Raw genomic sequence first — 144,179 nt, forward strand, 5'->3', positions numbered from 1 at the left:
GGAGGGTCGCCGATCTGAGTCCCCCCTGTGGACCAAGTAAGCAGACTGGTAGCTGGTGAGTTCCCGAGGTGCACTTGAGCAAGGCACCGAACCCCCAACTTCTCCATGGGCGCCGTAGAATGGCTGCCCTGCACTCTGTATTGCATGTGTTTGTGTGTGTGTGTGATATGAGGGGGTGCAAGTTAAATTTCAATTGCATGGGATTTGCTGTGGATTGCATGCAACATGATGATCAATAAAATTATATTCTATTCTATACACACACAGGCTTTGGATACGATCTCAGCTGATGATGGTGCATTTCAGTCCCTCGCCGCTGCCGCAGGGTGCTCGCCCGTGGCACGTGCCGGTCGGACTTGTTTACACGTGTTAATTGCTTAAAGGCACTTCCTCATGGCGGCAACGGGAGACTGTGATTAGGTGGTGTTTGTGCTGGAGAAAACACACAGTTCAGAGGGAGGACAGGGCGCTGCAGAGCTCAGTAATTATGCTTGTTAATTCCAGCCAGTGGATTCTGCCCCCGAACGGCGAGCATGCGTGCCAGAGACACAGGCTGCATGCACAGGCTGCAGGGAACGCCATGCATCTCTGACGTGCCAACCAGGGCCATACTGTAATAAATAGTGTTAAATAATGCATCAATTGTAGTTTTCTAATTTCTCACAATCCATTTTATTGTTGAAACACTGGATGAAGGAGTTTAGCTTTTTCCCAGTTAACCTGTTGTTTGGATTCAAGCAAGCCAAACTGTAAACCACGTCCATCTAGCATTCTCTGCTTTAATCAGCAGATCTCTATATGGCCCTAGAGTTGGTTCTGAACTACAGTACTATATTTACACCAGCTGGACCAGGGCAACTTAGTGCAGGGATTCAGACTGCCAACTGCTTTCCCTGCTATGTTGATGCTCTCCAGTCCTGCAACATGGCGCATGTAGCTACTAGTGCAGCAGTGCCTCATTAAATGTTTGTTAATCCGCTGGTATGAAGTAAAATATAAAACTGGAGCATTGAGCTCTGATAATGTGCAGAAAGTAGCTTTTTTTGCAGTCTTGATGTCCATTGGATTGAAAGCGTGTTTTCCCCAAAACAAAGATCCATTGCTCCAAACACTCACTCTGGATTTGTTGGAGTGCAGCAGCTGCTGGCCCTGTCCATGGTGCTGAATTTGTAGGATGTGCGGGCAGTGTGACGGACCTGATGCCATAATTCTGAGTTAGGCATTCCAATTAGGCTACTTCTGTCATATTTTGCCCTCAATCTATTTTCTGTGCAAAATCAGATGTTTACAAAATGCTTTAGAGTCCGAAAAAAGTTGAGGCCAGGCATGAGAAATGAATGATGAATAAAATGAGTAGTGTTCTCTTGGGAGTGCAGTAGGAGACTTTAAAAATTGGGTGAATCACAATCAGAAGTTTGTTTTGACAGACTTCATGATTGGCTTTTGCTAGTTTACCTTTCTGCTATAAGGTAGTGGCGTTGTTGCTCTTCTATGTTCAGGAACAAAGTGCCTGCCTTGTCATTCTCAAACTTACAGCCGCGCCTTTGATCGACATTAAAAGTCCCAAATGAGGCACTAATCTATAGGATGTGACAGTATTTGCAGCACCATCAGCATTGAGATGCAAAGCTGGAATGCAAAGTGTCTCTTCGTCTCTATGGATGACACCGGGGCTTTCCTGCTTGACACTGGATTAATAGCAACAATACAGAGATTTATTTGCTTGCGTACAGCTTCTGGTCGCTCTCTCTCTCTATCTCTCTCTCTCCAGTGGCTTTAATATTTGACAATTTCTCTTCAGTTTGACACACACGGGGAGAAGCTAAACATGTTTGCAGCACGTTGGGAAGCCTTTTTAAGTCATTCTGTGCCTCGCGCTCCTTTGATCTTGGGGAGCCCGAGTACACAAGTCCTCATTTGAATTGCACAGAAGAGACGTCAGAGACGGCAAATGAATGTTTCTCCTGTAGCAAAAGAGAAATGTCACTGCGATGCGTCTCTGCGGACTAATAAAGCGCCGTTCCCGCTCTCTCTCCAAGCTTTTGAAAGCAGGCCACCATCTCCGCTTTGCCTGTGCAGAGCGTAATCAAATTTGTCGCAGAGAACAACAGATGAAAGCTCGCCTGATGCATTTCCTCTCTCTCTCTCTCTCCCTCTCTCTTTCTTTCTGTGTGTGTGCTTCTTTCTCTCTTTTCCCGGCCTTGTGTAAAGCAGGCAATCTGTATCAATCCATCCCATCTCGGAGCCGTCTCACCTCTTAAGAAGTTCTGCATAGCCAATTAGCAAAGCGGGCCAGTGAATGACGGCGCCTTCTCCTCGTGCATCCATTTGTTTTGTTTCATACTTGAAACCTGTAAGAAATCGCAACATCACATGCCTGCACACACACAGACACTCTCTTGTCTGGGTCTTATTATCTCCTCTTCACACACACACACACACACACACACACACACACACACACACACACACACACACACACACACACACACGCACACCACTGTCCACACACCCAGATTCCATATCACCTTTTGGCTTCGGCGATCCACACCACTTTGCTGGGTGTCGGCTCGGAGTCAACAACCTGTAAAGGTGAAAGTCGGAGGAGCCAATTAGAGAGCACGGAACCAGCAACCTCCTTCTCCGCCGCCCTAGATCGCTCAACCATCCAGTTTGTCTTCTCTAAGATTCCAGCCATAGCTTGGCGCCCTTTTAGTGTTTTCATCTTTTTCCCTGCAGCTCCCAGGCTCTTGATTGGCCGCGGTTCAGCCTGCTCCATCACCTTTTGACCCGGTAACACAAAAAGCTGTTTGGAGCGCTGTCATATGTGGCTAATTGGCTCTGTGGAGTCGAGTGGACTGGAGTGCTCGGCCGGAGCTGTTGACACCTGCTTGGCTATTATAGTATAATGCGTCACGTGTAGTTTTTGCCTCGCGTGCAGTTTTTACACTTCGTCTTCAGCATTTTAAAGGCAACATCCAGGAATTCTTTTTTCCCAGGTTGGTAAATTCTGCTTGACGGATGTAGATTGCTACAGATTGTGACCCAAGTCCCTCTTTCTTTTTGAATTTCCATCGTGTTTTGGCTCTTGTTTGGGTGAGTATTGTTTTGACAGAAGTACGTTCTCTCTGTGTTTCCAAATTGTGTTTTAAACGGCACTCTCGCCAAAACACAATCATTATCAATGTGCAAATTAGAGAGTTAGATGTTTCTCTCCCTTACTAAAAAATCACGCTCAGAATGTATCCATCCATTTAAATTTGCAAAAATACAATTGTTTCTCCGAGACCTCGCTGATCACAGCATAATTACATATTCCGAGTGTGTGCTTTAGAGCTGAGGAAAGGGGAAATAACAGTTTGACTGGGCTGTCGGGCCTATTTCCTTTCGGTCGGGCCTATTTCCTCCCCACTTGATGCCTGCTAGCACGAGTCGCCAGTGTCTTGGAGCTGCATTTGTGCTGGTTTGAAGCTGCTGGCACCCGGTTTAGCAATCGGCACGAGCCTGAGCGAGCTACAGTCGCAAAGATGAGAGACCTATCGGGCTAATGGAGGCCGCTGTGTGTGAGTCGTGGCTCTCGGCTGAATGCTGCGGTGCGGAGCTCAGTTAAGTAGCTGATGGCCTCTGCGGGGTTGGGGGGGCTGCTGAGTAAATGAAAGAGGGTATTGGGGAGATTGTTCCATATTATCGCCTTTCATTATGGGTCCTCCTATTTTGCACCCCCTCCCCCCAAGGAAGCTGCCACTGATAAACACACACCAGCTGATTGGAGGGATACATAAGTAAAACGAGAAATGAGTGTGAGCGCTGGAATGCCTCATAGGTGTGTGTAGGTAACAAAATATTTCCTACTTGTGAAGAGGATTTCGCGGATTTGGCCGATTTGTGTGTCCGTGCGACTCCATCTGTCTTATCAATACACTGTGGATCCAATCGATTAGTCCTGGCTGTTATATGCAGCTGTGTGCTGATGAGGCAGCACGAATGGATAAACAAGCACAATATCCCAGTTCCACATTTAGAGAAACCTTTGTGTTTGTTCACTCTAAATATTAAATGTTGACTCAAAGCTGCAGTTAAACCTTGCATATTTTAATATAGGAGTTAAGTATGATTCATACAAAGATTAAAGATTGAGGATATAAACTCACACAACCATACAGATGATTAAAAAGGATAATTGGATATATAAACAACAGATCTCATAGTTAGAGGTTGTATTTCTGTCTGTCCTGCTTGTGTGTGTGTGTGTGTGTGTGTGTGTGTGTGTGTGTGTGTGTGTGTGCGTGTGGGGGAGAATGGTGTGTGATAAAGGTCATAAACTCCATTCTCCGGTTATTCCAATCCATCCATTCTGTTTCCCAAAATACTTGTCGTTCACGCTCAGTGTTCCCGTGTTTTCCAGACAACGTGCCACATCCTGGTCTCTTCCATGACACAGTGTCTTGGGACTTAAGGTGACATCGTCACATCCCTGGGTGATGTCACTGGAGCCTTCTTCTCTCCTCTCATCTCTCTCCCTGCTCTCCCACTCTCTTTCAGTGGGTACAGAGTTGTAAAGCAGTAGAGGGGGGGAGGGGGGGGGGGGTTCAGCACGGTCACATCCCAGGCTCTTTGCTAGATTAATTTGTGGGGGCTCTGGCCCGTGCTGCACGGCTTACTGTACGCAGTGAAAGTCACTCAGGGATTAACGGCAGGCAGGCGAAGGCCCCACCCACATGCTGCCTCGGCAGAAAAAGACCCCCCCACACTCACACTCACACTCACACACACACACACCGCTCCTTCCCTCCCAAAAGTAACCTCAATCTCTCTCTCTGTTGTATCCTCTCTCCTTCTCTTCCTCAAAGCTCTTTTTTATGTCTTGTTCATCGCTCTCTCTCTCTCTCTCTCGCTCTCTCTCTCTCGCTCTCTCTCTCCATCCCATCAACCCCCCCTCTCTGCTTAATTACCGTAATGGGCCTGCTGTCCTTGGGGGGTAGTTGGAGGGCAGGGGGTGGGACCGCGGGAGCTGCTGTACGGTTCAGTTCTGTCATGCTTCTCCACTCACTCTCTCTCTCACACACTCACACACACACACACACACAAACGCACGCTCAGTGACTCAAGCACTTGCTCATATTTATAGTACACCCACTTACAATCCTATGCACATCCATATGTATCAGTGCACAAACATGTAAAGACAAATGACTGGGACAAGAATACATGAAGTGTGTTGATGCATACACATGGTTGTATATTTGTTTATATATCTCTATATATACAGTATAAGGCTAACATAGGTAGTTGCTCTGAATATACTGCGCATTCACGACCTGTACATATCAAACCTACTGTATATGTGTGTATGGGTTTGCGTTACAGTCTATGCTTTCAGATATTTGCTATTTTAACCACTTTTCCAGTCTGACAGGGACACGACTTGAGTATACAATGAGTAAAAATTAATAGATATGGTATATAGGTATGCAAATATGTATCTAGAAATACAACATATATATTAAGATATAACCATATAAGGTTGATGTATTATTTATTTATATGGAAATAAGTTATAGACAAATATATACATGACACACACACACACACACACACACACACAAACACACACACACACACACACGCTGTATGACATTTCCATTTATAGAAAGAGCCATAGAAATATTCCTTATAACCAAACTGTTTACAAGGGAAACACAGCGAGGAGGAGCGAGTGAGAGGAGCGGAGGAAAAGAGAGATAAAGTGAGGAAGAGAGGGGAGGGTGGATGTTTAGAGAGAGAGTAATGGATGGCAGGATGAAGAGTGATATGTTGAGATAGATGCAGCAATACACCCCGAGCGTCCACGCCGAGGGAACGTGGGGGGGGGGGGGGTTTGTGTGGAAACTTATTGGCCCAGTTTAAGGATCAGTCATCTGAAACACTTCGGCTTAAGCTGACAGCTGTTTGAGGAATTTTAAATGGCACTGGCAGAATGCACACACACACACACACACACACACACACACACACACACACACACACACACACTCATTCAGTCTCTAACAAACTCTCAAATCCACACTAATACAGTATAAATATACACATATAGACACAGATACACAGATATAATTTGTACATACTGTTGATTGCAGTTGAGTAGACATATCAACCTTACACACACACACACACACACACACACACACACAGACATGATGGTGACCGTGGCTGACTGCAGATGAGGGGGGGGGGGGGGGGGGGGGGGGGGCATACGTCTGCGCTTACTAGAGACTGGAAGCAGACACAACTTTTCTCAATCAAGCAGGAGAGCTAACTCGATCATACGTCTCAGCGACTTCCCTCAGAACCGCTGTAACCCTTTCACTGCTGTCTTGGCCCGCTCGCGGCTCCCACAAGCTCCGTGTTGCTCCATGAATTGCTGATGTGGTCTGGCTAAGAAAAGAAACAAAAGATTGAAGTGATGGGTGGAGGTTTTTGGAGCCACTCCATTTTTTCAGCTAATGAGATGCTTGGACAGCAGGACGGCGCTTGTGTGAGACTTTCAGGGGGTTGTTTAGTGCAGTTTAAAGTCATAATGGGGACATTTGTGAAGGACACTATTTTCTCAATCAAGACTTTCAGCACTACAAAGCTCACATGACAGTTTTATGCACGTCTGCGTGAGTAAATGTAACTTCTTTGCGGCCTCAGAATAGTAACGACCTCTGTATCCCCATGGAAACACAGTTTGATTTGAAGCCATATACAGTATATACAGTATATACAATACACAGTATATACAGCATCTATATGGTTGGGAAGGTGATCGGTAATCTGACAGCGAGTGGAACAAACCATTTCAAAATTGCAGGGGTGTCTCTGCTCATTAGGACGATTGCGACTATTTTCTGCTGTTCTCCTGGCTGTGCAATATCGCCTGCAGCTATTAATGTGTCAACTGTGGCATTATTCAGACACACACACACACACACACACAGACACACACACACATGGATTGCTGTACAAATTCACATGCACATACACACTACTGCACGACCACACACACATGCAGCATAATTAATTACTCACGCCGTCTCTCTTAACAATGTGTCCCAGTGCTAATTACAGCTTGTGTACTAAAAGTCAGTACCACCTTATGTGTTAAAGAACATTGTCATTACTACACATAATCCACTTCAGTGTATAGGTGGGATTTGTTTCATGACAAATACCATAATGTACCTAAAGAGGGGTTTAATCTCTATTACCAACTGAGACTTGAACTTTACAATCAAGATATTGTGAAACAGCATTTATTGATTGTAGCCACTAGGGGGCACAAATGGGCACAGCTCAGACATCTTATTGTTCTACAGTAGAGAAAACAATGCTCCTCTTATCCAAACACTGAATCATCGTGAATCATCGCCGGCATTCTTGTATTTCTCCGCCTTCTCTCCTCCCCTGTCACATCAGGATATGAGTCATGGTGTGCAGGGGCGCCGCCACGGTCAAAGTCACAATAACAGCCAACATAACGGAGGAGGAGGCATCAGCTTACTGAACACTTAACGCATAACCAAATCCAAATGCGATTTGAAATATTCCATGAAAATTCAATGCAGATCCATATTATAATGGAACGTCATGTCCCCGTTCCCTTTTGGTGTAAACGCACCTTGAACCGATCTGAGCCCAGCCTGATGAGGATGTGTGGAGTCAGTAAGGGAAGGAGACAGCCCGGAGTAAGGAGAGGCGAGATGGAGATGAGACTTGCACGTTGGAAGCGACACCATCTATCATTCGTTTCAGGGTCTAGACTCTTAGACCTGGAGTGTAAATCCGTCCATTTTCAAGGATCCTTCCTCCAAAAAGTCAACGTCAAATACGAGACTGAATAGCTTGTGATTGGACGTTGGGTGTCTCGTCTCCCTGTGTGATTGCCGCCTCTCAACAGGCAAAAATGACCTCTCCGGCTCGCTCGGCGTAAGCGGGAAGGCACTTTACCATGAGATGATAGATCATTTCACTTCAATCTGTGCTATTCTGCTGTATTTTGTCGAATTGTAGAAAGTTGCTTTTAGGTTAAAAAGGTCATGGATGTGTTTTTCAACACTTGTACACCGTCTTTTAGCTGTGAAATGCAGCTGTTATCTGAGGATGCATCCTTTGTGACCCCTCTGACCCCCAAAGGATCCGCTCAGCCAGTGAGTGTGTGTGTGTGTGATGGAGAAATTCTCCACTTCTAAGGCAAACACACCTTCCAGACGTCAGTCAGGTTTCACACACCAGCGAGCAGACGATTGTTAACCGTGCTCACGTCTCACCCTCTCCTATCTTGTCTGCCCTCCTCTTTCTCCCCTTTTTTATTCTCTCTCTCTCTCTCTCTCTCTCTCTCGCTCTCTCTCTCTGTCTTCTCACACCTCCTCACACACACACACACCCTACACATCCCCCCACTCGCTTCTCTCTGCTCTCCACACCTTCTGTCTTCACGATCATCCCGCCTCCTGCTCACATCTCGCACTAACTTGACAGATTTCAAGAGTAAACAATACCAATTTGATTCCGTCAGAAATGCTCAGACAAAGATGGACAGCTCTTTGTGATGGGCGGCATGTGTGTGTGTCTGTGTGTGTGTGTGCATCACTCCCTCTCTTTCTCTAGCTTGCCCCTCCCCACTCATCACAGGCCGCGACACCTCTGGGTGATCCACTCTTGTTGGAGCCTCAATCAAAGCCTCTGAAGTATTTCCTTTGAATCCCTCTCAATAAGAAGTGAGATTAATATCACATGGCCGATGTCAAAGGTTTAATGTGTGTGTGCATGTGACACTTTTGTCTCTGAAACATCTGAGGATTCATCTGTGCTGAGATCTAAATTGCTATGATTGCCTAAAGAGCCCCAGTGCTCAAACTAGCCTTGAGTCAAAGATCATCAATCATAAATCTAAGTTGTAAAACCGTTCTATCTCTTCTGATTTGTCCAAAGTTTCCAGTAAATTACATCAGAAAATGAAAACGTCTTTCAGCGTTCTAAGGCAAGCCTGTGTTTGGTCCAGATGTTCCTGCTGTGGCCTGGTATCTCCCAGCATGAGCTCTGACAGCACTCATGTTCAATCGCGACCGGCCCGTTGCATCTCCTCACACTGAGGCTGTTTCACTCCGCCGACTGAAAAATGTGGGAACGACGAGCGAGCAATCACATCGGCAAAAAAGAAAGAGAGGATCTACCGCCAAAGTCAGAGCTCTGGGGATGAAGAGGGGATCATGAAACTGATGATGAAATATGAGGTTTTTTTAATCAAGATCTCTTTATGCCAGCGCTCTGTGAAACGTCTTCACCTCATCAGCCCCTCTGCATCCGTCCCCCTCTCCCTGGATGCCGGGCAAACCTCCCAGGGTGCCTTGCTGCGTGGCCTTTTCAATAATGTAGAGGAGGGAGTGAGAGAGACAAAATAAGAGGGGAAACGATTTCCTCGCGCTGTAGGAGCCCCCCTGTGTGACATTTACCTCTAGCTAGGCTCTTAATGTGTGTGTGTGTGTGTGTGTGTGTGTGTGTGTGTGTGTTTGATAGCCCTGTGCCAGACTAATGATGCCCCCCTTTGGCGCGCACACTCGAGGCACAACACTCTCCACCGATGCCACATGTGTCCTTTGGAAACACACAAGAGTGTATGGAGGGAGGGAAGTGAAAGAGTGTATGAGTGTGTAAAGTAAGGGAGCGGGAACAATGGAAAGGCTGGGAATAAAGGGAAAAGAAAAGGTTAATGAGGAGGAGGAGAAGGACGAGGCCTGTTTGTGTCTGAGGCGGTGAGAACGGGAGCGGGAGCGATCGTCCCGTTTAATCCATCAGCTGTACCTGTTACCGTTTCAGGCTTCATTAAGTGTCCCTCCCCTCTGCAGCGCCGGGTGGTCTCCGCTGGCTCGACAGGGAGTCCCCGAGCCCCCCACCTGCACGCACGGCATCCATCATTACCCCCCTGTTTGAGCTGAGGGCCTGCAGAATGTCACACAGCTGGAGCAGCAACACACATGAGAAAGGAGAAACGCTTTTGAATGTCAATAAAAAGACAGAGGGCACTGCTGAGAGCCTTAAAATAGTTATAAAAGTGATTTGTGTGTGTGTGTGTGTGTGCGTGTGTGTGTGTGTGTGCGTGTGTGTGTGTGTGTGTGCGTGTGTGTGCGTGTGTGTGTGTGTGTGTGTGTGTGAATGTGTGTGTGTGATGTTGTTGTTGTGTAAACCAACTGCAACAATACATTTGCTTCAGAAATTTCACACTATTATGCAGATTTCACTGTAGATTGATGTATTTTATTTGGAAAATCTAATAAAACTATTCAGGAAAACAATTTCTAATTACATAATACGATTTTTCAGCAGGTATTCAAGACAGAAATATCCTAAAACGGTATATTCAAATAATGAGACGGGCTAAAAAAGGACAGGGAAAAAAATCCACAGAGGTCAGAGGTCATAGCTAAGTTTTGGCAACTGCTTACACAAGTTACAAAATAAAATGGCAAAAATGAAACCGTTGTCAGACATTTAAACTTTTAAAATAAACATATATATTCCATTGTTGTTATATAATACCTGAGATAACGTATAAACCAGAATCTTAGTCACAATTTTAGTGCTGACACATGAAAACTAATAATGCAGATCAGGTTTTGTAAATGGTCAGATTGGGGGAAGTCTCTCTATCATAGTAACATCAAATAAACTTAAAAATACTGAGATTGTCTGAACTTCCCCCACTTTGTGTCTAATGTGGTTTTCTCAAAGCATTTGGTTCTTCAGTTTAACAGCGAGCACAGACACTTACAGTCCAATGCTGCCCTCTTGTGGAATAAACATGGCACTGCCAGTCACTCCTACCAGGCACTCTTCCTTTAACAACTCCCCCAAGGAAATACTGCAGATGGCTTTATCTTATACATATTTTTCTCTAACTAATACTTCCATATTTGAAATCTTTGAGGTCTTCACTTTAACATTAAGAGTCCAATCCGTGTGACTTTCACTTTAACTAAGCCCTTATTTACTTGTGTTTTACTTCAGAGATTGATGCCTGTCGCAGCAGCAGCTCTCTGGCCAGATCCGGCCTCCCGCTCTTGGCCAAGCAGTGGGCCAGCTGGGAGGCCTTGGCTGTCTGCGGGGAAGCGGGCGTCCCTCTCCTCCACAGAGCCAGGATGTGAAAGGCCTGGGCTGAAGGGCTGTCCCCGGCCCGGAGCTTCACCAGGTGAATGACGCTGCGGCGGAGACGCAGAGAGAGGACCAGCGAGGCCATCTCCTCCTCCGAAAGCTCGTTGGACAGCCACAGCAGGAGGGAGTCTGACAGGGACTCTGGTGGATGGACGGGCAGGGATGGGGTGAGTTGATGGACACACAGACAGAATGAATGAAAACAAAACAACTGCTTGCTCACCTCTGTCCTCACTCAGCCTCACCTGAGCACTGATGGACCGAGTAATGCTTCTCACTTTCTGCAATAGAAACAGAGTCTTTTATTGTGAAGGACATATTTCCTCTTATCCATACAGCATAATGAACTATTTCGACTTTCTGCCTACCGCACCTTTGGCAAAGTCAAGGGCAGCTTACAGACCGGTTCCCCGAGAAGCTTTACGTTCACCGTGGCGCATTTGTCTCCTTCCCACTCCAGCTGACCTCTGGCAACCTTATAAAATATGGCCGCGCCCTTGTAATGAGGGGAGCTGTAGTTGCCAAACGGGTCCACCTCAGTCAGATGCACAGCGAGGCGATTCTTCCGCTGATTGTGAAAGGTGATTCGCTGGCTGGCTTCGGTTCCTATTGCGCAACACCATTACAAGCAATGAGCAAGAAATGTAATCAGCTTGGAAACGATATTAAGTGAATTAATATCTGGGGGGTATAGAGGTCACACAGAGAGAACATGCAGGCCTTCTTCTCAGACTTATTAGGTGCTTTACTCTCCTCACTGCCTGTGCAAACAAATAATTCATCCATTTTATTTCAGTCTGAGGCATCCAATTGTGCCAAAACAAGATGCATCAAGATAAGCCTGGTCAGGTGTTTTCAGCCAGGTGACCTTCCCCCAGTTGTGATATATATTCATTACTACATGTATTGCTTCTGCAGCTAAATATAGCAGGCTTTAATTTAATTTCAGTATAGAGCAGTTACTCAGCTCACCTGTGGAGGTGATGTTGCCGCTGAAGCGCAGGAGCAGCTGGTCTCCTTCACACATGCAGATCTCTGACGAGGTCTCCGGGAGGCCGCACCAGCCCTGGGCGTGGAGTTTGGGGAGTTCCCAGCCGAGGGTCTTGCTGGGCAGGGCCGCCACCAGGACGGCGTGGGGCTCCTCCCGACGCCGCTGGAGGACGACGGTGACGGCGTGGCGGCAGACCGACTCCTCTATCTCCTCTGCCAGGGAGGTGAGGTGGCACGGCTGCACCGGGGAGAGGAGACGCACCACCAGGAGTCTGGAGGAAGAGAGGAAGAATTCGAATTTAAGCAAGAAGATTAGATGATTCCCTTCAGACTGATAAACAAAAAAAGGATGGATGTTACATTTTGTACATAAGCTAGATAAAATAAGACCTTCATATCAACAGCTTTCAATTTGGACAAAAGCTAAATCAAAGCCCACATGCATGACACTCCCACTGCTATCGTGGAATTCTTGGAATTTAGCCACTCAGTTAAACCCCTTATGTAATGAAAAGCTGGATGAAAAGCTAGTCTGTTACCAGTTGTAACATTCCACGTTGTGTTTCTCTGATGAATATGAGTATTTAACAACAGGAGGGAAAGTTGCATGAGCGGTGAGTCAAATCTTTCTTTACAATAGTGTGACTGAATCCAGATGAAATGAAAGACATTGATAATTATGTGTGTATTTGCCAGAAAATATCTATAAAGTTGCTTAGGTATACAACTAATAAGGATAAAGCAGAAATACTTCTCATGACAAAAATGAGTCATATGCAGGATGAAAAGTTGACTTGACTTAAAAACCTTGACTTTTTGGCTATTTTACACTTTTTTCAACGGCAGGAGCGTTAACACAACACACATATTATGTCTTCTACTATTATTGCCATTGAAATATGAAAATATGTATTGAATGTCTCTAAAAAGTATACGCCGATATTATTATTAAGTATTCAACAGATAACCAACTACACAAAGATAATACACATGAAATACAGAAATTAAACAAATAACATAAACAAATTAAGTTATATTTGATGCTGTGTTTCACAGTCGACACATCGGGCCATGGACAGGTTTCCAGTACAGCTGAAGTAAGAATCCATGTCAGCTTTGTAAACTCTCTAAATAAACACATACTTGCATGTATATTACTCTCTCTCTCTCTCTCTCTCTCTCTCTCTCTCTCTCTCTCTCTCTCTCTCTCTCTCTCTCTCTCTCTCCGTGTGGACAGGGGTGATGTCATCTATCTCCTGTGTGTAGTTGGTGGGCTCCTCATGTCAGTCGCTGCAGGTGGTCAGTGTGTGGACGTGGCTGTGAGTTCGGCCCAGCACCCCGCCAACCTGCGGCGCCTCTCCAACGCGCTGGTCGGACTCCTGAGATGCCAAACTCGCGTTGTGAGAGGGACGCACATTCAAATAATGTTCTGCCAGAAGAGCATTCTCATCTAAAAGTGATATTTTCCCTTAAATAGATGAGATTCAGTGATATTTGCTTCTTCTCGCAGGCAAAGTCCATGGGAAAAGGAAAATTAAAGAGGCTGTACATCAATGAGAGGTGATAAAAAGAGATTCAGAGTGATTCATTTTAATTTGTCCATTTTGGAAATTACATCCCGTCTCTTGTGTGTGTGTGTATTTCAGTCTCCTGCATATGCTGGGAACGCTGTGGAGACTTTGTGATTTTCAAGGATTACATGCAGTTCCCAGCTCCCCTGAAGAGCAAACACACCAGTCAGCAACGTGCGTCTCAGCAAAAAGGTGGATAATGGCCCCTAAAATGTTTCCGCTCTGTCCCGGCTTACGTAAATGGTATTGTCTGTTCTATTTTTAGGCGCAGGTTCTGTTACGTCCTCCTCGGCGGGCCCGTTCTGACGCTGTGCCTGGGAGACAAAGGCGGCGAGCTGAAAAGCCACAGTCCTAAAAATCGCCTGCAGTGGCTGGCCGACTTTGGTGCCGAAGCCCGGACGCGAGGAGATTGTGTAAGACGTCCGTCACACTCACACGGCTCACACGGCTCACACAGGTCTCTGTCTGTGTGTCTACCCGTCTGTCTGCCCTCTGATGCTTCGCTCTGTGTGTCACTTTCAGCTTCTCCTCCTCGTGGCTCCACGTTCTGCACCAATCAGCACCGGATCTGCTGAATCTTCACCGCAGATCATCTCCGACTCAGATGACAGATATGAGCGTCGGCCTGCAGTTTTGACTCTGGGGTTATGTGCGCTGACTGTAGTCGTGTGTGTGATGTTTCTGCCCTATGTTGTGGTCTGGACTGTGATCTGTGCAGGCTGGAAGCTGCAGCAACAACTCATGACATAGAAGATGATTGATTACTTAGAAGATAGTACTTGGAACACACTGAAATAGACTGACTTCAGAACGTCAGTAAAAGAAGGGATATTGCATTTTCATGACACTTACAATTCAGAAAAGCTTTGCTACAGCTTTGATTAAACTTCAGAATCTAAAGTATTGGAGGTAAAACTTAAAGTATTTCTGTTTTATTCCAGGAGCACTGTGACGTTTTTTCATGTAACATTCCGACTTTATTCTCTATTCTCTATTGATTTTGAAGCAAATTCCCCCCCTAACAGCACTCAAACTCTGGCTGGTTGAATGAATGTGTCACACAGTTTGACACGGGCCCAACCTCCCTCTGAGGCACATTACAGGCTCATTCTCACTTCATCTCACCAGCTGTTCACCTCTGTATCACTGAATATTTCATAGGAGAACAATCAGCTTCAAACCTGTCAAAGCTCTCCGTCAGCTCAAAGGACACTTGTCCGTTCTGCTGGTTCCTGACCGCCACCTTGTCCAGGACGTCCCACTGTTTGTCCTTTGAACCCAGAAGAACCAGAACCTCATGAGACATCTCCTTAGAGGACCTCACAGTGGCACTCAGCATTCTGATACGGACACAAAAACACACGTCATCAAATTCAACTTCTAGAAGCTTGCATCCGTAATTGCCCAGCTCGACCTCACCTCGCTCTCTGGGAGGCAGATGGATCCCATGGTGACGCGCTGATAAGCTGGTTGCCGTGGCGTTCCTGCTCTTCCCTTTGCACCACCTTCCTCTTATCGGGGTCCGGAGGGCAGGGGAGGGTGAGGGAGAGCGGCCGTCTCAGGGGCTGCGACGAAGGGTGCGTGAGGTAGAGGAGGGGGCTGGTGGAGACCACCGAGTGGGAGGCGTCACTCCTGGACTTGACGGCAGCCAGGAGGCCGTTGTCGACGGGCTGGATCTGCAGCGGGCAGATGAGCCGACAGATGTTCAGCATTTTTTACTGGCAATTTGGACCGAGCTGCTGTGTGATATGAAAATGTTATTTTCTTTCACACATTTGTTTACAGACAGCACTGTGTAATCAAAGAGAGAGGGACAGAGAAAGAGACAGAGAGAGAGAGAGAGAGAGAGAGAGAGTGAGGGACGGAGGAGAAAGCTGTTGGTTTTTGACGTAAGATCAAGCAGCAAACTGTGATGGAGGAGTTAGTTCACAGATGATTGGACTCAAATACGGTTCACAGCTGTTCACTTTCCTTCCTCACAGCGAACATCTGTGAGGGAAAAACACCAGCAGCCTCTGCCTCTCTCTCATTCTGTGACATGATTTTGATTTTGAAGGTCTGTGTTCAACATTGAGGCATCTTCTCGAGAGTGGATGTCGAATTTAAAAACATATTCTAATCTCAAAAAGGGCGAAGCTGATGTAATTTGATGCAATTTACTAACATATCATACAGATGTTCTGATTCAGATGTCATTTAGATTAGATTTGAGTTAGTTTCTGAAAGTGTCTGCCACAGCACCCCTATGCACACTGAGAGGCTATTTCAGCTGCTGTCTTGTCAAAGCAAATTTTAGTAGTGCACTTATGTTATGTTACACTTTAATGACGTTAACACACCTTATTGTTCTATGTCATTGTTTCATGACTCAACCATGAATGACTTTTTAATATGACTCATCACCGGTTCACCTGCTTGTCACAATCGAGTGAGAGACGCCCGTGTTGGCGCTTCCTCTCTTACCGTGCATTGTGCCATCACAGGGGCAGTGAAGGATGCTGGGAGGTAGCTCAGACAGATGCGGGGGTCCATGGGAAGCTTGATGGATAAGCCTCTCCTGGGGACGGTGTAGCTCTCTCTCCTCAGACAGGAAACCACCGCAAACAGGCCCAGAGAGTAAACCCTCACCTCTGCAAACGAGCCCTGATATCACAGATCAATAACAAGAGCAAAGATTGATTATTGGTTATCACTTTAATCAGATAAGTTTGTTTGTGCCCCACTTGCTCTGATATAGATCAGCTTTACCCTCTGCCCTCCATAGGTGCCTTCCGTTGTTAGAGGAGTGACAGAGCTCGCCCTCTTCTCTGCGTCCACTATCTTGACAGCCACGTCCCTGTAGTTGCCACGGTAACACGAGCGGTACGGCACGACGACAGTTACCGGGAAGGGAAAGTGGCCTCCGTCTCGAACTTTGACCTCAATCACCCTGCTGAGCAGCTCCTCCGAGCCGCTCAGCATCATGGAGCTCAAGGTGTCCGCCACCTCACATTTCAGGACCTGGGCTGCACCCACGGGCGCTCTGATAAAGCAGGCATGTGATACGTCTGGTTGGCTGTCCTCCTGTTGACCTGTGAGCCTACAAAAGAAGTATTTTTGTGAGCATGGATCTAAAAATACGACACTACAAAGGCTGTGTTGCAGTTTTCATCCGCTGACCCAATTGTGACCCATTTGGTGTTTTTCTCTTTGTCCTCCTTGTCCTCCACATCTTCCCTTGTCTCCTCCAAGAAATCCGTCTGTGCCTCTGAGGTAAGACTGCCATCGTTAGTCATTTGACCTCTGACCTCTTCCCCTTGCTTGATCTCTACCCCATCGCTGGAGGCTAGTGTTGTCTCTTCATCCTCTCTTGTCTGAGAGTGAGGCGGTGTTTGATCACCTCCATCGTCGACTTCCTGTCCGAGCCCAGAGTCAGATTCAGGGGCATCATGGGAGCTTGAGGGATGATGGGAATCTCCAGGTGTGTCTCCTAGATCCTCCTTCACTTGTTGTTTTGTGCATGGAGCCATGTCTTCATCCACAGTTGAGGCCTCTTCTGTGCATAACTCGATGATTTCTGTTTCCAGCTTGGTGATAACTGAGTTCATTTTGTCCATTATGTTCTTAATCTCCTCCCAAACACTTGTAAACATGATTCTGAAGGGATCTAAAGATGACGCAACTCTATCTTCTTTGTTATCTGAAGCAAAATAGAAAATGTTATACTTTAATGTTAAACAAATACCTCATCTTACAGTGACTTGTGGCGTTACCTGTTTTGCTGGGATGTTGCTGATCATCGCCCCCTTCTGGAGAACCCGCAAACATGCAGGCAGATGCTCTCAAAGCCTTTCTCCATGCAGTCAAATGGAACACACTCAGCTCCCTCAGCACTCCCAAAACTTTTATCTTGCACGCTTTCTCCTTCTCCCTCCCTGCTAGACTCACCCTCCTGTCCTCGCTCCCCGTCTCCATTTGCTCCCCTGCGTGTCTATCTGACAATCTTCTGCAGTGTTTGACAGCTTCAAGCCCCTGAATAGCTTGGATCAGCGCGAGGAGAAGACTGTCCTCCCTCCACGTGCTGTGTGGAGACTCGGCTGTGTCCATCCTTTTATTTACATGCAGATCCGTATCCATGCTAGAGCTGGGGAATCCTTAGGAGTAGTTAGTAAAAGCACTAAGAAAAAGTGATCTACTCCTTTAACAAAATGATGGTGGTCAAACACGATCCCCTGTGAAGCTCCAAAGAGTTCTGAAGCAGAACTCCACCCCTCTCCTTTTTACACGGCGTCCTTGGCATAGCTACACCAGTTTTACGGAGCCAATGCTGTATTCAGATGGGTGCCAGCAGTAAAACAAGTTGCCAAGGCGACCCCCTGGAGGCGTGGCAGGGAGGGACAAAAGAAGAGCCAGTTTGGGAGGCGAAAGATTGACAGGAAAACAAAGTGCTGTCCTCCAAAACGTCTCATCCCTCTATCCCTCACCGTCTCCATTCTGCCGTCACTTTGTTTGCTGCGTTTACATCAAGACAGTAAAAAGACTACAGCTCTTAAACTTCACTTCACTCCCATGAATCACTCACCACTACAGCCAGCAGATACTCCGTGATAAATAACATTCGAGTGAATAATGCATCATATTGTCACTGAATACCTTCAATAACACTTTGTTTTGATGATGTAATCATATTTTACTGTATTAGAGTTATGGGATATTTCAGTAATGGCCATCATGACAACTTACAGTATGTTTTTGCCTACGGGGCCCTTAAACTACTGTCACATACGCCTACAGCAACTCTGGATTCTGAGCCGAGCGCCATCATGTGGCTGCTTCTGCATACTGCAAGAGTCCATGAACTGAGAAAACACGTGTAAATATTCAATCAATTCTAATCTAGATGTTTTATAGAAAATAACGGGATTGAGATCAAATTGAGCGGTGATACTTAACTCCTTTTAAATATATATTATATATGTAATATTTAATGATTTAATGGAATCTTTGTTTATTAATTTTATTTGCTCTTTATCCTCTTTTTCAAAAAATAGTTTTAATATAATCCAACTAATAATAATGCTGCATAGTTAATAATAATAGAAGTATGTTTTTTTTAATGTTTTGTATATAGGCTATATTGTGCTGAAAATAACCTATGAAAAACATATGCAAAAATAGATATAACCATACCTTCATATGACCTTATTAGTCAAATGGATCAAACTACATGCTTGCCTTGGTGCTTGACATGTTTACTGTATCCTTACTCATTTACTGGCTTTGAGTTTGACGTTGACTCAACCAAATGTGCAAACAAATGTCTCCCAATGGCTGAAACGCAACAAATATTCATTAAAGGCAACATCCCAGTGACACAATAAACCAGAACAGATGAAAACAATGTCAGAAAAAGGCTTTATTTCTCCAGGACTCCCTCCATTAAATGTGGCAGGCGGTGCCGTTGCATTCCTGTGTGTGTTGAATTCATTGCCTTGGGCTTCAGGATCAGGCTGGGACATGCAAGAGTTCCCCAGAAAACACATCACAAGAGCCTCTACTTCCCTGCTTATCATCTCCAAGCACACGTTTGACTCTGCAAAAGAGGCTTAGAAAGAACAACCTGAGCTCACAAACAAGACTGACAGCCAGAGTGTGTAGACTAGTTTACCAACAAGGCCCCGCAGGAGCATTAACACTTCCTAGGGCTCACACACACACACACACACACACACACACACACACACACACACACACACGAGGTCAAGACTTGAAGTAACAAGTGTACTTCTCTAAATACTGCGTGTATACTGAGCTGTGAAATCCTCCTTGGCCTTGTGTGTGTGTGTGTGTGTGTGTGTGTGCTGAAATGGGCGTGGATGTTTGCCTCAGCGCGTGAACTGGCAAGGAACGGAAACACACACACACACACACGCAGGTTGTCAAAGCGTGGACGGGTCCTGGTGATGCTCTTCACCGACCACCGGGACTTACGTCGTTTGTGTACCGGTAAGTTCTGCTGGTGAATTATCCACAACAGCAACGCGAGATAGTGTGTGAGTGTGTGAAATGTTTTGGTTTTGGTTCGAAAGAAGCTAAAGCTGAGGGGAAACATGCGCCACGCTGAGTTTTAAGTGGCGTTTTTGTCTGTTTGCATTCCAACCGTGGTTGCTTGTTTGTAGTTACGTCACGTTACGTTTCCATCCCTTTCTACTTGCGCTATCAACAAATGACCACGCATATAAACAAAACGCGAACACGTGAGCCTCATTACGTTCTATAATAGCTGTGTCTTCTTAAATCACGTTCACAATTTCAGAATTAGTCATCATTCACAAAACACACTACGTTATGTCGTGTTTCAGCAGAAATGACGTCATTCCAATGCCATTCTCAGGTGTTTTCCCACCTAAACCAGGAAGGGAACACACAGGCACATTACTACAGCTGGACTTTGTTCTCAGCTGGCAGATTGAGGGACATGTCAGAGGAATCTCAGGTGTGGAAGTGAAGTGCATGCACGGGCGTGCACACTGAGTGAGTCACTACAGCAGGACACACACCTCCATTGTCTTGGAAGGTATGTTTATTTATCACCCTTCCATGCTTCTGCAGCCTGTGGCATGTGTGAGCTTAGATGTGTGTTTGCAAGTACCTGAAGCTCTGTCAGACATTGAACGCCTCACAGCATTTGCATTTTCTGATTCCTCATCTGTTAATTCTTCTTCAAGTTGTTATCTGAAAGCATCTTGTTAGTCACGTGAAGTTCTTTTTATTGACTCTGCAAGCTTTCGCACGTATCAGTTAACTACAGGTCACAACTTCCCCAAACATATTTTTTGCGGTGTGTGTGGGTGTGTTGCACTCAAAGGCAGATGCCCGTCAAACAGTGCATTGGCAAGCTTTGGCGTGTGCCTGGGCTGGACATGAGCCAGCACAGGTCCCTGCATGTTAACAGTTCAACGTGTCCCGGGATGCTTCCATAAAACATTTAGAGGGTATAACTCGGATGTTAGACCTAAAAAAACGAGGACTGGCACAGAAAATACACTGAAACAGAACATGCAGCAAGGCAACACACACATCCACCCCATTATCTGAGCCTGTACTGTATACATCGGCTGTCATTCTGTCACGTGAGAGTGTGGGGGCTAAAGGCCAGTTTCTGTTCTTCTCTTGACAACGGTGAATTATCAGTTCTTGTAACAGCGACGCTTCGATATGCACCCATGCATATGCAAATCAACCCACACACACACACACAGCGCTCACTTTGCTGGAAAGCAGAAGTGCCACTGTGTTACCTCATAAAGGTTAGCAGCCAAAGAGAAGTGCCTTGGTGCTTTGGTGTGTAGCGTGTTTCTCCTATTTTCCTGTAAGAGAGTGTGTGCGTGAAAGAGAGAGACTGTAAAGCTGAAACACGAGTGAAAGATCAAAGACTGTGCGTTTAAACAGCGGCTTGTGTCTTGTGCCAGTCGTGTTACTTGTATTACTCGGCAGTGAGCTGTGGTGTAAATTTTTTGGTTTTGAGCTGCGATGAGTGCTGCCAACAACTGGTGTGTTTGAACAGAAACGCCAGCTGGCACACCAATTACTGAGCCATTTTTTTTTTCCAGAGGAATTGACTTTCTGCGTTTTGAATGAAATGTCAGGCACAAAGGAACCTGAGCGCACAGACGCTTGCGTGCGTTTGTTTGCTGTTTGCTCACAGCGGTTTCATCCTGAAGTGTTGCCCATTAGACATGTTTATGCAGATTAGAGGTCCTAGCAGTGGAACTATAGGAAGACCTCAAATCTCTGTTGTGTATAGTGTAAATATGCGTTGAGGCCCTAGAAAAATACACATAATTCACATCTTGACTATATTGTTTTAAGCCTAGAATCGCATGTAATGGATGTCTGTCTTTGCACGTCTCTCCTTAATGTCTCTTCCCTTTTTGTGTCTGCATCCCACAGCTGGCCCACTTGGTCGTCTTACGCTGGATTGCTTCTCCCTGATGAGGCAGATGTGGGACTAGAGCGCCATGTCGGAGCCGGCAGACCCCAGCCAGGAGATCTCAGACTGGCTATCTTCCTTACGCTTGTCCCAGTATGACCTGTGTTTCCAGGGAGGAGGCTACCACACGCTGGAAGACTGCAGGGACCTCACGGATGAGCGCCTCCTAGAGCTCAAAGTGTACCCGACGGGCCACCGCCGACGCATCCTTCGTAGTTTGGAAGCGTTCGGGGTGAGGCAACAAGATGAGGAGGCGGAGGAGGGAGAGGAGGAGAGTGGGAGGCCACCGGTGCCACACCCGAGAAATGTCTTCTTGAAGAATAAAAAGAGAGGAAAGTCCTGCCAACACCATCAGCCAAAGGAGACGCGTGATGCCGAGGGGAGTCAGACTTTACCCCCGGGTGCAGGATTGGGAGCTGTGAGTGAGGACGATCCGGAGGACGGGTCCGTCTGTCCCCCTGTGCCGGCGCCACGTAACTCCCTGAACAGGCGCGCCCGCTCCTCCGCAACCGGCAGCAGCAGCATCAGCAGCAGCAGCAGCGACTCTCTCTCCATCTCTTCCCTGGACGAAATGCCCTCCGACTGGGAGTTTTCCTCTGAGGAGCCCTCCCTCTCCGGCACAGACTCCGCCCCCTTCCCGGCCGAGGTCTCCGGCCCGACGGCACCTGGCTACCAGGTGGAAATGGTGGAAAACTGCATCTACGAGAGACGTCCCTCTTTCGAGTATCCCAAAGGTCCGCGGCTCACTCGATCTTACCGATTGAGACACCGTCCCGTCCCTGAGATCCCAAATCAGACGTTGCTGCCACCTCAGGACAGGTAAGACAAAACATTGCCTCTTTGCGTGTGGAATCCACGCAGATCCTCCTCACAGCTGCACTTCTGAGCTCTGCAACTAACTTTCACACCTCCACATTTGTGTTTGGAAGGACCGCTTCATGTACATATTGTAACGTGTATTTCCCTGCGTGCCGCCGCCGTGCCTCTTATTCCCGTCTTCCTCTTCCCTCCTCCTCAGGAACGTACCAGTAACGCAAACAACCAGCCATGAACACCTGACGGGCTCCGGAGGTCCCACCGGTGCAGACGGCATACAGAAAGGTACACGCCGTCTCTCGGATGCATCTGCTTCATCTCCAGCATGAATATTTTATTCGGCGGCAGAGTCAGCCGTGCTGTTGTTTGCCCGGATGAAAGCACAGAGAGGAGATGTGTGTGTGTGCGTGAGTGTGCGTGCGTGTGTGTGTGTGTGTGCCGTGGGAAAAAGTGTCTCCCCGTTTCAGGGAATATGCACTCTCACATCTTGTCCCTTGGCAAGACCTGAGTGTGTATTCCTGTCGCTTGGTTCTCCAAAAAAAGTTGTTTAACTTTGCCAAACAACACACACACACACACACACACACACACACACACATACACACACACTTGCAGTATAGGCAGTACAGATACGCTTTTAATTTTCTGTTTCCTGCGTTCTCTCGATTGAACTTTGTTGACAATTACGTGGCAATAAATAGCATCCAGGCGTTCGGCTTCGCTTAATAAGGATCGCAAATGTTTCATGTGAGTCGAACACGCTCCAGGTTAGTTCAGTACTGATTCCTGATTGGCTGGAAGGCCTGCATCAGCTGTGGTCAGATGAGCTGGACAGGGTGTATTGATTTTTTTGTCCAATCATGCCTTACTACTGACGGTTTGCGTTATCTTGGTGTGATGCTACTTAGACGTCCAAATGATGACGTCACTATCTTTACATGGACACATGTCAAGGGTCAAGACAACAAAAGTCAACAGTGTGTAAACATGTCTTTCTATGTCCACATTTTAGCCACGACTTGACGTATTGTCTCACTGACGTCGACGTGAATGATTTTCTGTCCGTCTTGTCTCTCTCTCCTTCGCTCGTCTTTCGCGCCTCCACGTTCTCACTCCGTTCTGTTCTGCGGCGCCCTCTCGTCTGTCGCGGAACAAGATGAGAGAGAAGAAGAAGAACAACAACAACAACAACAAGAAGAAAAAGAAGAAGAGGGGGGGAACGGCGAGACGGCGGAGAGGACGAAGAGGAGACGGGATGCAAAGCAAAGCTGCGAGACGGAGAGGCAGGAGAGGGAGAGGAAGCGAGTCCCCGAGTAGGGAAACGGGGAGCTCAACTTCGCGGGTGGAAATCTCTTTTACCACACCGTGGCTTAGTGAGGAGCTATTTGACATAACACTTCACCCAAGCATGTTTGAAGAGTTTCACTGAGAGATGAGATCCGTCAGTTTAAAGTAAATGTATTGCGGCCTTGCAGTTACTCGTGAGTCAGAACACTCGATGGGAGACAAACACATTCCCCTCAAAATGTGTTTTCCCCAAGATGAATCTCCTCAAGCAAACATTTGTCTGCGTGGTTCTTGTTCAGCGTCAGACGAGGGAGATTATGCAACCATAATGGCCTCACGTCTGCCCTCAGCCCCTATAAACTCCTTTGTTTAATGCTAATCACTCCATTCATCAAGCTCAATAAAGTATCGGATGTACGTCCCTGTGACATTGGTGCAGTATTGACAGGCGTGACTGACTGTAGTTGGACTCTCGGCACGCTGGAGGAGTTTAGTGCAAAGTCACATTGCATCACATTGACGTATTTGAAAATTCTACAATACTTTGTCTTTTTAAGAGGACGTGTTCTTGCATTTGTCTTAAATTCGCCAGCGAACCAATGAAGGAAATTGATTTGCGACTGCTTTAAATTCCGGCGGTGGCATTTCCGGGCTCCCCAGGCCGAGCTGTGAGGGTGTAAACATGAGCGATGCTAACAAACTAAACCCTAACTTCTCCCAGGCTTCAATCGGAGCAAAATCAATCCCCCTCCCCACCTCGACCCACTCCCTTCGTTACTAACTCCTGCTTGATGGCCGAGTCTGCTTCGCTTCCCCCGTCTGGCGAGGGCAGATAAAGATTGAGAGAGACAAAGGGCGGAGGATGGAGGCGGAGGCGGGCGAGGAAGAATGGAGGGGAATCAGAGGGGAATTGAGTACAGTAGCGTCCGTGGCTTGAAGCTCCGCTGATAGATGATGATTGATGGTCACTATCTGCTCGCCAAGCCTGTCCACCGAGAGCACCGCGGTACCGGAGTGGAACCCATTTCATCATCAAGTAAAGCGACCCCTTCATAAAGCCCACTGGGCCCCCCGCACACCCCTGTGTGACCCTCTGTTATGGCCCCCGGACTGCTCGGATCGCGTGACTGTTTAGTTGAGAGTATTCGTCTTCTTTCTCGTGTGCACTTACCTGACCGTCCGTCTTTCAATATCCGGGTTTGTCTTAAGACATCTTTATGTGTTTGAGAGTGTGCTCGATCGATGAGCACCACTGTCTTATATGTGTGTGTGTGTGTGTGTGCGCAAGCTTGGTGTGTGTCTTGCCCTGTGGCGTTGTCTGCTGGACCTCGCAATCCTCAGGAGAGGGCGGTGTCATTTTTCACAGTGACAGGAAGTGGCCCACGCAGGGTGGCCCCAGGCTTCCAGACTAATAGTGTCTGGGCCCAGTTTCTCCACTCTTTTCTGCTTTTGCCTTCGCTGACCGCAGAGTCTCGTCCCTGCAGGGAGCCCGAGACAGAGACAGAGACAGAGGCAGAGAAATGGTCCTGGCACTCGGACTCTGTGTCTGTTCTTTTTGTTTTTGAGATGGGGAGAAGACGACGGCGGTCCCAGTTGGCCGAGGAGAACGCAGAGAGACAGAGAGAGAGACAGAGAGAGAGAGGCTTACCAAAGTCAACTTAATTGGTTCACGCCGAGATCAATGAATTGTTGTAATCAAAGGGCGCTGTAACATCTGAGTGATTTATAATTGAACCGGAACAATCCCTTTAAACTCCGTCCGTCCAGGCCTTCATGCTGTGTTCTGCTCCCTTTTAAAGCCGTGACGAAACAAACCATTGTTCTGTCTCTGTGTCCTTCTTCAGCGCCTCTTCAGAGGACCTTGACGCCGATAAGTCCCTACGGAGAGACGTTCCTGTTCAACGGCCCTGAGAGCGTGCCGGTGAGACGCCACACACTCCTGCTAGTGGACAGTGAGCAGATGCTCGCTGAAGAGGAACAGACATATTTCTCAGATCTGCTGTGGCATCGATGTTTCAGCCGCAGTTTCTCTCTCTCACACAGGCACACACACACACACACACACACACACACAGACGCACACAGACTTGCTGTTGTGGTGACACACGGCCAAGTGGAAAATATGATTGTTTCACTTGGGCCCCCTGAGGTTAATAGAAGTGTCGCCCACGTTAAGCTAGTTTAGAGCGCAGACTGAAGGACGAACAGCATTGTTGTCACCCGACGCTAATATTGATTCTCTTTGTCTCTGCAGGACCGAGGAGCAAAGAAACTGTTGCAGAGAGATTTCAAAGACAAGATAAAGGCAAAGAAATTGAGGTACGTCTTCTTAATGTAACAACTTCCACCACGTTGTCACCACGTTAGCATCACGCTATCACGCTATGCAGCCATTGTAGCTTCCTGTAATTCGTTCTAACTATTTTATGCTTTCTACACAAATCAGTCCTCTGTTTGTAATTTTTATTATTTGCAAGATTTCTTGCTAAAATCTTAGGTTTTAAAGGGCTCAGTGCCTGTTTTCTCTCAGTGTGCAGAGTGGTGCTGCAGAGTGGTGCTGCAGAGTGGTGCTTTAGGAACGATTTGTGTCATCTGTTGTTGCGCAGGAAAAAGGTGTCTAAGCATAAAGACCCGCCAAGGAAGCAGGACGACTCTAAGGAGAAAGAGCCTCCTCCCGCTCCCGTTAGTGTTCCTGACATTCCCAATGCCTACGAGGAGGAGTACTCCACGGTGGACGAGTGCGCCATCATGCTGCAACACGCCAATCAGGACCAAAGCGTCATGGCCACCGGTGACTCTATCGCCATCAGCCCCCGGTTGGCCTCCGCCGGCGACGCTCCGGACGAACCCCTGATCATGGTGGATTGTGAACTCTACTCGGAACCGGCGGACGCTCGGGAGGGTTTGGTCAGGAATGCCTCGGATATTTCTCCGTATGCCTGCTTCTACGGAGCGGCCAAACAGCAGCCGGTCAAAGCCGGTTGGCTGGACAAACTGTCGCCTCAAGGGTAAGTCGCTGAGACAGCACGTTTTGAAGATTAAGCCACGCCCACTCGACTTTAGCCTACACCTGTAGCAAAAAGGTTAGAACATACAGCCCAGCCAACATGTTCTACGCGTGAAATTTGGTAGAGATGCAAAACTCCAACTTGGGGAAACTTCACAGCCAAGCTACTTCCTGTCTCTCTGCAGACCCCTTTTTCTAATTTCCTTCCTTGACTTCCTTCATTTCCTCCTCTCCTCGCGAGTAGCCCGCGATTATCGAAAATCTGCCGCCGCCGTAGGTAGAGCGAAGCAGAGGGAGATGGAGTGATAACCGACCGCAACGCAGCTTCTCGCCTTCCATGGCGGCTTCGCGCAGCCATTTGCTTTGATTCTGCTAATTGACAGACGGCGATGCGGCTTGTCACACTAATGAGTCACTTTTGATGAAGCGTGAGTGTGTGAGTATCTGAGTGTGTGTGTGCTCGCTCACTCTCCACTCACTCTTTCAGGAAGTGCGTCTTTCAGAGGAGGTGGGTGAGGTTTGATGGTGAGAGCCTGGCGTACTACAACAACGACAAGGTGAGTAAGACATGTCCACACACACACACACACACACACACACACACACACACACACACAACCTTCACAGAAATATACCTGCTACTTGTAACTGATCTTGTATGTATTTATATATACAGTAAATATATTTATATTAATATATTTATATACGTACGTCTGCCATAAGCGGGCGAGCCAAGCGTTCCCTCCTTTTTCCTCCCCGCTCTTCTAATCGCCTCTGTGGTGATCATTCGCTCGGCGGGGTAAGGAATGAGGGCAAGGACAGAGGGACGTCACGCCATGCATGACGGCGGCAAGCTCTCTCTCCCTCGCTCTCCCTCTCTCTTCCCGTCCAGCCATATAGTAAAGTACATTGATGTTGGCACCTGACCAGCTCTCAGCAGAGAGGGAGAGAAGGGAGAGAGGGAGGGAGGGAGGGAGCAAGGAGACTCTTTTCTTTTTTTTTGTGCCTCCCTCAGCACTTATCCTTCTCTTTTGCCTCTGTGTTCCTCTCTTCATTTCGCCTCTGTCTTGACAGGCGAGTTTAAAATTCCGCTTGGCATCGCTCGCCTCATCATCAGAGGGAGGGAGGTAGGGAGAGAGGGAGGGAGAGATAGAGAGCGAGAGATGAAGACAAGTGGATGCAAACAAGTTAACCTTCACCGCCTCGTCTGTAAACAACCTCAAACCGATCCACGCTTCCTTTTATACAATCTACCCACATAATCCAGTTTAAAGCGGCTGTAACCTTCTTGACACATCTGTACTTTACCTTTGTGTGTGTGTGTGTGAGGGGGGGGGGGGGGCAGTGGCAACCCGGGTGCACCATCTCCTGAGCTGGGCTCGTTTTCGCTGCAGCAGCGTTGCACAACATCACAATCGATGACGTGTGGACCTGTCTGATGCCTGCTCGTTAATCACTTACTAATTATAGCCCCCCCCCCCCCCCCCCCCCCCCTCCTTCCCTCTCTTTCTCCTTTCCCTCTCTTTTCTCTTTTTCAGTCACGTTTTGTCGCCTTTATTTGTCAGGACACGCTCCGGCGCTGGCAGGGCAGGGCGGAGGAGGGGGGAGATGATAGGGAGGCTGACGAGTCAGCACTATGTACTCCGTGTCACTGTTGGCGTCGGCATGGCAATTTGAGGAAAGATGAAAGTTCGCCTGTGTGTGTGTGTAAAAAAAACTGTGGTTGTTGTTTTGACTCTTTTTTAAAGTCACACCAGCAAAGTGACTTTCCCCTCATCGTGTTGTGGGTCAGCAGATTGGTGGAGTGCAATCCTCTCTGTTATCCCTGCGTCGTGTGGCCGGCTGAGGCTCCTTTGATGCCGCCGCTTAGCGCCACCTTCCACATGGCGAGCGTGGGAGGGGGGGGGGGTGGCCGGGAGAGAGGAAGATTGAATGGACAGACAGGAAGTCTCTCAACGCCGCTTTGTGTCAGAAAGTGAAATATGACGCGGCATCTAACAGTGCAGAAATGTGTGTGTGTGTACGAAATTGAGACTGATACGTGCTTGATTTTATCAGCCTGTACATGGTGTTTTGTCCAACACATACACACACACACACACACGGGCACAGATCTATTCTCTCTCTCAAACTTCCAACACCCCCCAAAACTCTTCAGTTTAGAGTCCTCTGGGATCCACCAGCCGCAGACGGAACTAATCGCACTTAATCACAGTCGTCGCTTGAAGGTCTCCGGCCGCTGTGATGTCATCATTAGGAGAGCGATGAGTGGCGTGGGAGAGTCGAGCGATCGCTTGTCTCACTTCTCTCTCTATCTCTGATACACTTCCCCTCTCTCTCTCCCTCCCTCTCTCTCGCTCTCGCTCTCGCTCTCGCTCTCGCTCTCGCTCTCGCTCTCGCTCTCTCTCTCTCTCTCTCTCTCGCAGCAGCTCAATCCACCTCATCAATCACCGCTTTCGTGTGATTTCGTCAACGGCCCCCGTTAGGCTCCGGAGAACGTTTCTGGTGCTGATGCGGTGTCACGTCTGTCTGTCAGTGTGTGCATGTGTCTGTGTGTGTGTGTGTGTGTGTGTGTCAGTGGAAAACAGTCAAACCAGTCCAAAGCCTGGCTTTGGGGCTGGGAGGGATGATGGGATGAGAGAGCAGGGAGGGAGGGGGAGGGGGGGATGAGGCTGGATAGAGGGCCGGAGGGGAGATGGGGGTTTTAGGGAATCAGTCTGTGTGTGTGTGTGTGTGCGCATCTGCCTGTCTGTCTGATGCTGCAAAGCTCTTTCAAGCTCCTCTCTCTCTCTCTCTGGCTCTCTCTCTTTCTCTGCATCTTCCTCTTCTTTGTTTCGCCTCTCACTCCCTTCACTCCCGCATTACTTCCCCGTATTAACAAACCCCTGAGCACATTTGGGGAGGAGAAGCATCTGAGTTTCTGCAAAGAGCTGCAAATTAACACGACCGGAGGAAGTTTACCCCCTCAGCCCCGTTTACCCGTTTGAAACTTTGCGGTTATTACAACAAAATGAAATAATTTCCTTGGCAATTGCCCCCCGCCCCCTCTCCGCCCCCCTCACCTGGGAGCGTTGTCTTGAGTGCCTCCAGGGTCACGGCTGTGAAACGCTGAATAAGGATGCGTTTACTGCCCTCCTGTGTCGTCTGGAGGTGCAGTTCTCCTCCACGGCCAGTTGGTGTCCTCATCCCTCCATTGGAAACACCCCAGTGGCCAGACTGCATAACTCCATGGCGGTGGTGAAACTCTTTCCACCTTCTTCAACCTACTCCTCCTCCTCCTCCTCCCGTTTTCTCTGCACGCCGCCTCCATTATTGTGGGGCTTTAGCCGCATTGCTCTGCCTTAATTGTTTCCTGAAGTTTTGCCTGGTTGAGGAGACACAGGATAGGGCGAAAACAACGCAATGCCGCCCTCCTCCTCCTCCTCTGCGTCCTCCTCCTCCTCCTGCAAAATGACAAATGTCAGAGGGTAAAAACAAGAGGTGGAGACAGTTTGGGGCGAGCGAGGATGAGAGAGAGGGACGGAGAGAGAGCGAGAGAGAGAGAGAGAGTGGGAGGGAGGTCGGAGTGAGGGGAAATGAGCGTGGAGGAGATCTTGGCAGACGGGAGGTGAATCAGGTGGATCCATTATTGGAGAGGGAGATAGTTAGGCCTCATTGCTTTGTTGGCAATCCGTCCCCTCGAGATTAGACTGCAAACATTGCGAGACGTGTGTGTATGTGTGTGGGAGGTTGTGTGTGTGTGTGTGTGTGTGTGTGTGTGTGTGTGTGTGTGTGTGTGTGTGTGTGTGTGTGTGTGTGTGTGTGTGTGTGTGTGTGTGTGTGTGTGTGTGTGTGTGTGTGTGTGTGTGTGTGTGTGTGTGTGTGTGCTTCTCCTTCCATCAGCGTCTCTCCGTGCTGACCCCCACCAGCACAGTATTTACAGATGCGAAACTCGCAATTAAACCGCTCTCTCCTTTCAGGACCCCCAAAACTGCAGGTTAAAACAATTAATTACTTCCAACCCATACCAGGCGTAATTAACAGAGACTTACGCTCAATTTCTCCTTTTCCACTCCTGCTCCTCCTCCTCTTCTTAAAACAACCACCAACCAACATTTTCAACCAAATTCAGGGGGAGAAAAGGGAGAGAGTGAGAGTGAGGCTGACTGTCAGTAATTAGTCTGAGCCGCGTCTCGCCATTGTTAACGTCCTGCTTTAGGAAGAGGAGAAGGACCCCCCCCTTTTTCTCTGACCCACTTAGGCGTCTTCATCTCCCCGCCATCATTTGAAATCCTCCTCTCCTCTCCTCTCCTCTCCTCTCCTCTCCTCTCCTCGGCCTTTCACACGGTCCCAATCCCCCTCAAACCCCAACTGTCCGTCTTGTAATGCGACTGAAAAGATTCAAAATTCAGGTCGAGTCTGTTGACGAGCGACAGAGAGAGGAGAGAGAGAGGGTGAGGAGAGAAGGGAGGGAGGGAAAGAGCGGGAGAGAGCGAAAGGTCTTTTCCTCATATCGGCACACTTTGCAATGATAATGACATTATTGACATGAATAATGCAGTGTCTGCGACAACCCTCTCTTTTTCACGCCGCTACACGAGCGTAACGCGCCGTCCCCCAGTTCCCTCCACGGCCAGGACATTATAATCTGACATGTACAGAGCTTTTTCCCCCTCCTCAACTATGCAATGGTTTGAATACTGATTTGCCCCCCGCCCCACACACACACACACACTCTCCACTCTAGTCCTCACCTCTCTCCTTCAGAAGCGACAGTGTGTAGGTTCGGCAACCAACGCGAGTTGGCGGTGACCCAAAATGTTAAACTTGCGACGTCGGGTGACAACGTAAAGAGGGTCACTGAAACTCCTCATATGGATGTTTTCGCCCAAGCTGCTGAGGGAAACAAAACACACACACACACACACACGCACAAATCCCACTTCACCCATCTGCTTTATTCAAATCCTCTTCGCTGCGTGTGTCTGCTTTGGCTTGTAGATTTGTGTTGGGAAAGCTTGTAAGACCCCCCGTGTGTGTGTTTGTTTGTGTGTTTGGACTGTTTTCCTGCACCTGCGTATTGTTTGAAATGTGAAAATTTCCGCCAAATCTCACATATACGCACGTGAGTTTCTAGTTCTCGGTTCCAACTCTTCTTCCATGCATATGCTGGCTGTGTCGGAGCGCCGTGCCGCTTGTCAAAGTGATTGCGTGAAAGGAACAGGGAGGTTGTTTCTGTATGTTAAATTGCTTGTTTGTGTGTGTGTGTGTGTGTGTCCTAGGAGATGTACTCAAAGGGAATGATCCTGGCCAGTGCCATCAGACAGCTGAGAGGCCTGGGAGACAACAAGTTCGAGGTGGTCACCTCGTTCCGGACTTTCACATTCCGAGCAGAGGGAGAAGGTACGGCGACGTCATTCTCCTCCTCCTCTTCCTCTTATCCGTCGCTCGTTCGTTCTGTTCTCTTTGCCGGACAACTGTCTCCCTCCCTCCCTCTCTCTCTCCCTCTCTTCCTCTCTCTCTCTCTCTGTGTCCAGCCTTGCTGCTGCCTTGCTCTCAGTTTCTCCACCTCCCCATCTCCCCCGTCTCCCTCTCTTTCATCTCGTTCATTACTTCTCACTCCCTCTAAACACCTTTTGGAGTTATCTCGCTCGCTTGCCTCTCCTTACACCTCCACCAACTTCCCCTTCGATTTCAGCCATCTTCTTCTCAGCTCTGTTGGGACCAATTTCAACACGCAATTCCATTAAATTGCAGCTTTTATGTACCTGCATCGTGACTGGCATCATCATCATCATCAGTTCCTTTGTATTTCTACAGAGGGTGCCATTTATTGGGTGAAAGCTTTGTAACGGAGACTGGGCAATGACGTAAGCCAGCACGCCCCCGCTCCCCCCGGTTGAAACAGAATCACTAAAATACTCAAGTATCCAAACTCAAAATATTCTATTCCAAGTAAAAGTCCTGAAGTTGTTGTAGTACTTGGTGAAAGTGGCAGATATCAGCGTGTAGGCTTCAAATTCCCAGAAATTGAAGCTGTTAGGTTTTCTATCCGATGGCGTGAACAGCGTTTTGTCTCAAATTTCTCCAATTTTTGGAACGATATCCGGAAAATTCTGGCAGGAAAAAAAAGTGTCGGTAAGAAGAAGTTGTTAACCCTCCGAAAAAAATGGAGATCCTCCAATTTGGGGGATTTTCAGGCTTTCCAGGTAGCTGAAGGATTACACTCAACTTTTTTGACCTCTTTGCTTTTCAAAACTCATGCAGAAAATGTATTGTGCCACTGAAACAATGATATTTTCGCAGTTTTCGACCAATGTGCACTATTGTTTTACACATTAAGTCCATTAGAGTCGATACAAAGTGTAAAAAAATCTTAATCTTTTCTCCTCTCATTCCCTGATTGACCCGAGTTTTCTCCACTCATCGTCTTTGGCTTGAAACTTTGTCTGTCCGCCTTAATGAGAGGGGAGAGGGACACTTTCCACTCCTTTACCTCCTGCCTGCTTGATGGCACTCTATTAGGCAGGCTGGCTAATCGCTAATTGCTAATCACCCGTCTTCCTGAGGATCAGGCGCCCGCTCTCTGCCGCCGCCGCCGTCGCAGGATGACGGCCTTTCATTGCCGTGATGCGGCTGAGCGTTAACGCAGAGACATTATGCGAATCACTGATCATACGACAGCGAGTCAGACGATCTTTAGCAGCCGGATCAGCGACCTCACGGAAGAGCACAACTATCAATATTTGACCTTAACGTTATTACTATCGACTATCAGCTTGTTGGTCCCTCAGATCTTTTGTGTCTCGGTGGTAAAGACAAAGTACAGTGGTTTCCCATACTCTGACTCGGCCTTTATCAATACGTTAGCTGTAATGTGGTCAGTTAAACAAGCTGGTGACCAGAGAGTTCAAATCCCAGCGGGTGAAGAGGCACGTGAGCACTTGTGTGTCCAGTTTCTCTTCCAGCAAAGTAGATAAAAGTACATATAATACAATCCAACAGGGAAATGTTTTCGATATGTAATGAGCGTCGGACAAAGCATTTCAAAGAACTCTGGAGTACCTTTTCCAGGTCTACTTTTGTGCTGAACAAACTCAAGGTACAAGCGTTTGCAGACCCACATTTAGGTAAGTGCATTTTAAGTGCATTTTCATATTTGTCAGCCTTATTTGTTTTATTCCTGGCTTAAGTCCTGAAACCTCAGATTTGTCGATGCAGCGCGTTTGTGTGAATGGTGCCAGAATAACAAGTCGGTAAATGAGTTAGGAGGACGTATCGGCAAAAGTATTTGCAGACGTAATATTTAAAGAGGGCTAATGATGCTTTCTTTGTGAAACACGAGGACTCCTGCTGAAAGAAGTGGATCCAGTGAGGCGAAGCCATAAGTGCCGCGCTGCCCTGAAAGCCTCATTTTTCAGTCGTGTTGACGTCAGTATGCGGCAATTTGTGGGCGTCGCCAACTCTGGCCTGACCTAGCTCGCCAAGCAAAAAGGAGCACAAGTAGAAGGGCTAAGTGAAAATTAGTGGAAATCTGGATGTGTAAATTGTCTCCTTCAAAACAAAAGCCCCAAACTGTAAAATGCTAACTGCAACCTGTAAACTGTGCTTGTTGTATGTATTGGACAAAGTTGGGTCACCTTTGCCTCATAAAAAGAAATTGCACCAACAACTTGCAACCTTGAAACTTCTTCCATTTATCTCCAACCAACCCAGCACTGAACCCCCTTGACCCCTCCTCCTCCTCCTCCTCCTCCTCTCTCTGTCGATATTGCACGTCGTCATATCGATGGCTGCCAAGCTTTTTTTTTTGTCTGTCTTTATGAGGCCCTTGGCCCTCGGCGGCGTCATTTATCACACTGTCTGCCGTCTGATCGTCATGTGTCACACTCGTCCGACGTCCTGACAAGAGCCGGGAGAGGAGCGGGCTGTCTGATTTGGCGGTGGCCTTTGACCACCTGGGATCCGCGGGAACGCCTCTCTCTGAGGTGGCTCCTCCGTCAGAAGACAGGGTGAGGAGGAGAGATGGAGAAGGGGGGACGGGGGGTTGTGGGGGTGGGGGGAGAGGAGAAAACTTGGCCTCGTCACCTCATGCATCTTTAAGCAGTCCCAATCGCCTTGTGACGGAGAGTCATCAATCTTTGGGGGGAAACGCGCGGCAGAGGGAGAGAGGAGGAAACTCGAGGAGACAGAGGCGAAGAGAAGGAGTAGGTTAGTGAAGTGGAGTTAAGGAGCCGGGCCTGATGCGCAGGGTGGGGGGGTAGAGAGGAAGAGAAAATGATGGAGTGGTGGTCAGAGGTGTGTGCAAGAGTGTTAAAGGCGTTCGATGGAGAGAGATGAGGGAAGGGTGGGATTAAGTGAGGGAATAACAGAAATGGATAGAGCAATAAGCCGGGATCCAAGGAAGGCACATGCGAGCACATACACGCACTCGCACACACGCACGCAGGCACAATCTCAGCGTGAAAGAGAAACAGAGTGGTAACGGCAGAGACAGGGGAGAGATGAAAAGGGCAGGGTGAAGATGGAGAGAGGGAGCAGGAGGAGGGAGAGAAGTGAGTGAATAATTGAAGGCCACCGGAGAGAGTGTGCACACAGCTGTCGGGCCGCTTCTCCACGCAGGTCCGCAGGTGGCCTCCCTCCCTCAGGTGCCGTCAGCCGGGGAGAGGGATGACGGGAGGGAGGAGGGAGGAGAGGAGGTGGCGACTTAGTGGAAAGAAGAAAGGCGGGAGAAAGGAGAGTTGGCAGGGACGGGACGGGGGAGAGGGTGACGGGAAGCGGTTGAGACGGCGGAGGCAGGGGCGTTGCGGAGACGAGGGGAGGATGAAGCGTGGAGGAGCGAGTGGCCAAAAGGAAGATTGGATTTAGTGAAATAAGATGGAATATTTGTTTTCTGACGCCGGGCATAACACACACAAGATATGAGAATTGACTGGAAAGAGAGATGTAGAGAAAGAGGAGGAATAGATGCAAGATGGAATTAAAGTTAGTTAAAAAAGGCAACTGCTTGTGACTGCCCCCTGCTGGAACCTAACCTGCGGCCACACTTTGCGTGATCGTAAAGCTCCCATGATGTCAGATCTACCCTGAAACATGCAGGGTGGTGCGTCCTGTAGAAGCGATGGCGGCGAGACACGGCTGACATGGACCTCAGAGGTGTTTATCTCGCGGCGGGTTTAAATAACTTTGGCGAGGCGTCAGCGTGTGAAACGGTGTTCGCAGCCAAAGGAAAAAACATAGATTAGCATATGTGAGGCAGCACACACACTCTTAACACACAGTTTTCCCCTCTTCAGGTTTCTCCTCACACTCTCTCTCCTTCTCTCTCTCTCTCTCTCTCTCTCTCTCTCTCTCTCTCCCCTCCGCCGCCGAGATTGACGGCTGGGGTGAAGAGGAGAGCAAAGGAGGAGAGGAAGGGGCCCTGAATAAGTGAACAGGCAAATAAGTGAGCGCGGGACAGGTAATGGAAGTCGGGGAAAGGAACAGTAAAGGCTAGTGATGTAAAGAGAGGTCAATAATTGAGTAGGTCATCCATTATTGATACCTGCTCTTTGTGAATTAATAAGAGTGTTTGGGGGCAGGCACAACATGGCCGCCCAAGGACCAGAAAAGGGGCGAGGCGGGGTGGGGGGAGGTAACTTTTGGGAAGGTCGGTTGGAAGGTTTAAGTCGATCAATCTGCAGAAGAAAAAGTAAGAAAACATGCACATCATTGTGTGTGTGTGTGTGTTTATGTTTCATGGAGTTTGGAATCTCGTGCATCTCAAACTAAGTAGGTTTTGAAAGTTTTTTTTTTTTTTGCTTGGATGACAAAAATGATTCCCACTTGCCAGGAAGGAATGATGCTGTGTTATTTCAGGCTGGGAATTTTGTCTGCTCAGTGTTTTTTTCTCCTTTATGTGCCTCCGCGGTTTAAGAGACGGTCGCAGGGAAATCTAAATCTGCAGCGAGGGCCTTTATGGTTTAGTCATGTGTTTATAAGAGCTTATAAGATGGCAGGAAGTGTGTGTTCGTCGGGGAAATCCGGAATGTACTTTTTGCTTATGTACTTTTAACAGCGAAGTCGGGCAGGAAATGAGACGTCCCGCAAAGTTTTTTATTGAATAACTGACCGTTGGATCAAATCCCCGCCGGCTCCAAGGCTCTCGTTTTAACTTTGGGAGGAAAAAGGAAAATTGACGAGTCTTACACGAACAATTATTCCCTTCACTTCAACTTAAACATTCAGAGGCTCCTCCAGCCCGTCGCCTGCTCACATTTATGCACATCCAAAAATACATTCCCGGCAAAATGGAGGAGTGATGCTCGGCGCTGTGTGACTGCACGAATTTTCACAGTCGGCTTTGACGGCTCAGAAATCACTTTGTCACTTTGTGTTTTTCAGAAATGTGTCTGTCATTCTGTCAGTGTTGTTTGTGTGTGATGAGGTTTACGGCCGCTCAAAGTTTCAGCTGCAACTGCATTTACCGTTGTGAAGATATTTCCGTAGCTGATGACTTTGTTTGTCGCCGCTCTCGTGAACCTGTGAAGTGTGTGTGTGTGTTTAAGTCCTTTGGTATCTCATGTGTTTCCACTTTGTTGGCTTTGATAGCGCAATGTCTTGGGTGGTCGGGGGGGAAAGAGGCTTCACAGCGCCGCCTCCTCGTCTGCTTTTATGTGTGTTTGAAAAGTTGCAGGGGGAAGATATCTGAGAGGCCTTTGAGTGTTTCTGTGTTTGTAGTGAACCCTGCTTGGGAACGCGATGCAACGCGCTGCCATCTAGGAATTTATCGCCTCCGTTGCCAAGTTTTGCACCCTCGGTCACCTTTGCTGACAGTGAACACGTGACATTACGGTTCCAGGGCAAATACTTCGACCCTTGAGGCTGCCCGACATGCAAAACGTTGACATCATTTCCCAGTGATACCTCCTCCACGGCCAATAAATACTGCTTGGCATTTACTATGCTTACTAGTAAGTATATTTGGTGTAAAATTAAATATTTCCCTGGTCAATAAGCGATTTGTGTTGGCGTAGCATCTACTTAACTTTTATGACTGATGGAAGGAAAGATCAAATTAAAAGCTTAAAGTCGCCCAGATCTCCTCCTCTTTCCTTCATTCCTTTCACCCTTGCTGTCTCTCCTTCTCCTTCTCTGACAAACACACTCTCTCGCCGTGCTCCCCAGCTCCCCTCTCTCTCTTTCTCACTCACTCACGCGGTCAAAAACATGTTTTGCAGGGGAGCGGCACGAGTGGATGGAAGCTCTTCAGACGGCCATGCGCCCCCCCGCCCGTGGCTCCCAGAAGACCTCCGACAGCCTCCCCCGCCCCCCCTCCTCCGCAAACAAGCGGGGCCTGCTGGAGCTCCGCGGTTACAAAGGCAGAGTGCTGGTGTCCCTGGCGGGGAGCAAAGTCAGGCTCTGCAAAACAGAACAGGTACTTCCAAAACCGCCGGGACTTCCTCTCGACAGGGCGGCTGCTTCCTGTTTGTGAGGGAGAGAGGGGGTGGAACAACGATTGCAGAACTGTGTGAAGGAGAGGAGGCAGATGTGGGGATATTTGTGAATGTGTAATGCAAATACGCGTGAAGAAGAAATTCTCAAGGTTGCTGTGTGTTTGTGAGAAAGCATAGCACAATTGCTAATGCAACACCCCACAGCGTGTGTGTGTGTGTGTGTGTGTGTGTGTGTGTGTGTGTGTGTGTGTGTGTGTGTGTGTGTGTGTGTGTGTGTGTGTGTGTGTGTGTGTGTGTGTGTGTGTGTGTGTGTGTGTGTGTGTGTGTGTGTGTGTGTGTGTGTGTGTGTGTGTGTGTGTGTGTGTGTGTGTGTGTGTGTGTGTGTGTGTTCTGTTATTGTTAAATCGTAGTAGGATCTTTGTCCGGACAGCTCAGACGCTTCTGACATCTTTTTCTGTCTCTTCTTCCAGCAAATATCAGCCAGTCTTCACTATTGACATAGTGGAAAAAGTCAATATTCTCTCTGCTGATGGTGATTTATGTCCACTGCCCAAGTTGGTAGTGTGGTCCTGTAGCGCAGTGTAGTCAGAGGTCGGAAGTTTGCGATGGACGGGGCATCAGGGACCTCCTGGCTGATTTTCAACCATGTGTTTCAGTATAACACTTGCAGATTTCTATCCCCATTACCTCAGACTTGCAGGCTCGTCCTCTGCTTTCAACCCATCCAAACTAACAGCCGAGGTCCAGAGCCTGAGGGCTACCTTCAGGCCGTTGCTGCTTCGTGCCTTGGTCAAGGGCAGTGCAAGAGGCGTTCCCCAGACAAAACACAGATGAAAAAAGATGCTTGTGATGTTTTTTGTCATGTCCAAACATTCACCGGAGGTGTGTAAAGGACCGTCTATAGGGACGTCAACAGCCCCTTTCTGTGGGACCAGATGTCAAGAATGATGTTTGCTAGGTATTGTAGTTGCTCTCTGGAGTGTAGAGTTTGGTGATACACTCTTTGGATAGAAGATGAGAACAATTCTGAGAACTCGAACAAACTCTAACCTTTAGAATTTGCCAAAGGGTCGACGATGTAGAGGAAGAGGCGTCCTTTAGGCAGTATCCCGTCCCTAGAAAATCTCCTCATGGGTAACTGAAGGGGTTAACACAACGGAATGAGGCCAGTGTAAAACCTCTGGTCCTGTTTGATAAGTGAGCATCCTGCTGAATAAGGGAGAGATTTCTCTTCCGCTTAATTTCTCCCGAGCCTTCTCGTTTTAATTCGGTCCAATTACGCCCTGGTCGTCCCTGCTCGCACACCGCAGATGCAATCAGCCCCCATCCCACACCCCCCCTCCACCTCGTCTCACTCCTGTCCTGGCAGAGAGACGTCCCGCCAGAGATGAAGAGATAAGTTGGCGTGGCGAAACAGTGTGGCGTGTTTAATAATGCTGCGCAGGTTCGGCTCATTTCCATGCCACCTTCGCTCTCATTTCGTCTCGCCCGCTCTTGTAGTTTGTTATTTGCCTTTCATTATTTTCTTCATTAGCGTGAACAAACATCTTTGTTAGAATTCTCTTTTGGGTATCACTCCATGTCAGCGCATTTCCACTTCCTTGATCTGAGGCGGCGAGAGAGAGACGAGGAGAGAGCAAATTAATTGTATTATTTCAGCTTAGGAACTAAATCCTCGGCATAAATGCGGCAGTGGCATTGGGGGTGGCGACGCATCTTTCCAACGAGGGCGAAAGAAAGGCGGCGAATCAAAGACAAAGGCGGGAGGGCGGCAGGAAACGCAGAGGGGGAACACAAAAGGAGAACCCCCGAAAGATGAAGTGAAGAGGACAGAGAGGGAGCGCGGGCGGTGCGGAGGTCGCGGCGGTGAGAAACGAGCTGCGGCGGTTGGTAACGAGAGGAGAGTGATGGAGAACAAGAGCGCGGCGAGGAGAAGGGGTGGGTGGGAGGGGCGAGTGGGGGCTGTTGCCCCGTTCGAGCTCAGTGGAGTGGAGTATTTAATCTAACATGATGAACGAGCTATTGGAGACATCATCCTCCCCGGCTCCTCCTTCACCGTGGTGGGGGGGACTGGTCCTTGTGATGGAACTGTGTCTGAGGTCATTTGAAACACCCAAGGTAAAGGAAGTGGCCGCGTGTGTCGACCCTTCCATGCACAAGCACACACGCTCACCAGAGGAATGATCCGCACACAGGCAGAGTGACGTGACCGCTGTGTGGTATATCACAAACACACACACACACACACACACACACACACACACACACACACACTCTGAGTTTGTGCACTCTCTCTCTGGCGCAGCTGAAAGATTGATTGATCACTGGACGGGTTCGCGCTTCATTGTCATGCACACGTCTCGTTTTCCACTCGCTCAGACGCCCAGTTCTTCATCCGCGATTGTGATTGATCGAAGAACTGTCAGATATTAAATTCCCCGCTCTGACAGAAGTTGCAAATAGACGCGTCCCCCCCCAGTGGAAATGGCATTGTGCGCATACAATAACAGCCAGAGCGAGGATTTAATTAATCTACGCTTTATAATTAGATCCGATCCCTCATTCGCCTTTTTTTGCGGCTCGTCTGCAAAGTGGCAAGAGTGAATCCGCCATCATCACACTTCTGTTTGTCTCCACAGGTACATAAGGAGACACTGACACACCTGCACTAATATGGTTGAACCCATTTTGACTCTATACCGCCTCCCCCGACCGACCACTAGTTGTCACTGTTGCGTCTGTAGCACTGGCTGTTTTTCATATCTGATAGTTCCACCTGTTCCTTTCTTTTCCATTTTGTACATACTCAGCGGCATCGTTTGTCTTTTTCCCACTTCCACCACCTTTACCTTTTTAATATAATCCCTCATAGTCATTAACTCCTCTCGTGTTTGTCCTTGGCGTGATGATAGAAGTGATCAAGTCTCGTCTCCATTGAGTGTGTACTCTTGCGCGCGAGGCCGACACCCTGTAGGCTTTCAGAGTCGCTTAAGTGGTTCAATGTGCGAGTTTGGAAACTGATCATAATCGTTCGTGTGAATTTAAGCTCCAGTGCTCGGCCTCGCTTTAGCCCTTCATTAACGTAGATTTTAACAGTTTTAGCTGATAAATTGCCCGATTCTCTCGGTACGACTCGCCTTCAGGTGCGTTATTAATATTCATGTTTGAAGGGAAAGTAGGTGAGGATACACCACGGCGTCGCAGCATAGCATTACGCAGGCGCATGTACGTACGCTTGAGGGCCCCCTGCCTCTATACGCGCCATCGTTGCCACCTACCCCTCGGCAGATGTAATTGGACAAGTTATTTTTAACTGTAATGTCTCTCCCTCCTCTCTATCTCTTCATCCCTCCATCCTGGGTGAATTAATTGGAGAGGGCAGGAGGCCACGGTTCATATTGGGTAGGTAACGAGTGGCGAGGGCTGGACAGCCGGGAACACCCGGCGCTCTAATTGGCTGCCTGAGAGGGATGAGGGTCGTTAGGTATAGGTGACTGGTTTGCCCTCTCAGCGTGCTCACTCACACACACACACACACACACACACACACACACACTTGCGCAGTCACATACATTCCGGCGGGCGGCAACGCTCACGTTCCGCAGACACACCTTCCTCTTTCATAGCGAGCTTCTAGAAACACACTCGTTTCTCCAGCACACCATGTACGGCCATTTGTCCTCTCTGTGTTTCAATTGCAGTCGAGTGTCGCCTGGAGTCGCTTTGCGCCCAACCGTATGGTCAGCGAGGACGAGCGGCGAGCGTGCTTTGGTTTTGAATTCTGTCACCTCGGCTCTCTCTCATTATCGCGTCACGCATCTTCAAACCTCTGAACTTGAAACGGCAGTGGCTGCTATAATTGATAGAACGGAGAGGCAAATATTCTGCACGTTCCTCACATCAAAAGTTTTGGTTCAATTACATGAATCCACACTCTGACTCGGGCTCTCGTGCTCCACTTGCTTTTCTTCATCTCCGTCCATCCATTCTGTCTTCTTCCTGTCTTGAAGCTCAGTGTCTTAATTACTCCTAACGCTCCATAACATCTCACTCTCTCTCTCTCTCTCTCTCTCTCTCTCTCCCTCTCTCTCTCTCTCTCTCTCTCTCTCTCTCCGCCTCAGCAGACTTCTCCAGATCGCCGTGCAGGCGTGCAACGCGAGAAAGCAGAATAATTGCTGGAGTTTTTTTGCCACAGTCGTCGAAATTCGCATAATTGGGGCTAATGGCAGTCAAGCGAAGATTTTGACAACATTAGCCCCAATTGAACTGTCCCGCGCAAGATCGACAGCTCAGGCTGGAAATCCCGCGGCGAGCAGATGTTTAAGCGACTTCTTTGTGTTGTAATCGCAAACTTCTCACCGTAATAAGAAGCCTGCATCCAATTAGCTGATGAATTTTGCGAGACACACGGCGGCATCCACATATAGTCCCACACACACACTGCCTAATCAACAAAGATGGTGTCATCTAATTTTCTTCCCTTTGTTTTGTGTAATTAGAGTGAATTGTTTTGAAGCGCGGGACGACGCGGTTTCGCGGCGCTGCTGTGTTTCAGGTCTCGGGGTCGAGATCCTGCTTTGTTCTCGATATCTGTCTTCGCACGCACAACACATACACACTCGCACACACACACACACACGCACACACCCCTGTGTCAACCGCTCGGCTGACCTTTCTCTCTTCTCGCCCACTCTCAATGAGGATACTGAGACCTTCTCCATCTCTCTGCCTCTCCTTCACCCCGTCTTTGTGTTCCTCGCTCCGTCTTCCTTCCCTTTATCTCCGCCGTGCCGCCTTTTGTCCCCGTGTCGCGGTGATGGAGTGTGTGTGCATGCGATGCTACAGCCCGTGGTAGTTCTAATGGTGTTTTTTTTATTATTTCTTCGCTTCGCTCTATTTTGGTGTTGTCATCTATTTGCGTGGGCGGCGGTGCACTTCTTCCGTCCGCCTGTCTGTTTTCTGTCTCCACTCTGAGCTTTGGGCTATAGAAAGTGGTCCACTAATCTGCTCTGAGTGTTGAGGGTGCAGTGGAGAATGGAGGGACGGCGAGTGTGTGTGTGTGTGTGTGTGTGTGATGCAAAGTTACAGTGGAGCTTATGAAAACTGTGCTTCTGCTTCAACCCCTATTTCTTAATGGTACTCAAAAAACATTCAAGTTGAAAGCTTGGATCAGTTCGGGTCTCTGGATGCACCTTTGCCTTTCAAGGAGCTTTGCTGATTCTCACACACCCACACAGACATGCATACAATAAAAGTTCCACACACACAGTATCTTCTGCCTTTCTGTCTGGGCCTGCCTCTTTCTTTCAACACACACTCAAATTAGGTTTGTGCATCACTTTTGTGAAGGAGAAAAGCCGATGACTGTCCGGTCTGTCACAAACTATTTTCAGCCGTTGCCTCTCGCGCACGTCTAGCTCCAGACTTGCCACCGCCACTGCCCGAACGGTCCCGCCGCACACAGAGGGCGCCAGAGACCGAGCGGTGATGGCGGAGCTTCCTCTGCGTTGGTTTGCATCGGGCTCGGATTGGCATTTCAGCCCCGTGTAGGAAAGAAGCAGAGTTTGACTTAAATGAGGCGACCTGTTGATCTGCACCTTATTAAGCATGGTGGTCTTTGAATGGGCTGGAATGGGTTTGAAACGGTGAGTTGAAGCCCTAACATTTGAGGGGTCGTCCTACCCGTGATTGTCTTTGATTGAAAAGCTCCCTCTGCCTCGTGGGATTTGACCCCACACCCCTCCACCCATCACCTCTGCTTCATTTGCTTCATGTTCCTGTGTCTAATCCCTTTTCCTTCCAGCGTGCCCTCTCCGATCAAATACATAAATAGATGTGAAAGTGCATTATTTATGAAGATGCGTTCGGAATCTGCAAATACGAAACCATCATGGGATGTCGACACTCATTTCGCAAGGCTAATTGAAGCGAAACATCCAGGGTGATGTACTGTGTGTTGCATAATTAATGACTTTTAAGATTTACTGGTCGCCGTCTCTTTCCGCCAGGACTACAAAGCGGGTATGGCCATCGCCCAGGTGGAACTGACCGCCGCCAATATCCGAGACGTGGACCGCAGAGGCTTCGAGATCAACACGCCCTTCAAGAACTTTTGGTATGTGCACAGTGTGAGTGTGTGTCTGTGTGTGTAGCATGAGCTATCAGAATAATGTTAATGTAGCCATAGTTCAAAAGGGTCAAAGAGCTCGCGTCGAAAGTCTGGAAACTTTTCAGCCAGAACCTTTTCAAAGTCATTTTCAAACCTGCGGAGCTCCTCATCTGCCTCAGTCTCTTCCTCACAGTCCCAAACGGACACACACACCTGGACAGTACGAGTCTGAAGTCTTTGTAATCTCCTCTCACACAGCTCGAACGTTAACTTACACCGTATACTTGCTTTTATTCAATGACATCATTTCAGATGCGAGAATGTAGCGGTCGAGCAAGTAACGTGTCAAGAGAGCAAGAAATGTCCGCCGCCGACGCAAAACATGAGGATCCGAAGCTTGGATCATCTGGCTACATATGAGCAGGGCGCGCTACAAAAAAATCACTAATCATCGACCGCGATTTTTCTTTCTTTTCTTCTTTTTTCAAGAAAGGAATCCCCGTGTGAGTTTGGTTCAGGTATCTGTGCGTCTGTACCACACAAAGCCTTTCAAGTGACTCTGGTCCCCCAAGGGCCCACAATCAATGAGCGCGCTGACTGTTTGTGCTTTAATGGTCCATTTAGAATACAACCGTCACCGCTGCCCCGGACAAAACACGACTTGTTTGGGTTATTTGCGTGTCTGTGTGTGGTCTTACAGTGTTTTCTCCTCCTCTTCTTCATCGTCTTCGTCGTCTGTTTGCCTCGTGTAAAGATTTTTCCCCTCTTGTTCCTCCACCTGTCAGTCGTATGTCCAATCGATCTGTTTGTGTCAGCTCGCTTAATGGCGCCGTCGTTCAGCGAGGTTCGTTAATGCGCTGGACGTAATTGCAATTTTGAGAGAGAGGCAGAGAGAGAAGAGGGAAAAATGGGTTGGAATCAAATTGAGCACCCGGTCCACCGATGTGTTTTGATGAGGCAATTGCTGAGAGTTTTTTTTTCTTTTTTCTGTGTGTTTGTGTGAATGTGTGTGTGTGTGTGTGTGTGTATCAAATCGATTGGTAGCCCTGGGAGCGTTCTCCTACCTGCTCAAGGTGGGGATTAGCCAGAAACTCATCTAATCACTTTAAGCTGTGGAGACTCACTTTGGCTTTACTATTGTTTTGCTGCCGTTAAATGGACAGAGCGCACGGCCCGCCGCGTTAGCAACAATGGCAGACTGTTATGAGCAGCTGGAATGACAATGAGGCAAAGGAGGCAAAGACGCCGAAGTTTTGGAGGGAAGAAAACTTTGTTCCGCCGCTCACAAAGTCAAAGGAAGTAAGACTTTACCCTTTAATCACCCGAGAGTCTTCCTCCTCTCCACCAAGCAGCAGGGAGTCCCAGGCTTTTAAATATCTTTTGTATTTCGTTTAGCTGCTTGTATTCAGCACTCAAACAATCAATACTTACTTAAACTGTCTGGATGTTCTGGCTATTCTACAAGCAAGAGGCCAGTCGGATTAAAGACAAAGGAAGGGAAGAGGTGAGACCTATTTGCTGCTGGTAACAATTGCTTTTTGGCTTCTTGATCTGCCTTTATTGGAAGGAATGGGGAAGGAAGTTCTGCAGGTTTGGAGTCGCTCACAGCTTAACGTTAGGATCACGTGGTGTTAAGGGCCTGTGAGGTTCTATAGGTTGGATATAAGGGACATCTACCTGTGTGGATGTTCTATGGGTGTGAACAGGCATCTAACATGAGGGGTGATGTCAGAATGAGCGATGTCATCCCTGTCTCTCAAACTCTGTAACGTTGAACTATCAGGTCCAGTTTCCCTCTTTGACTACGACCTGGACCTGGATCCTCGTTCCACTGAAGTGGATATGGAAAAGAGTACCATCAGAGTAAAGCAAAGTATTCCGTTGTTCAGTTTCAGGAAGTTACTGCGCTAATAGCTGCAGATCGAGGCTTAATGGTCCCATCAGCTGGTTACCGGGGGAGAAAATGTTGCCGATCACCGCATCATATAGTTCCTCCAAGTGTTTGCAGACTCCATTTGCTCTCTTTAGGTGTCAGCATAGACATCAGAGGGCACTATAAGTAAAGTGTAGAGCTACAGTATATTGACTCTGTAATCTGTCCTTGTTACTGTGATGAGGGGACGAAGAGCATTTGTGCGGCAGAGGCCTCATCAACCGTGACCAGCAGATAATTGTTTTTTGATCCCTTTTTATAACGCAGTCGTCCACCCCATCAACAAGTGCAATTAAAAGATGGTTCTGTCTGGCAGCAGATGTTCCTGTAAAAAACGTACGTGCGGCCGGCGGCCCTTTAATGACATCACACGTTCATATAAAGGCCATTAGCTGTAAATAACAGCTTTGGTTTAATAAATGAAGCAGACGCTGTGGCCCTTTAAAAAGCAATCCGCAACCCCAAACACTATAAACATTCAATGTTATTCACCAGTTCTTGATTTGTGTTTGGCTTCTCGCCACTTTTGGTAAAAATGTTTAATAGATTCAGCTTCTTCTATACTTAATGGCCGTTCTGATTTAGTTTCCTTCAGGGTTGTAAAATAAGAGCCCATTTTAATACCTGAACCTCGCTGTAACACATAATATTGTCAATTTACATTTTATTCCAAATACATTTTCATGAGTGGGGACTTCACACGGCTGCAATTACGAAATAGTCTTGTTCCATGGATGTAAGGGCCGGGCATAGCATTGACCCCTGCTTGTGTCTTTGAGCTCTCCGGATCGCTTTCAGTAGAGTTACACAGGAACCTCCAAGCTGTGTGAGTGCAGTTTGTGGCAGGAAGGAAACACATGGATGCTCAAGCTATAAATCAGTCATAAATAAAGGAAATAAAGCGTCTTGCTCTGGGCTACATGCTAACCATAGAGCTGCGGTTTGTTTTGCTGCCTCATCTCACATCCAGCAGCTTGAGAACCTGTTGCCTCTTACCTCCTACGTGCGTTTGCGGCCCTGTGGATTTGGGTTAAGGCGGCGTGGAAGTTGAGCAGACGATGTGAGCAGTCGTCTCTTTAGTCTGGGTGGGGGCGGGGGTGGATGGAGGGATCGGGGGGGCACAACACGGTGGGCACAGAGCAGCTGAACCCAATCAACCTATCGATCGGTGCTGGGTTACTTGGGTGAGACCAGCCTGGCTCACATCCTCTCTGCACGCCCCCCACCCCCCTGTCTTCTTTCCCCTCCACCTCCGTCTGATTTTACATCAGTCCCCAGGTTGCCATGGAGACCACCGGTCCGATTTCTTCTTTCCTAAGTGCGTCTCTCAGTCGAGCCACAACTCCTTCGCTCCATCTCTCAGCTTTGTCTCTCAGCATTTTGTCTCATGTCAATTCCGTCGTCTCTCGCTCCTTTTAGGTTCCACTTAAGCCCCCCCATAAACACACACGCATCTGTGTGTAACAGACTGCTTGTTAACCACAATCATAATAACTATATACCTCAATTTCACTTATTCAAGCTAAATTATCTCAAAATACACCACAGACACAATTGATCGTCTCCATCAGGAACCTATAGGCACACAATAATAGACATTTACTGTCATCTGTGTGTGTGGGTCTGTGTGTGGGTGTGTGCGTGTGCATGCGCTCGTCAGACAGAGTTTATTTTCCCAAGTCGATCTTCCTCACTATGGAAAACTAATGAGTGAGACACACTGAGGCTGATTTGAGAGATGGAGTTACTGCGACACACACACACACACACACACACACACACACACACACACACACACACACACACACACACACACACACCAGGGCACCTGGTAGACACCCAATTTAGAGATGTTAATATCTGCGTCTCTCTGTGTGAGTGTGTGTGTGGTGTATGCACATTTGTTTTATATTCGTATATATTTCAGAGTACTAGCACCATATTAACTAGGCTGTGCACAAAGGAGAAGCATCCAGTTTCAGTGCAGAATGACTGCTGACATGAAGTACGTCTTGAGTTACTTTATCTGAGGTATTCACCACTGTTTATATAAGTAAAAGCAGCGATACTACAAGGTCAACAATATTCTAAGTAGTAGACAATTCAAGTCATTGTGTGTGTTTGCACAGGAGACAAATTAAAACGCGATTTGAACATAAATGCATGTGATTTAATCTGTATATTGTAATGTCAGTGTTTTAATTTGACTCGAAAAATGTTCTTTTATCTATGAATTATTTTGAGTATTTACTTTATTGATCAATAATTTTGACGACGATTTTCATTTAAAAGTACAATTATTCCAGCTGTTTTCTTAGCTTTCCTGAATGTTAAATACAATCATTATTCTAAAAATAGCCTGCATTTACACTTTATTGATTATAGTGGTGCAAGGTGAGGGCAGATTGATTGACCTGCCCACTGCCCCCCCTCCCCATGGTCCCATCCGTTTCCCCCCAAATCACTGCGATCTCACAAAGGTGTACACACTCGCCGGCCCCCCCAAAACTACTCCAAATACTGCACAGCCCCTTAACCCCTGCCAAGCGATACCATGCTGTTTAATTGCTCTCTCAAATCAAATCAATAACAGTGAGGTGGGTGTCGTGTGTGTGTGTGTGTGTGCGTGTGTGTGCGTGTGCGTGCGTGTGTGTGTGCGTGTGCAAAAATCAATGGTTACAGCTTCACGGCCGAGTCGGAACGGGAGAAGGAGGAGTGGATAGAGGCGGTCCAAGAATCGATCGCCGAGACGCTTTCCGACTATGAAGTGGCGGAGAAGATTTGGTTCAACGAGGCCAACCAGAGCTGCGCAGACTGCCGCGCCCCGCAGCCGGAGTGGGCGTCGGTCAACCTGGGCGTGGTCATCTGTAAGAAGTGTGCAGGTAAGCAAGGATCGCTCGCTGCCTCATACTAACTCACCGATCGACTGAATCTACTGAGAGGTGCAGCAGCAGCATAATGTCTTCATAGAGACAGAGAGAGAGAGAGAGGAAGGGGGAGACACTCTAAGTTCTAAGCGTGTGTGTATGTGTGTGTGTTGTCCAGTGGTTATTTGCGTCTGTGTGTGTGTACGCTGACCCCCAGGCTCTATTGGAGTGAAATCTCAGGTGATAAGCCACGTAGGGAGGTTGGCTTCCGGCCTCTGGACTCTCTCTAATCCGTTTGGCGACGCTGCATGCCTCAGATGAAATGACAACAAAGATTAGGCCGTGACTGAAAGCTCAGCAGGGGTGGAAGGACTAAGTACTCGAGTACTCCTTTGCTCAAGTAATGGAAAAACTTTCAGGGGCCTACACAAGTAAGAATGAGAATAAAGCAGCGAAGATTAAGATACAACTTCACCCATCAGTGGATTTTGGCGATTTTGCAATATTTTCTAAGCGAGAAACAACAAAGAAATAGCACTTACAAGATTGTTCAGCCTCTAATTCGGATTATATAGGCACTTAATCTATTGTAGCTGAGTAAAAAAAGGGCAGTGTTTCCCCTCTGGAACGTCCAAAACGGCACAAATGGTTACATAAGGAAACCATATGCACACTTTAAGTACTTAAGTATGCATGTTTGCGCTCCTCTGATCCCTTTGCCTCCGTCTTCACCGGGGGCCCCGAGAATTTTTTTTTTCCCAGACTCATGAGTTTTAATGCGATTCCTCACCTCGCCTCCTGCAAAGCCAGTGTAATTGGCACGCATCAGATATCCGACATCCCTCTTCAAACACCCCTTAAATGATTTCATTTGCAGGGGTGTTTAATATTACATTTGTCGACACGGCGGGCGAGAGACCCAGAAAGAGAGGGGGAGAGAGAGAGGGAGGGTGGGTGAATATCAGCATGGAGAAAGCTGTCCTCTTTTTAAATTAGGCGGCGGTCTGTTTGGAATACCAATGACCGCTCATGCTTTTAATTAGCGCTCTCGTGTCGTGGACGATAAAGAGAAATGCTGAACAAGAGGAAGAGGATGGGAGTAATGAGAGGGCTAATGGCAAAAATGATCCCAGATAGGCTTTTCTCTCTGCGTGCCAAGGCGGCAGGAGGAGGGCGGGTCGGCTGTAAGGGAGGATTTCAATCGCTCCACTTTCCAACGTGCCGCCTCAGTTTCCTATTCTACCCTTCACTGAACCCTCGCTTCCTCGGCCCTTTCACCCTCTTCCTCCACGTTTCAACACTATTCCCCCCCCCCCCCCCCCCCCCCCCCCCGAGTCCAAGCGATAGTCGGCTCCAAAGGCCCAGTAAGCCCCCTTCCCTCGCAACACTCATATAATTGTGCCTAACTCCTTTTTTTTTAATCAGGGTTTGCTGGTAACAGTTGCCATGGTGACACACACGCACACACCACAAAACACACACACACACACACACACACACACACACACACACACACACACACACACACACACACACACACACACACACACACACACACACACACACACACACACACACACACACACACACGGCTTGTCGCTTTCCTGTATTCTTCTCCCTCCTGACTGGCGTGTGAGTGAACGCAGGAGGGGGGCGAGGATCAGGAGTCGGGGAAAATGCCACAGAAGCAAACGCAGGTTGGAAGCCGAAAAGTCAGCGGCAAAGTTTTTTAATTGGGTTGAAATCTTCGGGTCGGCTCGTGCGATTTTTGTTTGCTGTTGTGACGGAAGTGCCCTTTTTCCCGTGTTGTTGTGGTTCAACAGGGAAGATGAAGGCATTTACAACAGGCTATTTACTGCATGTACCCAGTGTCGCGAAGACAGAGACACACACACACTTTTTTCGGCTTCATTACCCTCACACAAGTGAAAGCGGTCCTGTGGCGCCGCATGGTTGAGGCGATGCAGCCTGGCGACATCACTTCAGCTGTGATAGTTTGCCTTATTCTTCACTCTTCCCCCGGCAACCGCCACAGAATATTCGCCCTTTTATTCGCGACGCCTCACGTGCTTCCTCTCTGATCAGACGAGCCCGAGCCAAACACGAGTGCCACCAAGCCCATACACACTTTTTTAATGCGAACTCAGATTTATTTTCTTCATAAATATTTAAGTAACCCTTGGGTAAAAAACGAAGTGATGCCGGCTGCAACAGAAGACGGTTGACTTGGAGTTTGTTTCGCAGCGTGTCGACCCAGGAGCAGCACCTCAGGCGTACATTACCGCCTAGCAAATGAAATGGAACTGTAATCACTGCGGTATGGAGGCGTGTGAACGCTAAAGTCAGCTCAAAAGCGTCTGAAATCATGACCTAAGCGATCCAAAACAGATCTACTCAATCCCGTAACCGATCCATTGGCTGTAATCGCTCATACCAACCGATTCCGTCCGTGTGTACATCCGTTTGGTTGCTCCGGGCTCCTGTAATGAGCTCATCCCAGAACCCCAAATCTGAAATGATGTCCTCACACACGCGGGACAATAATTCACATTAACTCGTACAGCGTGTTTGACTCTTAATGTTTTATTCATGTGCGCGCCGCTCTTTGGCCACGAGCGAGCCCAGAAGCCTCCTCGCTCGGCGGAATAAACAGGCCGAGCAACAAACACAATGAATTACTCATGATTCATTAGCAATTAATGGCTCTCGTTCTGTGCTTTCATTTCCAATTAGGAGCACTGAAGGGACTAAATATGTCTGATGTGAGTGAGAGACTGAGCTCGCAGTCATGCTCTGTTTCCCGTTTCCCTTCTTCTAGTACATGTTTATTACTGACATTTGCTCTGCCACTGTGTACAATGTGCAGATGCATACATCCATTTATGTCTTTATGTGGAAATACCCAAAGCTTAGTCTGATCCAACTTGTATGCTTGTATGCTTTTCTCAGGCTTTCACTTGTGTGTTTGTGTGTGTCTGCGCCCTTTAATGTTCCAGGGCAGCACCGCTCGCTCGGCCCAAGTATCTCTAAAGTGAGGAGCTTAAAGTTGGACAGCAGCATCTGGAGCAACGAGCTGGTGGAGGTAAGCAAGAGCACTACACAGGAAATTATGAATTTGAACAGCAAATACTCATCATCATGCTGCATCCAGTGTTCTACTGCCCCCTACAGTTCACACGGGTATTGCACCTCACGGATGCGTCACATTAACTTTGGAGGACGTGCTACACACACTTTACACACACTGTACATACCGTATATGTATGATATCACCCACAAGGATTCAAACTGTGTGATCCCATTTTTGCGTATTCTCCGCTCTCCTGTAAATTGAATCGATGACCTTCCAACTTCTCTCAAGTTTGACATTCCAGACTCTGTGTGTGTTAAGATTCCGCTGCGTCTCCTCATTCCGCACGGCGAGAATATGAAGTGTCCGTCTCATTTCGCGCAGTGGAACAATCATGACTTTTGTGATGTCGTATTGATGTGGGCGCCTCAATATAAATGATTTAGGAATGTAAGATAAATGGCTGGAGTGTAATCTGCTCCCAACAGTTAAGCTGTTTTAGTAGATCAAGTTCAACACAAATCAGCGTGACAAGGCCTGACAAGTGCAACTGGGTCTTTTGTCCCTCCTCCTCAGCTCTTCCTGGAGGTGGGCAACGAGCGCGCCAACAGCTTTTGGGCCGCCAACCTTCCCCTGGAGGAGGAGCTGCACAGCGGCGCGTCGGCCGAGCTGCGTGCCACCTTCGTGCGCCGGAAATACAGGGAGAGAAAGCACCGGCGAGTCCTGGAGGGCTTTCAGGACGCCGAGCAACTCAACCAGGTACAGACCTCAGGGAGATACTGTAGGTAATACCGGTGCGTGTGTGTGTGTTTGTGTATGTGTGTTTGTGTCCCTCGTGCCTCTTTAAGCAGCCGTTAAGTTTTCCTGCAGATGGAGCAAAAGTTGGGCCAGCAGTTTGAAAAGTGGACATCTACGATAGCTTCATCTGGTCCACAGCACTCCATTAGCTAAATCCACTGAACCTGAAAGAGCCCATATCTCACTGACCTTTTGACAGCCAGTAAACCTGAGCTATAAGTCTGCAGATGGCAAAGGCAGAAGGCTTATCGATCTCCAAGTGTAAGCCGCTTGGTGCCTCCTCTGCCAGTTTGTGGCTGGGGGGGGTTTATTGCTGCGGCAAACACAGGTGCCCCTCTTTTTGGCAGCCTCTAATAGGGAAAGCTCTTAAAAGCTCCACAACCACCCCAGTTTCTGCCTGCGTCAGCGCTCACGCACATCGCCCGTCTCTCTCCAGCATTGTTTTGTCGACGAGAAAGTGAGGGACGACAAGACGGGACGGAGACGTGTGGGGGGGGGGGGACAGGAGAGGAGGAGAAAAGTGGGGAAAGTGGATTAGGAAACGCATGGGTTGGTTTTATTGGGGCATTGCACAGACTTGTGTGTGTGTGTGTGTGTGTAAAGATGTGTGTTCCAGCGCTGTAGAGTGTGTGTATATGAGAAGAGGTAGCTGCTAAAAAGGGGACTGTGTGTGTGTGTGTGTGTGTGTGTGTGTGTGTGTGTGTGTGTGTGTGTGTGTGTGTGAGCGAGATAGTTTTAGATTCATCTTGTATTTATACTGTATATAAAAAAAATGTAAATCGTGTGTGTATGCAGAGATCCGCATACAAATAGGAATTATATAAGTTTTGTACTAAGGTAAAGTTCCACAAAGTTGTTTTTCATAGTTAAAGAGTTTATCTCAATAACGTAAAAATATTCTTGTTTGACAACTAATTCCTCAGTAGAAATGATCAGGAAACTTTAATAACAACAAAAGTGGAAGTTTGAGAGTTGAGAATAATTTGAGAATTCCGGCCCTGTTATATTGGAAACACTGTTGGATTCAGGTTTGTTTCACAGATTGCACCTTTAAGCTCAGGAGGAATCCTAAAAATATGTCTCTAAAAGTGTCTTTTAACACAAACAAGGACGCGGAGCAAAATCCCACCGGACACCTTGTTCCAGTTTCATGTGTCACGTTTGCTTACTGTAACACCAGTGTACATTTGTAAAAACAAGGCTACAGAAAAAACCTGTGGGATTTTTTTGTATAATACTGCCGGTTTTCCCATTGACATTCATGCATTATTTAAAATTTCCCAATGGCACTTTAACGGCTTTTATGAGCCCCAGGGTCATGAATCCCATCCAGCGCTTCCATATAAATCACCTTTTAAACCTCCTCTCTCCTCCTTACATCATGTCGCTTGTGCGTTCGGAATTCTGTTCAAATCAGTCATTCCCTGCTTCCCGCTCCTCCATCGCCCTCTCCTCCCTTTCACCCTTCCTCTCCCTTAATCCCATGTTCCCCATTAGAAGCTCATATCTCACTGACCTTCGCGGAGTCTCGGCAGGCCGCGTGACCTAGAGAGGGAGATGTCAAAGGACGCGCTTATATCATTACACACACACATACGTGCACACATGCACACACGCACAAGGGATCCCTCTAGTGGCTGCAGTAATTGCCGTGACATGGAAGGTCATTTCCAGAAACGCTACAGAATAAGGCCAGGATACTTGGGACTATTTTGCCATAATCTGAGAGGGACAGAGGGAGAGGGAGAGAGAGAGAGAGAAAGAGAGAAAGATGGAGAGAGAATGTTCAGTTTCTTTAATTTTTCTCACTTTTCTGTTTTCACTTTGTTCGTTTTCCACGTAAAGATTTATCCGTTTACTCAGAAACCGCGCAAATTGATCCGCTGGGCTCCCACACTAACACACACATACATACACACACACACACACACACACACACACACGCACACCTAGGTGTCTTTACCTCAGCACTGTGTCTTTTGTGCCGGCGCTCAGGTTCTATCGACAGACGCTTTTGTTTGTGTGCGTTTTCACACCTCTGCTCCATTCGTGGCGGATCGATGGGCGACTGACTTACCCGACCAGGGCCCGAGCCCGGATGAAAAGGCGAGGTCGCCAGTTGGAATTCTGCCGCTTGCCACTCGACTATGCTGTGGGTCGGCGCACACACTCACAAACACACATAACACAAAGTCACAATCAATTGCCCGGATTGATGGAAAGAGAGAGAATTTCACACGGTGCAAAGCGGGTGAATCGTTTGAACAAAGCGCCGCCTGCAACCCCGGCGCCGCTAAAGAAACCGAAACCGTCTCGCCATCACTCAGAGGTGGTTGGAACAACCTGGAATGACCTGTATGTATAGAATCGAAATGCACTGTATGTACGTGTAAAATGCAGGTACAGAAGGCCCGGACTGCATCCTGTAAACATTACAGGCTCGTATCCTTTTATATCTTTTATACGTCTCATACATATTTCACACGCTGCCTCCCTATGCCGGATTATTTCGCTTGCAATGCCGATTTCATTGTTTTTTGTGATTCTATTCATACATTACCATTCCAGTTATGTCATATTTAATATCACGCATCCTCACTCAGATCAGGGACTTCACGATCCCCACAGGGATTATTAAAGTTTAGATAAATCTTTTTTTAAACTGTATCTGCTGCTGCTGCTGCTTTATAGACTGTGTCCTCCTCCGTCAGACTGTCACACACACACACACACACACACACACACACAGACAAATGTACAAATACAGTATCTAAATGCGAGCAGAGATACCAAGCCGCCGCTCGTATTCACACCTGTTCCTTCCTAGTAAGGTCAGGGAATGCTCACCAGTAGGAGGCACTATTGAGCTCTCAATTTATGGATTCCTATCAGGGTGAACTGAGGATTCCTGCAAATTCTACAGAAAAAGCTGCTTGTTCAAGTTACTCGCAGCTTTAAGGGACAGGTGGATGTGCATTAAGTAAGATTTATGAGCCTTAAATTTTAAGCTCCAACTCCAGACTTCTAAACTCACTCCAGCACCCTGAGCATGAGCCCAAAACGCCCAGGAATGAGGGATTTTATAAATGCTTTCTACCTCGTGGGACCCATAGGTGACCCAGAACAGTCAAGCTTGCGTCCTCTTATATCCTCCCTGTTTTATATGTGTGTGTGTGTGTAGGCGCTGTGTTCAGCTGTGGTGTCGCCCGACGTGCTGCGGTCCATGGCGCTGGTCTTCAGCGGCGCAGATGTGATGTGCGCCACCGGGGACCCGGATCACTCCACCCCCTACCTCTTGGCGCAGCAGGCGGGGCAGAAGCTACAGATGGAGTTCCTCCACCACAACAAACTCTCCGGTAAGAGAAAGAGACGTGGAACAAAGCCGAGAGAAAGACGCCTTTGTTTTATACGTCATTTTCTTAATTTAACTACTTGAATTTAGGACGTGGCGAGGCAGGCAGGGTGCTGGAACACACACACACACTCTCGCGTAAATCCATGGGAGAGGCCTTTTAAACTAGGTGTGTGTTTTGGGGGATTTTACAACTGTTGGCGCCACGTATATTCGTCTCGTTGCCTTTATGCCTTAACAAGCAAATCATGTTTAGAACTTACACCCGCTGCTGGGCCGCCACGTTCATAAAAGCTTTCTTTTAGTTCCTTGCCAGCCATGAATTGGAAATGAGGGTAGAACAACACACAGATTTGAAGCCAGGCAATTTCCTCTCACTTTCTGCATGTCTCTTGCCACTTCAGGAAGGCAGATGTGGCGGCGGTGTTATTTGCCTATTCTCCCCCTGTAACGGGTGTGTTCCACGCCGGTGATAATAATGTATTACATTTAAAAAAATAGGAGCCAGAGAGGCTGAGGTCTGCAAAGACGTTCGCAGGGACTGTGCTTTACATAATGTATGCTCTGCATCCCCCAGCCTGTTAGGGACTCCTAATTGCGAACATGGGGTCACCTGGTCACCATGGTGATCGGCATTACTTGGAGGCGCTGCTGGAAGACGTTGGTGTGCTGTCTAAAATGTGCGGCTCGAAGGAAATTGTGTTTTTTAGCAAATCATCAAATCTGGACCCTGCAAGGAAGGACCTTTCCGTTACGCTCGTCGTCCGGCCAACCTGATGAATGACACAGTGGTGTTGCTAAGAATCCAACCATGTGCTTTGCTGCGGAGGTAATTTTTGCCTCTGGGACAACAATAGGCACAGCTTGGAAGTAGATGCTGCTATTGGGGAAAATGACCCTGCAGCATTACTCCCCGGGTGGCTCAGATGTGATGACGTGCAGCCTCAGAAGTTTCCCATCATTCCAGGTTTGCACCGTGTTTATGGTGCGCAATTATACGCTAAACTTTCTTAGATATTCTGAGGAGCTGCGGGAACCAAATGGGAGGCGGAAATTACTTGCTTGGGCGAGAGTGCAGCATGTACGCACAGCCGCACTCTACTCAGCTGAGGTACAAGTGTGAAATAATTGAAAGTCTGACGCTATAGGATCCTTTTACTGTTGGCGGGAGAAAATAAGTCGTAATCATAGGCAATGCCCCTGTAATGTCGTGCAGTCAAAGGAGGAAGTAGCAGAAAAAAGGAAACACTTCAGTAAAGTTACTTTGTGTAGTTAGGACTTGTTTTCCATTGGTGTTTGGTGTTTATTCTGCCCTGTAGCAGTTTCCCTCCATTGTCGCACAAACGAAGGTAAAGCACACGTACCGGACGGAATGAGCTCATTGGCTGTAAACGCTCACCTCGCTCAAAAATCCTCCGTCCTACCCGGCAGGAGGCTGAGATGCACCGTCCGCCTCACTCCTCAGACGGCCCCCCGAACGATCCCAGCTCTTAACGAGTGAAGTCTTAAATTGGAGCAGCTCTAAAGTGCGGCGATATATATTAAACTCCGCCTCCCCCTCTGAAACAAAGCCGTCAGCCCCTCCCGCGTCTCTCCCTCCGTCCCCTCTGCAGTCCCCCCGTCCCTCCGCTGTGGCTCATTTGTAGCTCCACTGCACCGGCATTAGGTTAACCACTGTGTCCTGATGACAGAGCATTGCCACTTCATTAGCTCCTTCCTGCTCTCCTCGCATGTGTGTGTCTGTGTGTGTGCGACAGCCTCGGCGGATCTCATTCTCCCGCCCACACCTGCTCGCCCCTAAGCACCCTGGGATACCGTAGGAGCACGTTCATTTACATATCCCCGACCCCGGAGTCCATTAAAAGAGACCGTGGCGGTTCTCAGAGGCGGCATCTCCCCGCAGTTTGGGAACCCCTGAGGGCAGCTTCAGTGATGGCCTCCATCCCTTACAGTCACAGGCTTCCACTCTGGTGGTTCCTCCCTGTATTTTTAGGCCCTTCAGTAATTTTTTATGCCTGATATATTCCCCACGTCCTCACCCGGGAGGCTAAATGTGTCACGTAAATATAAATTGGCCAACAGAAATCTGCATTGTTGGTGTTTTGTCTTGAAGACTGAACCAAGCATATTTTCAAATACGAGAGATCTTCCGTACTTACATACTACTAGTCAACTTTGTGGTTCCCCTTAACAGCTACAGGATAACACATGCTTGTTATCGTGGAATCGCTAACCACAAGTGTGTGTTTATTGATTTTACAAGCAGGCAAGCAAGCTGTGTGCATGTGTGTGTGTGTGTATGTGTGTGCGTGCTTGTAAATCATTGTTATTTTCATACGGTAGCGCTCAATTACCGCATAAAAGGAGCACACATGGCCAAGGTAGAATGTGTTCACCATCCCGTCTCCTGCCTGTCAGCAATGTCAACCAAAATGGTGCGAAAATGATGCCAGACTACTGCTGCTGCGCCTCCTAACACACACCATCAGCTCATGAAGCTGCTCCATCAACAACAAGTCAGGATGATGTATCCGGATACTTAACTGCAGCCTCTGTCACAGATCGATGACGCATTCAATCCGTAGTCTCCTCTCTCTATCATGACCGTGTCACGGGGGCCGGCCAGAGGTAACGATGAGGTCGCCGTGTTTGTCTCTGCACTCAACCTCTAATGTGTCCTGCAGCCAAACCAAAAACACTTCCGAAACTCCGCCGGCTCCGTAAATCTCCGGATAAGAGCATCAGCTAATGCCTTGCTTGTAAACAGAGCTATGTAAACATGTAAATTGTGTTTTATGGCGGCGGTTCACTCCACCCAGGAGAGCGCTGTACTGTAAAACCCAGCTAAACAGCGATGCCGCTCGCCGTCGACATCATTTTTGCTTCATCTTAAATGACACACTGCGGATTTGGAGGCAAAGGAGTTTTATTGTTACCACCCCAGCATCCCCTACGCATCCCATCTCTGAATCTCGCGGCGCATTAAAAATTCATTCGGCAGGCTTTTTGTGTGCATAATAAAAAGATGAACACACACACACACACACACACACACACACACACACACACACACACACACACTAAGTCAGATAGCCCATTTCAACTTTGCAGGGAGGATGTTGCAGTACAAAAGTGTACACAGACGTGGGGAGGTCAGGAGGTCGCAAGCTGTGCCAGTGTGTGGATCACTTTAAGTTCTCTTATTGGCTAAAATGAGCATATCGGACAGTTTTGTTTCTGTGGCGAAAACTCTTCATCAACAGGCTGCAGCTGCTTCCCCGATGCGTCCACGCAGCTATATTTTGTGTCCCGTATGCAACCTAGCGCCCCCAATCGTCCCACTGTCCGCCGCTTTGCGACCATTTGCCGCGGACGACCAGATGGCTAATTGAGCACTCTGTCATGTCACCGTCCGTCACAGGGGACCGAGCCAATCAGCACAGGCCAGACTTCTCTGCCGCCGCCCCCGCAGACACCGCAGTCCCATCTTAACAGAGTCCAGCTTTAGGGGCCCCTGGGGACTGTTTAGAAGGCTCACAGAGAGAGTCTTGTTACGAGTGTCACAACTGAACCCACTGGCGTATTTACATTCTCTCACCCTGAGTGCACGGATGTGTGTGTGTGTGTGTGTGTGGCCGAGAGACTCCCTTCCCCTGCCGTTTGCTGATTAAATCCTATGTCACTTTCCATGTATTTACGACGGCGCTATTGGCAGGCACGTCCTCCACGTTGGCGTTCAAAGCTGGATTACAGATGTTGCAAAGTAAATCAACCCGGGCTTTATGTCACCCGTGCTCCTGATTGGCCCCGCGCTCCCATTTTCCGGCACCGCATCGCAAACGCATCGCGCTCCTTACAAATGGCTGCCGTACATTAACCGCCGCCGCCTCAGATATGATCCCGTAGCTTATGGATCAAGGACGATGGCACATTTGTCTGGACGATGTCAAGATTATAATTATCAGATACAGATTTTATTTATTTGGAGTATCTGGCAGAGCTGTCACGTCGTAGCCGGGTGAAACAAGATGTGATTTCAAAGCTTTATAAATCCGTCGTCAATTAAACTGACAGATCCATCCGGGCAAACGTAGTCATTTTCTCGGCAATGGTGCTTTTTAATAGTAGCCCTCGTGTCTAAAGAGCCGCTGCATTCAATTTGTCATATTGCGCATTTAATTCCATATTTCATTTCTGTGCCTACTTCTGAACGACGTTCATTTTCTTTCATTCTCAGAATAACACATCCATTTATTGGCGAGGCATTAGTTGTAATTTGAAGATTATTAGCCAGCGCATGATTGTAATTAATGAGTTTGACTTGACAAATTCATACAAGGAGCGGAGAAAAAAAAGCTGTTTTTGTTAAATGAACTGATTGTTTCTCTTTCCACAGCGTGATACGCCGTGCCGAGGTGAAAAGTCGGCGTGGGCTCGGGAAACGTCGCTTCAATTAAAAGCGTTTTCAATTACATTCATTTTACCTTGGTTGATGAGAGAGCTGGAGGTGCCGGAGATAGGAATCTCCTCGATATTGCCCGGGCGCCGGCAAGAAAATTGAACCTCGGAATTTGACGCTAATTGAATTTGAGGGATGATAAGGTTGTATGTTGGAGGGGGAAGGGGGGGGGGGGCTTAAAGCGAGAGAGCAGAGGGAGTTTAGGAGAAAAGAGGGAGGAATGAGCGAGAATTTTAATAGGGCGAGTTGCAAAGAGAACGCAAGGATGAAGAAGTTGCGTCTTTTTCAAAAGAAGCAAGAAGTTTGACTCAATTTCCTAAAACTTCACTAAATTACTAGTTTAGTTGGGTTGTTATGTGATTAGTCTGCTGCAAGGGGTCAAAGGTCAGGGCCAGAGATGGGGATTCGCTTTTCCAAAAAGCTAAACTACTCACTCAACTGCTTTTATAAACAATATAGCTTTTCCAAAAACTCCTTACTTTCCACAAGACGTATTGTAGCTTGACACATCACGACTTCACACACACACACACACACACACACAGACACAAACACACACACTGAACTCTCAAACGCAGCACCACCGGCGCTGCTGCTCCCTTGATCATATCCCAGCATGCATCACATCTTCCAGGTCACCTTGCTCCGCCGTGTGGGAAAGGTAGTCGGCACGGGCGCATTCATCACAACGCCACATTGTTTCTCCCTCGACGCGGAAATTGCACAAACTGCATTCCAGGATTTTCTGAATGCAATGATTTGTAACAAAACTCGGCGTGTTTTTGTTGTAACCGCATTCATTTCACATAAAGAGATCAGTTTGTGTATGTGTGTGTGGCTGCTTTCTTTTTGAAATCAAAGTGTAATTGTTACATGGAATACAGAAGAAAACCTAAAGAAATACAGATTTTCTTACTACTTCAGGCTTTGTTTGACTTTTCTTCTTATCTTCACTGTAGCTGCTGTTCTCTCATGCCCTCTGTCTTCCTCTGCAGACTTCCCCAGGCTGGACCAGGGGTCGGAGAACATCTCCCCCGCCGACGCTCCTCTCTTCATGGACGGCTTCCTCTACGTCTCCGCAAAGACAGCGGACCGTCGCGGAAGAGAAGGCGAGTGTACACGTTAGCTTAAACGAAAACCTCCGGCCAAGCGAGACTAAATCCATCAGTGTCAGAGCAGAGGTCCGCTCCGGTGAAACGCCGATCAATCGATCAATCAGTGTCAGGACTGTCAGTTGTCAACCTGCCAATCGTGTAATCTGCGTACCAAACAGTCCAGGCGTAATCATCGATAAATATGTCTTTCAAATTCATTGGCTCGCTCCTCTGAGGATTGTCGGATAGATGCATGTTCCTCGATGACATCATGCATCTACCCAAGAGATGGCGCTGCCTCCAAAACTTTAGGAATACTTTAGGTTTTCTTTGTCTTCCAAGGCTGTTAAAAACTTTAAATCAGCCTCCATTCCCCTCCTACACTCCTCCGCTGCTCCTGCACCTCCTGCCCCGGAACGGTCCCACTTCTCCTCACAGCTGGAGTGTTTCTGGGACCTGTGGGTAATTAGGAGAGAGAGCCGGCTTTTGCTGCGGGCCCTGGGGAGAGGAGGTGAAGGGGGAGGTGAAGGAGTGCGAAGGGGGATGAGAGAGAGAGAGAGGGAGAAGGAGAGACAGACAGAAAGAGATAGACAGGGCGGAGGAGGTGGGGGAGGCGAGAGCATGTGGCTACCTTGCACATGAGTGAGCCGAGCCTCCTACAGCTTGAGCAAGGCATTCATCTCCATCTCAGCTGTGTGACACACACTCACACTCACACACACACAGCTAATAAACAGGGATGAGGTCTGGAAAATGGAACCTTTAGAGAGATGGAGCGGAAATGTACAACAATTACTATCTGACTGATCACAATCGCACATTTACGGACTATAACACAAACTAATGGCAGAAAGCAAGCGATTGAACCTTTTGGCTTTCTTTCTTGTATTTGAACTTTTTTTAAACACACAAATCTGTATTAGCTGACATCATTGTTTGATACATTCACTGTCAAATATCAGTACATGTTAAAATGATGCTTATTATATTTCTAAACCATGTACCAAGAGCTTTACAGATACAAGTATACCCAATGCAATCAAATCACGTAAGAACAATACATAAGATAAGTAATACCACATGGAAAGATCCCGTCAAGGCGGTAAATTGATCAGACCAAACATCTTGTATTGCATCTTGAGTTGGTTGACGCTCTAGCTGCTGTTGTGCTTTCTCCGTCTCGTCAAACAAACGTGCGTAGGCGGCGTTATGAGACGTTTGTGTGGGCGTTTACATAGTGTAAGTATCAGTCTCTGTAATCCAGCATCCGTGCCTCGCAAACCATTATGAAAATGTTTCTCATTGATTTTGTTTTTCAAATATTAGTTATTATATTTTTAAGTGCGCTGTTCGTTAGCGGCAGCGTAGAATCGTTGTTAAGCCTTTACCTTGCCTGTACAGGACCATGTTATAGAGGTGATATTTGGCCCTGTACATCCCTTTGTTATTCCCTCTGTTTCTGGCGAGACTTACAAGTTTGGCTGTTGCTTTTTAATGGCACTTTAACTGAAGCTGCGTCTAATGAAAAATTCAGACGGGCTGGGTTTAGGTTCTGCATTCCAACGTCTTCAGTCACGAAGAAGCACTGCGAGTATGAGGGGACGGGGTATTTCTGAAGGTACTCCTGAAGGCGTCTTGCTGCCAGCCTAATGGTTTGATGGTCTATAGATACACCCCAGCTTAATAATTCATAGGCTGAGTTTAGAGCTTAATAAAAGCACTGCGCCTTCAAATCTGGCTTTTTTTCCCCCCAGCTTTTGTTCTTCCACTGATGGCAGCTAAATTCATAGTAAGCCATAAATGACTTTGCTGAGAAATTCTGATAATAAATTGAGTTCGGGCTTGTTTCCTCCCCAGTGTGTCGCTACTTGATTTGCCGTCGGTCGTTTTTGTTGCACCCCGCTCCGTATCCGGTTGACACAGTTGATTCCGCGTCAAACAAAGTCGTCTCCTTAAACGACCCATCACGACAGTGACTCATGCTACTCGCACATTAAGAGAGTGTGTACATGCGGCGGGGGGGGGGGGGGAGTGTGTACGCGCGGTGCTTGTGTTAGTCCCCACTGAGGGACAGTAGGCAGTTACTTCTCGGAAATGGTGAGTGGCAGCAGGGAAATGGCCTCCCTAATTTCTGATTAGTTTTGTCTTTTCCTCATCAGCCGCGCTCTGCTCCTCCCTGCAACACAAAGTCAAACAACTGCTGAGGGAGGGAGGGAGGGAGAGAGAGAGCGATGGAGAGAGAGAGCGCTTTATAAAGGAATGAACAAACCAATTACAAATACAAAGCATGGGTCAAAGTGTTGATAACAAAGAAAAACGTGTGTATTGTTTTTTGTCGTTATTCCTTTATTCCTTTTCCACCAAGGCTTAAATCTCGCAATTTCTAAGCAGTACTTTCATTCCGATGCTTGATTTGAACCGTCCAATATGCTTTTTTTTAAGTATCTGTTATTTTGCTTTTGCTCGACTAAATGAAAGCAGCAGTTGCCAGTGTAGCCGAGCGCAGAGATCCACTGCGGATTGTGTTTTTCTTTATCTAATGCCATATCTGTCCGTTCCTCGCTGTAATGAAGTGGGCTGTAATTCTGGCACAGACGGATCGTTCAGATCCCTTCAGTTTCTCGATTTCCATTTCCAGCCCTTCTGACAGGCTGTCCAGCAGATGTCTTCATCACAGATATTTTAGTCCGTGGGAGAGATTGGAGGAAGATTGGCGTAGGGGAGGGAGGGAGGGGGTGGGGGTGTGTGGGGGCTGGGGGAGGGGTGAGTCTGTGGAGAGAGGCTCAGCCAGCTGTTTCAGTGCAGCCTGAGATGGGTGATGATAAAATGTTTAGGGTGACGCCGGGTGAACTGCAATAAAGAATCCAAACTGTGAACTATAAATGGAGAATAAGATGATTTCATTTGTACTTTGATGACTTGCGTCTCCTCATAAACCTGCTCACCTTGCATACTTCCAGCGTTTTTACTCCCAAATGCCTGAACTAAGTCCACATTGTAGATTTGCAGGCCGCTCTTTCTTCTGTGAAAGCGCTACACAGGGAGCACTCTTGGCACACATGCTAATTGGCCCAATTTAGACGGTGGCGGCATGTGTCGCGGTTTGGCTTCCGCCGGCGGCGTCTCTGGCGGCTGCTCGCGGACTCCCGCAGTGAACGGCTGGGCCGCGGGGGCCGTGGCTGTGTGCGGGGGAACAGCTGGCAATGGACGCAGCTGCCTGATTGTAAATCAAGCGCGATTGTTCCTCGTATTGCTCCGGTGTTTGTGTCGCAGCTCGTGGTATTTCCACCCGCTGAAGGAAATCGAAAGGAACTTCTGAAGCACAAACAAAGAAGGAAAGAAGGATGCTTGCGATTTGGTGTTTGGTGATGAAGACTATTTCCTGTTGTAATACGTTGAAGGAATTCAAAGCCATTCATGGCTGTATTAGGAATTAAAGTGTGAAGTGTCACATATTCCAACATGGCTGAATAATACTGCTTACATTGAAATGAGGAAAAGTCATTCCAGCTATTTCACCGCAATCCTGCATGTGATGGCAGCACTGAATTGGCAGCTAAGATATTCTTTGCTTCCAGCCCCTCTTCCGACTTCCTCTTTATCTTCACCCTTCATCACCTTCTTGGTCTTCAACTGTATTTTCCAACCCAGTAGCAGATCATAAGTTGTCCAGGGGGTTCATGTTCTGCATGTGAAATGACATTTGTAGTCTCTTTACACTTCTTGACTCCCTTTCAGTCCGTTTCCTCCCATCTCACCATGGCGAGGCATTATGTACCTGTGCGAGCCGGACAGTAATAGGATTCCTCAGAAAACGAGACGGCCTGGCAGCGAGGCTTTTCATATGTCGACACAGCGTGCAACCAGGGTGCCGGGGACCTCGGGCTCTCCAAAAGAATTGTGTGGTAGATTTTGTGCCTTTCTCCTTTTTAAAATGAGGAAGAAGAAGGCATTTCCCTCTGCTCGCAGGGAAGTAGAATAGTTTATCAGAGGTGCCAAGTTTGCCGCAATCGAAAGTTGGACATTAGTATCCATTTATATGATAGTTCAAGCTTCTGCACTTAACCTAGAAAATAGGAATTTGTTGTAAAACAGTTCGTAAATGGCCTAATTCCCTAATAATCTTTTTTTTCAGAGGCGAATACCAGGCTAATCAATGACATTACAGCCTCCCCGCAGCTTATGAGCACTTGACTTCAGGTATAAAAGCAAATGGACCTCTTAAAAAGTTGACGGCTGAAGGGTCGCGCACGGTACAACTGAAACTATTTGGTTATTACCCTATTAGAGGGAGGATATGGGAGAAAGGAGGACAAAATTATACACAAAAGTGACGGACATGACATTTTCTGCTGAATCTTGGCAATTGCGTCTCATGCAAAGTGCTTTACAATCTCCTCTCCATCTCCAAGCCAACTGTGTGTGCTGTCAGATAGTCTGGACTGGTAATGACTTTAAATACCAGCCCTCTTTGTCTGTCGCACATACACACACACACACACACACACACACGCGCACGCTTGTGAAGCTGCCACATGCATGGGCGATGAGTTAAGGATGATGATTCCTCGCCTGCTGGGAGATTTATTTTTCTGGGAGAGGGGGTCAGAAGAGTCGTATATTCTAAAATGCCAAAGTAAGTAAGTCGAAATTAGTGGCGGCGCCGCTGTAAAGCTGTTTACAGATTGTTGTCCAAATTGTTTTTTTTGGTTTTGGTTGGGAAAGACAAAGAAAAAGGGTGAATAGAGCGAAACTGACATCCTCCTCTCCTGCGCTTATCACATCCTTTTGCTTTTAACCCGCCAGTTGTAGACACTTCTTTTTTTATTGGAACTATATCTGTTCCCTCAGAAACATCACACGGCGCTTTGGCAGAGGCGTACGCCATTAGCATATTCATGAGGCGAGCACAGTTGAAACTTTGTGGAGTCGTGAGCGGCGGGTGGGGGTGCGGTCTGTTTGTGTGCGTTCACCGCGAAACACAAGAAGAAGAAGAAGAAGAAAAAAAAGGGGAAAAAAAGCAGATGGCACGATGACTTTGAAAATCCAAAATTAGGCACTGTATGTTTTCGTGAACTTCATGCTCATTGGCTATGTAAATCGCGCACAGTCAGACAGTCGTGAAAGACAGCGTTGTGTGTCTTCCTGGCGTCTTCGCTACAGAGAGCCGCGCTTGACTATTGAAATCTGCTCGGCGCTCCAGGTGTCTTACTGTGCGTAACGGACGCAAGCACGAGGGACCCCACACACTAATACGCCTGAAGGTGCCTCAATCTGAGCTCTGAATAGGTCCACTTCTGTCCTTTGCATTTATTGGTGAGCAGATGTGCGGTTCTAAAGGTCGAGTGTAGACGTAGATCATATAGAAGATGGTGACGCTTCTGTACTCGAGTATGTCGGTTATGCATTTGCCATTACTGCCCCGATGAGGCCCAACGTGCTTTCAAATACACAGTGATCGCACTCAGGTGTGCGCCAGAAAACCTGGCCAGGACTCTTGTGAGGAAGAGGTCTTGTTCCAGACTATAAAGTGGTTTGTGTAAAGAAGTTTGGATTAGGATCAAAGCGGACAGATTTCAGCTAATTGCACGATGTAAGAATGTAACTCTTCAATGTTGTCACTTAAAAGCTGTGGAAAAGGTGTGTGTTCATGTGCTCTGATTAAAGTGCTCCTTTGTGTGTGTGTGGGAGGCAGTGGCTCAGTGGGTAGTGCTTCTGCTTGGAAACCGGAGGGTCGCCAGTTCGAGCCCCTGCCGAGGTGCCCCTGAGCAAGGCACCGAACCCTCAATTGCTCCCCCCTCTGCGAAGGGTGGTAATGTAATGTAAGTCGCTTTGGATAAAAGCGTCTGCCAAATGATCGTAATGTAATGTGTGTGTGTGTGTGTGTGTGTGTGTGTGTGTGTGTGTGTGTGTGTGTGTGTGTGTGTGTGTGTGTGTGTGTGTGTGTGTGTGTGTGTGTGTGTGTGTGTGTGTGTGTGTGTGTGTGTGTGTGTGTGTGTGTGTGTGTGTGTGTGTGTGTGTGTGTGTGTGTGTGTGTGTGTGTGTGTGTGTGTTATAGACATGGTGCGTCGCTGGTGTACCCTGGAGGGCGGCTACCTGAGTTACTATGAGAGCGAGCGAAGCCCAATGGCCCTCGGCAGGGTGGACGTCACCGAGGTGGTCAGCCTGGCGGTCAGCAACACGGAGACCATGACTGGAGCTGGGTATGAACACACACACACACGCACACGCACACACACGTTATCTGGTTTGTAATTACATGTGATGTTTAAGTTTAACCATGAAAAGGTGGAGTTTCTCTAGTTTTACTTAACAACAACCCTGAAATCATTTTAACACATAATATTAATCTAAACCCACCCTAAAGTGTGAATTATTCATACTTACATTTTGTATAATTTTAATTCGGATTAATTAAAGCTTTTAATAATTTGATTTCATTGAAATTCATTTAATCATTTTAATCTATTTAATCATTTTTAATTGAATTTAAATTTATTTCATTATGATATTCAAAGTGATTTCAATATACACGTACAGTGCAGACACACACGTGTACACACACACACACACACACACACACTTTCATTTCTCATTCTCCAGGCGAGTGTTATATGGGATTCAGGACACACTCTCGCAAAAACACACACACACCATGCGGACACTGGCACATTTATGTGATTTATATATTTACTTTTCTAAATATCAATTTATCTCCTATGTAAGTCTTACATTGGAAAGATTCAGGCTAAGGCTGTAAACACACACGCAAGCACACACACACACACACACACACACACACACACACTGCTGTTACTCTCCACCCTCCTATGTCTCATTAGCATAATCTTAACTTGAGCATTATTCACTTTAACGCAGCCTATCAGGGCTTTACGAGCGCCATATTTCCTCTCTTTCCTGCGGAGATGCAGGTGAGCGGCGCCGCTTTAATGTTCCACACACACACACACAGATCCCTCTCCCCAATCACTTTGTCAGATTATGATTCAGTTAAAAAAGTTGCTCCGATAACAAACCGGCTTTATTCCTTTGGGAAAGTGCAGCAAAGAGGAAATGGTGCCTCTGTCTGTTCCTGTTCGCTCTCTGTCGGATCCCGCCGGACCCTGCATCATGTCTGTGTGTTTGTGTGTGTGTATGATGCAGATAATGGATTATGGTTGGAGCATAAACCAGGTCCTTTGTGACGGCAGCAGATGTTATGAAGAGGGAGCAATGCTTTTATTTGTAAATGTTAGTTAGAAACACATATGGCAAGTTAAAACTGTGACCTCTTAATGAGACGGACACACACACACACACAAGCGTACACACAGACGAGCGCGTGGCAGGTTACGCTAACGACAGCAGTAAATCCCAGTTACATGTCAGCTCTGTTATTCCTCTGCTGCTAATATCCTCCCATTATACCAGCTGGGAGTTTCACTAGATTAAACTCTCTCCCTCACTTCCTCCTCCGCCGCCACGTTTCCCAGCATGCTCGCCTCACCTCTGGACCGTCTCCCGCCTCATGAATATTAAAGCTCCGCGTGGGAAGAAGAAGAAGAAGAAGAAGACGACGACGATACCCGCCGCATGCTTCCAACCCGGCAGCCGTATCGGCGTGTGACAGGAGGGCCGCAGGTGTCGCTTCCATTAAAAACGCGGGCGCTCGGGTGATTTCCAAGCGTGGCAGAGGACGAGCCGCCGCGCTTTGCTAAGAGTTGTATGAATATTACAAACCCACTTCTTAGGAATTAATGCGAGAGAGAAGTGTGTTGGGCGGTGATAAGTTGGGGACTTTTCTTGACCGTCTGTTTTTCCGACAAGAATACGTTTAAGTCAGCTCTGACCTCAAACTGCACCAGAGGAACTGAAGAACAGGTTTCTACCAGTTTACTTTCTGCTTTTGTTGCCCTTTTGACTGATTTTTGTTTTTGTTTTACACACTTCTCGTTGCCTTTCTCGCCAAGACGGCAACGCAGAGGTCTTAGGTGTGAAGGCTTCCAGAAGGACGGAGGGTGAAGACGTGCAAAGCGTCTCACCTCAGATCCCAAGCATTACCTCGTCTGTGTTTAAACAGAAAGTTATGAATGTCGTTCCATTCTTGGTTTAGTTTTTACCTCATATTAAACTGTTGGCTTGCAGAGGACTTATATCATCGTCACACATTTGAGACATCATTATGAGACATTTGTAATATTAATCTAGGGACCTCTAACGTATTAAATTACTATTTTGACGTGATTTTATTGGAGTTATAGCGTTTAAATGGATATTTACTTCATGGCTCGTGACTGTATTCAACTGTATTGAACCTGTTTCACACCATTAGTCACACTTTTGTCATAGTCGGAGATGAGTTTGCCGGTTTCATCATTTGCTCATCAGCGTAATACAAAACAAGCCTTCACTTCACTGGTGTGTCGAGCTGTTTTACTTGACCGACTCGGAATCCAGAGGTCAGGCTGCACGGGATGTAAAGTTTAAGATTATACAAAACATGGAGCAACCACTGGGGGAGGGGAGGGGAGGGGGGACAGGGGAGACCTGCGGCCAACATGTAATGGCCCTCATTCATCAAGCTAATATGAAAAGAGTGAAACGTCCACCGTGGAAATGATCCCCAGACTTTCACCACACCTGATTAATGAAACGCTGACGAATCACACGGGGTGAGGGGTTTCCAAACTTCCAAGTTGCCCCGAAACATCAGACGTCAGGCATCGAACGGCTCGGTACCAGTGGTGGTAGGCGTGGCACAGTTTGAGAACCGCTGCGCAATTAGTGGAATCCTTCCCCCCTCCTGAACAAGCACCCCTACACCTACAAGTGAGGGAGGGGGTCAGGGGAGTGTGTGTGAATATGTGTGTGTGTGCATGGGCGGTGGGGTCAGACGAGGGCACACAAACACTCGTGTCCCGCCATGTTCCAACGACGCGCATGAGAAGAGAGCGACTGGAGACGCCAGCCTGACCCCCCCCCCCCCCCCCTCCCGTGACACGCCACCTTAAACACCCGTTGCCGTGGCACTTAGAGCCTCCCCCCCCTCCCCCATCCCCCAACCCGCTGCGGTGTGGCGCCAGAAGACAGAGCGGTTGCTTGGCAGTGTGTTGAAACCATTAAGACGGTGATACTCTGACCTGCAGAGAGAGAGAGAGAGAGAGAGAGTAGAGAGAGAGAAGACAGGACAGGACAGGAGAAGGACCAACGAAGATTAATAGCTGCCTTTTTGCTTCTGACAGCTAGGGTTTTGCCTTGGTGTGGGTTTGTGTGTGTGTGAGAGAGTGTGTGTGAGAGAGAGAGAGAGAGAGAATTTGTGTGTGTGTGTGCGTGCGTGCACCTCTTTCATTTGCATGCAAACTCACATCCACATACATTTTTAAATCATCCTGTCGAGAACATATGTACGATTCAAAGCACTTCTCAAAAGGTTCATCCCGTTGTGTGTGTGTCTTTGTGTGCAGCGTGTGTGTGTGTGTTTGTGGTGACATTTCCCCATCTCGTGTGTGTCGTGCGTGTCTTGCAGGGCTGTGCTCACCGCCGAGCTCTACCTGCAGACAGAGAAGGTGCTGATCGTCGGTGCTGAAACGCCAGAAACGCAGCATGACTGGATCCAGGCTCTAACAAAGGTGTCGCACACACACACACTCACACACACACATGCCTTTACCACCATTATAAGTTTGTTTCTCACTCGAGTTACAAAGAACAAACTGTGTGACCGTGAGTGCCACAGAAAAGCCTGCAGATCCGTTTAATTCCTTTTCATATACTTCTTGGCAACACACACACAGACACACACACACACACAAGCATGCACGCACACACACACTGTCCTTAGACAGCCCCATGCTGTTTCCGCTCCTTTCAATAAGACAAGTGGTCTTGCTATCTCTTTCCCCCACACGCTGACAGGATCTTGTAATAACATCCCACATAAACACGTCCCCTATTCCCTGTTTTATCTCTGTAATCCCGGGCAGCCCAGTCATAGATAGTGGGAGGTATAGCTGCATTAGTCCATATGTCTCTCCATCTGTACCATAGGCCTCGCACACCTCCGTATTTCAATTTGAATCGCAGAACAATGGCCCTGGCAGAGCGGGAGGGAGGCAAATTTACTCCGAGAATAATTCAGGCGAGGAGCAGCGGCGGAGTCAAGGTTTATCTCTCGGCGACGGCGAAGGCTGCACCTGTTGTGTTTCCGCGTCGCACCCGCGGTGACACCAGACGGCGGAAAAAAGTTTTCCCATCGCAAAGTTGTGAAAGTCAATACCAAAAGCCAACTCCCGCTTCATCCCTCTCTCTCTCTCTCACTCTCTCACTCTCTCACTCTGTCTGGCTCGGCAGTGCTTCGTCCCGTCCAAAGCGGAGGGCCTGGTGCGGAGAGACAGCGAGCTGATTGGCAGGCTTCACTACAAAGAGGGTTTCGACCTGTACCACTGGAGGTCGGGCTGGTTTATGCTGGAGGGCTCGGTGTTGCACTTCAGCGCGGCGGGCGAGGAGGACGGAACAGAGGAGACGGTCCAGCTCAAACAGCTACAGGAGCTCAGTGAGATATTTCTGCTCTTATTTCTGCGTGTAAACACCTCTGCTTCCTTCACTTTGGACCAGCAAAGACAACATGACAACTAAATCTGTGCACGGGTGAAAGGTTTAACTGCAGTAATTGAATGGGTTTCCTGAGATCTTTGCCTTAAAAAATCTCTCCCAATAGTTCTGTAATTCCAAAAGAAACTACCAATCACACACACACACACACACACACACACACACACACACACAGCTCCTTGCATTTCCTCCACGACTTAATGATGGCGGATGATGCGTGCAAACGACCAGTGTTGCAAGTCATTTCAGCTTCTCGCACCATTACACTTTTCTGTCGGAGCTTTGCTCTAATTGGCTCGCCTGATCGCCCATTATGAGATCGGGCTTTGAGGAGGACGAGGCAGCGGCGGAGGAGGAGGAGATGTTCTCCACTTAAAAGATGGAGAGCAGATGACGTTATTGCTTAATGCCGCTTTAGGTGAGCGGTAAAGTAAATGTTGATCAGAGATGTTATAATAAGTGACATCATTTTGGAGTTGGTTTCATTGTGTCATAGCTGAGGTTTGTTCTTCTCACCAAACCGAATTATTCCCAGATTTCCACACTCCTCACTAATTCTTCACATTTCCACATTACAAGCAAATTCCATTAATCTAGAGGACAGCATCTGGAAAACGCTACATGTTTTGGAAAAGCTGGGATCAGTGGATGTCTCTATTCCTAACTGGATGACATCATGCAAAGTGCTTCCCCATCTCCCCCCCCCCCGGGGGCAGGATAAGGAACTGCGGTGGTGCTCATTTTAAAAAAAAATCCCATGCTTTCTCGCCCCCCGCTCGTCACAGCCGAACGGGAGGATTGTGGCGCTCTGAGAGGTTCGCGGGCTGTAACATTGGATTACCTGTTATTTGTGAACACACACGAGGCAGTGACAGATTAAATTAACACACGTTTCAATTAAGGAGCACACTTGAATCAGCGAAACACGCCGGCTCTATGTGGGACGTGACCTCATGCTGGCAGATTCACCGACTTCTGTCACTTAGTCGTCTTCACCTCGTGATTCTAGAGCATTTGTCGCTGCCATTTTGACAATTAAAAAATAACAAATCTGTCGGTTGTTCAATTAGAATTGTTCTTAGTTGTTAAGCACTTTTGAAAATAAATAAGTAAGAACACAACAACTAAGAGAGCTCAAAATGGCTTCCCCGCAGGCTTCACGGAGGCCTGGTCCTTTGTGATGTCTCATGTCAAAGATGTCTGCAGCGCAAATGACTGGAAACAAACTAAAATGGAGAGGTGGGGGCGGGGAGGGGGGGGGGGGGGGGGGTGACAGATACAGTTGGATAATCATTAACCTGTCACAGTGCACAAATCAGGCCTCCCACATGGAACTTTACGCAATGAAAGGTTTTCAAATAAGACAAGCGCACTTACTTTGAACTCACTGGGTGCAATTTCCTCTGTAGAATTCACTTACAGGAGCCAAATCGAGGGAGACGTGCTCGCCCAAAAATTAAGATCATCCCCAGACGCCGGTCCAGCGAGTCTTACTGCTGTGTCGAGAAAAATAACAGATCCCTCTCCAAGATGGAAACACGGAGCGTTTCTTAGCAACCGTGGCTTCAGGGAGAATAAACACCCAAAGATGATCAAAGTCATGTAATGATCCATTCTGTTTATTACCAAACCCAGTCCAGTGTAGGTAAAGTATTGCTGACCACAGTTGAACTTGAATGCTCTTGCCTTTGCCCTTTAGCAAGGCACTCTTGGCTGTAGATCTGATATTGATTGCTGTGGTGCCGCACTGCTCCAGTAGCTGTGGAACACTTCAAATGCAGAGGACAGCATTCCGGACAGGGATCGATAAAGCTCAAACCTAAAGCCAAATGTATTGACACGTTCAAAAATGGAAGTGTGTTTAAGAAATCCTTGAATTCGCTCTTTCGGGACCTCGCAGGACCTCGGCTAATGTTCTTGGAAATGGGCTTTTTGGGAGTAAAGCTGGGAAATATGTGAGGTCATCAAGTAACGGTAATCCCCCTAAAAATGCGTGCCAGCACCCGTTTATGGCTTTGACTTTCCCAAGTAAAGCCCAATACCTAATTATGAGGAGAACAAGGCTACACAATTATCCCGTTATCTCAGAAACACAAAAAGACGGATAATAAAACGGATTGTGTTTGTTCAAACAAGCGGCTACAAGTGTTTTGCATTTACCTGATAACGCGGTTAATAACGCTCTCTCAAGACGTTATCAATCGCCGGCGCCCCCCCCCCCCCCCCCCCCCCCTCCCCTCCTCCCCCCTTTCGCCTCCCGTCGTCCGGATTACAATGGAGTGCCGCTGAGCCCTTTGGGGAAATGGCCCGAGACTCAAATGAGTCATTTCTAGCCGCTTATCACAACATACAAAGGCTTGATTGAGATTGATTGAGACCTTTTTTTTAAGGCACCTATCACTTCCAACATCTTTGATTCCAAACTTCTCCAATTTGCCCGAACCTGCTCAACCCGGAATTAAAATCGGGATGTGATTGAAGTTTAAGTTGAGGTTAATCTCTCTTATCTTCCGTGTCAGGATGACGATGGTAGCAGATGCTGTTGCTAGGAGATTAGTGACACGCAAGTGCAACGCCTCACATGTCTTTGTGATTTTCCATCACCTGTAAGTGTTTCCCTGGTCCAAGCACACACACACAAGAGCTTTCTCATCTTTAGTTTTTGTTCTAAGAGTGATGATATTGATGAAGAATGGCAGGAAAGTGTGTGTGTGTGTGTGTGTGTGTGTGTGTCTGTGTGTGTCTGTGTGTGTCTGTGTGTGTGTGTGTGTGTGTGTGTGTCTGTCCACTGGTACCAAACAGCCACAAACTGAATTCACTCAATGCATGTCATCTCACTTTACCACACTGCATCTTTACATTTCAAAAGCCCCAGTCACATCCGTCTAGACACATTGTGCTGCCCTGTATTTAATTTGCAATGATTTACCTTAAAAAAAAAAAAAAGGGAAACTGAATGCTTAAAGGAAGTGAGACCTTTCAGCAGCAGGTAATGAATGCATCAACTTTACCTTTGCGAGAGGCTGTGAGGCTGTCTTGGCACAAAAAAAACAACCTTCTAAGCTCCGATGCCTCTGACAGCCGGAACAACTTCAAAATGTCAAATCGAACCCGTTCCAATCCAAACGTTGCATTAGCGCTGAACATGAACATGTCGCCCTTTTTTCAGTGCAACCCTTTACCCTTTCTCTCTCTCCCCCCCCACCCCAGCCATCTCCACACACACCGAAGGGGAGGAGAAGATCCAAGTGCTGCTGATGGTGGAAGGCGGAAGGTATGACAGTGTTGGTGACTTATTTGTGTTTATTCCATATGTTCCATCCAAACTGAATGTTTTCCCTCTATATCAGGACAGTCTACATCCACGGCTTCAACAAGGCCGACTTTGCAGTGTGGCACGCCGCCATCGCGCTGGCCGCAGGCACAGACGGCAACGCCCTCGGCAACCAGCAGCTCACCAAAAACGGCGTCCCTATCGTGGTGGACAGCTGCATCGCTTTCGTCACCCAGCACGGTGAGACGAGTCGGGCGAATTCTTCCAATGCTCCATCCTGACTTGCTCTTAATGTAACGCTGCGACATTTCCTCTCCATCTTCAACACCTTTTTCTTTATGTAGCAAATGAGCGCTTTTGCTTGATCTCAGAAACCAATTATTTGAGCAGTATAAACACATACACACACATAAGCAGGCTCACACACCATATTGCATACCGGAGGACTTCAGAAACGAGCGGTGTGCAGCATAATGAGAGACCGGCGTAAAAATAACTCTGAAACTGCAGTTGTGGTGCAGGAGGTTAATACACACCGCAGGAGCTCAGTCATTACCTCATATAGTCGGTGTTCATTATCACACTCTGACTATATGATGAAAAAATGGTGAGAATGCATTAGCTGAATCTCAATTGTCCAGCTTTGCCCCTTTTTCTGTCCCCTGCGTCACAGGTTTGTGCCAGCAGGGGGTGTACGAGCTGCAGGGGGAAGCGGAACGCGTGGCCCAGCTGCTGGACGAGTTCACCCGGGACGCCCGCAACGTCAAACTGAGGGCCAAGGAGCACCGGCTGGTAGACGTCACGGCTACCCTGAAGAGCTTCCTGTCCCAGTCGGAGGACGCCCTGCTGACTAAGGAGCTCTACCCGTACTGGGTGTCAGCGTTGGGTCCGTATCATGCTCGTACTTGACTTATATCATGGTGTATTTTGAGTTATGTTGTGTTACACTTGGACGGTTTGACTCTCTTCTGTAAGGGATCTAGCTCAGAGGAAGAGAACAGAGATCAAGTGCAAAGGGGGGGAAGGATCCAAATGCAAAAGACGGTTTAATAATAGAACACACTCAGAAACAGACAGTAGAAACTCAGGAATACAGGCAAAAGATAACTGATAGTAAATATACAGGGGAAATAGATCACAGGAAAAGTCAAATGTCTGGGCTAAACGCCATAGGCAGAAAAGGCAACAAACACAAATAGAAGAGAGTTTCAGTCTGAGGGCAAGAGGGAAACTAAAACCAGCCTGAACTACAAAGACGGGGCAACGCAATGGAAAATACTAAACTGGAGATCGTATAGAGTCTGGGGACAACTAGAGAACCTGAAGAAGAGCTACGATCAACATTATAGGAAGATACTACACAGGAGATACGGCGGAGGCAGGAGACGGCTAGAGAACCAGAAGAAAGAGCTACTATCATGAGACTAGAAGAAACAAGAAGACTCGAAATAGATACAGGGAAAAACTCCGACTAAATGAGAGAAACCGAAAATACACAGAACACAAGGATCTGAGGTAAACACACAAACTAAGGAGGAACACAGAAGACGAAGACAAAACCAGGGAACAAGGAAAATAAGTCACAAGTAAAGTAAAATAAGTAAAGCAACGGAAACAACAGGACAATAATGCTACAAAATAAAACAGGAAGTGAACAGTGAAGACACCAAAACAAAGGATCATAACAACTGCAAGTGTTCCTAATAAAGTGGTGAATTTATATCCAGGCACAAATGTTTCATATCTGCACTATCTTTTGATGGTTTGACAAATTTGTAATGGTGTAAAAACCAAGAGAAGTAGCTGTTATAAAGGAGAGAGGGCTCATTATGCAGGCGTTGTTTAATCACATAGGAACCATCAAGGCACATTGAGCCTTACAGACCTCAGCCAACCTATAGCAGATAGCAGCTGTCTGTTTTTAAGAATTATAATGTTAATTTTAAGCATTTTAAGCATTATGTGGTCTGTTTACGTCACAGTGGGCTCAATAAAGTACAGATTCTTGTAGGTTTGTGGATCCAAAGGGCGCAATAACGCCATTCCGCTGTTTATTCATCCATTGATCTTTGTAAATATGTAATCCAGCACATTTGGCATCGTATGAACGCGTCCGTTATCTGTGTGCTTTGTAGACGAGAGGGACGAGAGGCAGCGGGTGGAGAAATACTCCACTTTCATCCAGAGTTTGCCAAAGATTAACCGGTCGACCCTTGATGCTCTGCTGCAGCATCTATACAGGTACACACACACAGACACACACACACACACACACACACACACACACACACACCCACACATATACACACAGAGAGACACACACACACACACACACACACACACACACACACACACACACACACACAGAGACAGACACACACACACACACACACTCACACACACACACACACACACACACACACACACAGATACATCCACACGAACAGGTAACAAAGACCAAAACACACTTACAGCTGTTTATCACCTCCTGCTGGTTGCACCTGCGATGACCTCATTTCAATCAAATGCAAAGATAAAGGTGCATCAATTACGATTTGATCCTTAAAGTCTTACTGGTTCTAACAATCAATCTCAATCTAATATTCAAATCTGACCTGATTTACTGATTAGGTATATTCACCAAAACACAATCTTCTACTGTCTCTATTTGCCTAAAGGGTTTCATTAGAAACGTTGAATTGTCGTCTTTACGATCGTTCCCGTTCCCTGATGTGTTGCTTATAGAACCGATGTCGCTCTTTTCAAACACCATCTGCAGCAACAGATGTAACAAGAGCAGAGATGCAAAGGTTTCAAACCCCCGCGTTGCCCAAGGGTCGCTATTTATCACCTGCTGATCAGCCCGTTATCCCCCTCTGCCGCTAATGGCCCAGTCTGACTCCCTCAGATCAGTCAGCTCAGATGCTCAGAGTCCATCAGAGAGAATACGGTAGATACACACTGCTGGGAAAAGTGAAACGCCGCTCTGACGCCAAAGCAACTGTGTCCTCGATGTGGAAACGACGAATAACTTGTATATTGTTTGCGCAATTTGTTGGCAGTTACCACATACGGCGGGCTGGCTTCCTTTTAAAAGCACAGATTTTTAAAGCAAACACACACTCGATACACAGCACGGAAATCAACATTCTGTCACGTTGGCAAAGCAGGTTGTTGACGGCCCCCTTGTGAAGTCTTGATTAAATTTCAGTCAGATTCATTTATTTAACTAGAGAATCATTCATTTGTAGTGTCTTACTTCATTCACATGCTTTGCTTTATGTTTAGAGTTAGAAGTTTTATCCAGCGGCCTTGCATTCGGAACAATTAAGTTGTTAGGATACAAACATGCTGATGTTGCTGAGCTTCCCTAGCTGTGATTCTGCTGCATTATGTTAATGACACCGACTGTTTTGAGAAGATTTAATTGGCTCCTTTTGCTGAATTTGGACAGCGGCCCATCAGTCTTTACCAGCTCTGCGTCTTTGCAGGTACGTCGGTAAAAAATGTGTGTTTGACTCGTGTCTCTCCCCACCTGTTGCTGCAGGGTTCAGCTGTGCTCCCACCTCAACCGCATGCCGAGCCAAAGACTGGCTTCGGTCTTCTCTGCCTGCCTGTTCCAGACCCAGGGGCAAACCCCGCAGGAAATCAACGTGGTCCATGACCTCATCAACAACTACATCACCCTCTTCAACGTGAGCCACACATCTTCACATCCTTTGTCTTTCCCGGTGACGAGAGTGATAAACGTCGAGACTGTGCATGATTACATGACACCGCTAAGCCACCAGATCACCTCCATTGTGACCGAAGCCTATGAGTAAGAGCCCTGCTGAAGCTCCAGTCAATAATTAATGACCGACGAAACACATTTTCAACACTTGAAGGATTTGAATATCTCCATATTCCATATCTAAATCCTTCTGCAGGCACAACTTTATTCCGACTTACTTACTCGAACCATCTGTGGAGCAGAACTGTTGTTGCCAAATCCTCACAATAGGCCTGACTTTGCTGATGAAGGGTTTGGGCGTGGGTGTGGGATCAGTATTACCCTTGGAGAGCTGCCGGGCTTATGGGATATGCGGTGCAGAGCGAATGCTAATTCCCCAGCGGAACGCCTGGATCCCTCTTGTTCTGACGTTAAAAGGAGGAGCATTCACTCCAAATCGGTTCGGGGCTCCGTCATTCGCATGACAAATAGCCATTAAACTCCGCCAATCACGAGCCCGGTAGCAATGAATACACACACTGTGACATAAAACGAGCCAGACGTTTCACTAATTAAAGCGGCAGTTCTGTGCTGGATGTCGTGGATTGGGGCCCATTATCAGGCCCAAACACACACACACACACACACGCACACACACACACACACACAGGATAATTGTGCATTCCCCCGTCTTCCAATCTTCCAACAAAGCAAATAGTTCTTTGAAAATGATAGTAAAATAGTTGGAATAAAAAGTGTCATTTCCCATCCAGAGCTTTGCAAAATGAAAGCGTGTGAGGGCCAATTTTATGTGTCAAACCCTCGCAGACAAGTTTATTTCTGAAAATTAGCGAGCAACCCAGTTCTGCACCTTTTGTGTGACATCTGTCGCTTTAAATCGAGTTTGCCGAGGCTGAAATGATCGCCCACACAATGCAACCCCAACACTTCCCCACAAAGCCTCATTCCAGCCATTTCCATATAATCATAAACTTTGCCTTCATGTAAGTTTGCATTGCATGGATGACATGAGTGCATTGGCATGTGTGTGTGTGCGTGTATGTGTGTGTGTGTGTGTGGGTGTTTGTGTGTGCTCCAACAGATCAATGAAGAGCAGGTGCAACAGATGGAGAGAGAGAATAGTTTCATCACGCGCTGGAACAAGAAGAAGGACACCACAGTAAGTCGGGTCGTAAATGGAAAATGCCAATGGCTTCTTTGTCCTTGTGTGTGTGTGGCGCGCGTGCCTGTGCGTATGTGTGCGCGCGCGTGTTTATCGATTTGACTACATGCATCGTCATCTCTCCAATCAGAGATTCATTTAAGCAGTTCTCCTGTTTTTCTGGCTGAAATGAGTTGGGGAAAGGGGGGAAACTCGCGGCGGCGACGGGAGCAGGTGAGGAGAGAGGGCTTTGTTCCTGTTAACCTTTACCAGCAGCACTTTATGCCTGGACGCCTCGGCCGAGAAAAACATTTGCTTGGGATAAGTTGGAGGGGGCGGCAGGGTGGTGAGGGAGGCGGGGGTGTAATCATACGCCTCTGCTGTTGTTGAAATCTGAAATAAGTTGTTTGTGCCCCACTCCCTCTTGTCTGTAGGCTCTCAGAACATTTCTGCTGCTGTGGGGCCAAAGGTTTACTGAATGGAAAAGCCTGCACTATTACAAATGACTTGCTGGGTTAGAAAAAAAAGGAAAAAGATGAGCTTTGGTTTGGGGGGTGAAAGAATAAACTTCTATCACTCAAAATAACAATGGAGAACATTTGTAAGTCAACACGGAGACGACTTTGAACATATTTCGGTGGGTATTTTGATACCTTTGATGTGATTTCAATTGCAAAAAAAGACATTGACGAGCTTGATCTTGCTCCTGCTGCAGCACTGTGCACACTGAGCGAAAACACACACTGTCTCCTTCGGGCTTTGAAATCGCGTTGGGGCGTTTTCATTTTGCAACCTCAGCCTTATTTTCACAGTTTTGGCCTTTGCTTCTATTAGCTGTGATGACATTTTACTCAACAGCTTCATTTTACAGGTGTCAAGGTTAAAGGCTCTAACTTCAAGTCGTCCAGTGCATTGGAAGAGGAAAACAACCAAAAATAGGAAGTTGGATGGGTCAAATTCACTGAAAACACCTACAAACTGAATGTAACTACACTGGCTGATGCCTCATTGATCCACCAACATTGAGCTTTCCCCTTCAAATGCCACATGGAAGAAATCTGGGACGAGTGATCGACGTTCGTCAACGGCAGCCAGCGAGAAAACACGGCCAACGCATCATTTATCTGCACATTTGTGTCGCCGCCAAATCCACGTCTCCAAACATCAACACCATCATTATTAGCCGGGCGGGTTTTTTGTCTGGTAGGGATGAATCACTCAACACGCTGTCAGACGCATGTCAAAATGATTTCTCAGACAATTCAGATCCTGTGACTTCCAGCAACGTGCATAATTTAACGAAATGGTGTCTGGATTGGCAGATTTATAAACAGGCTGACACACGCACACACACACAAGATGAACAAACAATCGTGTTGTTTTTACACAAGAAATGACCCGAATGTGATGAAGAATCCAAATTGAAATAGATGTTTGTAGTGCAGCGTGAAGGGCTGCTGAAGTACAGGCAGGAGTTAAGTGGAACATTCACTTTGCTGAATCACTCTGGGCTCTGCACTGGAATACCAGACAGTTTGTTATGTTGACATTGAGAGGGGCCGGGCCCCTGTAGGAGCAGGTTCTGGATGGCGAGGGTCAGACGTACAGGTAGCGAGTAAATCAGTGATATAATGAGGTGCAAGGCCTTGTTAGAGCAAACCAAGGCCCAGAGAGAGAGAGAAGGGACTTATAATCAGTTCTGGACGTGCTTAGATTCATGCGTTTATAATCGATCATCACTGTTTCTGTACTGCACTCTCTCCCATCAGCTCTAAAACCTCCTTTTGTGCCACTTTCCCTCTGCTTTCCTCCAGCGAGTTTGTCCCCGTCTTCATTTCCTCACTATAGAAATGCTATATTTGCAACATGCCTGCTCTTCATCCCCCCACCGGAACAGAAAGGGAAGGCGGAGAGCGTTGGGTGAAAGCTAAGATGGTCCTATATCTGTGTGTGACATTTTCTCAATTACAGCTTTTGCTCCATTGACCCGAATGACTGTAATTTCCATGTCTTTTTAGGGCCAAAGGAGTCAGAAGTGGCTTTTCTTTCTCTTCCAGTGTGATAGTTCTCCCAGCTCAAGAAAAAAAATGGACTTCTGTTCACCTGTGGAGTAAAATGAAAAAAAAAAAATCAACTAACCAAGTAACTATAATGTCCAGATGGATCAAGGACAAGAAACCATTTTGGCGCTCACTTAAGACTGCAGCCTGTGGACAAAGGAACAATCGATAGAGGATCCTTGATGCAATCCAAAATGCTGCACTTAGGAACAGTGAGAGACGTGTCCAACAATGGCCAATTTAGAGCTCTTCCAAACCACAAATTCTCCCAATTTTTCAAAAATCTCTCAATTTCGCCACTGCTTTTCTAAAGATAAGAAAGATCTAATTTAGTTGCTTTTCACATCTTGATACTTCTTGAATCAGAGAAGTGAATGAGCAGGAGTGATTTGAATGGCCGCCCCCCCCCCACCCCTCTCTCTTTTTGGCACGACCCCATTATTTTACAAAGCTTATTTTCTTTCTTTAGTCCTTTTTCTCTCGCCAAAAGTGAACCCTCATTGTCAATTAGATGCGGCAGGAAACGGCGCCTCGATTTGTACCGACGAGAGCAATGTCACGGGGAGTTTGACCTGCAAAATGTCAACCAGAGCCGCCTCTTAGATCTCTTCCTTCTTCTCACAACCCACTTGGTGGCAAATTGGAATACGACACGTTTGTGTGTGTGTGTGTGTGTGAGCTCTTATGTGTAAATTGAGGCTATAGGAGCATCTAGAGACAATTTCTCTCATTATGAGTTGGTTCCCCGCCTGTAAAATAAATCAATGCAGTCAAAGCTCTCTCAGTTTGAAAGTTGAAGATGTGTGAAGGTGAATAAAGGTGAATCATTTTCTGTTACATAAATCCCAAATACAACCCCAAAAAGCCCAAATCTATTTCGATTTTTCCTCCTTTCACATTCAAACGTCCACATTTTCCTCGATGATTCTTCTAAGGATGTTTAAACTGACAGCGCTGTGTAAGTCAACACCTTCCAAGACAACATTTCAATTCCGGTGAAGCTGAACCTTCCCCACACAGGCACACAGGCACACAGGCACACACACACACACACACACACACACACACGCACACGCACACGCGTGCACCTCCTGCCTCCACCTGTCCTACGTCGCCTCCGACTGCGCTCTCTTTATTTAGCCGGGGTTTGCATTCCATTAACGGCGCCGGGTTTAGTTTGCCTCCAGCTCCGAATACGACCTTTGTATTCCGCAAATCCTCTAATGTTCCTCTCACTTTTCTCCATTTAGATTCCTGCCACAGTGGGGTAGGAATTTAGAACAAAAGCCAATTAATCCGGCTGCATTGTTTTTGTAATTCAACCGACTCCTCTGCCTCCGTCTCTCTATTTTTTCACCCCCTTCTTCTCTCCCTCCCCAGTTCTCTCCAGCTGGGGATTTGATCTTCGAGGTGTACCTGGAAAAGAGGGAGCCGGAGAACTGCTGTTTAATCAAGGTATAACAGTGTACATGTGTGTAGACGGTGCACATTCCTTGTGTGTGTGTGTGTGTGCGCCTGCTTTCCCCATGGGCCTTTTTGCGGTTACGGGATGTAAGAGAGCGAGGGAGGTGTGGGATGAAGGCAGTTGAGGGAGTTGCGAAGGGGAAGAATGAAGGATGAGGGGATGCAGGATGAGAGGTTGAGAGGTTGATAGAATAGGGCCGAGACATTTGTGGTTTAACCTGATGGGATTACCGCCGCTGAAATAAATCAGAAGCGAGCTAATCAAAGAAAATGTCTGATTTAATTGTGTGAGTAATTGCATTTACAAGCCGCGCACGCCGCCGCCGCCGCCGCCGCTAGGTTGCATTGGCTCCTTCTCTCAGGTTGGCGTGGCGGGGAGGTTAAAAAGGAGCCGCTCAGCCGACGCGGTTTGACATTAACGCTCAGCTCGGGTCTCAGAGGAGCCAGGTGGAACATTTGCTTATTTTTAATCCCGTTCAGATACGCCGGAGAACGTGACGAGGCAGCGAGTGTTTAATCAGAGCACCGCCGCCCAGAGTCTCAGATGTTTGTGCTGCCAATGTTACACGCTAAATACTGCTGGAGAATGAATGCGGCGCAATGGATCTAAAGAGGTAACGCAGATTGACGCTGTGTTGGCGTCATGGCCTTGGCTTTAGGGACGTGTTGTGTCTTACAGGTGTCTCCGAGCATGTCGTCAACCGAGCTCGCGGAATCTGCGCTCAACATGAGGGGAGTCACCTTCCACGCCAACGACTCATGGACCACCTTTGAAGTCATCGAGAACGGAGAGCTAGGTGTGTATTTCAAGGGACGAGCTGGGTCGCAAAGGTCATCAGATAGTTCAAGACAACTGGACTTCCGAGGTCATGGTGCTCAGAGAAAGTTCTACCTCAGTGACGGAGCCATTTTGTACTGAAGTGCAGTTTCACCTCAGACTTTTGACGAACTTTCTAGATGAACTTAAATGAAAGGTATCGAACTGCAAAGTCTGCTTCTCTCTCTCTCTCGGGTCTCACACGTTGTCGTCGTGACTTTGTTGGAAACTTTCCGCTTCAGTCATGTATATTCAGCGGGTGATTGATGCTTTACACCACCATTTGAAGAGCCGTTCTCATTCAGCGCGTATGAAAGGATCAGACTTCTATCATTCAAGGACCTCATGAGTAGAATATTATGCTCTATCGCTAATGAACACGTGTCCGCGAACATGGAGGCATGCTTAGGAATGAGCCAAGAGTCATGGGTTTTTGATGATATGCACATTAATTAATTTATATCATCATATGTCATAAATTACCATGGTTTCGTCGTATGAACAACCTAGGGAGCTGACCCACCTCAGGTGCATTAACATGCGGCGATGGCCCCTCTGCTCCGCACGCCCACGTTTGATGGCGGCACAGAGCGCGCGGTGAGCGAGGGGAGTCAAAGTTTAGCTTTGTCGCCAAGTTCCTTCGCCGGCACTCCCCCCCCCCGTTTACTTTTCATCAGTTCACTGTGAGTTTACACCACGCTCTCATGTTTGTTTTTCACCTCGCCAAAGTTACAGAGGACACGCCGTCCTCTTCTAAAAATGAAGGCGCGTTGAATACCGAATATATTTGCCGTCGGTTCAGCGTATTCTCCATGCCAAGACAATACGTCTGCGGCAGAGTAAACAGTCGAGCTATTTTGAAGGCGGTAGCGTGACAGGTTTTGCTCATAAACCATAGAGAAAGGAGAGAGAAGTGCATTAATTAGCCGTTTTGGGGGAAAGCTACAGATAAACACCGTTATCGAGGACAATAGGCAGAAATGGCGAGCTAATATTTGTCGGGAAATGAGGAACTAATTCCACGGCCTGGGTCTGCAGAGATTCCACAGCAAAGATAAGCTCGCAGTTATGAATAAGTTATGCCGCACTGACTGTTTTTCCTACCTTCGGTTATGGAAAGGTAAGGATGAAGGCACCAGACAGGGGCGGGTGCCACTATGAAAATGATCTTATTTTGTTTTTGCTGCTAGCATGGGCCCTGTTTACCAATTAGAATGAGATAATAGGTCTATTTTGCACGAGTGTTTTTTTTATTTTATAATCATGTTCTGATATGCTGGAGATAATTTGAAGCACTCGATATAAACAGGGAGAACAACAACATCATTCTGTTAATTGGTTAAATAACATCGGTTACGGATCTTATGATCTAATTTTTTGATTGTGTTTTGGCCAATTATACTGCATCTATGTCTGCAGGGCAAAATGGCTTTTTTGTTGTTAGAGGACTGGCAGTGAGAGCGGGACTTGAGATGTTGTTGATGGTTTATGTTGCGTGTTCGACAGAGCGACCATTGCACCCCAACGAGAAGATTCTGGAGCAGGTCCTGGAGTGGAGTCACCTGGACTCCCCGAGCTCGGCCTTCCTCATCATCAAGAAATTTGCGTGGGCCAAAAGAGTGGCTGATGGTAAAGGTTACGCAATGCAACTGATGGTGTAAAAGTATCCAAATGCTGTGTGACTTCATGTATGAGGTGGGGCTATATTCTCCACCTCTGCTCCACCTTTGTTGATTGAGTTTTAGCAGATTTACCCAAATGCTCTCCAGTCTGACACTTTGAGGACTTGATCAGTGGACAACTTGATTGACAACCAAAAGGCCAAGTGACTAGAAACAGCACAGTAATGTACAGTATAGTGGCAGCAGTCAGTGTTGCAGCTCACTTGAAACCAAGACAAGTAAGAAAGGAAAAGAATGTCATGCAGACTCAAAAATCACTCAGAATATATAATATTAGACTCGATGTATTTTTAATAGACACTCAGAATCTTATCAGCAAGAGAAACTATGTCACTCCCATGATGTATTTATGCTCCTGTGTGTCTACATATGTGTACATACTGGTTGTTCTGGGATTGTAAACATGGCCCTGTTGAATTGATTCCACACCACAGACCCAAAGCAGTTGACCAAAGGAGCTTATTTGAAGTTCACTGATGGATCCTCAAAACTGCTGTCGGGACATAAATTCCATGACAAATATGTTGTATTACATGCAGAGAAGCTGCTGCTCTACAGAGATATCAAAGTAAGTACAAATTTATTCTGGGCGTAATCTTCCACTGGATCTACTGTAAACGCTTGCTTACATAGGTTTTTGCACACGCAGACACGGTATCAGAAGAGCAAAGAGCCACCAGGGAATCCAGCTGTTTACAGCCGCTTAACAGAACAGAAACACACTCAGAAATCCAGCCTACGTGACGATAACAAAACAGACTTTTATCTGCCGGGACCCAAATCCCGTCCAGACCTTCTCCGTGGCGACGCGTCCCTGTTAGGGTTTTCAACTCTCCCGATTTTAGCAGAACATCTCCTGGCGTCTTTTCAAAGGCAGAAATACAGGACCAGCAGGCCCAAACTCTCCGGAGGGCTTTTTTATTCTCCTCGGCACATTTCTGCATTTGAAACATGGAATTCGTAAAGGGAAGTGTGAAGAAGTGTTAATAATTGATGGCGGTGCAGTAACTCGGAGGGGGGCGGGGGAGGGGGAGTGAGAAAAAAGGCAGGTGTGTGTGTGTGGGGGGGGGGGGGGGGGGCTTGAGATGCTTTTGAAAGTGTCTCTTTGTCTTAATTACTGTAATATCAGGTTGCACAAGAATGCGGCTAATTGCAGAGGAAATTAGACGTGTTACAGAAATGTAATTGATATTCTTTGGCCTTAGCGTTTATTGGCTGTTCTGTATTTAGCTCCCATTGTGTTGGATGAAAGAGGGCCTGGGTGGTGGGTGGTGATGTGTAGGTGTCAGAGATGAGCCTCATCTTTGAAAATGTTTCTGTATTTTTCTTTGCTCTTTGCTTGAAAGACTTTAGATGATATTTTTAATCTGTCTCATTATGTCTGAGTGTTATGAAACGGTGTCAGTTTTACATGATTTGATTTATGTTTGATTTAGTTTATAATTCATCTGATGTGGTATTATTGATATTATTATTCCCTTTTTTTTCCAGAGTACTAAAGCAGAGCGATCGGTTCCACTCAAGTGTGTGAAATGTTACCTTGGTCTGAAGAAAAAGGTCAAACCACCAACCAGGTAACCTACATATATACAACTGCTACCTCAAAATCTGTCCCAAATGTATCTAAAGTTGGAATTAAACGTATATTAGTCACATTTCTGCATTAAGATAAATTGGGGATTTGTGCACCTTTTGTTTTCCCCCTTAACTTTTTGTTTTGGACACGAGGAGAGAACCAAGCCACTCCTGACCCCATCCTATTTTTCACTGTAATGAAATTGATTAAGAGCAGTTACATTTTAACAAATATAAATGATGAAATTCAGCCTCTGCTATTTTATTTTAACGATCCTCCGTTATTGTAATTGATGACAAATGCCAAACCCAGAGCCTTTCTTGCTGGTCAAACAAAGAGAGGAATTTGTGACGTTAAACCCTATATTTCACATTATCCAATTATAATTCCTCATAATTTTCCCCCCGTGTCGGAATTAGAGTCTGGGGAAGCGTGAAAAATGAGTCCAGAAACGGATTGTCTGCATTACACACCCCTTCAGGGGAGAAACAGTGGATAAAAGGGAAGGAGTGGGAGATGAGAAGAGAGGCAGACGGACAGAAGGAAGGAGCGATAGCGTGGTATTGTAGATATATAGGTTGAGTGGGCTGCAGGAGCGGTGATATGGTGAATAAAGGAGCAAAGAGAGAGAGTGCTGAGCATGTAGAGAGCCATGGCGTGAGGGTGAGGAAGAGGCACTGCTCCACTACCTCATTAGGCAGAGGTCTGTCTTTGAGACGGCGACTGCAGGGTTGGATCGGCCCGCCGTAATTCACAGGAGTGCTGCTCCAGGCTCCGGCCCCCCTCCCCTTCCTCCTCCTTTCCCTTTGTTCCTCCCCCTCCCTCACTCCTCCGCCTTCTACTCATCCGCATCCGCACAGAGTTTCGGGGGAAGGTGTATTCTCCGGGAAGGTGGTCTCTTCACCTACGCGCTGCCTCCGTGCAGGTTCAGTCATACCCGCGTACATACCGAATGCGAGCGCGGGACGGGCGCATCAGCTTTTCTCTGATAACTCTCAGGGCAGAGCGTGGGAAGAGGGTACAGAGTGAAGCTACCTTGCCACGTCATGCAATTAACTGGAAGAGTGTGTGCATTTGCATATAACAGGTTCTATTAATGCGGCAGTACTACATCCTCCCTCTTACCAGAATGAATAATAGTGATGCGGTGCCTCATTTTCCAAACAAACTGTACTTTCAGGCTGATAGGTGCTTAGTGTTTCTCACACCCTGGCCTGGAGCATACTGAGGTCTAACCATGCATAAACATGTGGGCTGGAAATCGACTGATTAACTTTAATTCATCCTACTCTTATGTAAACAGAACATCTTGTGAACTTTTCTCAGTTTACCAATGCATTGCGATCTTCATCGTAACTTTTCCACTCTGCTGTAAACCATCAGTTTGCCAAAGCAGAGCCCTGACCCTGTGTCCTCTTTTTTTAACAGCTGGGGCTTCACAGTCTACACCGACAAACAACAATGGTGAGTGCTGCAAATCTTCTTATTTAATAACTGATGGCGATGCTTTTCACCTCCGTCTCTTCTTTTCAAAAGTCTCACCACTAAAAAGAAAACTATTTGAAGTGAAAGCACCCAGTAATGCTTTAAACGGCTCAATAATGGGAACATCAGCGCTATTAAATGTATGAGTAACATGCAGAAATGCTCCTTTTAAAATAATAGATGTTTTTCTGCTTTAGTTTGCTTAGACGCTTACTCTCATTCCTTTTCATCTGTTGTCACAATTAAAGAGTTCAGATATTAAATTCCTTGAAACAAAACGCCTTCAATTGAATCTCTCAGCACGGAATGGCGTCCTTTTATAAAGATGGGCTTTCATCCATCAAAGGTGTCCTCACGGGGAACATATTATACACATTCCATGTTCTTTTCCTCATTTACGGGTCTATTTTCAAACCTTAATCTGCTTAGGCTGCTCTGCTCCCATTGGCCTGCTGTGTCAATCCAAGCTGCACAGGCGTTAAAAGTGTGTGTGTGTGTGTGTGTGTGTGTGTGTGTGTGTGTGTGTGTGTGTGTGTGTGTGTGTGTGTGTGTGTGTGTGTGTGTGTGTGTGTGTGTGTGTGTGTGTGTCAAGGCCTCAACCTTAAGGTCTGCAACTTTGACAATTTTCAATACAAACTGCTGAATACATGAAGTAAAGCTGAGGGAAAATAGCTTCACCTTTGAATTATCAACCTTTACTTTTCTATATTGAGTCAACTTTGCAAAGATTCACTTATCCATACACATATCCATTGAAAGTCATCAATGCAAATGAGCCCAAACTGCTCCCCCCTCAGAACAAACCATCAGCAGCTCTCTTGTCTCAATACATCTAGTGGCCGCCGCGTCGTTAAAATTAGAGCCCAAATAAACTGGTGGACTGATGTAGCTGCGGCTTCTTCTCCTTCTGCTTCCCCCCCTCAGGCATTTCTCCTGTGAGGACAGGGAAGCACAGGTCGACTGGGTGACAGACATCATCAGAGTGAAGGTGAGTGGGCTTTTCGTCAGATCAGGTGAGACGCGGCAGTCGGGAATAATGATGAGGAGCGCACTCGAAAAACACGCACGCAACACTTCCCCCGGCTTGATTAAGTCGTTGAATCGTAAGATGGAGACACTCGAGCATTGCAGTGACTTTCAGAGCGCAAGAGAGAGAGTTTTACGAATCATCTCTCCCGCACTGGCGCTGTAGTTTTGTTGAAGCTAAAAATACCAGCATATATTCCCTTTTACCTCTCTTATTTAGATGAAAAATACATGAGATTATAGCCGGAATAAATCATCTCTTTACAATCCATATCTCAGACCGGGGAGGTATGATAAATCACATTTTCCCCAATCATCTGTAGTGTTGCACGGATGAAAAACATAAACAGAGCAATACTGTAAACTTTTTGAGGTCACTCAGCAATAACATAAATCACTTTATGTGGAAAAGCTGTGAGAATAAGGTCATGGCGACTGTAACAATCACATTGCGGTACTTAGCCTTCGGATAGAGCTAAGTGTTGCCCTGTCAGTCGCTGACACAGCACATATGACATAAATAATTCACAGCAAAGGAAAACACAGAGGGGAGCGGCGACACATGTTTCAGGTTGTTGTTGTTTTTCAATTTTTGCACTTTATTAAAATGCGGAAATGCTGTTATTAGATTAAACAAGGCGCCTCTGTGTACTCGGAATAAATGACTTTAAGGAGAAAACACTATCAATGACAATAACACTAAGATCACCACAAGAGGTTTTTCTGTATCTTCTTAACTAAGATGAGATGGAGATTTTTGCAGGAGCAGAGCCTCATTAGTATGCGCAGCACGTTTCATTTGCATTAGCCCTCTGCTCGAGGTTCCTTTATTGGAAATCATCTCCGGCACAGTGTTGCTTATCGCAGGTGCTTACTGTAAAAGCCTTTTAGTGCATTAGTTTAGGGGGGAGTGCTTTGAAAGGAACATTGATCTAAAGGACCAAAGCCAATTTTTTGTCTTAAGGTGTTTATTAGGGCAAGATTGGTTACTTTAGAGACGCTCTAGCAGACTATATCCTGCTATAAAGAAATATTAGAAATCCTCTCCCAAATCTGCTAAATATCAGGATTGTCTGCTTCCAGCGGGGATCTTGTGGGAAGGACACAGGCTTTGAGGGAAGGGCAGGGAGAGAGAGTGCAGATGAAGTCGACAGAGAGCACTTTGGCGTTCTTGATTTCCTTTTTCTCTCTCACCTGTTAGCGAGCATTGTGCTCCGACAGTTTCCATAGCAACGAGCTATGGAAGATCTTATTTTGAAAGGAGGTGGAACAAGGGGTGGTGGTGAGTGCTAGAGGGCTGGGTCGAGGATGTTGAGGTCCAAGGACAGAGCCCTAGCTGTGTTCCAATAAAGGTTTGTTAGAGGGCTCGGAGGGTCACCCTGACATAAAAGGACACAGTGTTAGAGAGACAGAGGGGGAGCCAGGACATTCATGAAGGTCTGTATCCATGCCTGTAAGGATGGACAGAAGGTGTGTATATGTGTGTTTGTAGTCTTTTATTCTATTATCCCATATCTACCTATATACTCTGTGGTGCTCATGCTGTTTAAGGGCTCTTATTTCGGAAAAACGCAGATCAGAAGGGCTTGCATCTCAAACTGAAATTTCATGGCTTTTCTAATTTCTTCTTTTGGCTGTATGTCTTCAGTGCGCCTCTGACGTCTGTCCAAAGGGCATTCATCCCAGAAAAGAACCTGCAGTTCAAAAACCCTCCAGAGGGGGTGCTAAGGGCCAGGGCCTTCCAACACCAAGCCTCAATTTCAACAAGCAGGTGAGAAGTCGGCACTCTCTCATAAATGTGTAAATTGTTGTCATATTTGTGTAAAGCAGCTCTGATGTGTCTACACTTTGGCCTTTAGAATCTCCTTTCAAATCTTCATCATCATAGCTGTCACCATGATGACTGTAGACACACACATCATCACACGCGTCAGGCAAGGACATTTTCCCAGGGTTGCTGGAACCGAACAACACAGTCCTCACGTGCATCCTTTCATCATTTTGATTGATCATTGATTTCATGTTGCATTCATGCTACATGAAAACAAATGCAGCTTGAGAATGGAGAAATCAGAACACCTTGTTCTCTTTCATGACATATGTATTTTCCGCTGTTTTCCAAGCTGGGGGATTGTTTTTGCATAAAATCCGACGTGCATTGAACACAACATCAAAGCTCACAAAGTGTTTTGGTTTTTGGCTCGGTTCCTGCCGCTCTGCACGCATGCTACGGGCCATTGATGATGATTAATTGCTCATAGCCGTGATAGTGAGATGTTTTTAATTACTATTTCAGTTCATTTCTTGGTGTACGCTTGTGTTAAATAACAGAAAACAACAGCAACGTACCAGCGCATTGATACTCAACACTATCGGCGCATCTGACTACGCAATATTCCAGCCATGTGGATTGAGCAGGCGACTCAATCGTAACCCTGAAATAACGACATGCAGTGCCTATAAATGTCAGGGTTGGCATTATTGTCCCTTTGAAAACTGCCCACACATGAAGCGTCATTGGGTTCCACCTCTTGGTTGTTTTGCAATGTTGATGGTAAATACATAAGAACAGAAGTAGTCAAGTGAAAATTGTGTTTACGCCCTCACATTGCCCCCTGGTGGACATAGGATTTAATTGCCCAGGCTGATGTTGCAGTCAGCCATCACGTAGACAAGAACTTAGTTTTTAACAAAGTTTAGTCGACTCACACGTAAAAATAAATGTTTTGTTCTCTTATGAATGATTTAATTTTGTATGCAAATTTGAAAAAACACTTGAGGATTACTCGCACTGACATGAAAAATGTGGTACAGTTTGCCCCTGCAGTTTGTACTCGGGTTAAAAAATCGTCTGCAATTCATCTCCATCTGCCATTTTCGCCCACAGCCGACAGAGAAAATTTCTCTCAGTGATGGCGACCCCGCGACCGTCGGTCTCCACCGCACGGCGGGCACAGCGGCCAACTGCCCCAGGCCCAGCAATCTCCTCTGGGTCCCAGACGCCTCGCACAGAAGAGCCTCCGTGGGTGTTTGCCAACCCCTACGCCGCCCGTCCCCGTCCCCGTCTAGACCCTCCCAGCCCATGCTTTTGCCCCTTCCTCCTCAGGGCGCCTCCAAGAGCCCCGGCAGGAAGCCCGGTCTCGGCGGGGAGGGCACCATGCCTCTAAATCTGCTGAATGAACTGAACTCTGTGCTGAGCAAGACGGGCCGAGCCGCCAAAGATCAGTGACTGAGCAGGAGAAGAGGGAATGACGCAGGAAAGAACACAGACGGATGATGCAAAGTGCTGCTTTCACCAGAGGGAATAATAGCCTAAGGATTGCTTTTGTTCTTTAGGATTATAAAGCGCCGCCGGAGCACATGGGGATGTGAAGAACAGGCGGGGGACGCAGTGGAGGATGTCGGACCCTCAGGTGGACATGGTCCTGACCCCAAAACACTACAGTCAGGGATTTCTACGCTGCGCTTTTACACCATCAGAATGTCAATGCTTTGCTTTGTCCTGATGCCTCTCAGTCCAACATTCACCCAGAGAATTCTGCCTCAGCATCGACAAGGACTGGAATGCAGTCTGAGCTGACAGTGATTGACAGTGTCATGTGTATTTATATCTACATGGAATTTTATAGCAGTAACCCTCCGTTTGTTTCCCCTGTAATCATTCACTCTACATACATTCATAAACCTTTTTGTAATGCATTTTTTACTCCACAGTTTGATGCAACTTGAGGCTGTGCAGACAAGTTGCAGGTCAGAATCTGAACCCCAGAATATAAAAGGTATCTAACCAAGAAATGTGTAAATGTTTGTGCTCAGAGAAAATACAGAACCACGTTTGGTTACATGTGTAATATTTAAAAAAAAATGACATTTATGTTTGTGTGTGTGTGTGTGTGTGTGTGTGAAAGAGAGAGAGACAGCAGTTTGGGCAGTTGTAGCAGTTTAGAGCAATTTAACTGCAAATACCCCCAATCAGATAATTATTGGTTGCGTAGAATGAAATACTGCAGGAAGTATCACATCAAGCCAAATGCAGGAAACCAAAAATCTAATTCTTTAAGATTGATGATGACATAAATGTGGTAAAATAGAATAAACACTGCTTCTCTAATGACGATGATTGCTTTGATGGAAAAAGTATCGCTTTCCGCTTTTATTGTAAGATCATTAGTTTGTGTCTCTGTTAAACTGCTGAGAGCACTTTATCTTTTATATGTGTTTTAATACTGCATCAATACAGTAATTTAAGTGTATTGCATAAGGAAAAACAGTGTGTAGTGCTTTTTTTCCCCCCCTCTCCAATCCATTGGATAGATTTCTTTCTGTGAACAAATTTGCAGGATTCAAGCGATTTAGTCCTTGAGGCGCACCGAGCAAATAAAACTCCACTGTGGCTTTCGGTGTGAAACCTATTTAAAAAATGTCTCGCACATAAATCACCCGCAACTTCTACTGTACACGTATATATAATTCAATCATGATTTTATTCATAGATTTCATCAAGTCGGAGTGAAACGTAAGAACAAACTCTGGCTCTGAAGTCACGTGCTCGCCACTGAATAATGGATCGTTGTGAGGAAATGCACACGTAGGCAATTGTCACACAGGTTCCCTCCATGAAAGATTCATATTAACATTTTATTTTCATTACGCCTCATATACTCGCTGCTTGTCCTCTGTTTCATGTCTATATATTCTAATCACAGAGCCGGACTCACCCTTTGTTTGCTCTGTGCAAATATGTATTTTCATCTTTATTAATAGACTGCAGGGGATGATGAACACATTTGCGTGTAATTTGCCTTTTTGATGAGCCATTTTTCATTTCTTTCTTTCTCCAAACATCAACATATACACTGGGTTCTGATGTGTAATATTGTATTTTTTATTGTGCCTCTTGCCTCGGAATCAAAGTCCAGGACTGACAATTTCCATTTTCTAGGTGGGTAGAATCATAGAATATCAATATTTGGACTCATATCCTCATCAAAATCATCCCACATCCACATTGGTTTTGATTGCTGGTTGACAGAAACAAGCAGCCGCTTAAACAACACAAGAAACTTACTTTTAGAAACTTGTTTTTGTCATTTTCTATCTTTTGATGCACTCAAATCTTAATTATAATACAAAAGCAAAAGCCCAGTTTTGCATTTTCCTTTTCAATCAAAGTCACGCATTGTCTGTTTGTTTGGAGAAATGTTAATAGAACAGATTTTTGCAGGGTTACAGAAGCTGTTTATCTGTGGATCTGCAGTCTGGTGAGTAATGATGCGTTCAAGCCTCAAAATCAAAATTGGACTATTGAATTTTAAATTTGTTGTACATCGTGCATGCATACATGGCAAATTAAGTTCAAATGTGATTCCTTTTGAGTGAATATTGACACTCCTCAGCTCATTTTGACTAATATTTAAACCATTGTGTGCTTTAGAATCCCGAAAACCCTATTTTCTCCCAAATGGCTGCTTCCTGTCCCTGCTGTAACGAGATCCTGTTGTTGTGGGGACGCCACGACTTCGTTTGGTCTGTCACCTCTTTGTGTTTCCACCTCCGCCATCCTCACTGAGGGGGGAATGTGTGAAGAACGCACGCACACACACCCACACACACTTTTTTTGCTAGCTCAATGAGCCCTACAAGTGTATGACGGTCACCATATGCTGTAGGAGCGCTCAGCCAAACGACCTACAATGTCAAAATAATGGCCAGATGCACTTTTGAGTAATGCATGACACTTGGTTACATAACTTTGTTTTATGTTGTGCTCACAAGCAATGATGAGAGGGAGAGAGGGAGGGAGGGAGAGAGGGAGAGAGGGATATGTTGAGAAAAGAAAAGACTCAAGCCTTCTGATTCAGCATGAGATGATTTTCAATTGAACAGGGGCCCTTTCAGAATAAAGGCGCTGTGGACTATGACGCAGTTCTACAACGTGGAGGTTATTGATCAGCCCTTGGCCTTGCGGAAGCGCCCGCCGAGGCTGCGATCTGATCTCTCGCCATCTCTTCATGTCCGCTCACTCTGTCCGCCGTCTGCAGGATAATATAAACATCAAGGGCGGAAATGAAAGAGAGAGAGACGTGAGTGACGGCGCTAAACCGGTTGTAGACATTTATATTCCAGGCTTGCGTCCTGCAGTGACTTGTCCTCGCGCCGCCCTCTCAAAATAGACACGTTGTTGAAAACTGTATCATTTGCAGCCATATGCCTTATCTGATACGTTTACTCACTGTGTGGAGCCGCACGCCAGATGTCCATGAGGGATATCTCCGCTTTACACTGGGGCCCTGTAAATCGGGAGACCTGCTCTTGTTAACACCGGCACACTGCTACTGTACAACATGTCAAGCCGTGGGCCTTGTGATTTACATTTCCTGAAAGGGTAAGCCTTGTATTAATGGAGCCGTCCATTTAAAGCCACTATAAATAGCTCCCCGCATGCGGCCGTCCAACTGCTGGCTGCCTTTCCTCTCTTTCTTTTTTTTATGCTGATCCACACATTCCGGCCTCCAATCTCAATTCTATTAATGTCAGGAGTGATATTTACGACATGTGGACCCTTTTAGCCTGACACGGCTGTAAAGTACATGTTCAGACCAACCAAGCTTTATCTAATTAAAAGCCCCTGCAATTGCAATTCAACTGGGATCTAGTCTTTAAAACCTCAATCAGTCCCCCTCACCCCTCCGGGTTGAGGCAGGAAGCTAGTCACCGCAGAGCTAATAAAGAAGGGAATGTCAAACATTCCAATTAAACATTGAAGGAGTACAGCTGTAGATCATTCTCATATTTCCCATTATTGCTGCTGTAGGAAAGTTGCCAGATGGAAGAGGTCACCCCAGCGATTACATTGCATTTGTTTGGGTTAGGACGTGCTGTGTGGTAGCGGTAGCATATGGCCGTGCCTGGTATTCAGGGTTATTGCATGACACACACACACACACACACATCTACACACACCTTTCTCTTAGTGTGTTCTCCAGGACACAAGGACGAGGATTCGGACCAATGGCCTCAGGAAGGATAAGTTTACCATAAGACAAATCTGTGCAGATATAAATATAGATTTAGCTGCAAAATAAGGCCGGAAGTTTAATCTCTAGGCTGGGAAAATGCTGTGGTGGAATAGAGCCGAATGATTCCATTGTTGATAAAACCACAGCGGGTGGAATCGGAGGACCAGAAGCGTTATTAGGATCTCATGGACTTGTGGAGAAGGAGATACGGAGTGAGCGAGAGCGAGTCAGGCGGCGGCGGGAGAGCGAGAAGGAGCTGCGAGCTGATCCGAGCGACCTCGCGACCCCCGCGGCCATTTCCATTAAGTAATCCACTCCAGAGGTGGAATGAGAAGCGAGATCGAGCCGACCTCTGCGTCCTCGCCATCCGACGGGGGAGGGCCGCCCGTTCCTCCAGCAGGGGGAAGAAGAAGAAGAAGAAAGAGGAGAATAAGGCAGGAGGAAAATGTGACTAACGGACACGGCGACATTCCCAACATAAGCGTTTAACGGGGAGGATGAGCATTAGAGAGGGAGGGAGGGGTAATGCACTTGATGATCTCCTCACCCCTGTCTCCATGGGCCCTGTATTGGCTTTCTTTTCCATGTGTGGGACCTTCACCGCCCTATTAAAGCAACTTGCTCCCCGGGGTGACCAGTAACACAATCAGACAGTCAGCACTTCATGGAGCATCCAAACCAAACCTCCCCCATCCCAAGGACGCACATATAGATTGGACGCCATTGATTTGAAACGACGGGACTAGCATCATTTGTTACCTAATTCCGAATCATTACTTATTTATCCGCCTCTAATCGACAATACATTGGTCCACAGTAACCTTCATTTTCAGGATTATTTGGTCTAAATCAACGTCTAAACCACCGTTGAGGGAGACAAAGACGGTGAGGACTTAAAGCGTTTACTTGTTCAAAGATGGAGAAAGTTTCTCCCTAGCAGCGTCCTCTGAAGTTTCGCCGTCCTTGGTTGGTGTTTTCCGTCTGCGATGTCTGATGTTGTGTTTGCACGCAAACACACACACACTCCAAGCCACCAATCACAGAGCTTAGATGCTCATTATTATTGCATAGAAGGAATTAAGTGGTATTAGCGAGGAAATATGAATACCAGCCTCGGTCGTTTGGCTTATTTACATAGCTTTTGTTGATTTTTAGATACAAATTTCCATCGATTTAATTCTCTAAAGTGATTGGCTACTTGGTGCTGAGGGTATGCACACACATACACACACACCCACATGGCAGCTGTGTGTTCAAAGTGTGGAACAGATTGTTTCCAAAACTCGCCCAAATTGGATACGTACACATTTCACCTTTCCTATATTCATTTTAGGCGCCTATTTATGTGCAAGTTGATTGAAAACAGGCCAGCTCTATGGCAGCAAAGGACCGATAGCAAACAAAGCTTCCGGGGCAACTCAGGCCTGTGGGTTTGTCTTACTGGCTGCATTTCACTTAAATGATTACAGATTTAATTACTTTGCTGTTTTTAGTCCCCCCCTTCCCTCTGCCCACGAGCTATTTAAGAATAACCTATCTTGTCTGGAGGCAAAACCGATCACAATTATGCAGACGGTAAAACATAAAAGCCAACAGATACCCGTCTCATAACTTATATTTAGCCCGCGTATGCAAACGATTGAAAGCGATCCAATCTCGCCATTTTCTTTGATAAGCTTGTGAAGGTCTTTATCATAACACGACTCGCATAACAGACGCAGCAACACGCCTCCATGCTTTTTTTCCCCAGAGCACAGCCGCAACCCCCCGCCCCCCCCCCCCCCCCCCCCCGATGGCGAGATAATGACCCTCATTGACGTATGAGATTTCTGATGAGCAGAACGACAACAATGACTACTAATTACCACCTGAAAGACAAAGCTGCGCAGATAGAACTTTGTCTCAGTCCCCCGACGCTATACAGAACGAGTGTGTATGTATGTGTGTGTGTCCCGTGTGCATGTGGTTGATTTCCCCCTGGAGGGCATGAAAGAGATGGAGATAGGCCGAGGGTGAGGGCCGATGGAAGGAGAGGGAGAGCATTCAGGCTCATACACATCAACTTTATTGTTGTTTTCTTTCGGCCACTGCAGATTTATACAGTGGAATAGTACTTCTCTTAACCATATAAAACATATACATCTGTCAGTTAACTCAATGCTGAATTCTGCTTAAATCACAGAACTATCAACAGTAAATATTTAGATTTGGATTCAGTAGATTTAGAAGATTTTTCTCCACTTTGTATCTCCAGTATAGTTTGGAGAAAATATTGAATTTTCTTGAATAAAATAGCAAAATTCACCCAAATTTGTCCGTCATCCAAAATAACAAATACATATATAAAAAAAATATAAAATTTACTAATGCCTTGATTTTATTCACAGTTTATTTTGATTATTAAACTCAAAAGTAATCTGTACTTCATTTTTACTAAACCTCGATTCATGTGCTGGAGGAACACAAACACAATGGAGAGAGAACAAAATGTGGAACAAGTACTTGGACTAAAACCTACAAATACAGGATGTCAGTTAATGGACTTAGTTACCGTCCATTTCTGAACTGAACAAAGTCAAAGTGTTCCCTTCACTGTTGCTAGGAGACGGCAAGAGTTGCTGGAAAAGGTACATGAGGGATACCTGTTCATGTGAAAGGAAGGAAAATTAAGCGTAATGAGGGCCCCTGCTTCTTAGACTTCTGGCTTACACTGGATCACTTACTGGATCAAACCTTGAAGTGGCCGTCACTCGCTCCGCTGAGTCACCGTCTTGTTTTTTAACGAATTGTCAATCTGCACACTGACCAGATTTGTTGACTTTGACGTGTCCTTGTGTCTCTTGATTGCCGTCCGTGTGTGTGCGTGTGTGTGTGCAGTGTGCGGCCTTCATTTAAATGTGCCCCAATGAATATTTGATTCACCTTGATTACATATTGGTTTGGTTCAATATGGTATGCATAATGAAGCGCGGCGCCGTAGCATCAGGGATTCATGCCGACAGCTTGCCCACCTGTAGGCAGCGCCGGCCCCCCCGATGGGTTTAGAAAAACGGATTTTGATGGTGTTAGAAATAAGAAATCCTTTATTTACTTGGTAGCGTTTAACTTCTCGGCATGTGGTGAAACCTTAAACGATTTGGAATTTATTGCAAGATGGTCTGTGATTTCACAACCAGCCAACTGTCAAAAGTCTGCTCATAGGGCCCGGAAAATGCTCGGGCCGGCCCTGGATGCCTCACACATACACACGCACACACACTTTCTACATTTTCCTCATCCGATATCATTTCATCTTTACTCCCACTGCTGGACCTTCAGCTCAATCTCACTTCTTTAATTGATCTTCCACTTTTCCTAACCAGGTTACAAGCAATTATCTGATGGCGGTGCAGTGGAGGGAGAGGGATTTGATAGTGGAAAATGGTTTTGCTCTGTTACTGGGAAATGAGAGCTTTCGCCCACCTCTCCCCAAACACCCTGAACACATCGCAGGGAAGAAATCCTCCCACTAGTAGAAACAAGTATAGTAAAGTTGATTGTACAGTCAAGTATCAAGGAAAGATGCTTTATTGGAAATTGGAATCAAACTCTGAGGAAGAAAATGATCGTGCGCCATCTGATTCTGGAAATAAGCAAATCCATCAAATGATCTCACAGTAGATGTTTAGAATGTTAATATGTCGTCATCTAATCCATATTTTCCTCTTGATTCTCATCAGATTGAGCTTTAAAGTAATTTGAGTCAAATCAAGACCACTTAGATACAAGATCCTGGCTATACGGTAGTAAATAAACAAAGCGAGCTGTTGTCGCGCTGCATTAAAGCGAAACTCTCTGTCTTGTTGTATTTTTGTCCGGTTTCATTTCGCTTTGGTTTCTCAAAAACACACCGTTCCTCTGAAAGATGAAAGTTAGCCACTGTTTTTTTTTCTCCTCCCAACTTCCAACTCCAATCGAACGCTTCCTCCCAGCCATCTTTGGATTAATCCGTTTTCCCTCTCTTGCTCTCTAACGAGCCTCTTCTCTGCTTAATTAACATTAGTCTGGGCTTGTTTGTGCAGGCGTTGCTATTCAGGTCATGAATAAACTAGGGACTGGAACTGGATTCTTTTGCATTCTGAGAACTGTTTAGTTCCTCCATATTCATCCTGGCTTATCGGGCGCATTGCCTGCATGTGTGTTTCGACAAGTGTGTGGCTGTGTGTGTGCACGCGTATGTGTGTGTGTGTTACCTAATGAATAGAGGAATGCTAATGGTGGTAAAACAGTGATTTCTCCAGCTGATTGGGTGTAATGGATGGTACTCAGAGCTCCTTCATAATTGATGAGGACGTCTTGTGATGTCCCAATGCTGCTTCACATTGATGGGGAGCGCGCGTTCGTGTGCCTGCGTGTGTGCGTGTGTGTGTGTGTGTGTGTGTGTGTGTGTGTAGAGGCGCAATGTTATGGGTGGGGCCTGAGACTCTGGAGAAGTCTATGCTTGTTATTTTTGCAGTAGCTCCTGTCAATTCCTATTAGCCAAAGCACGCGCCGCCGTCTCCATAATGTATGACTGCGGATTGTGGGGAAGAATGGTGTCAGATTCCCTTATCAAATTGAAAGAAAACAAAGCCATAATCTAATTGTTTGCGAAAGGAGAACGAGCTGATTAAATCTCATTGTTTTCGTCTCTCCGGGTGCAATAAAAAGAGACAGAGAAAGAGGAGAAGGGCGACCCATCGGTGTGATGGAATCTATATGAAAACGTTCCTCTTTCCCGTCTGAGTTTGTCAGGGATTTCACGTGAAATGTGTGCCACTGCCAGGGTAAACAAGAGCGAGGGTAGACATCAAACACAGCGGCATCTGATGTAATATGAGACTCTTCTGTAAATCGCATGAAGACAGACGGACAAGGACATTTGGCTGCCTCATGCTGCCCACGCAGTATGCATTCTTTATTTTTAATGAGAAATTGTGTTTACCGGTCTCGGCTACCCAGGTTGCTGCAAAGATATTTCATTGATATGACGATGGGACGTGCAGATGCGAAGAGCAGAGGGGGATGAAGGAGGAGGCTTTGTTGTGCCTCTTTATTGAATGAGGTAGATCTACAGATGACATGACGACGGGCTGACTGGGGGCTTACATCATGTATTACATTATGTCTTTAGGCTCTTTATGTCTTGTGTCTGCAACCAGTCGTCTATTCTGTCCATTCTGTATGATTGAACCTCGTTTGAACGGAAACTGACTATACATGAGAAAAGATTTTACAACCCGTGCTGACACATCTTACTCTCACCCCTGTGCACATTGAGTGAAAACGTTTTTTTTTTTTCTCTGAATGCCTTTTTTAGGTAGTGTTCCTGTAAGACATGCTGTAGGGGTTAACAACTTGTTTTAGTTTGATGAAATGATTCACGTCATTGGATTCCCTGTTGATGCCTGTCTAGATCCTTCAGCATGATTGAAAATACAAGGCTCCTGACCCAACAATATGAGAGATTTGTGTTTGAAAGAGTTTGGGAGGAAACTTGTTGGAAACCTTGGTGATCGTTTTCCATACAGACAAGCTTTTGTGTCGAATTTGAGTAATTCTCATGATTTCAATCCCATTCCAAATCACAAATGTAAGGTATTTTCATAGTTGAGTCAACATGAAACGTTATAAAACAAGTACTTGTATGCACGAATGCATGCCTTTAACACAATACTTTAAAGAGTTTTAAGTAAAAAGCTGCTATTCTTTTACTGAAAGGCTTGGACAGCTTCTTCCAACACACCCAACTCTTCATACTTTCTCCCTGGCGTGTGAGTGTGTGTGCTAATGTGTGTGTGTGTGTGTACCTTTGTAAAAACAACAACTGTGACACCTCCGCTGTAGCACACCTGCGAGGTCCTGGAGAGCGGGCGCACAAAAACCTGCACATTACCACGAGGGCTCACGGGACCTCGCATCACTCCAACGCAAACTCCCGCAGTTAAACACATCTCGCTGGCTCTCCCTTTCTTCTCTCCACCTCTCCGTGCTGTTGTTTTGCTTTCATTTTGCATCTCCGGGCTCCCCTGACACCTTCGCCGCAATCACATTTTTCACTCGCCCTCCTCTCTTCTCACTCTCTCTCGCTCTCTCTTTCTCTCTCTCTCTCTCACTGTTTCCCAGGCATTGTGCCAACTTGACGCTTCTCTCCAGGTTTCTTCCCGCCGTCCAACTCTTTCACAACCCTTGACAGAAATAAAGAATGGAAGGAGGCAGGTAAAAACAGATCTAAAAGGCAATTGCATTGTTTGGAAATGAGGGAGAAGTGGGTAAACAAAATTGGAACACCCAGTTTAGGTTTGGAGCCAGAGATAATTTGTTCATTGTGCAGACAAGCAGAAAGAATGAACAGCAAGAACAAAGCTTTGTGTTTCCTTTTATTCTATGTTGTGGCTGGTTATTAGAATTGTGGAATAGAAATTATGCCCAGTAAGCAGTTCACGCTTCTGACACAATCCAGGGGTCAGGGGTCGGCTCTTTTATGTGTTAACACTCACAAAGAGAACTTGCTGTGTAATAGCTGATTCTTCATGAAAAGATGATAAATTAGAAAGAGGGTGGGAAAGGTGAGATTTGTTAGAGAAAGAATGTGAGATTTTATTTTACAGTCCAAAAAAAATAATTCAAATTGAAAAACCTTGTGGAGAAATTCAATAGACTGTTGTTGTAGCCGAGCTTGTACATTTGCAGACATTATTTGCGAAGGAGCAAGCCGGAGACGGAATAACAGAATTCTCCTATCGACGGATGAAACAGATCCGTGTCAATGCCGCTCAGTTTCGCCCCCTGCACTGTTTGGCTCAGACGAGTGAGTCACAATCTCAAAAACGCAGCAGGCAGAGAGCGAAGAATCACAGATTGTGTTGTGTTTTGTTTTTTGTTTTTTTGGAGGAAAATACCAAACTGGACTTTGCTTTTTCCTGAATCAGTCAATTGTAAAAGTTCACCGCTCGGACTCTCACAACTTGTATCATGTTTATTAGGTACAAGAGGGTTACCGTGGTTAACTTGAGTACAAGTTGAGGCATAAAAAGTCAGAAAAAGTGAAACGATCCACTCAGAAAAAGTAGATTTGAGGAATGATATGAAATTGGAGTTGGAATAGCAAATAAAGCAACACTCACTTTCCCAGCATTTCATTTCATCAGCGCTGTTATGAGGTCCCGACTCCCAGGCGGATATCGTTTTTTGTTCCCGAGCGGCGAACGCCTTCATGATCCACCGCCTCACCTCCAACTCGAATCTGCCGCCTTTATTCTGCTGACAATAAGAGGAACTGTCTGGGGTTTTTAAATTGTAGAATGGTACACATTTACATCTGGGACACCAACGCCAACGTGTCTCTGCGCATGTTTCATCAAACACTCCATGGTATCTGTGGAGAATAAGCTTCACCCCGTCTGAACAGGCAGATTGTATATTCACATCTCTGTTAGCATTGGGGGTGTTTTACTGTAATTGTAATGTGCGTCGCGGGGCCTTATTAATAACGACACTGTGACACAAATGTATGCACATCAGCATATTCAAGCCAAAGTTGTGATGTATTAAATATTTATCCTGAGGCCCAAAATCCCCAGGTTGCACTCTTTGTCTCTGTGGTGGGAAAACAGAAAAATGTATCCATGTTTTTGTTATTGGAGCAAACAGTTAATGCTCCAGATATCTGCTTGGTTTATATCAGCGTATACTTTGTGTACATTTCCAGTACATCAGCACAGACGAGGTTGGAATGTTGATGCAAAATTGATGCCTTGCTAGATAAATTACAAATGTGGGTAAGCACCGCTGATCCCACTGAGAAGCATTGGCCAAATGTTCAGCTCTCAAAAAACGTTTTTATTTACAGTAGTAATTACAATCTATCGCAGTAAATTAAATGTACATTTGAGTATAAATTGCTGATTTGAGTATAAATATACTGAATAATTACACTAAGAGCAGCATAAAGATACTACAAATATTGTGCAATGTACTCTTAAACAGTTTAAGTCAATGTCCTAAAGTACGAGTTGGTACAAGTGTTCTGTTTAGAAATGTACTGAATTACCACTTTAGTATATACTGGATACAAATGAACTTAAAAAAGCAGAAGTTACACTGTAATGCAATGCAGGCAGACAGAAGAAGTCAGTACGATTAAATGTTTGCTCAAATATAGGTAGACTGAAGTTAAACTGATAGTTGCAATACAGAATAAGTTGGAATGAAGTAAAGTACATCTATCATGTCCATATATCTCCTACAGGCCAAGACCAGCCATAAATAGTGCGAGTACATCCTGTGTGTGTGTGTGTGTGTGTGTGTGTGTGTGTGTGTGTGTGTGTGTGTGTCCGTGTGGAGTGGGACCTGGCTGGATTCAGTGTGTCCCAGCCTCTTTCTGTGTGTGTGTGTGTGTGTGTGTGTGTGTGTGTCCGCTTGTATCTTGTTTGCTGTGTAGCTCTGCTGTGGGTGATCATGTGGAACGCACCGACTGGAGCTGTGACCGTGTTGTGTGTGTGTGTGTGCTGTCATCTCAGATGTGCACTGAACATTGAGGAGTCACAGATCACTAACCCTTGGGGAGGCAGAGTTTGTGTGTATGTGTGTGTGTGTACGTGAGAGGGAGCAGTGTGTGGAAAGGTGTGTTATTTTACTTCTCGCACACCTGCAGCTCAGTCTTGCTTGGCTTGGCACCATTACCAGAGTGTGTGTGTACAAGTGTGAATGCAAACACATGCTGCTAGTTTGCAAAGATGAACAAACGATACATTCACTTCTGCCTAAGTGGATTCGTTGGTTTAAGAGTGTGTGTGTGACCCTCCTGACTCAGCATTACTATGCATGAGTCACATTCCCCACATTGGAATATCCCAACTTTTATATCGGAAAGCGAGGTCATTCATTTTTAATTTTCCATTCGGCTCTCTGTCAGTTTCTGTGACACGGCACGTCACTGCGCCTTACGCTCAGGCCGCTGACTGCTGCTGTCACACGCCTTCAAGCCTCCAGAGTGTGAAGAGTTAAGAAGTGAGCGGTTAATGCAGCTCTCTGACTGTGTGGAGTTTCTGTCTAAATCTGCTTCACCTCACAGGAAAGTGGATGAAACTTTATAAATCCTCACCATCTTGAAAGGAATCCATAAAATGATTATTCTGTGAAAAATGTCTCGCCTCTGTAGCGCCTCCTACTGATGGGTTTGGCACTCATGAACCACAAGGGGGCATCGCTTTCTCAGTTTGGTCCCTAAATTGGATATTTTTGCTATATTATTGGCAAACGTTGCATGATAGGGCGAACGTTCAGGCTCAATAGGAGTTTACTGTAGCTGTCATTTCAAACACACACACACACACACACACACACACACACACACACACACACACACACACACACACACACACACACACACACACACACACATACACACACACACACACACACACATACATACACACACACATTGGCCATCTGGAGGCCAAGAGTTCAAGGGCTAATGCCGCATTTTCAACCCACACAGTCCTTGTTTGTGTGTGTGCGTGTTTGTGCGGCAGTTATCCTGAATGCTATCACAGCTCTTTGGCTCCGTTATTGATCATCTGCCGCACACATCGACGCCCTTTATGACTTAAAGAGGAAATTATTAGCAAATGTAATTTATTGAGCGTTACACACAGAATCTGAAGCCGGTGGCGTGAAAAGGATTTCCTTCCTGGCTGCCCGTTTTTTCCCCAGCGTGTCACGCAAACAGGAAACATCCACGCGGACAATGAGGACCAGGCAGTGATGGATTTTACATCGCTGCGAACACGAGATATGACTAATCACTATTACACGCTAGAAGTCTATTCTGGGCCGAGCGAAGCCTATCGCTGCATAATCAAAAAGGAGAGATCGAGCGAGGGAGAGGGAGAGAGAGAGAGAGGGAGTGACTGCTGTTGCCAGATATTCGGGCGGGAACTTCATATTTGCATAACCGAGCGTCAAGATAAGGAGGAAGCGTTACGGCGCAGCGCAGCCGTAACCAGAGGGCAGAGAGAAGACAGCGCTGCGTTGTGGGGGTTTTGATTGGGTGTGTGTGGGGTGTGTGGCGATTTCATTAAAGATGGAATGGGATTGGAGAAGTTGCGGCGGAAAGTCTCGGTGCCAAAACGCTGGGTGTAGTTTTTTTTCTAGTTTTGATGCATAATTGAGGAGTTTATGACATCCGTTCCGGCAGAATCCCCAGCTGTGTGTGCGTGGCACGGATAGCTTTGTGTAGCAGTTGGCCGCGTCATAATCCCCTTAAAGACGGTTGTTTTTTTCACACCACTCAGCCTGGCGATCTGCTTGTATTCTATACGTCGCGCTGCAAACTTTTAGGTCGCCGTCACAGCAAATGAGCACATTGGAGAGTTATCAACAAGGACAGCCTTCAGCGTGCCACCTCCTCTCTCAGTATGCAGACACATGATTCTGTCTAGACAATGAGAGACAGGCAGCTGCCTCTGAGCGACACATACACACACACACACACACACACACACACACACGTACACAAGAATTCCGGCCCTTTCATCTGGAGCCGGTTGCATCGGAGGACCAAAACTAATAGATGAATGTGCTTGGCTTATCAATCAAGGCGGAGGAGTTGGAAATCAATAAGTGCGAGGGGTAAACGTTTAGGGGGAATCTGACTGGTACATATGATACAAGTGTTTATTTGTGTGTGTGTGTGTTGTTTGTGGGCAAAGCGAAAGAGGAATCGGTACGTGTTGACCCAAATTTCCTTTGACAAGCATTCACAGCTGCCACTTACACACTCACACTGCAGCTCTCAGCCTGATAACCAGCACATTGCATTCTTATTCTCTCTCTCGCTCTCATCTCTCTCTCTCTGTTTTTGTTTATTTATTTAACACACACCCTATCCACACGGAACACAGCATTTTGAGAACCAACAATAATTAACGAGACAAAACTTTGCCGCTGTTTTGCAGACAACAAAAGAGAGAGGAGGGGATGAAAGGGCAGGAGGAGACATCTGGAACGTCTGATGAGGGGCCTTTCAAGTGGGACAGGAGACGCCGACATGATGCCTTCAGGGCATGCTAACAAGAAGACATCTCCCAGAAACCCACTTGCTAATTTTTGTGTGTGTGTGTGTGTGTGTGTGTGTGGTTGTTGGGGGGGTCTTTTTTACTAGGAGGGGTCCCCCTGACTGTGTTCAACAGTAAACATTCAAAGAGAATTCATGAGTGCTGCCTTGGAACAATCTGGGTGTGTAAGTTAGAGGAGGGGAAGGATCCACAGGCGCAGGCAGTAATCAGATAATTAGGGGAGCAAATTAAAATAGATGGATGCAGACTGCGTGCCAGGGGCCATGTTTGAAATCTGCCCTCTCTCTTCCTCCTCTTCTTCCCTATTTTTGCTCTTCTTCACGTCCCCGCACGCCCTTATGTTACATCACGTCCATCGATACAGAGGTGCAGCAGGTGAACAGGTGAGGCGACCCATCTGTGGCTATACTCTCTGCCTTCCGGCTCCAGACGTATAGAAGCAGAGCCAGGAGGCACTCGATCAATCTCCATCAGGAAACGCTCGTCACCACCGCGCCTCGCGCCGTATCCCTTTCATGCAGCGAGTGTTTCTTTTATTCTTCCTCCTCCTCCTCCTCTTCCTCCCACAGAGAGACGCAGCGACTGATGTTGTCGTCCAGCCGCTCGGCCTTGAATCTCGCTTTATGGCAAATCGGTAAAGCTATAAAATTAGCAACAAAGCAGCTTTAAAAACACTTTCTCCCAGGATCTTCTTGTCTGACATTCTGCACACATACGTTCTTGTAATGAAGCAGTATTTGTTTTATCCTATGCTAATGACGTTTAAGGCTATGACTGAGTTTCACACTAACTTTCACACAATGCAGTAATTACTTCCACGACCATACAAGTGCATTGAATACATAACAATAGTTGTTATAGTTGTTAAAGTACGTGTACACACACACACACATTGAGGAAGCTGCTTTGAGAGATGCGTCTAAATACCCATTAGTTGGTGTGAAATGCATCGCCTCTTATAAATATGACTTTAACGACCAGCATCTGTAAAAGTTTCTCTACAACATATAGAAATACTCATTTAGAAGTCCAAGTCTTGCACATTTTTGGTCCTTTATCAAACTACCATAACAAGAAAATCAACATTTATTCATCTAGATTCCAATTTATGCTTTGTTTATTTCAATTAATTTTTTTGAACAATCTAATCATCAGAATTTTTGGCATCTAAGAGGTTCAAAATTGCACAATATGTGAATAAATCTACTTTCCATCTGTCACTTTAATGCATGTCGTCGTCACAGGCTGGCAGCCAGTTGGCCAGCGTTAGAGAGTTAACGGTTTTATGTATATACCATAATAAAGCAAGACAGTGTGCTGTTATATATCACACATCCACACTGTGAATGGAGGGAAATCCAGCATCCAGGTCTCTCCTCCTCTGCCACTTGACCACTCCTCTACATCAAACGCTCTGGACGCGTACAGTGCTCGCATCATAAACGCGACGCTCTATTTACTCCTCCTGTGTTGACATTTGAGAGTTGACCTTTTGAAATCAAACGGCGGCGTAGGCAGGGACCGGGGGATGGCATTAATGAGGGAATTTGGCGCACAATGTCGATTTAAAAGTCCATTAAGTTGGCGGGGCTCTCTGCATACCAAACTCTGCTCTGTGTTTTTTCCCCCCAGTCTGCCGCAGCTAATTGCCATTCTGGGTAGGGACGGCTATAAAAGTTCCCCGGTTAGCCACGCTCAGAGGTTCCTAGGTGCACCTCGTAGTGTGTGAGACAATATAAGCCTTTCTCTAAATATATAAGAGAAAGAGAAGTGTGTGAGTGTGTGTGTGTGTCGGGGGGGAGGGGTCTCCTGGGGTGACTGATTCTGCATACTGAGCAGAATAGTTAGTGACAGATCTTATCAAGAAGCAAATTCCTTGTCATCTCGGTGCCATTTCCATGTTTTTTTGACACTTGAAATCGCAAACAGGGGGGTGGAGGGGTGACGAAGAGGAGGAGTAAAATCTACAAACAGAGCTAATGAGAGAGTTTAAATAAGTTTAGATGGATCGGTTTTCTCCCCCCTGTTCTATACGTTTGTCTACATTCATCTCTTTCTTTCCGCTTCTTTCTTTGCTTACTCACCTCTATCTAACCCCTTGTAAGTGAATATTTTCAAATTATAATACAGTGAGCGTGGGTTACAGGTCAATACCAAGTCATACTGTATATTGTATAGTATTACAGTATAAGCACAATATAGTTTTATAAACGCTGCCCTAGGGGTGAGAACACATTCATCGTGGCTTAAGTGTAAGTTCATGACCTGTATTCAGTGTCACTTGATGGGAAATGTAATGTAATGAGTGAATGTATAGCTGGAACACGTAGATGATCTGAGGGTTTGTTATGCACCCGAGTTCTAACATTCTTGACTATCCACCGATGAGAAAGTACCCGATGGATTAAAGGAATATCCTTGGAATCACAATCGATACAATGCCACCACATACATTTAAACTTAATCCCATATTTTAAATGAGTATCTTTCTTCTCCTACTTACTTTGACAAAGTTTGGGAGAGGTTGAGGATTAAAGGGGACGTCATTATACAGATTTCTGTGCTATTATTTTCATTCATGGATCTATTTATAAACCTGCTAAATTTGCTTTAAACAAACCCACATTGATCCACAAAGTGAAAGCGGGTCATTGTAGACGTTTCTGTGACAGGAAGCACTAAAAATAAAGTAAAAGCCAAACAAAACAATGGTAGAGGGGCAGGATGGTGATGTCATATGCAACCAAAGGCTGTCATTTTGTTTTGGCTGTGTCCACCTGCAGACCAGAGTGTGGGAGATGGAAAACATGGATGACCTTTGCCCTCGTGAATGTTTTTTGTGGTTGGACACACACGGTACATACACATACAGTGAATGTGTACAGAGGAGGCTGCTGTCCGTGGTGCTGAAAAGCCAGTGACAGCCAGCAAGGGGGACAAAGTTTGCTATTGTGCATGCGAATCTGCTGCTTCCTCAAGTGTGTGTGACTGTATGTGTGTGCCGCATCTGTAGATGTGTGTGTGTTTGTGTGTTTCACGCTCATCCGAGTCTCCTCCAGATCCTCCTGTCTCCGCGTTTGCCCCGAGGGCTCCCCTTCATTTCGCCTTCACTGAGGGGAAGCCACGTGTGGAGATGCAGCACGCATGCACACACACACACACACACACACACACACACACACACACACACACACACACACACACACACACACACAGCCAACCCGTTTTGTCAAAGCGCGGCACGGTCATGAAAGCTTCCCCCGATGAAGATACGTTACGTAGAAAACCGAGCAGATAGAAGCTGCGTTGTCAGATAGGAACCATGTATCTCCGTTGTTGTGTATCTTAACACTGGTGCTGCAAGCCCTTTGTGGGATGCAACAAACACCTGTATAATTTTTGGAAATTGCATGGTTTTAGCTGTACAATGGAGACGTTTTTCAGTCTTTTAATGCTTGACATTGTGGCTGACAGCGCTAAATTGCTCACACCAGGTGACTTTTGATCTGAATTCACTCAGGCACTCGGGTATCTCTTTTCCATCGGCGGCAGATGTTTGCGAATCCATGTGGATCTCTCAACGGCATGCCCCCCTGCTTGCATTATTGCAATGAAATAGGAAAATTGAATTGATTCCGAGCGCGCAGAGATGGCCCCTCACACGTTCCGGAGCCGACGGCAATCGCGAGGGATAATGGAGGCCTACAGGAGACTCGCGGGAAGCAAGGAAAAGGAGAGGATGTGGGACGTGTAAAGAGAGCGGCGCACAAAAGGAGGACTGAGCAGATCTAGGCGGGCCCACTATGAAGACCGAGGATGCTGTATAATAGCTGACAGTGTTTGTGACTCTGCAGCAGTAAATGGCTGTATTTTGGTCTTTATTCCCCTGCGAATGGAGTTTGGTCTTAACATGTTTTTAAAACCCCTTCCTCCATTCCTCTCTCTATGGGAAACAGTGACAGAGAGGAGACTGAGACGTAATTAGGCTGTTGTAAGGAGTTTTTTATTTCTTATTTTTTTGATAGTGGTGTTTCTTCCTTCCGAGCCCATCTGCTGCCACGAGCGAGCGAGTGTGAGTTTCCTTCAGATGAATGAGCCTTTTGAACCGAACAGCAGTGAATAAACATCTCTGACTAAATTCCCTCTGGCTGAAAGATATGATGACGGCGTGTAAAGTTTAGAATTGGAAAACGGGGGTTGGGGGGGGGGGGCGAGGGGGTGGAAATGTGTTTTCCATTTCAGAGAAGTTACCCAATTCTATTTGGTGTTTTTAGGTGGATTGTAAGATGCCGCACATGCCCTGGCATTTTCCCCCGGCCCAACTCCGCTCGACAGAATATGCAGTTATCAAATATTGAAAATGCTCATTTAAGTCCGTTCAAGCGGTTGACTCGCCTGCCGTTCTCCTATCGGGGCTTCCATCGCGTTCTTTAATTTGGACATCATGCTGTCTGGAGTATTGGATTCAGAGGGAAGAAAAAAAGGGGGTGAGAAGATTGACAGTTGGTGGGAGAGAGAGAGAGGGAGAGTGTAATAGAGGAAACCTGCCAATAACTGATTGGAACACGGTGAGGCCTCTGCTGTCATCCAGAGCCAATTTAAACCCTGCGTGTCCATTAATCCCATCGCTGTGATAACTGAACCAAAGCCCCTCCCCCTTTCTCTCTCTCTCTCTCTCTCTCTCTCTCTCTTTCTCCCCCCCACCCCCGTCTTCCTCTCTCTGTTTGCCCACTGACAGTTAGCCCCCTCAGATAACAAAGCTTTTGATATCAAGCTGCCCGGTCGTGAGTAAGAGCGCCACCGAGTTTTCCGCCACCTCAGGATTCATGCCAGGATTGTCGGGGGGGGGTTGGGTGAGGGATGAGACGGAGGGAGGGTTGTTTAAGGTGAAATTTCAACGACTCAACCGGTGCTGAGACAACAGTTTCAGGGCTCTGGAGATGATCCAGGAGCGGCAATGACAGAGAGAGAGAGAGAGAGAGAGGGAGGAAGAAGTTAAGGGGCTTTTACAAAGTCTCGTCTCCGTCTCAGGTGAAGAGGCGTGCGGTGTTTTATGTGCTTCTTCACAGGGGTGTGTGGGCGGCAGGATCGGGTTAGGGGATAAATATCACATTCAATTGTAAAATGAAGAATCTGTGGCTCGAATTAATTATTCATGGAGAGAGGGTTAGAGGGCGGAGAGGAAGAGGAAGATTCTCTCGGCAATAGCGCCAGGAAGCGGCTCTATTTGTCATGTGTGGCGATGGAGATGATTTTACACGCGCTGACCTTTGTTTTACATGTCCCCCAAGTCCGTGTCGGCACATTGATCGATGTGTTTAATGGTGAGCCGGAGTTTCTGGCCCGAAATGGAGACGTTCAGGAACAGGAGCTGGTTCCTCTGGAGATGTTTTGAGTTTTTTTACGAGCGTTTAGGAGGGACGGAGGTTGGCGGGAGGCGTCGCTGGGTGGTTTCTTCGCCCCTTTTCTGGCCATTTTGAACTGTAATGGCAGCTTTGTTCCTGGAGAAGATGTGTTTAAAGGAGGATTAACCGTGGCATCGCCTTCCCCACAGCGCTTTGATGCCTGTACTGATGGGCGGTTGCTCAGATTGATCCGGCACTGTGTGGGCCAGATGAAAGGGGGAAGTTTTTCCGACAGGGATCCTCCGCTTTCCTCCAGAGGTCCCTGCTCTCATCAATCCATCCATCCATCCATCCATCCTGCCCTCTCTGGTGGAGCTTCCTCTTGGTGTGGATGTATGAATGGCTGTGCTCTCCCAGGGCCTCTCTGCAGCGCTTCGCCCCATCCATCATCCATCATCACGCTCTGAGATCTGTCCGCTCGCTCATGCACGTTGATGCATCGCCTCCCTTTATCTATTGAAATGCTTAACACTCATTAGCAGCGCAAACTTTAACTCCTTTAAGTCATCATTATATGTTGACATAGTAACTGGTTTAATGTGCGGTTCCCTTTCCAACCTCCTGCTTGCTCCTCGCTATCCATCTCCTCCCACCTTCCCTTCTTCATTTGTTCCTCCAACCTCATTTGAATAAAATATCCTGGGAATTCCCCCATTCAATTAACCGCTCAGGTCATGTTCAAGCTCCCGTTCTGCTCTCTCTCTCCCCCTTCCCTCTCTCTCGCCCTCTCTCTCTCTCTATCTCTCTCCCTTCACCAGTCTCTTGATCATCCGCTCTCTGCAGGGAATTCTTTGCTTCTAATCCATCAATTAAGGATATCAGTGGATCGCTTCGCTGCCCCATTAGGGGCTGTGTCATCGTATGACTAAGTATATAACCTCTCTGCCTGCCTGAGCCCTAACTAATATCAAATCCAATCTCGCTCTCTGTCTTCGTCTCCTTCTCCTGCTCCACACTCAGGCGTACCATGCGGTGACGTCTTCAGGGATCTGCGATGAATGTCAGCGCGTCTTTAACTTCCTTTTTTGCTTTGTAACTTTGACTCCCGGATCGTGACTTGAAGTTGCAGGTCTGCATGTGTTAAAGTTGAGCGTAGAGAAGTTTGAAAGACGAAGCAAGTCAGAGCGCAGGCCACATGAAATTCCAATTTTCTCCTTAAATCATTCAAACGTTTCTGGATGATTTTGAAATGCTCTAATGACCAAAAAAACAGACTAATCCACTTCCACTCACCCTTGCTGAAGCACCATCGTGCACACTGAGTGACAAAACTGTTTCGTCCCTACCAAAAGCTGTATAGGGCGGTTCAGGATCTATGTTTTTGCTCGATATTAAACACAATGCAAATGTGAAGGAAACTGCAAAAACCTAATACGCATATCTCAAAGCTATATACACATTTACGTGATTATTGGTTAAGATTGAAATAAATAACTTCAGCATGACCCCAATCTAATGAAGCAAGTTTCCCTCCTACCTAAAAAAGGATTGGTGTCTGTTCTACAATCCTGACGGTTGGAAATAACGAGGCTGTTGTTGTTTACATGCAAAATGATTTGTAAAAGGAGTGTAAAAGAATTGCTCTGTCTGCGGAATAAGGGTAAAGAGAGGTGGGATTCTCGTGGCCCAACAAAGAGCTATTTGTTGTACCGCGGTTGTAAAATATTAATGTGCCTACTGAGTTAGCCTAGGCTGATTATTTGCTGAGAAGTTTTGATTGAAGTTGGCGCAATACTCTACTAGTATCAACAGCCACCCATTCACCACAAAAACAATTCCCGCCGGTCCAAAGGAAAGAAAGTAATGGCATAAACAAACCGGGGGAAGGGAAGGCTAAGCGTTCTGCCAGCTCCAGAGAAGAGACCATCAATATTTCACAGCTCTTTCTTTCGCCCGGCCCCCCTTCGGTGAGCGCGCCAGCCCATGCAAGACTGGCCCCCTAATTGAAAGGGAAAGGGTTACACTGATTGTATCCGTCCCTTTGAAGTGGGCCTTCTCCCTTCTAAATGTTTAAACAGCACCTGTCCAAGCCCCTCTTCCTCCGTGGGAAGAGCTCGCTGCTTCAGAAAGACGCCGGCACCATGAAGCGACTTAATTTGTGCCATTTTTAGGTATCGCCACGTCAAAACAGTGGGTGTGACCTGAAGGTGAGACATAAACAGGGGGGGAGGTCAGCGACCTGGATGAGGGAAGGTTGCCATGTCAGAGATAGGATTCAGGCATTTTGGGGGGAAGATACTCTCATGATAAAGTAGTTAACTGCAACTACATAGAATCTACGAAATTAGTGTTTATATTAACAGGTTCTTTGCTACTGTTAGCTATTGAAAGAAGTAGTTACGTTTGCAGTGTTGCTACTTAATCATTACATAATCCCACACACTGCTTATCATCACTGCTTATTGATGATATATGTCTAATAACACCTTTGTGATGCTTCAGCCTTGGTGGAAAAAGGTAGTACCATAGCTGTGCACACTGAGTGAAAACAGCCAGGCAGCCTCCAATGTTGCATCAGGCCTAAATCTAATTCATAACTAACACTCACTGAAGTCTTCAATTGATTTAGGCCTGTTGTTTCAGTTGCCCCCTGCTGCCTGTTTCCATTACGCCTTCACACACATACTGTACACACACACACACACACACACACATGCACACACACACACGCACACGCACACGCACACGCACACGCACACACACACACACAGCCCTGAAGCAAATCTGTAACAGGAACAAATTAGGGAACAACTGCAAGCTCACTGTCACTCCAGCTGCGAGCAGGCAACTCCATCTTCTCCTTCGCCTCTGCTCCCGCATACCAAAGCTGCAAAAAGATCTGCTGTCAGCGTGCCAGCGATCCCCTCTGAGACCAAGCCATCAACTGGGAACTCTATCTCCTGCCTCTTCCCTCTCTCCTCTGCTCGGTAGCTGCTTTTCCCTCTCCTGTTGCTGCGACGTCGTCCTCCACCCTTTCCTCCACCCTCGGCCTTGTTCTTTAACGCCAGGCTTTCCGTTTCTTCCCAGAGCTGTGCTGATTGGGGGGATGTAGGAGCGAGCGTTTGTTGGCTGGGCACGTCGAGCATTTAGTGCTGATAAAGAAGAAGCAAGCAAGAAGTAAAGAAATAAAGTATCAGGGAAGAGAGGAAACAGCCACCCCCACCCCCACCCCCACCACCACCACCAGAGGTAACAGGCTGACTTGCCAAAACCGTAGAGAGTGTAGTCTTTACAGGCTCTTTTTGAAGTTGAGCCGGAGGATTACTGTGGTTGCTTCCTCAGCAGCGGCAAACCCCCGTCTGATTCCTGAGGAGAGGAGAGGAGAGGAGAGGAGAGGAGAGGAGAGGAGAGGAGAGGAGAGGAGAGGAGAGGAGAGGAGAGGGAAGGGAAGGGAAGGAGAGGAGAGGAGAGGACTTGGGAAAAGACAAACATGCAGCATGTGTCTAATGGAAAAATCAGGAGAAGGAGTGAAAGAAGGAAGTCAGATGTATGCCTGCTTGTGTGTGTGTGTGTGTGTGTGTGTGTGTGTGCATGTGTGTGTGAATGTGAAACCTACTGATGAAGGCTCCCCGGGTTGTCTGGGTTTGTTCCTCCAAGGCAAAGATCCATGAGTCACCCATGAGTCATACGTTTGTCGTATCAACAATCATCCCTGATGGATCCAGGCTTTGGTCATTCTTCCTTTTGCTCAAATGTCTTTGCCCAAAAAGCTCAGTTCATTAAAATTCATCCAATGTTCTGTCCACGAGGGGACAGATAATTTCCAAACTAGCTGAGACACGTTCCAATAATCTTTTGCCTCCTTGCCGATCCAGCAGACTCAGACCAAGTCACGAGTCACGTTTCTGTCCAAAAGCCCTGTCTCATTTTACATATTAAGGTCAGAAAATGGTTTAATACAGGTTTAAATGTTTTAAAAATTGCCAGAAAATTCTCCCCTCACCAGTCTATGAATCTTTTAATCAAAGCTGCGATGCGTGAGTGTGTGAAGCAGCAGAGAGAAAAGGTTACCCACATTACTTTATGTTCATTCACATGAGGGCTTCAAATTCCCTGCTTTTATTTAGCAGCAGCTTGAAGTGTTTCGATACGATTGATTTGAATTTGTGCCGTTATTTGACATCTACAGTAGTTTGCGATACCTGCCGTGAGTCCTGAATGTCATCAGTGGCAAAAGAAAATACTCTGATAAGAATGAAGCAGCAGTGTGGAACTCCTCAATAAAAAAAAGGACTTGAATTGCTCGCAAAGTAGCTGTATCAGTCACAGATGCAGAGAGAGAGAGAGAGAGAGAGAGAGAGAGAGAGAGAGAGAGAGAGAGAGAGAGAGAGAGAGAGAGAGAGAGAGAGAGAGAGAGAGAGGAGGCAGCTACAGAGAATGGAGGGCTGGAAAAGGAGTGTGTTCCCAGAGATGGATTGAAGCCATCCACACACACACACACACACACACTCACCGTGCCGTTTTGACTAATGAAATCTACGAGTGTTACACTGTTTCCCCTTGTTTAACACCACGGCAGAATGTGTTGGGTCACAACAATGAGGCGGTAAAGATGTTTTAAATAAATATACTTGCTATGTGGACCGGTGAAGGTTTAGTTCCCTCTTCTGGCCAGCAGAGGGGAGTAATAATACACTCAAGAGGAGCAGCCCTGAGCTCCTTCTTCTCCCCAGCTCCCCTCTCTCTCCAAGGCGGCAGCGTGTGTGTGTGCTCTTTGTGTTCCCTGTGACATTTAGGGTTGTTTTTAGCCGTGTTTATTGGGATTGTTTGTTTTGCTGGGGTTTGCAGCTCATTTGACTTTGAGCGCCAACAAAGCGGGTTTATTAGTCATTAAGCCAGCAAGACACCCAGTGAAGGAGGAGCATTCCCCCATTTTAAAGCTTCTCAAAGGAGAGGTGCAGTCAGGATAATCCAGTAAAAAAAAACACCTCACACATACACACACACACACAGGGGCTGTACGAGGGCCCGGCGCTGGCTTTTCTCTCAGCGGGGTGTGTGTGTGCGGGCGTGCTTGTGTGAAAAGGGAGTGTGTTGGAGGCCTCTTAGTGTATTTACAGAATGACTGGAGCGTAGAACAGCGGCAACACATGAGACGGCTTCAAGCAAAGCAGCGTTGACATACAGGATTATGTGCTCAGCCTCCATAAACAAGTCAACACTGAACCGCGCAGACTTCAACAACAAATATAGAACTCAGAGTTAACGCTGAACAATGATGTAAACAACATCCACACTCATTATGATCATGACCAAACCGCTAATAATCATATTAATAACAATCCTTTTAAATTTAGATTTCTCAGATTGTTTTCCTTTCTGCTCTCACTGTGCTGAAGGGCTCATCATGCTAAAGAAAAACAACTTGTTTCCATAGCGACCAAAGGCTCCACACAGCACTTGTGCCCAACTCTTTCCCAGGATGCTCCCGGAATGGCTTTTAATAAAGCGAGTAAGGACCCTGGCCAACTACTTCTTCTTCTACTTGGTATTTTCTCATTCTACTCGCGATTTTAACCCTGAATAATACAAAAAATAAATAACACTGTATGTGATTATTGAAAGGTAATTCATCTTTTTCTTTTCTTACACCTCCAGTTCTTGTGATAAACCTGAATATGTTTGAGCCAAATTGTTGTTATTATTATCACTACAGCAGATGTGTGACATTTGTGTTACCGTACATTTTCTCCCCGTCGTCATGGCGTCTGAAGGGTCTAGCTCTTATCAAACAGTATGGGGTGATAACGAGGCGGTGAGGTCAAAGCTAGCAGGAAATTGCTGTAGCAGAATTATTCGCCACAGATTGAGATGGATGTGAAAATTTGTCTTTTAATGGAGCATCAATACTTTTTGATATTGATCCTCCCATCACTTTTGGTGGCTCCTCCTCAACTGTAAACATAGTAAATGTCAGCAGAGGATTCACATTAGTTCCTTTGTGTCCTTGCTTCTTAGAAATATGAAATAATGATGAAGAATTAGTTTTATTGATCGTATCTGTAGCTGCAATTCAAATCCAAATATGGCAGCCTAAAATAAATGCTTTCAAAGTGGACACATTAATGGCTTTGCTGCATAGTGAGAAATAGTGTTGGAAATATGCAGCAGCAATTAATGCGTAGCTGTGATGATGCTGATTCAGCAGCATGCAAATGGCTGTAATGTGTGTTTAGTAGTTGGGGCGATAGATGCAGCAAAATATTTATTACAGCCGTATCTTTCTTTTTCTCCAGTTTATTGTCGCTACTAATAATGTGGAGGCTCGGTCGGCCTTGGCAGAGTTATGCAATGTTTTATAGAAAACTTGTCGCATCGAGGTTCAAATCCAGCTCAGACCGGCTTGGGCCAGCTCGGTTGCTCCCGTGTGGGGTTTTGCTTGGTTCCCCTGTCCACCGCTGTGTGTCTCTGGGAGCGGGATTGAGCTGTACTCTGCCTCCTGCCAGACAGCCAGAAGCAGGGATAGAGAATGGATGGATGAATGGATGGATGGGTAGAATAGAAAAGGCTCAAAGCGGCTCACTGGATCCATTACTCCTGCCCGCACAGTTGGTTCCAGGTAACTGTTTTACCTAAGCGTGTGGAGACAACAAATAGCAGTTGTTGCGTGGCGCTACATCCAGTCAGTTCATTAAAAGCAGACACATGCTTATTTAGAAAGTGACCGTCTTACATTCAGATGATGCGATTGTTATTCCCACTGTCGCTTCTCTCAAAATCACAAAACCAACTGGCTCCTTCCATTGAATAAGGAGGCACTGGAGCTCATTTCTATTTTTGAACTGGTGCAACACGCGAGGCGAAGCTGACACTTCTCGACTATTCACGCGCACACACACACACACACACACACACACACACACACACACACACACACACACACACACACACACACACACACACACACACACACCTAAGCTGTGGGGGGGGTAGAACACCTAGAATCTCACAAAACTCCATCTTCGCTATTCTCTCCTTTAACATCTCTTTTTCAGGCCGTAAATTACACCACGGGAAAACTCCATGATGTCTTGATCAGCCTACCAGGTGCGTGTTACACGATAAAGATACCGGGCAAGTTCATTAGCATGAGCAAATAGTACGTCCTGATGGTGTAGGAGTGTTGTTTCGATTCCTGCTGTTTGAGGTGGGAGGGGAAGGGGGGAGAGGAAGCCGGTGTGTGTGTGTCACCGTAGGATATGAGGTAATTAACTTATCTAACAGAGACGCCTTTCTTGTGGCTCCTCTTTCGCAGAAAATTGGCCAGGTATTATTTTACACGGCCCATATAGGCAAGTGGAGCAGTTTGAAATAATACGGGCGGTAATGGGGACAATATAAGGGTGCACGACTAAAATAGATATTCATTAAGAAGCACAGTCTCTGCTAAGACTGTAACTGTATGCAACGGGAGGGGGAAAGGGTCTCTATTGCAACATTACAAAATAAGCCACGTTTGTCTGTGACTTTGTGTATCAATGCAGCCGTGCAGAGGTAAACATTGTGTGTTTGATGCTCCGCACGTCGCTCCGCAAATACTGTGGGTGGTTGTAAATAGTGAACCCGGTCCACTGAGAGGGGGGCTACCAGAGTATGATGAATGTATTGGCACAGTCGACTCTATGTTTCTCTTGTTCTCTCCAGTCGCTCGGAACATCGAGCGCTCCTCGCTGGCGTTCCCCGTGACTTTGACTCAAGCGGATGTCGGTGTGCCGCCGGCCCGGTTCCAGCCACTGAAGATATTCCCCAAAGACGCCGAAGTAACTCATGTTCCCTTTAGATTCCCCCCCCTTTTCTCTTTTTATAAAAGGTTTAAAAGCTCCCCAATTGATAATGTGGCTGTTTTTTTGGGGTCAGAGAGCAGACAGGCACTGACGTCGCAGTGGGAGAACATACCATTACTAGTAAAAGCCCTGCAGTACTTCAGAAAGATGTACCCCAACTCTCTGTGAGGACCAGTTGCTTTCTGTTATACATGTTGAAGACACTAAAATATTACAAAAGATGGAACTTTTGACTTTTTATGAGGTTTGCCTAGGCCTTAATGCAACAGAAATACACAAAAACACACATCAAAGTCAACAAAATCCCACAAAATGTCTGATTTAAAGTGAAATGTAAATTCTTCGCAATCCTTGTATACTTTGAGGGAAATGTAGTGGAGTAGAAATAGAAAATACCACAGAATGGCAAGACTAGTATAGGTAAAAGTATAGTACAAGTCACTAAAAATTGTGCAGTGACACAGCTGATCATAATTCTGTCAGCTAAATACCTTGAAATATGAAAGTGCTTTCAGAGGGCACAGAGCAGCAGCACAGGGAGCGATGCATCACACATAACAAAGCCCAGACTTAACGGCGAGCGGTGAGCGCGGACGCGATTTCGCACAAATGGCAATTAAAGAGACTGAGTGATTACAAAGAGCCGCGGCGAAAGCGCAATGCCGGGGGCGTCCAGCTGCCTTTTGTACGACATTTTGTTGTCCCTGCCCTCTCGTTTGTGTCTCTTTGCGAGTGATTGAGTCGCAGGACTGACGCGCCTCCAGGCCAAAGAAAGGTCTGGGCTGAGATTGACGAGACTCGTTCCTTAATTGTAATTAACTTCCATTGTTTTTTCTCCCTTAGGCTTGAAAAGCTTGAAAGGCTTGTACTCAGTGTGTTTGCAGAGGATACTGGGTAACCGCTCTCTATTTCTATCATATTAGGATTCCATTTCATGCTGCGAGATAGGACGGTTACAAATTCAGCCTCGCCTCTTAAAACTCCACGTTGTGCAGTGATCCCACATTTGTTTCGATTGGATTTACTCCTTCTGCTCCCGTTTAATCATTTCCGATTCATGTGAAAATTCCCAAATGAATGAAAGGTAAGCAAACGTCGGGTTGAGGGCCACAGCTGTGTTGTCGTCTCTAACCAAAACCCTTCTGCGTTTGTCCGGGGATAATAGACGTGATTTACTGGTCCTCCCACAGTGTTTGGCAGCTCGCTGGGTGTTACAGACAGGTAGTGTAGCAGCCGCCTGGACACCCATGCTGCTTTGCAATCTGCGTGGGATGTCCACGTGACCGCACGTATTAACCCTTGGATTTCCTGCCGTCTTCACGGTCATGTTCAGACTTTGAAGGCACGTGACGCTGTAGGCCGCCATTCCTATGCTTGTGAAGAGCAGATGAATGATCACATAGCTGCAGCAAAATGTGTCAATTATGACTTAGATGTCAGGATTGTGACTTCTTCTGTCTTTGTTTTCAGATGTAAATTAAACCTAAAGTTATAGGAAAGCTGCGGGAATGTACCATGCATGAATGCAAGCTGTAGAGGGAGAGAGAAAGGCAAAGAGACTGAAAGATCATCACGGACAGATAGGGAAAGAGCGAGAGAGAGAAAGAGACATACATACAGAGAGAGCGAGAAAGCAAGAGAGAGAGATGTGAGATGTGTTATGGGCAATTCCATCCAACTGTTAAACCTTGCCACAGTAAGTTATGTGTGGTTTTATCCTGTTAACAAAAGAACTTCTGTATCTGCCAGTTCACAATTCATTTGGATAAAATCTCTTCCTGACTTTGGCAAAAAAAAAAAGAAGAGCCAAGGACGCACCTAAATCCCACACAGAGCCAGACCCATTTCTTTCAATTTAACAATACTGCATGGACTGAATCTTTATTTGCTTTGTTACTACTTCTGTAGGTCTGCCGTCCACTACATTGGGACTTCTTCTTCCGTCCATTCAAATCAAAATCTTCCTCTGCTTCAACACGACAGCTCCCTTAGCAACTTGCCAATCGGCTAATTAATGAACTTGTCAATCACGTCCGCATGGAAACACCCGTGGAAATATTCTCACGTTACTCGTGAAATGACAGACTTGTGGATAAATCACCCTTCGGAATGGAAGATGAAAGAATTATCATCAACTTAGGAACATGTATGTACAATTATAGACTTACATGGCTTAGGTTAGATAACAAAGACCACTTGAGGGAAACATCATAGTCAAGATTAAGTGTAAATATCAGCACTTACTTCCTATTAGGACCCTGTGATGAAATTAATTACTGCAATTAAGTCAATAATCATGTACACACCTTAATTTGATCAAAAATGGCTCAAATTGAAGCAAGCTTACTGGAAAACAGACTTAGATGAGGTCAACTACACTCCTGTTGCTTTTATCACATTTTTGCCGTTGATGGCAGTAGTTTGTAGCATTTTGTGAAAACTCAAGTTAGGAAATCGTTCAGCTGGATGCCGACTAGTTCACAAATATCCCCCACGTGTTGAAGAAGATGACAAAGATTCCACGGTAACCACGGCATCGCAAGGACACAGTTTTTTAAGTTCACTATCAAAACAAACAAACACATTTATCTGCCATGTGTCACCATGTCCAAAGTCTCCCTTTTGACTCGTTGTCATTTTTCTCCCCTCCAGTGACAATAATGTCAGCCAACGTGGAAGCTGTGGGGTGGATTTTCTGCTCTGGGCTTCTCGGCAGGTTCTGTCAGAAGAAAGGACAGCAATAACAAAAGGCTTACGTATCCATCTTGGACTTTGCTCCCTGCCCGTCTGTATTTCCTCTTGTCTGATTACCTTTGTGGACCAAACCCTCCACAAACATTAATGTGCTGTCTGTCCCGTCCCCCTGGACCTCTGCTGTGAGGACTCACATCATCAGCAATGACCTTCACCTATACTCTGCTTGGCCATTCATTACTCTGCCGAGATTTGCAGGACCAAAGGCTTATAACCTGTGTAAAGTGCTTCTTCGCCTCCTCACAGGTAATTTAGGAGGCCACGGTATGCTTCAATAGATGTAAGACAAAACAGACCTGTGTGAACGCAGCCTAGGGCACATTTTTACGCCATCATGTGCCAGTAGGGGGTGCAATATGGTCACATAATTTATATAGCGCAAAAAAGAACGATAGTAGATGTTGACTACTTACATCCAATACAGAAGTTCTCGTAAGACATCTAACAGCTCTGAAAAGTGTACTTTGGATGAAGTATTCTGTGCTCTGATCAGTCCACTCAGTTTGGTGCACATTTTCCATTTTCCATGATGAATCTGTTCCTTTGAATGGAAACAAATCCACACACAAATCCCACAAACCTGACGTCGTTATCGAGCATCTTCTCAAGTTACAGAAGTTCTTGCGGCAGCGCTGACGATACAAATAGAAGATAGAAGCTGAAATGTAACTAGACAAATCCAATTTAGCTAAAGCTGCATAAAGGGATGGAAGGAACAAATGAATAATTGTGCAGCTCATCTGCATTACAATGCTCACGCAACATGTATGGATAGTAATTTATCAAAGATGCCACTTTCAAGATTGCACTACTGTAAATGACTCTTAGCTCGTTGTATCTTCTCGGCAGGGATCAGATCTGGTATTATGCAGGTCAGGCCCCTTGTTAAACTGTACCTATAATTGGCAAAAGTAAGCCACTTGGTGATAATATTCCCCTTGAAAAACCAAAACGAAGGCAAATCTCACATGAATCGCTGCACCCGCTCTGCTTCCCGTAAAGGCCTCAGAGACAGAAAAGAGGGCGTAGGAGCCCGAGCATCCGCCACCGCATCAAACAAAGCCTCCGGTCTGGTTCACTAAGCAAAGGCAATCTCTGAAAACCAGGCTGAATTTCAATTAAAAAATGCTGATTAGCTTAAACAATGAGTAACTTTTCAACGTTTGACATCTGACCGTAGTTTTCCAGACAAATTGTGCTCCTCAGTGTTGCCATAAACACAACACAAAGGCAGCATGTGACCCAATTGTTAATTACGGTTTTGTTTGCAAAAGAATGCCATCAGAACTCAGAGAATTAGAAACCAATTAATTTCTTTAATTGGCTTAAAGTCAGCATTTCCTACATTTTAGCAAACTTATTATATAGGATTATTAATACAATTCATCACAAAGCTCTCAACAGAAGCGATCAGGGCTGTCCGTGACGCAAATAAACATGTCAAACAATTTCTCCCCCCTTAGATGAAACAGAGACACTTCATTAAGTCTATGATAAATTCTGATTTAATTTCTCTGTAACATTAAATTAATGTGGCACACTTCCAAAGATAATTGAGAGTTATGCAGTCCAAACTAATATACATGTCATTAAATAATTTGATGATGGAAATGAATTAACTGCGTTCACGCTTTGGTTTGTCTTAAAAACATAAACACGGCAGGCAGAGCGCATTGCGGATGCATGGAAGGTGGGGTAAAATCAACAGAAAGATACTTGTTTCCCTGTTGTTTTCTGTTACAAAAGTACAACAGACATACACCCACACACACCCACACACACCCATGGTTCGTAATCCTGTGATAAACCTTTAGGGACAGGCATGGTGTTCTCTCTAAGCATAATGTCACTGCAGTGGGGATATTTCTTCCACCGTGTAACCTTTTCCACCAACTGAGCACCCTTTACGTTTCTGCAGCAGATTTACTTAATTTGAATTAACTTCAGAAGGAGGAAGTGGTGCAGCCATTAAGCATCTCCAACGTGCCATTACACCGTGCTCGCTAGGGGACTGAGGAAAATGTCTCTTAATGATCTCTTGACGAAAAAACTGCAGGGGGTTTTTGCAATCGGTCTAAGGTTAAAATGTTAAATGTATTGAAATCACGCACGTTTGGGTGTAGGGAATGCAAGAGTGCATCTTGTGTCATAATTGGATTTAGTAAATCACGGTAATGTGGTAATTTAAGACTTTGCGCGAAAGGCTTATCATCCCAAAAGGTCTTTTGACAAACATTGGAAAATATTTCCCCTACTTTCTGTCATTTCTTGCCCATTTGTCAGGAATATCTTGTTAACTGGCAAACTGAATCTCCCTGCATTTCCCCACATTCTCCTTTATCAGGCGTCATAGTAGGCGCCATGTTTGACCAAAAGCAAGAAAGCAACAACTGGCTTTTCTACCAAGGTAAATAAAGATTCTATGTGATGCTTCCTGGTGTTGAGCTTTGGCTTCTCAACACTTTACAGGACAAGTTTCCCCATCAGATTCAAAGTATCACTCCCTTCCCATGAGGTCTCTAGTCAATTCTAGAAATATGTTTTATATGGAGTTATTGATTCGTCATCAAATTGAGCATCTGCTATTTGCTTGATTGTTTACTGACATTTACCCACTCCGGGGAGTTGGATGGCGTCTCATAAACAATTTGGCCCAGTTTGATTTCATAAATTAATCCTGCATTCCAACTTCTATTCTTTTCGTATTGTTTTGGAATCCACTCTGCATCTCCTCACATTTCCAACTTCAACTGCCAAGTTTTTTGGAAGTGTTCCAACATCAGCACTGTGATTATGAACACTACCACATATTATATATGTGAAGTTTCTGCAACTTTTTCAGTTTATTCAAGGTCCCTAAAAGCAACACCCACATTAGTTCACATCCACGCACTGTTTTAACATTCATCATGGCTGGAATTGTTGTCCATTACTTTTCCATTCACCCTCTTTGTTATGAAGCAAATTAATCTCCCTTTTCAGGCAACACAGAGACTGAAATGGAATTTTCAGCCGCAAAGTCTGAAATGACACACTTGTTTACTCCTTCACATCTGAAGACAGAGCCCAGTCACTGCCACTTGCAACTGCAACCGAGCCTCTTTCATATAAGCGCAGTAATTGTGGATAAAAGGTACACTACACCTTTCATCTTACCCAGTGCACCTTTTACCAGACCCCCATTTTCTCCCCATGTCAATGCCTAATGGCTTTGCAATTGGCTTTTAAAAGCTGCCATGTTTTGCCCTTTACCCCCATACTCACGTTTGTGCCTTTCTTTTCCACAACATTGTGTTTGTCTGTACTCTTTCTGTGACAGCACTTTCCTCCCAGAACACAATTAAATTAGTTTGACTTGACTGGTAAATAGTGGAATGGGCCACTCAATTCTAAAAAGCGCACCATCCTCACACACTGAAGTGGTAGAATGTGAACCTGGCAATATGGCTTGTTTGTGGTGGCAGAGCTCTCTGAGAAGACCATTAGCTGCTCTGACCTGTGCAGTTAAGACGTGTCAACCGTGTTTTGCTATTGTATGTCTTTGGCCTCCATGGTTCGATGCTGATGGTCTTTAAAAGCTCCACTGGGAAACTCTTGATTATCATCTACTTAAGTACCATCACCGCCCTGCGCCTTCTGTTATTCACTTCAGCTACATTCATAGATATAAGGTCAACCATGTCATCAGTGCTTTATACTTAATGATCTCTATTTAACTAAGGTAGGGTTATACACAGGGTGGAAGTCATGTACTGGGCGGAAAACTTTCTTGTCCAGAACTTCTTCAACATCACATTGCCAACCTTCACAGATGGGCGAAGAATCTTCTTGTCGTGTGTGGGTGAGATGGGTGATAAACTGGCTGCAGAAATGGAGTGGAGATGTAGGGAAAGTCCATCTACTGGTGCGAATCAGTCCCTCAGCCACACTTCAGAACTTCATCCCGATTTGGCTCGCTCTCCCGCTGTCTCCTCGCTGAAAACGCACCTCCACCACTTCTGCCAACGCAAGGGGACATCGGCGTGGTTCATCGGTGGAGACGGACAGTGGCAGGAGTCGAAATGTGAGGAGTCAGGGGAAAAGACTTTGCAGAAGTTCTTGGAGTTCTCCCAATTTCTCACACCTGTGCACACCTTCAAAATCGCTGTCGGAAGCAGGTATGACTGTCGCATTGTCAGTTTTCGAAAGTTGCATGAAATGAGCAACTCTGGACTCCATTGAAAAGTCTGAAAAGAACTTTTCCCCATTTTTAGACTGTTTGAGCCCTTGTTGGCTTATTGGAATGACTCCTTTCAGACACAAAACGTGCGGCGCCGATTCTGATAGAGCGGGCACCGTTTTCCCGAGGGTAGTCTCTGGAACTTGTTGTTTGTGTTTGTGTGTGTGTGTAAGTGGGATCAGCTCCCAAACTCTGATGCCATGCAGCTTCATGAATAAGAGGAATCTCTGCTGGACCGTTAATCTCTTTGCCGCGTGAACACTCAGCACGGTCTATGCTAACTCGGAATCCCGGGAGATGTAGAATGTGGGCCTCTCTTTGACTTTCTGCAAACTTCCTCATTATCCTCTGATGTTGTCACCTGTCGGTTTATAAATCTCCTAAACAAGCTGATGTTTCGCCAGCATGCCTTTGTGGCGCCGTCTACCCCTCTGACGCCAGATTCTGTGGCCACTGCGGTGAGTCTGCCTCACAGCAAATCACGCGCACATTCACATGTTGATCACAACGAGCTCTGTTCATTAGCTGGGATTTGGGAAAATGGCCAACGTTGGAGGAGAAATGACGAAAATTGTAGCCAGTTGATGATTTGTCGCTACACGGCTAATTAGCAAGCAGCTGGTGCTTATTGAGGATGCTAAATGCTCGCTTAGCTTGCGACTTCGTATTGTTCCGTAACATTTCTACTTCAACTGATTGTGCAGCTTGCAGGTGTAAGGATATGATGAAGGCAACAATCATCTATAATTCCCCATTCAAGTTTTATTTTTAGCTTTCATCTTGAGGAAATTACACATTCTCCTTCTTTACTATGACACTGCAGTTCATACTATCCTGGTCACCATGGTGATGGTGATCAAGCTGTCTCAACTAGAACTTGCAAACAGTTGGTTCCTTACACAGTGAAGTCATGAGTGCAAAATCCCAGATTCTCACAACTCCTGGAATGTTTTTGTTCTTGTTCATGGATTTAACCCGAGGCCTTACATTTTTTTTTCTTCTTCCTCACTCACTTGCTTATTTCAACTTCCTTCCTTTAGATCATGTGTGCTGCTGTGAGGAATCCTCTATGGGAGTGCGGGCAATGTTGAAATAAATTCAGGTGGGTGAGAGAGAGGTGAGATACATACGAAAATGCTCCGAGCCACAGATCCCCTCACACACTCTGAACTCCTTACCCCATTAAACCTCTGACACCTCGCCCCCCCCCACCCCCCGACACACACACACACACACACACACACACACACACACACACACACACACACACACACAAACACATTAATAACACTCCACTGAAACTATGCCAAACTGACATGTATTAGCCCTTCAGTGTCCATCCTCAGGTGCCTGAATGGAGCACTGAAGGGGGGAAAAATTATTTGACGGCTGGCAAAATATATTTTGTGATCTTTCAGTTTGAGCTACATTGATTCTGTGGCATCTACAACCTTCTATAATGCCAAACTCTCAAAGCGTCTTTGGAAAACAAAGATGCTCCGCATATATTCTCCCATTTCCCTCCACCTCCTTCGCTTCTCTTGTCTGTCCAGCTTTCCTTTCCCGTCTCTTTTACTCTGGCTGTCATCTTTTTCACCCCACAGGCTAAAAATGCAAATTCTTTCAAAGGAGTCATGGGATTCTGCTTGCCTCAGTAACTTTTTTTTCTGCCGATTTTGCCTTGGATACATTCCTTCGTCAATGTGTTTTTGTCTGTAACCACGAAAAATTTACATCCCGTATAAAACGGATCCAGCGCAGACGTAAATAACAGTTGGACTTTTATTTGTTTATGTGTTGTGCAGACACACAGGTGTCACTTCCGCCTCCCTGCTCCTTTTTTTGCTCCTCTTTCTCCTCCACTAATAGGGGTGCATGCCCAGCCATCTGTGAAGGACAACGGAACCTTTTGGCCGAGACAAATCGCTTTGGAGCAGGGCTGTAGCCTCCTAGCACCTCCCAACCCCCATGCCCTACACACATACACACACACTGCACACACTGTCCCTCTCCCTCCAGGGTAACAAGGGAAGCATCTCCGTTGGGTCCATAGTGTTCCACCAGGAGTCAGCCAACTGAGCCATCGCTCTAATCCCCACCAGCAGCCCACATGGCCGCACTGCCAAGTTCCAATTAGACCCATAAAAAAGTCCAGCATTTACCCTGAACGGGGAGCTTTACGAGGGGTGTGCCCAGCTACCCGTGACCCACCGCAACGACCACCCCATACAACAACAGCGGCTGTAAAAGCAAAACAACACAGTATAGGGACGCCTGCAGACAAGACCTCGTGGGAAGCAAAGTCACGATCTGCTGCTCATGCTGGCACAGTTTCACCCCAAACCTGAGGAAATGCTTGGGGTCAGTTTTGACTGGCAGGTATATCAAAACACAGCTGTAGCCAACTACGCAGTTTCTCCTAAATTACAGGGGGCAGCAGCGCCCGAGAGACGGACAGGCCAATTATTTGACTGTGATCTGTCACAAAGGATAATGCAACATTTCAAGCAAACTGATTTTGGCTTTATTTTGGGTGACAGAAGGCAATAAATGTGCCTGTGTTAAACACAGTTTCTTGTAGGCGGTGTGACGCAATGAGTGGATTCGGATGACAGCTGACAATTTGGAATTTTTCTGTTCAGCGTTTGGGAATTGGAGGCTTTAAAATATCAAAACAAGTAGCGAGAGGAAGGGTGGCGATCAGACATTGTAAGGAGAGCTTCTCTACAAGTTAAAGCCTGGGGTGGGGGTGGCAATAACAATAGATTTATAACACCTATCTTCCATAAACAGGGCCAATATACTGTAAATGGAGACAGGCTATTAGTGGCGGCAGGTTCTTCAGAGTTAAAGGAGTTCTGCGGACATCTATAGTGTAGCGTGTGTCAGTGGGTGGGAGGTGCAACCCTGCGTCCCAAACCTGCTCACGTCCTGAGCGACCTTGCTACATAAAGAGCCAGGCAGATTGAGCCATCCCCTCTTTCTGTCCGTTGCCGATGCACCGAGGCTTGAAGTATACATTTGCCCGGCGCATTACACCCTCTAATAGGCAGTCAGTCAAAATAACACGCTGCCTCAAAATGTCAGCGTTTACCTTTGTAATGATCAAGCTTCCACTGAAATGAATAGATCCAGCCTCTCCAGCTGAGTTTCTTCAAACCGCCGAGGTAGAGACCCTGAAACCACACACACACACACCTCTGTATTCCTGAGTACATCCGTATCACTTCCTCCTCCGAATCGATGAGATTAACAATAAGTACTTTATTAATTTGTGTTTTTGATGGTGTGTCCACAGGCCTTTATATGTGGCAATGGAAAAATACTGAAGTAAAATTACCCAATACTGCAGTGGAAAATGTCTAAAAATCCTGCCTGCAAGAAAAAGTTATTGGGGGGATGAAAGGTATTAGCATGAAATCTTTGAAAGTATTAGCAGTTAAAGTAATGATTATGAAGAAGAATAGTTTCACAGTTTTCAGATTAGCTGAAGGAGGAAATGAATGAAGGATGTATAGAAGGATATAAGAACAATGCTAAAATATTGTTATTATTATGGTTATGATATATACACACTATGGTGAAAGAAAAAGGAGAACAGAAGGAAGGGAGCAGGAAAACAAGCCAAGAAGGAGTGAGTAAATGGTGAAGGAAAATGATAAGGAAAGGAGAGGATATACTGTATATATGTAAAATTAGAATTTGATAGTATCCCATAATTGGAGCAGTCAGATAAATGCACTGATATATTTTCAAGGACAAACGAATACTCATGTAGCAGTAATAAAAACTGCAAAATTGAATATGAGCAATTGGTGAAGAAGATCCCACTTTTTATTCATTAATAAAGTACGATTGTCTAACCTCACGCTGGCATCCTCTCATCCCCGTGCACGTTAGCAACACCCCCCAAGTCCCTCTGCAGCCCCGCATGCCCAAGCTCACCAATCATATTCATAAACAGGAGCTACTATTAGCGCGCCGCCAGAGTGCATTCACGTGCGTTCACGGGTCAATGGGAAAACGCAGCATCTGCCCTCACCTTCTCTACTGTTGCTCCCACATACACAATAAAATGAAATGTTAATGGATGCTAATGAAATGGCTAATTGTGGATTCGGTGCAACCATGCGAAGCTCACTCTGCGGGCCTTAGTGTTCATCGTTTATCATACAAAGCCCTCTTGGGGGTTTGCCGGTGGAAATAGAATGATAATAAACGTTAAAAAACAATGAAACAACAATTATTATGCATGCAGACCCGGTGTCATGCTAACCTGCTGTGCGGCGAGCATCCTAGCCAGCACAGAGGTGACATCCTTTGTGCTTGTCCTGCATCACGCAATGAAACTTTGCGATGGCGAGATGGAGAAGTAGAGTCACAGCAGACTGGCCGGCGGCTATGTTTCTTTTTTTTTTTCTAACCCCAGTCTTGCTTGTCAGTCTCGACAGAGATGGCCGCTGAGGCCCGCTAAAGCTGAGTAAAGCTCGCGGCTGTCTTTATCTCTCGGCCTGTGAGCCCAGAGTGGTTTCAGGCAGTGATTAGTGAGGCGGATCCCACATGGGTCACCCCTTTTGCTGGAGGAGATCAGTGCTGGAGATTTCAGGCATCTGGGCACCTTTGTAGTCGGAGTGTGTGAGTGACAAGTGGGGAGGAAAAGTGGATAGAATTGAAAGTGGGGAAGAAGGAGGAAGAGAAGACGGGGCGGAGTGAGAGCAGGTTTGCAGGGCGACGAGCAGGATGAGATCCATCTGGAACATTACATTTCATGTTTTATGTTTCAAATACGCATTATGTATATGGATTATGTACTTTAACATAGTTCAGTATCTTCAATTATATGCCACATTTATCCAAATAAGAAATGATTTGTGCTCTAGCTCCTTATCCATTTTTTCATTTTTGTTCCTTAATATTTTCCATCATGTTCAGTTTTGAAGAACTTCCATCTGTCCACACGAGTAGACATAATGCATCAACACTTAAATGTGCATAATTCTTAATTTTGTTGATGTACGCACAGTCGTGTTTGATTATAAAAATAAAAAAATACCCAATTATTTTAAAATGAAACTGCATTTTATACGAGTGGATGGATTACTTTGATACATGAAAAGAAATCAGTATTTGTTATGTGTTTGTTTGATCTCCTGATTGAGTTGATTTCGATTTATGATGTCAATGATGTCTTTTGAAACCCACACACATTGATCCACTCCTACTAACTCTCTCCGGAACATTTCCGACCACGACCTGTTTCGTCTATAAAACTGAGGTTAAACAGCAGAAATCACCATATGTCCCCTTGCATGCGGAGAGAAAAATGCAGAGATAATGATCATGTTGAAATATTAGAAATTCTAGGCCAGATGGTGTTTGAATATTTGTATAGTTTGAACCTTACAATGTCAGACCCATGTTAAAGAGACAAAGCCTGAGCGAGTACAGAGGAGACAAATTCTAATGGCTTTGCGCCTCCTCTTTGTTTACTTTGCTCGTAGGTACATATTCTCTCCGTCTCTTATCGTCCGGAACAACTGATTCTGCAATCTGTTATAATGTCCTGCAGGAGATATGGGCCCAAATCTTGTTAATAAGTAAGAACCAAACACGCATGATGGTATCTTAAAAAGTGCAGAGGTTGTTGGGAGAAAGTTGCTGGCTGTGAAAACAGAGATGAGCTTTTATGTTGTCACTCTTCCTTAACCTAGCTTCCCGAGTGAGCCACTTCAGATATTTCCCCACATTAATTACAATTCCAAACTCACCAAATCACCTTTTCATGAGTGTGTAGGAATGGAAATTGAATTTGAGCGTATGTCTGCTCTCTGTATGCCCTGTGAAAAGCGTTCCATTTGACTTTGCTGTCCATCAAACACACTTTATCCATCGTTCACTCGCTCTCGCGGCCTATTTTTTTTTGACTGTGGGAGTATGAGCTTGAGTGAGCAGCAAAGGGACTCGACCTCACAGCTGGAATCCCGCAGTTTGGTGCAAGAGGGCAATTTCATTTCTCTCACAGACGGGGGTCTTTCACTATCGGAATTGACTAGTCCACCGCTACTGAAAATCCAATCTCAAAAATAAAGGACTTATAACTTACTTAACAGGTTTGTTGGATAATAGGAATATGATTTAGGGAGTAATTTCCAACATTGAGATCGGAATTCATTTCCATATTCTCATGGCTCTTGCTTCGACTTTATAGTGCTAATTATGCCCATTACTGTGTCATTTACTTTAAAAGAGGATAAGATTCTCCCAACCCCCTTCGCCAAAGAAATAGAAAACCTTGCCATTTGCTTGGTAATGAAGAAAGTTGTTCCATTTCAGCGGCCCAGCCTCCCATCTGCCTTTATGCTGCTAAATGAAACTGATTTGCCTTTGAGACAATGCGTCTCAAGTCTGAGAGAGAGAGGGGAGAATCATAAAAGGGACTCTTATGCATATGTTTGATAAAGATAAGTGACGTCCCATCCACTGGTCGTTAATGAGATCTTCCGCAACAAGAAGATGTATGTGGCTGTGGTGTGTGGTGTACACTTTGGGGAAATGACTGTTGAAGGGGCTGCAGAGGGAGGCACTTCATCAAGTATAATTGCTGCCGTGTACACGCTGGTCCCCATTGGCTCTGACTTCTCTGCAGTCACCCAGGCCCCCCCCCACCCCCACCCTCTTTAACTCCTCGTCCTTCCTCCTCACTCTCTGTCTATCTCCCATCCTTTTCTGCGTTTTACGCCCCTAGTGACCCTCGTGCACCCTCATTCCCCCCGCAGTCCATTATTTCCTTTTAAACAATACTAATAGAACATCGTCCTTTCTAGTTACCGAGTCTGAATACAGGCTTGATTAATCAGGCAAAAACACAATGACTTCCTCTTTGCCTGAGGTCCCTTGTGTTCTCTTAGTTCTATGTGTAGTGCGTTTTTTGTCTACGCGGTGCATTTATTTCTCTGAAAAAAAGTTTCTAAATCAAACAGGAATAGCAGCTCCTTTATCTTGCTTAAGTTGTAACATTTTGCTGTACGGTTAATTTTTAACAAGGAATATCTGAAATGGGACACTAAATTTAGAACACTTGCCACTGTCCTCTATTTTAAAGCAGCATACGTAAAACTTAGTAAATAGAAATGATGTTGCATGGCCTGAATAAGTATATATTCATGGTTACTATTGTGAACCTGCTGATCAGTTATATTGTTTCGAAACCCCACATTGGTGGCCACTGCTGCGTGTTCGTCAATTAGTAAATAAACGTGTTTTTGCATATTCAGACAATTATGGCGTGATCATGAATGCATAAATGCAAAAATATTCCGAACAATTTCCGAGATGGCACAAGATACAGCGTACTCGTGTGAGCCTGTTATAGGATTTTGATGGATGAGGCACTAGCTGCTGTCTGTCCATCTGTCTGTGTCTCTAACTTAGCTAGTATCCACGCCATTGTTGAAAAGACAGAAAACTCTGCTATGTATTGAAGCAGATATTGGAGAAGGTTATTCACTTGCAATGGACATCAGTCCCAACAATAGGACAAATAATTGGCAAATTTCGAAGCGGCACCAGCGATTTTGGCCATTCAAAGGGATGGCAGACACACTGGCACGTAACCTAAAGCAGTTCCAGTAGGGAACGTCGTGTTGGCAAACAGGAGTGGAACTAAGTGTGACCATCAGCCAGTCCATGCAGATTACATGGCACATCAGCGCCGTGTAGCCTCTTCCAGGAATGAAGTGTTTGTTTCTTGCCAAGACTGTCGAGCAGCCATGTTCATAGCAGGTTAGTCCCTCTGCTGGGTCCGTTAGGTGGGCTTTGGAGAGTGAGAGGGATGGAAATAAAGGAGTGCACGACTGGATCGGCACAGGGGGGAATACGCTGTACTTGGTGCCATACAGCTGCGGCTGCAGATAACATATGCCAGGGAAAAGGGGCAGACAGAGGCTCTGTAAACCCTGATAATCCAAGCAGTGTTTTCTAAAGGAAGGCCAATACTAAGCCTAATGGTGCTTCAGTTGTACATTATCAAAGGTATTGGATGGGTTACCATTCAAATTAGTTCATTCCAGCTTGCAGTGGTTTGCGCAAGGAACGGCCAAAACTGTCACAATACTATCAAAATGTGTTTTGCCATCTTAATGTTTATGTAACGCACCCAATTCTGCAGTAGGCAGTCAACACATTGCAAGAAAATGATATCTGTGTAAAAGAATAAAACATGAAGCATGATCTATTTTGATTTTATTCACTGCACTGCAAAGAGCTTTAGAGATTTCCAGATAGTTGAGATTCAGCAGTGTGAACCGCAGTGCATATTTAATGCATGCATACACCAACATTAACACGTGTCATTATTCCAGCTATTAGCAGACACATTAACAGACTTAAACTTCAGACTTTAAAAGTCTGCAGGAAAGGAGGAGATGGAATTGCTTGTAATATGAACATCAGATAATTTGGTACACTGTCGCTGTAATGGTTTCTTATGTTGTCATTATCACAAATGCTGTTTGGCTGCCGAAATGAGAAGCAGAGTGAAAAGGGGCAAATATTGTCAACACGCATGTCCAAACAAACACAACAAGAGAAGCAATAACCTGCTGGCCAGCACCGCAGCATTGGGTCTACCTGTATGCTGCTGTAGGTACCTACTGTATCTCCTGCATTAGCTGCCAAAACCCACTTCGGATGGCCTCCACTTCAGACACGGTCGGTCCTTTAGAATAGGTTCAAGCACCATCATGGGGCTGAGGCTTAACCATGAGAGGGACTTGTTGGAGTAACTCTCATGAATATGCAAAGCTTCGAACTGAACTGCATGCTGCAAATCATGTAATGCTGCAGGTTTGTCTGAAGAGCATGGGCAAATGTTGATTTATGAATGGAAGAGGAGCCTTGTGAAAGAGATTGATGGGTCGGCGTGTCATCTGAGTCCTCGCGAGCTCCTCTCTCTAGAGCAGCTAAGGCCATCTGCCGAGAAACAATGAGGAACAGCTAGACGCGACATATGGATATTGCACAAGCCCTCGATGTACAGCAATGCAACACTTGTGAAGAGATTGCCCAGCGAAAATATGCAGAATGGCAATGGAGCAACGCCACTTTTCTCTGAAGCTGTTGATTTCTTTCTTGAACTTTCTTTAGAGGAGGATTCTAACAAAGGAACAAATATGGCACTCAACAATAGGCTGCTGTGTGTGTGGGTGTGAGGGAGTAGGAGGATAATAAACAGGCAGCAGTGCATGAGAGGGCCTTTGTGCAGCAGCCAAAGTGAAGTGGGCATCTTTTCAACATACATCATACCATAGATTTACCACTATATGTGTCATACAGAGCGTAATCCCTCTGTAGAAATCGCAGAAGTAAAGATCATTGTGGCATTGAACGCTCACATTATATTTATAGGTTGTTCAATAGGGTGAAGGAGGCAAACGTTTGCATGTGTGTGGTTGAAAACCTTATGGAAATGTAAATATAGCTTGCGGGGTGCCAACGCAAACTTTAATAGTGTAAAATGCAGAGTGAGAAAGGGTCACACACCGAGAATGTCTGGAAAGTAATGTTGGTTAAAAACAGAATTTATGTACAATTACTTAGTACATCAGCTATTTCCCTCTCATAGGACAAGACGAGTCAGATTAACAACCTATGAACCTGCACATTGTGGAAACTCATTCATAGGATTTAATTTGCTCAGCGCATCCGAAGGCTCCTAATTATCAATTGTGCTTCATGTATTACAGTAACCTGACTGACCTCCAATTACAATAGCACCAATCAAAGCAGGGTTAATTCCAAGCGACGATCAATTTGGCCCAATCATTTCGCTGCAGTCCCTTGGGCGACTGAGTCACTTTGAACAATGCAAATGCATTTCACGTATTACTTTGTTTTACTCTCAGTGTTAATAGAACACATAATGTTACAAAGTGACTACGAATGCAAACTCATTCAGTGTTATGTCTTGTTAAATATGAGTGTTTATCAATGACAGATAGCCGTGGTTCTTTGTCCAATGAAATATCAAAATTTCATGTGAATGGATTGCGGAAATCAGATACAGCACCGCACATTGTGCAATTTCAGAATAAAAGGTCACGGGTCAATGTCTGGACATCAAATGCGAGTTTTAACTGAATTAAGTTCCGGGAAAAGTGTTTGTTAAGTGCAGCCTCGGGAAAAGAGCACTGTCACTACGTTTTTGTGTTCGCTCGACAAGAGTGCACTTAAAAGTACGCCACAAGTCGTCTCCTGAGTGCGTTTTGTGCTGAACAGCCAATAACAAGTGTCTTTGAAGGCAAACTACAATGGCGAAGGGGGAAACAAAAGCTTTGCGAAACGCTCTAACCCAGGAGTGAGTGGGTACACCTAAACAATGACAGCATGCCCTTGAGTTATAAATACATAATATCCCTCAGGTGGCACTGGCAGACAGCAGCTTCTGATTGGCTTTGGTTATAAATCATTCATTATACTTCGCATCAATAATTAATATTCCAACCAAGCCTGAATCCTTTATGTAAATACTGTCACACGTCGGAAGGTTACCACTGTAAACCTGCACACACAGCACTTTTTGAACTTTTTGATTGGGTGGCTCAGCTAAACAATTGCGAAATAATCCAACCCCGGTTTATGTTGGGCGACCGATGAACTCTGTAAGCATCGATTGTGTACAAGTGCATTGATCTGAATTTGATTGTCTCTTATCAGTTATTTGATAAGTCCTTAATGGCATAAACGCAGCCTGTAATGAACTCAGACACCTCACTTAGTTAAGGCCGTCACCATTGAGATGGATGGTGTATTGCTGGAACCACCAGGGTTTTATCACTGCCTGGAGGCCAGCAGATATCTTTCATAAATATCTTTCTAATTATATTGGCGATTTTGCTTCGGCTGTCCACACACACTCCTCTACAGTGTATAAAGCGCTGGCAAAACGTCTCTGGAGAGAGCGTATTGGGCAAAATATTACTCAACACCATTTGTTTTATTATTCTTCCTCTTGTTCTGAACTTGTCAACCTTATCTTGAGTGCCTTGCTGGATTTGCGAGGGACATTTAAAAATTCAACATTGATCACAAATCATTGATAGGATTTTACACAGCTTCTGTCACTCAAACCCTTTTGTAGCATACAGGGAAAATATACAGGAATATATTAAAATTTTCTCAACTTTTTTTTTTACTTTATGTGCAAGATGAGATGCTAATTCAACTATTTATTCAAGTCAAATGGGTGCCTTTCTGATCCCATCCAAATTTCGAAAATTTATAGGATTTGATTTGAACTCGCAGCACCTGCATTCATACTGAGAGGCATTCAGGAAAAATACTGCACTTTTTTGTTTTTTTACTTTATCTTTTATCAACAGAAGTAATAAAAATAGTTTCTTGTTTAACTTGCCTCCTCTAAACACACGGTTACAGCCTTGCTGAAACCTGCTTAGTATGCTTGTGGCGGCTCATGGCTTTCATCTTTTTGTATTTATGATAAATTCAACATTCCAACGTACCTCTCCAGTGCTTTGAGTCCTTGCTTCGCTGAACTTTGTTAAAATAACACTTCAGCTATCCATGGTTTTTTGGAGAAAGCGCACAGATATTACTGATTCATACCGGATGTCTATTGCTATTTGTGTATCCGAGCCGCTTTTATCTCCTTTTCCATCGACACTTGTGCCTCGGCAGCAGTCGCTACAACTTTCCTGATGGACAAGAGTTAGCACTCGGGTATCCTATAAAGTGCTTTAGCAGGCGATAATATGGGCAAGAGCAAAGCACAGGACTGCAGACTGGCACTTTTGTCATGTTAATGTGACCGCATATGACGCTTCGCAAATAGGATTTACTGTACAGGGGCCCCTATGAAATGGAATTGCAGTCTCATAAAATGTACTTTTAAAGAAATTGTGTGAGGGAACTCTGGGCAGTAAATTAAACTCCTCTGGCAGGATTAGATGGAGGGGAGGGGTGAGGAAGATGAGGAGGGCAGCTGGATGAGTATGTGGGGCAGCCAGAAAGAGCTGCTGCTCACAGAGGTAATGGATCTGCTGTAATTCCACACCTCTCCATTTTAGACTTTTTTCTATTTTATTGCATGTTTTTTCCTGTTGGAGAAAGTCTTAGAAGATGAAGTTTCAGACATAAAATTCCAAAACAAATGCGAGGAAATGCTCTGGAAATAGCTGGATTAATGTGTGTCTCCGTGTGTGTTCGCATGTGTGTATGTTTCTGCATGGGCAGGCAATTTCCCTACCTTGCACATCAGCCAGAGCAGTGGGTTCCGGCTTTGTGGGAAAAGTGTGAGGTTGATTTAGAGCTAAAGTTACCGCTCACTCGTGTCATACTTTGCAGGTTTTAGACCAATTTTAGGACGATTTTCCACACTCCAGGCTCACAGAGACCCTCTCATTAGGCCACATGTAGTGCAGCAGCTCAGCTATGTACTCTGTTTGTGTCCATGTAGAAGTCATTTAGGACCTTAACATCAATTCCATCCCTGGAACCCTGGTCCTTCTCTCTCTCTCTCTCTCTCTCTCTCTCTCTCTCTCTCTCTCTCTCTGTGTGTGTGTGTGTGTGTGTGTGTTTGTGTGTCTGTAAATGTATGAAAAGCTCTCTTCAGATACAGCTGTAGCTGGCGATACGGGCTCGGATGAACTCTTAACAGGCTTGCATGTTAGAGATGTGTGTGTGTGGGGGGGGCAGCCAGAAATCACCTCCTCCTTCTTTCACAAAAGCTTCTCATCTTGCACACATTTACTTCCACCTGTGATGTCAGTTGAAAGTTGACAACGCAAACCACTCAACCTTCAAGAGTCGGAATCTGAGCAACTGACTACTCTGCATATTTTCAACGAGAGCGACGTGAAAGTGAGGAGAGAACGTTTTTTCAGTGTGAAAACATCACAAAACAGCTCAAGAGCCATTAAAATAGAAATTGGTGGAGCTCACTACTTTCATTAAACAAGACTAATGAGAGATAAATACTGCATAGGGTTGCGTAATTGCTATTCAGGCATGTAATAAGTGCCTCTGTATGGGCTGCAGAAATAAATAATGTAATAATAAATAATATTCACTCACAAGGGCAGCTCCACTGGCGAGTTACATTAGTTGAGCCAATTAGCAGCATATGTCAACTTTAAAAAGGTCTCACAATCAGCACTTCAATAGAAGAGTTTACAAAGCCACTAGCTGAGCTCCAAATGTGCCAAATGAGTGCTTTAAGGAAAATCTGTCGCACAAGAAAAACAAAAATAAATTAATGAGACGAGGACAAACGCCCTCGGTGCCCTCGCCCGTTCCACATCAGATCAGCACCTCAGATCACAACCTCTCAAAAGAGTCGCAGTAGCAAATATGAGTGTCAAATATTGTATAAAGTATAAATAATCCATTTAAACACATCGAGCTGATTGTTATTCACAGGATGTAGGATTGTAAATGTGTGAGCAAATACTTTTTGGAGGAATTCTGAGCTGTAACAAGCTATATCCCCCCAAAATGTAATAAATGAGGCTTCTGAGCAGTGAGATTTGGCAAATATCTTTGATCTTATAGGAAGTTCTGGAAAGTACATTTCCAACCTGACTTTATTGCCTTTAATTCACAGAAATTGAGGCTTTTTGTATTGAAAGAAATGCTGCAATATCGCTCGAAAATACAGTGCATGAATTGAATGAAAAATATCCAAGGAAGATTGATGGTTTTCTGAGGAGAAAGGTAGCCTGACTCATAATTAGATACTCTCGGGGCCTGAAGAAGTTTTAACAGTTGCTATGGCAGCCGGTTGCTTGGGCAGCATATGAGGAGGATCAGTCTACTGTTCTTTTCGTTTTGAAAAAGAAGAGACACAACCACCTATCACGTCAAAAAATCAAACGATGAGATGCTTTTGTTGCCTTTTCTGCATCAAGCTTTCATTCAGTTGTTGTCTATGCCCTCTTTGAAGGAGGTAGGGGCATATCCCAGCATGCATTGTGCAAAGGGTTGGTGTACATTCTGGACAGGTCCGAATGCAATTTAGAGTTGCCAATTCACAGGAAACACTCTGGCCCATATCAAACTGTAGAGCTGTGCAGTTTTTGAGGAAATATTGATTATTAAAAGAAAGGAAACGACGGGCTGAAGTGTTCTGAAAGCAGTTTTTACTCCAAGTTTTGGCTCCGTCCGTTGGACATGAAGAGTGGCAGTTACACACCTCTGACGTTCCCATTTCGCCAGAGAAAAAGGCCCTGTACTCCATATCAGACTTCTGATATTGTTTCTTATACTACAAGTGGTATACAAGTAAAATTATGTCAGGATGATTTCACACACGACATACAGAACAGGAAGGTCTAAGTCGACACTTTCATCCTTTATACTTCTCCTCAACTTTTCAGTTTCTTGAACCTCAATCTGCCTTTAAATTTTAATTTGCTGATTTTAAACAACCTTGACCCCTTGCTCACCAGCTTCCCTACATTTTAAGCATTTCTTGCCTCCCTCCCCTCACTGTCTTGAGCTTTTATACACACTTCACTAATACCCCCCTCTTCTCTGCTATTTCACGCATCATTTCTCTGTTTAATTGCTACTGGCTGGGTCCTTCTCCATATTCCCCTGCAGCTCAGCATTCCTCCAATCCAATGCTATTGCAGCCTTGCGCTATTCAATTACCCCTTGGTAGACTAAACTAGGCGGGGTGTGAGCCGGTGCGACTGTTTGGGCTCTCAATCAATGAAACGCCACTCTGGACGCTGGCCAAGCATCAGAGGCTGGAATGAAAAGGCAAAGCAGCAAGCGATTGTTGATCTGATCTGGAGGTGAACGATAAGCAAGCATGAGCAATTTCATTATCTATTGTTTGTGTTTATATTCTAAGGTATTTCATACAAACACAAGTTAATTTAGAATGATTCCTGTGCTGTACAAAACGACAGCATAATATAGTACTATTATCAGGTCAAATTCTCGTATTTAATTTCTGTTTTAGTCAACAGCACAATACATTTTGACATTATCTATATTTCTATGAATATAAAGCCATCAGCGCATTTACTGTTGTGTATTATTTCATTCCACCAAGTTTCAAGGTTTGTTATTTTATCAGG

The 144,179-nt window shown here is 46.0% G+C and overlaps 3 protein-coding genes across 6 annotated transcripts; 2 read left to right on the forward strand and 1 right to left on the reverse strand.

Moving 5' to 3' along the window:
• Nucleotides 1-10,717: 10,717 nt before the first annotated feature.
• Nucleotides 10,718-17,867, reverse strand: dthd1 (death domain containing 1). Its single transcript, XM_076161413.1, has 10 exons — nt 17,476-17,867; nt 16,911-17,414; nt 16,500-16,830; nt 16,215-16,394; nt 15,171-15,427; nt 14,933-15,091; nt 12,154-12,452; nt 11,564-11,796; nt 11,414-11,471; nt 10,718-11,331 (listed from the first exon to the last, which is right to left on the reverse strand). The coding sequence occupies exons 1-10, from the start codon at nt 17,865-17,867 to the stop codon at nt 11,027-11,029; spliced, it is 2,718 nt and encodes a 905-aa protein (XP_076017528.1). The 3' UTR covers nt 10,718-11,026.
• On the forward strand, nt 12,714-14,637 carry LOC143009325 (uncharacterized). The gene is made up of 7 exons (XM_076161424.1): nt 12,714-12,794; nt 13,237-13,277; nt 13,418-13,580; nt 13,691-13,740; nt 13,827-13,943; nt 14,017-14,164; nt 14,274-14,637. The coding sequence occupies exons 2-7, from the start codon at nt 13,252-13,254 to the stop codon at nt 14,499-14,501; spliced, it is 732 nt and encodes a 243-aa protein (XP_076017539.1). The 5' UTR covers nt 12,714-12,794; nt 13,237-13,251; the 3' UTR covers nt 14,502-14,637.
• A 1,693-nt stretch (nt 17,868-19,560) lies between the features above and the next one.
• On the forward strand, nt 19,561-94,913 carry arap2 (ArfGAP with RhoGAP domain, ankyrin repeat and PH domain 2). 4 transcript variants are annotated; one of them, XM_076159971.1, is made up of 34 exons: nt 19,594-19,736; nt 20,146-20,307; nt 21,684-22,542; nt 22,742-22,824; nt 25,671-25,747; nt 26,081-26,145; nt 26,433-26,834; nt 27,321-27,390; nt 32,095-32,215; nt 38,032-38,228; nt 44,256-44,362; nt 48,972-49,171; nt 52,153-52,238; nt 52,803-52,985; nt 56,206-56,380; nt 61,831-61,944; nt 67,988-68,132; nt 71,456-71,558; nt 72,280-72,481; nt 75,751-75,814; nt 75,891-76,054; nt 76,488-76,700; nt 77,950-78,055; nt 79,362-79,509; nt 80,629-80,706; nt 84,129-84,203; nt 84,892-85,009; nt 86,536-86,658; nt 87,146-87,279; nt 88,203-88,285; nt 89,716-89,751; nt 90,697-90,760; nt 92,447-92,569; nt 93,686-94,913. In XM_076159971.1, exons 3-34 carry the CDS (start codon nt 21,752-21,754, stop codon nt 94,025-94,027), a joined length of 4,992 nt encoding a protein of 1,663 aa, XP_076016086.1. In that variant the 5' UTR covers nt 19,594-19,736; nt 20,146-20,307; nt 21,684-21,751; the 3' UTR covers nt 94,028-94,913. The 4 variants fall into 4 exon arrangements, 3 of the variants coding, with proteins under 3 accessions (XP_076016093.1, XP_076016086.1, XP_076016077.1); XM_076159962.1 differs by lacking the exon at nt 20,146-20,307 and having other exon boundaries at nt 19,595-19,736; XM_076159978.1 differs by lacking the exons at nt 20,146-20,307; nt 84,892-85,009; nt 86,536-86,658; nt 87,146-87,279 and having other exon boundaries at nt 19,577-19,736.
• The last annotated feature ends 49,266 nt before the right edge of the window (nt 94,914-144,179 follow it).

The sequence above is a fragment of the Genypterus blacodes genome, unplaced genomic scaffold (assembly GCF_046128005.1).
Source record: "Genypterus blacodes isolate CSIRO-AG114 ecotype Tasmania unplaced genomic scaffold, CSIRO-AGI_Gbla_v1 ptg000011l_1, whole genome shotgun sequence".
Lineage (NCBI taxonomy): Eukaryota > Metazoa > Chordata > Actinopteri > Ophidiiformes > Ophidiidae > Genypterus > Genypterus blacodes.

Bases quoted from the DNA above. Each gene is read 5' to 3' on its own strand.
- LOC143009325 (XM_076161424.1), top strand. From the start codon at position 13,252: ATGGACAGGTTTCCAGTACAGCTGAA. The intron at 13,741-13,826 runs GTGATAAAAAGA...TGTGTATTTCAG, and splicing joins AGGCTGTACATCAATGAGAG to TCTCCTGCATATGCTGGGAA. The intron at 14,165-14,273 runs GTAAGACGTCCG...TGTCACTTTCAG, and splicing joins CCCGGACGCGAGGAGATTGT to CTTCTCCTCCTCGTGGCTCC.
- arap2 (XM_076159971.1), top strand. From the start codon at position 21,752: ATGTCGGAGCCGGCAGACCCCAGCCAGGAGATCTCAGACTGGCTATCT. The intron at 44,363-48,971 runs GTATGTGCACAG...CAATGGTTACAG, and splicing joins ACGCCCTTCAAGAACTTTTG to CTTCACGGCCGAGTCGGAAC. The intron at 86,659-87,145 runs GTAAAGGTTACG...TCCACACCACAG, and splicing joins GGCCAAAAGAGTGGCTGATG to ACCCAAAGCAGTTGACCAAA.
- dthd1 (XM_076161413.1), bottom strand. From the start codon at position 17,867: ATGGATACGGATCTGCATGTAAATAAAAGGATGGACACAGCCGAGTCT. The intron at 17,415-17,475 runs GTATTTGTTTAA...CAAAGAAGATAG, and splicing joins ACAAGTCACTGTAAGATGAG to AGTTGCGTCATCTTTAGATC. The intron at 11,332-11,413 runs GTGAGCAAGCAG...TCCATCCACCAG, and splicing joins GAGGCTGAGTGAGGACAGAG to AGTCCCTGTCAGACTCCCTC.